Source organism: Sceloporus occidentalis, unplaced genomic scaffold, assembly GCF_023333645.1.
Source record: "Sceloporus occidentalis isolate IW3139 unplaced genomic scaffold, rSceOcc1.0.p SCAF_47, whole genome shotgun sequence".
NCBI classification, from domain to species: domain Eukaryota; kingdom Metazoa; phylum Chordata; class Lepidosauria; order Squamata; family Phrynosomatidae; genus Sceloporus; species Sceloporus occidentalis.
Window position 1 is genome coordinate 2,787,501 of NW_028317027.1, and position 129,597 is coordinate 2,917,097.

General features: G+C 39.0%; 2 protein-coding genes across 2 annotated transcripts in view; both read right to left on the reverse strand.

The window, feature by feature from the left end:
• The window catches only part of LOC149289209 (growth arrest-specific protein 6-like), a 34,712-nt gene extending 16,833 nt beyond the window's left edge, over positions 1-17,879 (reverse strand). The window contains exons 1-6 of the mRNA XM_089490940.1: positions 17,810-17,879; positions 15,570-15,736; positions 10,302-10,326; positions 7,395-7,457; positions 1,235-1,357; positions 751-873 (exon numbers count right to left, since the gene is read on the reverse strand). Coding sequence (XP_089347066.1) covers positions 751-873; positions 1,235-1,357; positions 7,395-7,457; positions 10,302-10,326; positions 15,570-15,736; positions 17,810-17,879 — 571 coding nt within the window. The remainder of the gene's footprint in view (positions 1-750; positions 874-1,234; positions 1,358-7,394; positions 7,458-10,301; positions 10,327-15,569; positions 15,737-17,809) is intronic.
• A 30,474-nt stretch (positions 17,880-48,353) lies between these two features.
• LOC149289210 (ras GTPase-activating protein 3-like) lies at positions 48,354-104,298 on the reverse strand. Its single transcript, XM_089490848.1, has 23 exons — positions 104,186-104,298; positions 94,548-94,651; positions 88,575-88,669; positions 80,480-80,556; positions 72,463-72,543; positions 71,906-71,978; positions 70,272-70,348; positions 69,642-69,746; positions 66,069-66,222; positions 63,638-63,786; positions 62,271-62,385; positions 59,199-59,273; positions 57,557-57,680; positions 55,737-55,843; positions 55,243-55,320; positions 55,056-55,133; positions 54,737-54,810; positions 52,496-52,602; positions 51,107-51,189; positions 50,624-50,832; positions 49,374-49,477; positions 48,940-49,123; positions 48,354-48,429 (listed from the first exon to the last, which is right to left on the reverse strand). Exons 1-23 carry the CDS (start codon positions 104,260-104,262, stop codon positions 48,354-48,356), a joined length of 2,406 nt encoding a protein of 801 aa, XP_089346974.1. The 5' UTR covers positions 104,263-104,298.
• Between the last annotated feature and the right edge of the window lie 25,299 nt (positions 104,299-129,597).

A 129,597-nucleotide genomic window follows, 5' to 3' on the forward strand; every position in this document is an offset into this window, starting at 1 on the left:
TCAGTTTGCCTCCTTTTTGTTTAATGCAAGAAGGAATATGTTGTGTAGACCAATTCTCTGCACCACACAGTATGTCAGAACGATAATATTGCTGGGGAAAATGTTTCTGATTAATATGCATTTGATGAGGTTAGACATTTGATTATTTCAGAACCAGGAAAGCCTGAAGAGATCAATGTAAGATAGGACAAAATGTCCGGTTTTAGAAATAACAATTTAGGGGGCACTGATAGCTTTCCCCTAGAGATAATACTGTCAATCAATGAAGACAATGTCAGTAGAGGCCAGCTCCACTGCCTCACATTGATGCTATTGCCCACAGAGGGCTCCCAACATGTTTAGGCTTGTTTTGTGTTCTTGCTAGTCTGAGCTGATATCGGTAGCAGACTCCATAAATTGTGAAAGTTGTTAATCTTTTCTCCACTGAGCGAGCCAGGCACATCACTAAAAAATCTACTTTAATGGTGAATACCACTTTAGGAAATTGAAGTAGACAATCTCTAAAATGATTGCAATACTAAGCTGGTTCCATCTTTTCTTTAGGGATTATATGCTATATTCCAATAGCCTCTACCTCTATTCTCTCACTTTTTCCTCTGCTGGTGGTTTCCCGCATACATCAAAACACTTCCTGGTATCATATGTATAGCTTGATGTTATTACTGATTTGTGGTAAATGTTTGTTTTTGCATTTCAACATGTAGATATAAAGATAATCGAGTTGATAATGTGTGCACAGTTCAAACATACCCTCACAGGTTTTGTTGTTTGCCTGTAGCCTGTAGCCGCTGGGACACAAGCAATGGTATGTTCCAGGAATGTTCACGCAGGAGTGACTGCAGCCTCCATTCATGATAGAACATTCATTGACATCTGCAGAAAAGATCACAGCAGAAGATTCACATGTCGCTAATCCAAATGTTCTTGATTTTACTTATACTGAAGTCAATAGAGTTAAGATCTCTCTACATAAGTATGTAAAGGAAAACTGTCACAGCTTCTAGCATAATTAAATTCATTTACGAGAACTAGCTACAGCTCGTACTTTCTTGTTTATCAACAAGTGAAAAGAGTTTGGAGTTTTTGATTAATAGTAGGGGCTACTTTATTACTGGGAAGCTAAAATCTGTAGCAATAGGATTTGGTAAACTGAAAGATCTGTTTTTTTAACTCTATTTAGGATCGAGTGTAATGTGAGGTTGGGATTTTCAAAGAGAAAGATCTGCTTCAGTACCAGTGTTACAGGTTTTGCCCTTCCATCCATTTTTGCAGTGGCAGTAAAAATCTCCCCGCAGGTCCGTACACAAGAGGGAGCCAACTTTATCGCATGGATTTGTAGAACACTGGTTCGGTAAATCTGAAAGAGAACAATAGAAAATCAGTTTCGCTAACACATTTTTGTGATCACTTGAAGTAAAATATAAGAGGAATCTATGCACACAGAAAACATACATTTTAATCCTGATATAGATTACATACTCCATTGGCTCTCTCTTTGATATGCATTTGTAGTTCATATATTGTATAAATATATCAAGAATGTTCTCCAATATTGGAAATAACATTACATCCAATCAATATTATGTTTTTGAGATTTGCAGATGATACTAGGACACAAGTCTTTTTTAGCATTGAAATAGCCTTTGCTATGCACTCAGGGAGGCTCTTCTTTCTGCTTTGGGTCACAATTCAACTGCATCAATGCCAGAACCAGTTGCACCACTACCTGACATTTTCCCACAAGATTTTATAAAAGTCATACATATCCTGTTATCACTATATGTCAGTTCTGTGTTAACAATTTTTTGTGAAAAAAATCTTTGTGTTAATGACGGGAATTTTGTTGCCATTTTCTTTGAAAGTTAGATTGTAGATTTCATAATTTCCTGTTCAACACGGTTCCTCTACAAAAGATTAGGACTGGAAATACAAGTTTTTTTGTGCTTCTGAAGACTGAAAAAATAAACATTTTATATTTCACAAACAAGGTCAACTTCAACATGTGAAGACAAGTCTAAAAGATGCAAGAGGATCTTATTACAGAACTATAGTCACTTAATGGAATCAAAAACACTGTCTCTGGATCATAAAGATAGTTTATAGGATATTTTTTAGCTATTATTAGCATTTTATTATTAAGGCCATGATTCATTTGAAAACAAAATCCATAAATCATACAAGATTTTATGGCAAAGATTCCAATTTTTTCCCCCAAATGTGCGCTTCTCTGCCAGTCGTATGATCCACAGCTCGCTAGCTGTTAGTATAACATATATAACTTCTATAAAGTTGCACCATGTTAGCCATAGATAGAGAGAAGGCAAATTTGGTAAAGATGATACCTTTATTGGCTGTTGCATGATGGATTGCAAGCTGTCGAGACTATCTAGGTCTCTTCTTCAGGCATATTATAAATACACCTATATATAATATACCTGAAGAACCTCTAGACTGGAAGCTCGTATGAGCAGGGCCCTCCTCCCCTGTTGTCTCTGTAAGTCAATTTGTTATATTAAATGCTACTTGTTATGTCCTGTCTACCCATTGTACAGCGCTATGAAATTTGATGGCACTATATAAAACAATTAATAATAATAAAGAAAACTAGCTGACAATCCATCATCCATCAGTTAGCCAATAAAGGTATCATCTTTACAAATTTGATTTCAGCTGAACACAACCCCTGCAAGCTAAGGATTTGGGGAACAACACAAAAGTATAGGGGATCATGGAAAATCCCTACATGCATTTGTAAGTGAGGGACTGATGACATATCACACACATTAAAGTGAATATGATGGCTTGAGTCTCCTTTTATTCAGGTGGGGAGTTTCTTACAACACATACAGTTTTATACAAACTCAAAACTGTATACATAACAAAAAATGGTAGAATTTGAAAAAACTTTGGTGGTTCAGACATGAACAACATTAGGCAATAAAGACAGACTGCCATGAAAAAAAAGTTACAAGAATGTGGAAAACACAACACTAGTGTGATCAGACTGGGTCCTAAACCAAATTTCTTGTAAACACAGTCATCAATTGGAATATGACAACATTTGAAAGTAGAACTTAAATGACCACCTAAGTATTTTTATTGTATTCCATGAACAATTGACTGGGCAGCAACCCAGAAATGCTCCAAGTGCTGGGAAATGATTAACTGCTTGCACGGCGGGATAGAAACACCATGAAGAATAACACCAATAATCAGCCACTTGTACTAATGCTAGATAAAAGTTCAGAAATACCATAATAAGAGCTATGTGCTATAAAAGTTAAAACCAAGGCACAGCACGATAGTCCTACATACAGTATAAAGAATATCCACAATGGTATCAAATTCTATTTCTAGAATACAGTCTAGAAATAAGTGTACCATCATAAACCCTATTTAAAAGGTGTCTATCAAATATTGGAATGGTTAAGTCAGCAGGGACAATCCAATGTTACAATTGGTGATTAGACAAATCTGCTGACATAGAGGGATTTATTCCATATATATTTGAGTCTGCTGGTAAAATTAGGACAAATCATTGTAGCCCAGTCTCTTCTAAAATGTCACAACCTGTCCCCTTGACCTGATTTTCTCACATCCCTTACCAATGTCTTCACAGATGCTCTGTAGCACTTCTAACCCTTTTCAGTCTGCTTTCCATCCTAAACACTCTACTGAGACAACTCAAAAAATTTCTGAGAAAACTGGGGACGAATTCTGAAAAGGTTAACAATAACACTGCACTACTGCCAAAAAATCATGGTCATCTAAACTGTCTGTTTATGAAAATAAATATGCTTTCTAACAAAGCATTAGACGTTCGTCCTAGGAAAAGAAAACAAGGATTCAACCATTTGGGGAGAGAAATTCTATTTAATTCTCTTTCGCTGCCTACTTACTGTAGGTAAGCAGGGCCGGCCTTAGGGGTGTGCGACCTGTGCGGCCGCACAGGGCGCCATGGCAACAGGGACGCCTGCCCAGGACTTAAATAAAACATCGGGGGGGTTTATGTGTTTTGTTTTTAACATCTTCCATGTTAAATAAAGTTTTTTTTAACTTTATTTAACACGGAGGATGTTAAATAAAGTTAAAACAAAAAAAACGGTGTTTTAATTTAAGTCCCGGGCAGGGGCGCCGAGCGGTCGCTTGTGAAGTTTTCAGCGACCGCTCGGCGCCCCTCACTCTCCGTGACTCCGTCGCAGTGCCAGCGTTTCATGCTGAGCGCCGTAATTATTGTGTCGCTCAGCTGTGAAGCGCGCACCGCGGCAGAGCGGGCAGACGGACGCCTCCCGCTCCCACCGCAGGACTCCGGCAACAAGGTAAGTAAGGATAGGGAGAGGGGGTAGATAATGAGAAGGAGCGGGGGGGGCAGGCAGTAAGAAGGGGCAGAGGGGGGGGGGGGGTTCCTCTCTTTTTTGGGGGATGGGGTGCCAGAGGAGTAGTCTGCACAGGGCGCCACAACACTTAAGGCCGGCTCTGTAGGTAAGCATGCAGTGTGGTAGGAGTGAGCACATTTTATAATGATACCTTTATTGGCTAATGTAATTTCATTAGATTGCAAGCTTTGGGACAACTTTTTCAGATCTTTTCAGGTATTTTGTGGAACTGCTCACACATCTATACAGTTAGATGCAAAGAGTCACAGCAAGGTACATAGATCGTAAACCCAAATAACATTAGCACAAAGATGTCAGAGTGAAATGCAGATTCACAATCACTTTTGAGCATGTGAGATGTAAGATGTGTAACAAACAGCTTCTCTTCGGGTTATAAACTTCTCCAAAGTCCGAGCCTGGTTACATTTACTTGGATTATTGTTACAAAATGTGTATGTGTGCATTAAGTTTTAAAAGAGGGGGTTCATCATTAAACAACTACATGGCAATAATGGTCAATTTATTTGAATGAAATGTGTCCGAAACTCTTGGATGATGAGATTAAATTCATACATTCAGAAGGCTGGTGAGCAGAAATCCGATTTATTTCTTAGTACGGTGGCTTCCGTTTCAGTGCAGAATGGTGAGAAATTGGCTACTTGTCAGGTGAATATGCCACACATCATCGGCAATCAACAAGTGCTGACTGGAAGAGCTTATCTTGCAGCTGTACAGCATGTTTTGGGAAAAGGAGGAAGGAACCTGTAAATCAGTTTGGAATTTAAAATATTCGCTGAATTAGCTTTCGCAGGCACAATATGTGCGCAGATTCCAATATCAACACTTATGTATGAGCTATTGAGCTTTATAAGTGATAAGACACCTCTAGCAGTACACACATGACAGACTGCTATAGATGTGCTCCCATGTCTGGGAGTATTTGGGCAGCTATGCACAATATATGGGGTGTAGAATACAGTGCACCCCTATATAAAGTGGACTGAGATGGACATTTGTTACTATGTAGCTGCAGTCAAAACTCTCCTGCTCTGCTTAGTAGGCATAATGATATGTAAAAATGCTTGCGTAGATCATCGGTGTATACTGCCTAATCAAAAGGGAAACTTTAGCTATCATATGAACTTCAAATTAACACTTTTTCACCTTTGCAAATGCATGGAGAGATTCAACAGAATCCCTTTTGCCCTCTTCATCCAGGGCAGTTTACAAAAGATTAGTGGTTAGACCTCAAATCAGAACCAGACTAGATTAGATTAGTTAAGGCTACCGGAGTAAGGGACCAGGTAGGTTACCGATTTGTCAATATCTACATACAGGTAACTTTTGGGAAAGCCTCCTCAGGCATGGTAAAATCCTTCTGATACATCTGTATTCCTAAAGGACATCAGGGAATTCCCCTTTTTTTAATTATTATTTTTTTTACACACAGGGGAGAAGGCCTGTAAAGTAAAGGGGCCACATGCACCCTGGCACACATATTTACACAAACCTGCACACTCACACATTCATACATACATACTCCCTTACCTCACCAGCAGATTTATGTCTAGCTGTTCACTTTTTACCACAGGATCATGCGACACTGTGTTACGTGACCCTGCTGTGTTCCTGCCACCCTGGGCCGGTACAAAATCGTTCTCAAAAGGCAGTTCCAACCTGGACTGGCCCTATCCATTTCGGACCGGGACATTCTGAAGACTTTTGGACCGGCCTGCCTGCCCCTGTCTATTCATTACACGGGCCGACTACATTTTAAATCAGAAAACGCAGGGGTTCATTTTTTAAAGGGGAATATCCCCAACCATCAACACCAGTAGTGAGGTGATGTTGGAGCACTGCTATTTTCCTTATTTTTCCCTCAAGGACTACAGTGGACTGGAGTTAATTGCATAAAGCTAATTAAGAAATATGACAATATTACAAAGGACATCATAACTTACAGAGACCTCACTTGGAACAGGCCCACCGGTTGCCCTCTTGGACCTGTAGGCCTTACCTAAAATACCGTATTTGTCGCATTTTAATCCAGTTCTATAAAAAGTTATTACATGTCAGATTGCTGAGACACTCAGATTTTTCTCAAGAGGCAAAGTAAAGCAGGACAAGACTGTATATCTTTAATACTTTCCTGGACTTGAAAATGAGTTTCGTTTTGTTTTACTCTAATTTTTCAATTGATATGCATTCTAAAATTGCAAACAGCTATATATATATATATATATATATATATATATATATTGTGACATTCATGTAGGATTGGTGGTGGAAGGGAGGTATGTTTCTCCTAGATTCCTTTCCTATGTGAAGTAACACCAGAGTCTTCCACCTGCTAGGTGATTAATTTAGGTGAATGAGAGGGCAGATATAAAAGGGAAGCCAGGAGGGCAGGTAGCTCGCTGGCTGTGGACACAGAAAGCCTGTCTGTGGGAGAGACGTGTGAGTAAAGGTTGCTGGACATATTATGTTAAGTTGGCAGAGAGAAGCTCTCCAGCTGGTAGTGAGGGACATCCCTTGTATAGTAAGTGCCGGACAGGCAAGGTATTTCTTTTGTTGCTGTGGTGTTATATTTCTTTTGTCTTTGCAACCTTTCCAATAAACCTGACCCTGTGTCAGATTGCACGAACTTACTGCTGTTTGCCTGGTTTGAATGAAGACAGGCACTTGTCCCTTGACCTCAGCGAGGAGCGATCCCAGACCTATCTCACAATATTTATATAGCAATACATCGATCAACAGCAATAATACATCTATTACACACACTCTCATATGAGCATTCATTCGAGGTCAAGGTCAAAAAAAGAATAACTTATTACATTAAAAAAAAACTACAGAGGAATGTGCAATCTAGTATGTTACCTCTATTCCTACAACTACAACAAAAATGGCAAATTAAGTATCCAAAAGTAAACAAAGTACAACGAAAGTTTGTTCATTCTTTTGAACTATTTAAAAGAAAAGAAAATGAAATATATTTTGTATATCCTTGGAATTACTTACTATGAACACATGTCGTGAGATCAGGATCTTTCCGGTTCGGGAACCAGTATCGACGAATACACTCTGCAGAAAGAAATGTTTTTGTAGTCCAAATTTGAAATTGGTATTACTGCTTAAATGACAAGTATATAACATTTATATATACATTTATATGACATATAGTTTCTCTATGTAAAAATTATACCTATTCACTTTTATTTCTGAAATAAAAACATTATCATAATGTGTGTCTTTTCAAATACACCCTATGTGATATGTCTTAACTTGTTTTTACCCACATGGGGGGGGGGTCTCTATTTCTCTGAAGGTTGACCGTTCCTTTAATATCAATCATGACTTTAACTATAAATCATCAGTCTTCAAGCTCTGTAGCCTCTGTAGTCACTATAAGCAGAGTGATTATGTGCATATGTAGAAACTTGTGGGCTCCAGCTACCTAGAGCCTACGACTGACGATGGTGGGCACTCCTTTTGACATCGCGGGAAACACCCTCATTTAAAGGGTAAATGAGCGAGGATTTGGGTGTTGACCCGGAGAGTTCCCAGATATGATTACATGTGAGGCATTCTGCAGTCTCTTAGCCTTACTACTTCTCTAGATGGCACATACTGTATAGTTGCTGTTAGGGTGTAATCCTAGACCTTGCCACCAGGGGTACAGTGTATTGTGATCAGACAAGTGCAGAAGACCTGCTTGTGCTATGTCCCATATGTTTAAAAAGTGCTGTCCCACATACACTGTTGATTTCAACCAACCACAGTATTGTTGAATGCCCACACCTTTACCAGAAATAAATGTTGCCTCGTTCATCATTTTTGCCAGGAATTCTTAATCATCATGCGATACAAAAGTAGACATTGATTGGCTATTGCAACTGAAATGGAACAAGGATTTTGAAATATTTCTGGGCTGTTATGGGCTTTTCATTCAGACAAATGAATAAAAAAGCAGATCTGCTAAGGTTCATTTGTTGACCATGCTACAGAGTGCAATTAATGTTTTCTCTAGGTGAGACTGCACTTTTAAACAGTTTGCTTGACTGATCCATGCAAAGAATTCGGGACATTTTTTCCTCCTTTAATAAATAGTCCTCAGGCAAGAACTTTTTCAAGGTTGCATAAATTAGATGGAAAACAGTGATAAGCCACATAGCACTGAAAAGATGTCAAAGGGGAAATACGGAGAGATCATGAGAATCCCCAGATGTGTACACAACGGTTAACAGTACGTTTTTTAAGTAAAGATTTTGCTGTTTGGAATTATATGAAAATATTTGTACGTTGCAAAACAGAACAATAAAGCAGACCACACACAAATATTCCGAGTGCGTGGTTTATTTAGACATCCTAATAAAAATAGAAAAGCTTAAAAGCTAAAAAATGTAGCTTGCCTTTTCCTATTAGCAATGGCCAAACACTGCTTGTCAGTGTCAACTTCTCATTTCTTGGTATATAAAAATAAAAGGAAGATTATTTATATAAACAGAAGATAACGGGATTACGTGAATAGGTTTAAATGTTGAAATGGTCTATTTATAATCAAATTAAATTTGATTTTTGTGTAAAAAGGGACTTATTATTACTGTTTTTTGTTTTTTTTTAAAGTTGTTTGCTTGATGCCCTTCTGTCCAACACATTTTTTAAAAGCGACGACTATACCATCAAGCTGAAAGAGAGCAAGCCATGTGGCTCAAACATAGCAGTGTGTAAACTGACCAGAATTGCTATTAAACATAAAAAAGGTGAGTATACTTTATTGCAATATAAAATATTTTCTATGAGCGACAGTTACAAGCAGAAACCTTCTGTGTTTTGTTCTTACTGCAAATGGTCCTCAAGAACCTGAGACCTAGAGGCCTTTGACAAGATGCTGAGATTCTACAGGTGAATGCCGATGCTATTTACACGCATGGTTGAAAGACCGGTCAGCCTTCACTGAAAGTTGTTCAGTTTTAAATGAAATTGGTTCTATCAAAGTCAGAATTAAGCATTGGTGAATGGCCATCGGCAACTGGATCAACTGTCTGCAAGCTGCCAATGCTAGTTTCTCAGAGAAAGTAGATTTTACATTTCTTGGCATCATAAAATGTTTTGCTCCTTTTAAATGTCAGTCATAGAAATTTATGGAAACATTTTTATTTTTAATGTATGTTGGAGTCTACTTAATAAACTGAAGCATGCATTCCTTAGTTATTAGACTTGAATAATTAGACTTAATTCTCAGTTAAGTCCTCCCCTGGCTGCCTAAATCAGGTCTTAAGAAGAGACCTCTGATGTCCTGAATGCATGTACCTCACATGTTTTTCAACTTTGACTAAAGACTCCATCTTCACTTGGTTTATATATATATTAATTCTTATTATTCTACAAAAACCTTTAGTATTTACACTTTTACCAAATGCTCAGTGGCACTTCCATTATAGCAGTAGCAGCCAATCACATGTATACAAGCAAAATCCATGTTCAGATAGCATAGATGTGATTAGTTGCAACTGCCCCATTAATTTCAATGAGAGCTCCCTTCCAGTTGACTAGAATGAGAGTTCTACTGAGCATGTGCCAGAAGTGTACAGACAACCAAGCGCTGCTTTCAGTAGAGACATCTGGGGGGGTAACTGAGTCTTATTTTCTAACTCCAATTTACACGCAGCAAAATGCACTGGACTCAATACCAAATGCACACCAATTCATATTTACTATGTAAATAGGCATCGGAACACTCATTTAACCGGAGTTCTGGATATGCCATGAATAATGAATTGCAGCCTCCATTAAAGCTACTATATTCACCCTTGGACATGCTGTTACTTTGGGACTGCAACCTTTATGAGATGTACAGGATTAGGGGTGCTGATCTGTCTTTTCCACTAGCAACTGTAAAAGTCAAATAAGAAATTAAAAACTTACCTAAATATTTTGGATAAAAATAGTCCTGGAAAGGTAGGAGAAAAAAAATGTAAATCAAAAGGATTCATCAAATACATGTAAACATGATTAAATTATTAAGAATATCAAAATATTAGCAACAGTAAATATGATCACCTTATTGTTTCTGTCTAACATTTTATCAATTGTGAAAAAAACTGTAATGGGTTTTAAAGTGTTAAACACAGACATATTTGTATCAAACAAATAACTTAAATTTCCCTTACTGGACTCCTTTTTTTAAGAAAGGCTATATTTCAATTAATCATTTTTTGGGAAAAAAAGAACTGAACAATGCATACTGTTTCCTATCAATCTAGTAGAAAAGGAGTTGAATTGGACAATTAACTAAAATGATAAATAAAATACTGATACATAGTCATGCTCTACTTGTACCATTATAATAACCAAGGCTTCATCTGAACTGCATCTAGGGGACTAGTTAAAAAATAAATATTACAACTAGACGGGGCTATTGTCTTTTTAAATTTCATGTTTAATGAAAAGACAGACCACAATACAATTGTCCCATACAAGAATTGTTGCAATATCTTTCTGTTCTCCCAATGTTCACATAATCTGCCCTTTGTCCAAGCTGTCACACAAAGGGTTCACGTGACTGTAAAAGTAGCATCTAACACAGGAGCTCACTGTGTTGACTGCAACAGATCCTTTTCTCAAATTCTTTTTTGATCATCTAGATTGTAAACTAATGTATAAAATGCATGTACTGAGACCCAATCAGTGCCCCTTTTAAGTTTAAACTAATAGTGGAGATACCTAAACCAGTGATGCCGAACTTATGGCACGTGTGTCAAAATGGGCATGTCAAGGGCTATTCATTTTTCTTTTTTAAATGTCATATCCCAGCACCCAGCACTGAAGCCGCAAGGACCGTAATGGAGAACTGGAACAGACCTTGTGCTCTCAGCATAGGAATTAAAGAAGGCAAGAGGTGGGGAGAGATAGATAGTGAGAAAGATAAGAGACAGTAAGAAAGAGAGGTAAAGAGAAAGATATAAGGGAGACATAATGAGGAGAGAAAGGGAGGGACAGAAAGAATGGGGAGATAATGAGAACGTGGAGAGATGGGAGAAAGGGGAGAGATACTGGCGGCAGCAACATGTGTATGCATGTATGTGTGTGTGTATGTATGTATGCTTGTGTGTGAGCATATGCTTGTGTGTGTTATGTTTTTTTCTGGAAGGTGAAAAAAATATTAGGGGTAGAGGTCTGGAACTTGGTTTCTTGCACAAAATTGGACACACACACAGTACACAGTATGTGTTACCACTGGTTTCAATGCAAGCTTCTTCCTGCCAGTGACTAGAATCCTGGTGCAAATTGTGGAGTGGACAGTATGCTGCAGAGTGCTTTAAAATGCATTCCGGTTTGGGGCAGTAAATTGTCTCTTTAAAAAGAGTTAGCATGCTGTTGCTTTGCGTGGGACAGTCCAGATTTTGCCACTCTATCCCATTGTCCCACCAAGCTCTATCGCTTTCAGAGACACTGGAGAATGTATACTGCGCACGCGCAGAAATATGCACATGCACGGTATGCTGCTAGTTTGAGTGACACTCTACCTCCCAACCTTTGCTAAGATACCGCGATTCACCGGGGGTACACGTTAGGAGGTGTGTATTTGGCTTTATCAGCCTTTCTTAGTAAAAGCTAGCAGGTTACAAGCCATTTTTTTTTAGACTGGTTTATGCAGAATGGTGGTTTGAATGCCGCACAGACACAATATGTAATTACACTCAAACTAGTGCGGCAAGTTTCAGATTGCTGACTAATTTACTTTTCCTGATAATATTCATCTCGGACAATGAACTTGCTCCCTCAAGTTAGGGTAATTGGAGTTTGGCTTTGTGGAAGATACCATACAAAGATGTGAGCTACGGAACAAAGTATTAAACCTGCAGAATGAAAAAAAAAACCTCTAGGAGAAGTTGCAGTCTGCACTTTTGCAGTCTAAGTTTTGTGTCAATCAGTGGCAGGCAAAGGTGGGCTGGCCTGGGGGGCCTGGGACCAATAGGTCCTACCTGGACTGGCCCGCTCACAGAGGCGGTAACCACCGGATGACATTGCTGTATTATCCCACAGTAACATCGCACCCGCCTGCAGCTCTAAGGAACAGATACAAGCAAGGCAAGGTAAGGGGGTTGTGTGCGAGTTGAGGTGTGGTATGGGGTATTTTGTTAGAGTGAGTCTGTTTGTGTCCTATGGTGAGTATGTGCGCTAGTGTGTATCTTACTTGGGGGGACAAGGGGCCGGGGGCCAGTCAGCTGTATTGACTAGCTTTCTGTGAATGCATGCAGGGGGTCTCATTACTCCTCCTTGAACTCTCGTGCGAGACAGCACCAGACTGCTCACCACTGTACACATGAGGCATGTTTGACCTAACACGTCTCCAGCAATTGAAGGAATTAGGGGTCAAGAAATACTGCACATGCATTGGGGGGGATTCTGCTGATCTTCAATACATTTGCAGGTCAAAATGTTTAACTTAAAACGGGACAGTCAGCTATCACATGGACTAAAGAGCTGGAGTGTCCCTTTCAGTAACTATATCTTTTTCCTAAATAGTTAATTTAGAGTAAATTAATTTGCAGTTTGCAGCTAGAGAGAGCTGGTGCTGCACAGCTCTGATTTACCACATCACAAGCTATGGAAATCAATAAAATGTTTAATTATATTGTGCTGACAGTTTCATTAGCACCATAGAAAAGATCAAACCCATTTTTTCCGCTTGCTTAAAAAAAATAATCAAAGGATGTGTATTTCACACATGGAAGATGCATCCATATTTTATAAGCTGGAACATAGACATATCCAAAGCATGTAACAGATTTAATCAAAAGGGTATAATGCTTACTGAGAATTCATTTTTTATTTAAGTTATTGTAGCCCATTGAATAATAATAATAATAATAGAGCTCAAGATTTAAGTTTTGTATAAAAACTGTAATTAAGTTGCCGTTGCTTGTACTGGAGAATTGTTTTAAGCAGACACTAGCATATTAAAAAGGAGATAATCACCTTAATGCAGGATTTGTAATATAGAGCACAATTAAAACATTTCCCCGTTAATAAATTGAGATTGATGTATTAGTAGATCACAACATTATTATAATATTTAGGCTTCCCCAACTAGGGTGGGTTTTCTAATGGAGCCCCTGAAGCTTGCACTACATTCCCCAATATATGGGGTTCCTTAGCAGTGTGCACCCCAATACACCTGCCCAAAGAAATGCTAAGCCCTAAACACTATATAATTTACTGTTGGGATTTTCCCCATGCTCCTACAAAACAACCATGAATATCATCTATGGTCTCTTCACACCGGACTAACCAATGTTGGCATTTACTCTGGTTGTATCATGAGTCTATTAAATCAGGCTCTATGATGACATCTGAGAGGGATAACCTCATAACCCCTCTATCTACAGAAAGCCATTACCTGCCAATGAATGAATGATTGCCAAATTCTGGAAAATAAAGCAATTACTCCAGGAAGAAGTAATAAACTGCTTTATGATCACCTACATAATAGATGAGCACAGTAATTATGTATAGCTTTCAGTGGATACTAAAAAAGAACAACACTGAACAGCCCGAACAGAAAAGAAAACTTGGCTGCATGATTATTTTTAAAAAAATGGGGGGGGGGCTGGTCTTTTCAGTCTAAGTGTGTGAATTTTAATGGGCCAGACAATCAGGATAAATGTAGTGAGTTATTGCCATCTTGATGCAGCCGTTGCAATATTAAACATCTTCCACTCCAGTGGACTACAGAGTCCAACCGTGCAATGAGTAAGATACAGGCAATGTAGAATGCTGTTGGTTGCTTACAGTATAGCTGGATCCCAAAATTTACGGGCAATGTTATATCATTTCTCCCTCCAGTCTCACCATTTAATTACGTTTGAATAAATGGGACAGAACAGCTGCAGCAACCCATACCAAAACAAAATGGCTACCATGACCCCATTAGCTATATTTACTCTTGGAAGAGGTCAGGATTTCTATTCATAAGGTCAAGAGGAACTCAACCAGTAGCAGTACAGTCGGCCTCTGGCTATATGTCCCATATGTTCCATCATTCTTTGTAAATTAGGAGAAAACAATAGAGCCCTTTAAACACAGGTCTACCCTCTGATATACTGCATGGAATTCAGTAGCAAGGCTACCACTACCATATGTTTTATGGGAAAATAAAGAAGAACTCACACGTAGTAGCTTTCAGATAAATGGTGAAAACAAACAAACAATTAAAGATACACTCCAGCCCTCATATGCATTTTAATGAATGGAACCTTATCAGTAAGGCCTTTTTGTCATTCAAGTGCATAGAGGGATCCATCAGAACCCCATGTGTGCATTTGCTTAGTTCCCCCCCCAAGCTTTACGCCTTCCAGGAGATGCATTTGGTCGATTGCATCTTGTGCTTAGCAATGGGCACGATACTCACCACCAACACCAGCTATGGTTTACATTAGCAGGGCACCTATTGATTTCAATTACTTTTTAAAAAAAACAAAGGCATAAATGCATATTAAGTTACACGCATTTGTATGATGAGGCCGACTGTGATAGTATACGGTCCATATACTGCGTGAAAAGCATTATTCATATCATGTGACACATAGCCAACTTTATCCATGAGTAAGCACTTGAACTTACAAGAACTCAAATAACTATCTAGCAGGCCTATAAAGAATTAATTATATGTGTGTAACTATAATATTACTAATATTGAAGCAGCTGAGTCAAAATAATTATGGGCTTTAATTTGTCTCTTGAAAGGCAACATTACACTATGTGTTGCTCATTTTTTTCAGGAATATTATTTGCTAATAAAGAATAAACACCACGACCACCGAGTATACATCAGTTCTTTGGGGTCTCAAAATGGGGTGTATCTAAACATGCTCACCGCTTTCTTAAAGGCTTCTGTAGGGTACCTACAGTCACCCAATACCCAGGAAGGACATTCAATAATTATGCACCCCTCACTTCCTCTGCTAATTTTAAACCTGCTTGCTTTCTAATCTAAAAAGGTGGACATTCCCCTCCTTGGGCAATGGGATGCTAGAAATGGTCAGTGTGCAATCAATACATAAGGAACATCAGAAATTGCCCCAACTGCAACATGTTTTACTGCGTCCTTGCATATTGCTCTACTTCCTCTAAAGAAGCACCCACGAGACCAACTCATAGCATGCTTAGAATGCCAAAAAGGCTACTTACTGTTTCCAAATCATTCTCAAAGACTTCTCTGGCCTCCTCTCTGCTGCACTGCTCCTCCACACACTCCCGCTCTAGGTGGCCCTGCTTGGTTTCCTCAAATATAGAGTTGGCTCTCTTCTGCCTGTGGCGTAGGAACTGTGCAGCCTCCTGGGCAGGGAGCAAGACTTCTGAGTCCCACAGAAAAAACAGACACAGGACCCTATTAGTTACATATACATATATATATATATATATATACACACATATACACCACGTCAATAATATTGTACAAAGCATTCATTAAAAAATAAATTTTTTAAAGACTGTGTCAATACATTGAAGGTAAAACCTCGAGGGTAAACTGTCAGGATTAATGTGGCTTCAACAGGAATAATAAAAGCCAGGGGCTCTCAAACTACAGAACACAGACCAGCAAGAATTCCCCCGACATTCAATGCGCTTCTAAAGGTGATCAAATAAAAATATTAGTATGTTGTTGTATGCGTGCATAATTCAGCAAAGGTGCTTGTTTATGGGTTTTAAACCTTGCAGAGAATTTCAGCTATTTTATTCTGTTTACATTTTATTGAATTTACTTTTTGGCATAGAATATGCAGCCACCATTGTAAAAGAGATAGTCGTCAAAATGACTGACAGCTTTTTACAGCAGTCAAACGTAAAAAAAAAGGAGAATAGACTTCAACATACAACAAGAACGAGACAAACTTGGCATTTAAATGTTGAGAAACACATTTTTTTTCCCCAAAAAATATTTTACAAATTCTAGAATATTAGTATGTGAAGACTCATTCCTGAATGTGGTTGTAACATAATACAGTTTAATCATATGCACTTTAATGTGTATGATAGCTGAGTGTTCCCTTTAAATTTTGATGTGGTCCTCCTTGCAAATAATTCTGCAGAGTCCCATGCGTAAAAAGTATTTTAACATGCATTCTTCCTTGGTGAGGCTGCATGTACATGTCTATATAAGTAAAGTAAACAAAAGTCCCACAGGACTTAAGTATTCCCTTAGAAGAAAATACAACAATGGTAGAAGAAATATAGCAAGGACAAAATATAAACACACACATATATATGCGTAGGTTGTATACAATTCCGGTGGTTTGTGTAAGAGATATATATATATATATATATATATATATATATATATATATATATATATATATATACACACACACACACACACACACATTTTATTATTATTACTTATTTATTTATTGTAATGCAGTTACGAAATGATTGTTTAGAATATGCAGGTCAAAAATTCATTTAGTAGAACATATATATATATATATATATATATATATATATATATATATATATATATATATATATATATGATGTGCTCCATCTTCCCCGCTCACATTCACCTAAATGGACTGCACAGAAAAAAAACAAATAAAACAAATAATTTTTTTTTTTTTTAAAGAATCACATAAAGGATTCAATTGCGGTGAAATGCTGCCTACAGTCTTAGTTATTCTAGACATCCTGGTGGGTATTTATAATTGAAAGCATCTTGCAAGAAAAAAAACAGAGACAAAGCTCAGGGTAGCTCCACAAACTCTTGTATTCAGATCTGCACAGGCTACAACTTCCATCCCATGGATGCAAATGCAAGAAATATGCCGCTAGCCGCATCTAACTCATTGCTGCCCTCCAGGTGCATCTTTCAGGTTATTTTATTTGGTATGGGTCAAAATTTGCGACAGATATTCAGCAAGTTGGAAACTTCATTCACTAAGAAGATGCAGAGCAAATCAAGCAAAGCTAAACACTTTTCCATGACACATGCAAAAAAGAAAATGTAACAAGAAAAATTACTAATTTATTTTAATGATGTTTCCCATTGAAACCAAAAGAAATGTGAATATTTACATTGTTTCACTATATAAAATAAAAAATAATATTTGTATTATTATTTCCCAACCAAAGGCATAATAGGTGAAGCAATTATGGAGGCTGCTGACAATGCAAATCTTACCTTCCCAAACATTTGCATGACAACACATTGGATAAGGGCACCTCCCTGGTGTCAAGATTAACCCTTTAGGCAAACTGCATCTTGAACAGCAGATGTACGGTACTACCCCCAGTGGAGGGGGCAAACATCACACAACCAAGCAACCAGTGATCATGCAAAATTACCCATCCACACTTTTAATGAGATGGGGTGCCTTCCACCCCACTTAACGACCCCTAGCATGCAACATAGAGAGAGCAGCTCCTGTACTCACTGCTATGCAGGGGTTCTGCTGCCAGCAGGATGAGGAGCAGGGCGGCTGTCAGGGAGGAGATGGTCGGCATGTTGTGTGCAGGAGACCGGCAAAAGAGAGCTCTGTCCTTCCTCCTGTTGGAGATCGAGATGCTTCCTGAGCCAAAAATCCCCCTCCAGCAGCTCTTTAGAAAGAGAGAGAAGCATTCACAGCCAGCAGTCAGCAGCAGCAATCAGCAGCGGCCAGCGGGGGAGTCAGTGGCTGAGCCGCCTTCCCTCCCCAATCTTTTGATAAAAGTTTGCTTGCATACAAAGACACACCTTTATGTGCACAGGCTGCTTGCACGTTTTCCCAGGAGTACAAATGGAGCAGCCTGGCATCTCACTGACATGATGCCAGCACTAAAAATACCAGTCACTTTATTTTAACTTGTCTGTATACTCTGGTCCCTTCTGCCATATAGCAACAGCTCTTAATATTAGATCCTTGATTACGCTTACTAGTAAATTTGACAGCTGTTACTGTTTTATTTTAAGTCAGGGTGGCAAAAGTAATATTTAGAACGATTAAAATATTTAAATCGTATAAATCAAGCTTGCGAGCAGTCTTCTCTTTACCTAATGTATCAGTTTCTCAGTCTGCCAATTCTAGTTTTGTCGTACCCTTTAAATATATGTATTGTAAAAAAATGTAAATTGTTGGCGCTATATAAATAAAAGATAAAAATAATAAGACGTCATGGAGTATTCCTAAGCCCTAATTTGGTTTTCAGAGAATCAATGGAATCGGAATAATGAGAACAAACCCTTGGATTCTACAGTACGGCAGGCAGCATGATCCAGATGCTCTAAGCGCAGGCAGGATTTCTGCTTGTATGCTCTGTGTAAACCTCAAAGTCACTTTGGGTATTGGATAAAGTGCGGTCAACCGGACACAAAGCAGTGAGCACAGTGATCTGTGACTGTGACTCCTCCTATGCGTGTGCCTGTTTGTTTACAACAATACACAGAAAGAAAAGGGTGCATACAAATGCTCTATTATATGGCACCACCTGCTGACTACATGCAAACAGCACGGACTGATCGCACGCTAAGTGAGCCAGACAGCTGCTGTACCACCAGCCAATAAAACCGTGGACCACAAAGTACGGTCAATTGTCATGCATGACCTGATTTATTTCACATGAGAGAATAAAAAAAAAGAATTGGTTGATTTCCATATAACTTATGAGCGAGTTCCAATACTGTAAAGTAGAAATATAAAAGGACTCCAGATTATGTGTTGCTGGTGATGAGTTGCCATATATACACATTTTACACTTCATTTCACAAAGTGTTTTACAATTTACAATCAGAAATGGGCACTGAAATTAAATTGTCAGATAAAAAGGAATACGTATTCCAAACAATACAGATATTTCTTTAAAAAGTATTCATGTACTCGTATTATGCCACAATTCTTTTCTAAATGTAGAATGTGGCCTTCTCCATTGTATATAATTAGAGCAACTGCAAATATAAAGATTAAAGTGACCAATCATCTTTCTGCTTTCCTTTTTTTTGTAATTCCCAGGCTTATCAATAAGGAGGTAATTACGAAGCACTTTCACCTGCCTTTTGACAGATCTTTTTAATGACGAGGCGGATGCACGGGGTGCACAGCACCCAGGTGGCAGGGAGAGGAGAGACAGGGGCGCCGAGTGGTCTCACATGAAAACATTTTCAGCAACCGCTCAGCCCCCCTTATCTCCTCTGCTCCCTACCGCTGCCCTGACTGCGGTGGTGGGAATGCGAGGCCTTGGTCGCGGTGTGGTGCTTCATGATGAGCGCCGGAATATGACATCATTTCCCGACGCTCAGCAGTGAAGCTGATGTATAAGTGATTTTGGAAAAGGCAAAGATCGCATAAGCAGGGTGTTTGAGCTTCGGGGACCAAGATGGTGCAGGCAGGGTGTTTATGAGACAAAGATGGCACAAGGCGGGCTGTTTGGGGACAAAGATGTTTTACACTGGGCTGTTTGGGGACAAAAATGGCTCAAGCTGGGCTGTTTGGGGACAAAGATGACTCAGGCTGGGCTGTAACGACCAATAAAGTCGCTTGTACGGACATTTAACTGATAGAACAGGGAGACCAGTGGGATCTGCAGGGTAAGTTGCAGCATTGGGGTTTTAAAAGTCTGTACGAGCGACTCTGTTGGTCGCTCGTACAGACTTTTAGGCTCCTGGTGCACTTGTTGCACCTTAAGGGGTTAAGGGGCTGTGCGAGTGAGCCTATTGGTCACCTGCAGGGTCTTCCTCTGGCATCAACCAATTGGTTGATGCCAGAGGAGGTCCCTGTAGGCGACCAATAGGCTCATTCGCACTGCCCTGTAACCTGTGACGGCGAACCTGCGGATTTCCACTTCCGTGAACTGCCGCGATGCCGCGAAGACAAGGTAAGTTAGAAGGGGGGAGACTGGTAGACGAAGGCGAAGGTGTGTGTCTTCGTCTTCGCCTACGTTTTACCGCCGCTGTCTTCTCTTTTCGACGTGTCTTCGGAACGAACACGAAAACGCACTCTTTGTGTTCGTTTTCATGTTCGCCCGAAGACAAATGCACAAGTCTAGTATACAATACTGCAAGTTAAGTAATAGTTTATTTTGGTGCAGAAAATGTACTGTTGTGGGTTGGATTGGAGAAAGTGTAGTGGCTACTTTAGTGTATTACTGGGACTGTAGCAGACATTTTTAGTTGATTAAGACAGTTGCCCATTTCTGCTACCAGACAAACCTGTAATTTGTGGACAAGTTCATTTTTTTTATAACCTATCATATCAGCTATTATTCTTCATTCATAAATAAATATTGGTGAAAAAACCAAGCATTATAATATATATATAATACTCGGGGAAATTCAGTTCTGCTCCACGGGGATGCACGTGCCTATGATCTGCATTCCTTATTGAAAGATATAACCAGTTTGATAAAAACCAAGGACAAGTTGGCTAAAACCAGGTTGGGTAATTTAAAAAAAGTTCCAGTGTGAATAGGAGGCGATTTATGTTAATATTGGCCAATGTATTTTTTCTGATTGCACGTGTTGCTGTAACACAGGGACTAGTTTGACTTTTGAGCAATTCTTGTAGTAGAACCTGTATGAACCTGTGTTTATGCACTGAAGGGGTTTGCGATACAATATAACCAATTTAATACCCAACATTGGGAGTGATTTATGAAGGTGGGAAACAGGGACAAAACAAATAAAACAGCAGTTATTACAACATACAAAAAGGTTTTGCAGCATTCGTGTATAAATGTGTATGTCTTACATGCACAATGTAATTGTGCATTTGGATTTCCTTCTGACATCACTGTGCTAACGTAATCTCAATCAACAATTCCTGTACCTTGCTGTGGCTGCATATTTGCAGTGGCGTATCCACTGGTCCACTGGCCCAGGCTGACTTGGCCTAGGATGGCATGTCCAGGGAGCAGCAGCTGCCATTAAAAGGCGATGTGAACCTTTAAGACACAGCTTGCCAGGCTATGACATCATACCCTGGCGCTGCGTTTCTTAAATGTGTGCAGCACATGTTTTTTCTACTTGGGACACCGACCACGGAAGGGGAAAAAGCTAGGGGCCCTGATCTAAGTCAGGCCAAGGGGGGCCCTAAACGTAGTTATATCTCTATATATATGCGAGCACTTCCCGTATATTATACAGTGGAAATCGGAAGAGAAGACCTACAGTACGGGGTCTCAAAAGATGGAGATCAACTGCCATTTAGTCAGTAAATAAATGTATCATCTTCACCAAATGTGCTCATGTGTAAATCCAGACATTTACTCTTGACGTATCATGGTCGACTGTCTGCTCCATGTTTATTTTTTTAAATGTATCGCTGGCGTTATATACAGGCTCAGCTCAGTCTTTTCACTTGGAATTCTTTAACAAGGGCTTTCCCTTACTGTAGTAAATTCAAAATCCTGAAAAGTTCCTGGAAGATTTTATTAATCACATTAAGGTTTATGATATTATTTGCTAAATAAAGCGTTGTGCAGAGTCAATAGTAGCAGACTGTAAATGAAAGGTTAGCCAGGGTAAGTAGGTCCTGGTAGAGGCATTAAGGCTCCTGTCATGCCTCCCAGAACAATATTTTTATATACTCCACATTAGCTGGTCTGTGTCACTTTAATATTTCATCTAAATCCAGAATGTGAAGAAACAAGGCTGGTAATCCAGTAGAAATTCAATAAACTGGAGAAAACTAAAATGTAATATATTTAATCTCTAAAGCATAGTATATATACTATATAAAGTAAATAAAAGCAAATGATCAATTTAAGAGAGATGCTAGTAGCCCTCCATCTGGAAATGATTAATACAAAAATCCCACAACATATATTTAATAAAAAAAATGTATTAACCCAACTGAGGTCTAGAGGAAGATAAGAGAACGGTAATAGAGTGTTCTGTTCCAGTCCTGTCGTATCTGCATTTTATAATCAGTGTGTGTTCCTATTCCTTAATAATTACTGCACGTGAAAAAAAGCTTGCCAAGTGGTAAAAGACTTTGGAAACATTTGATCCTTAGTTGTTTGTTTGTTCCAACAATAAATCGGAAAGAACTGGCAGTATCTAGAATATATATATATATATATATATATATATACATAGATGGAGCTTATTTTTACTTAAAAAATCACGTCAACCTAATCGCCAACTAAATCAATCAACAGTGCACTTATTGTATAGCAGTGCTGTCATCTAGTCAACATCACTTTTACTTTCAACTTTTTTTTTTTTGAACAAATATATATTTTAATTAAAAAAATGTAGTAAAAGTAATGTAGCATTTAAATGATATTCTGATTCATGGCAGAGCTAGGATGAATATTTGGAATGAAAGCTAAATGGCTGATGGCTGATGAAGGGAGCGTTATAGAACAAACTATATAACCCCTTTTTATCAAGCAGATACATTGGACAACTATTTGTTCTTACAAACCTTATGAGCTACTTATCTAATTTTGTTGTTGTAGTCTAATCCCTATCTTAAATCAGACTTCGCTAGCTACAAGTGGAAACAATTTTTTGTGGTTCCATTAGTGCCGAGTGCTAAAGCCATTCCAAAGAATTTCAGCACCAAAATAGTTTTGTTGTTATTTGAGCATCAATACGAGATAAATATATAATAGCGCCCATGATAATTATACAACCTCTGTTGCCATTACAGTGGCCCATTCTATATGTAGTAACCGACATAGAACTGAATTACAACCACAAATATGGAGAATGAGTTAGTTCCAACTCTGACTTCACAGAAGGTGGGAAGTTCACACATCTCCTAGGAATACAAAACAGTAACGTTTTTGCACAAAATCTGTTTTATTTGTCCCTCTTGCCCTCCCTTCCAACATACAACATATGTAAACACACTTACACAGTAACTAAGACACACTCCATCTCACCCCACATGCATGCTCACACACACAAGTACACATTCATGCTCACATACACAAGTACACATTCATGCTCACATACACACATACATATATCCCTCTCACCAGGCCCGGACTGGGACAAAAAATAGGCCCCGGCATTTAAGCCTGAGCAGCCCATATTTATTTATTTATTTATTGTTAAAGCCCACCCTTATTTTGTTGTTGTAGTCTAATCCCTATCTTAAATCAGACTTCGCTAGCTACAAGTGGAAACAATTTTTTGTGGTTCCATTAGTGCCGAGTGCTAAAGCCATTCCAAAGAATTTCAGCACCAAAATAGTTTTGTTGTTATTTGAGCATCAATACGAGATAAATATATAATAGCGCCCATGATAATTATACAACCTCTGTTGCCATTACAGTGGCCCATTCTATATGTAGTAACCGACATAGAACTGAATTACAACCACAAATATGGAGAATGAGTTAGTTCCAACTCTGACTTCACAGAAGGTGGGAAGTTCACACATCTCCTAGGAATACAAAACAGTAACGTTTTTGCACAAAATCTGTTTTATTTGTGAAGACTTTGGGAAATACTTGGAATGTTCGCTTTGAAATAATTGATACTATTATTTTTGAAGAATATAAACATGCCCTGTTACTGGCAGTTTTACAAACTGCATTTTAGTCTTAAGAAGTACAGCTGGTGGTTACAGGAATGCATATGTTTCTTCAGAAATGAGATAATTTTCATTTTCTCCTGCGTTTACGAGAAACATTTTAAACTCTTGGGAATTGAGGTTAAATAGAAAAATGTGAAATGTTTACTTACAGCTGTAATCCTAAAGTCAAACTTAACTATGCGATATAGAGAATATCTGTAAATATTTTTTGTCATAGCTTTTATTATTTTGGTATTTTTCTATTTAACCTCACTTAATAATTCCATGCTTGGATGCATTGTCATGTGACGACCAGCAATTTGGATTCCTTCTTTTTGCGGTGAACAACAATGTCAAGTTAGACTTTTTTTAATTCTCCAGAAAACAAGTTTACAGTATATTGCCAACATTTTCTCAGAGAAAAAATGTCACTCTCACCCATAAGATCATTGAAAACAATGCAGTAATTAGTTACTGTGTTTCATGCAATCACAAATTCAAAGGGATGTCACTTTATATGCATTTCCATTATGCATCTTTTTATAGTCATCTCGATGGCCTGGTGTATAGTTTTAGGGGATCAATGGCATGGCAGAATGACTAAAATATTTGTTTGTTATTCAGTAACTAGAAACCACAGGGCCCTGGTGCAAAAATTGCTCCCGAACCTCAACAACTTGTCGTTGCCTTCTTTGCCTCTTGCCCTCCCTTCCAACATACAACATATGTAAACACACTTACACAGTAACTAAGACACACTCCATCTCACCCCACATGCATGCTCACACACACAAGTACACATTCATGCTCACATACACAAGTACACATTCATGCTCACATACACACATACATATATCCCTCTCACCAGGCCCGGACTGGGACAAAAAATAGGCCCCGGCATTTAAGCCTGAGCAGCCCATATTTATTTATTTATTTATTGTTAAAGCCCACCCTTCATGTACCATCTTTGCATTTAATCATTCACACAAATCATTAACACATTCATTAATGCAGTCTCACAAATCATTCAAGCAATTCATCCACACATGAATTCATTAATTGTCATACGCATTCACACAATTCATCCACACATTTATTCATTCATTCTCATACGCATTCACACTACCCCCTCTCATCATCTTATCTGCCCCTTCTCACTATGTTCCCCCTTTTCACTATGTAACCCCCTTCCCCACTTCTCAATATGTACCGCCTCTATCTATCCCCTCTCCCCCTTTCTCACTACCTAACCCCCCTCTGCCCCTTCTCACTGCAGCCCTTTCCCTCACCCTATTTACCTTGTTGCCAGAGCAAGCAGCAACTGCGACCGCGCCTGTGGCAGGGCAGGATTGACTTAGGGGCTGATGGAGCTGCAGCTCCAGGCTCCTACCTTAAAATAGGCCCAGTCAGGACCGGACTGACTGGGCCTATATGGCCGCATTAAGGCAGAGCCCCTTAAGCCCGCCGCAACTGCAACCGGGTCCGCCACTCTAAGGCAGAGCCGGCCTTAGGTGTTCTGGCGCCCTGTGCGGACTACTCCTCTGGTGCCCCCCCATCCCAAAAAAAGAAAGGAATAAAAACTTGTAACAAAACTCCCCTTTCTCACTATCTATCCCCCTGTATCACTATCCACCACCTCTGCCTCTTCTCACTGTTATCATTATATACTGAGGCAGACATTGACGGTGGTACAGCATAATACTTATCACTATATACTGAGGTAAGTAAGTAACACACCAAAATAGGACAAAACAATTAAAAAACAATATTATATGTATATATATATGATTGTTAACAGCAATCACATTCCTATCATGCCCAGGCATACCCAGATTCCAGGATGTACTCGCAGACTTGGCATGATAGGAGTATGATTGCCCTATCTACCCCTTCTCACTCCCTTCTGCCCCATCTACCCCTTCTCACTCCCTTCTCCCCTATCTACCCCCTTTCCCCCTATCTACCCCCTTTCCCCCTATCTACCCCCTTTCCCCCGTCTCACGCCCTTCTCCCTATCTACCCTCTCCCTCTTTGAAGTTCACTTACCTTTCAGGAGTCCTGCGGTGAGGGTGCAAGGCCTCTGCCTCCCAGCTCTGCCACTGTATGGAACAGTATAGAGTGATGGGAGTTATGATGTACTTTTAGAGCATAATTAGATCATGAAAAAGACATTGGAAATGGTACAGCATAACACCCATCACTCTCACACACTTACCAATCCACACATCTATACCAATCCACACATCTATACCAATCCACACGTATATACCAATCCACACGTATATACCAATCCACACGTATATACCAATCCACACGTATATACCAATCCACACGTATACCAATCCACACGTATATACCAATCCACACGTATATACCAATCCACACGTATATACCAATCCACACGTATATACCAATCCACACATACACCAATCCACACATATATACCAATCCACACGTATATACCAATCCACACGTATATACCAATCCACACGTATATACCAATCCACACGTATATACCAATCCACACATATATACTAATCCACTCTCACTGAATATTTTCCTACCTTTCCTCTTTTCTCCTTACAGCTCCTTTTCCTCCTCTTCGCTCCTCTTCTTCAGTTCTTCTGTCTTCTCTGTCTTCTTCCGGTTCAGAGGGCACGGACAGCGGTGGGCGCGGCTTCAGTGTTGTGCGCCGGGATCTAACAACAAACCCCGGCGCACAGCAGCTGTTGCCGCGCGGATCACAAGGGAGCGGTATCGGAGGTCTTTAGCAGACCTCCGGCTCCCTTGAGTGATTTTAAGCCGGGTTGAACCCGGCTTAAAATCACTCAAGGGAACCGGAGGTCTGTTAAAGACCTCCGATACCGCTCCCTTGCGAGCCTGCTCCTCCAGCGGCGGAAAAGTAAAGGTTTTGTGTCATTTACTTTATTTTAATCTGTATATTTTATTAAAGGCCATATTTTCTCACAGTGAAAAATGAGTGCGGCCCGCGCACGTATACAATTCTGATGAAGTGGCCCACTGCAGAAAAAACTTGGACGCCCCTGGCCTAGACGTTTGTATGACCCCGCCGCCTTTGTCACAGGATTCAAGAAGGAACACCCCCATTTAAAGAAAAAATGGGGGGGGGGGCGGGACATGTCAAGACCCTGCTCCTGCGACCCAGAGGATTCGGGTCTTGACCTGGAGGAGCAGCGCGAGAGTTCCTAGGTATGGCCATAGGAGGTTGGCAAACAGGGAGTAATCTGCTCTAATATAACTTTTTCTGAAGCCTGCTCCCAGGCCTATTTCTACACTGATACAGTTGCCTTGTGATTAGTCCCAGGGGGATATCTCACTACCTGCTTTAATCTATGGCTAACAAAGTAGGAATTAACCATTTTTCCTCTGCATTTTTTTTTTACTATTTGTGTCCCTGTCTGTAGGTCAGAATTAGTTGGTCTGTTGACAGATTGATACATTTCCCAGACTAAAGCTTGAATGCTGATAATGAAAATATTGATGAATGCCTTCTAGACGGATATACAATGAGATGAATAAAGTCCTTTACTGAGCACGTCAACTAAATAACTGCCAATAAAGACCTGGGCAGACATGAAGTTTACTATAAGGTTACTACCCTAACATTAGGCCTGCCATCTTTATATCGGCCTTTCTATGAATGATGGTATTCATCTTGATGGGAGAATGATTTTAGCTTTTTATCTTTTAAATCTTTCTGTAATCCTCATCACCTCTCACAGATGTACAAGCTTACAATTCTTGTTTCATTAACTCATTCACAAAATTATAAGATATTTTCTCATAAACAGTAGGTAAAATGTATGTTAATTTTGAATAACAAAACTAAAGACTGAAATACTCTAGGAGCTAATCTAGGAAAATGAATAGATGCCTGTGCTTTCAGGATGGGGTCACTGCTTGGGGGGAAGTTTAAGCAATGATTTTTTTATTGCCACCTGCTAAGCATGGATTATATTCAAGCGTACATTTTTAATTGCCCTTCCCTGTAGTGAACACCCAGATTAGGATAAAATCAGCTTTAAAATATTATTTCTGTCCAACGGTGATATTCCGCAGTAATGTGTATTTCATTATAAAAGCTGTAATTAACAAAAAAAAGATGGTGCACAAAAAAGAGTATTAACAGTGGATTTGGAAAAAGTAATTGACATTAGGCATATTTAACATCAGATCACAGTCTGACAGCTCAGGATACATCTGTTGCATAGATTCAGCAGTTTGTCTTCAGTTTTTCTGTTTTTATTCTATTTCCTCTTATTCCCTATCTATGATATGGTGGTGGAGAAATGTATTGTATTTAAGCCCGTGAAAATGTCTAATTTCAGAGCGATTTACAGAAACAGTTAATTTATTTCCATATGCCATTGGATTTACTTTAATTTGGATTTATTGCTGTTATTTCTGTTTTTTAGATATTTAAATAAGACATAGGCCAGAAACTGTTTTTTGGTCTAATCATTTCTAACCAGTAGACTATCTAGGCCATGGTGAGATGCATAGTAGACAGTTTGCACAGCGCCTCAGTCGAGGAGTTGGAGATCTCTGTTATTTTCTTCTTTTTCTCTTTATTTCACATTTATATACATTATATATGTATTCAGGATGCATGACATCATCTGATTTGTTGTTGTTGTATACTGTTTCCCATGCATTATTGCCTTTATGTTATTAGCCATTTAAATGATGATTGGGAACACATTGTTTATCTCTTGTGAACACTGCTCTGTAGATTTAACCAAAGCAACATCAGACCAAAGAACTGGACAAAATGTGAAACTTTTTAATAGAAATTCAAAGTTGTTCAGTATAGGGGGTGAGTGATTTCTATGACACTTTGCAAGCACAGGCAAGCTGGACGCCTACAACAAATACCTTGGTGCTTTCATTGAAGAGGTAATATTAGTTTGTCTTAGGCTAGGTTTCCACTTGGGTTTTTGGCCTGCGTTTTTTTTCTTGATGAAAAACGCCAAGAAAACTGCCACTGCATTTGCCTGCGTTTTGGCGTTTTTTTCTGGAGTTTTTTCTGGCGTTTTAGCCTTTCTGTGGAAATTGCTTTTTTTGACCTTAGGCAGTTTTTCCAGCCTTTACAAGTTAGAAGTTTCACCCAGCTAAAAAGGGATTAGGATAAATGGCAAGTATCAAGTATCTGCCCCCTCCTGATGTCATTTACTTGGTAGAGTTCAACTTAAACGCCCCGGCGGACCCTTTTGTCACTTTTCTGTGGTTTGTAAGGCCTGCTTTATTCCGAATGTCTGCTCCTCTAGGAAGATTGGCCCCAAATGATGGTGCAAATTGTTTGCTGTTGCTTTTGGCACGCAGGATCCAGTTGATGCGTCGCGTTTGTTTGTTTGTAATGGCATGTTTGTTCCAAATGGTGTAGAATTCAATATGAACTTTGTTTTGTGTGAAACTGTTTGTTTCCAGCCTATTTCTCGTAGGACACACAGATACTGGGTCCATCCTCTGCATTGTAACTGTGGAGAAAATGCCATAAAAAACGCCAAGGCAAAAAACCCACATGGCTTTTTCATGGCGTTTTTTCTCTCCCATAGACTTCTATTGGAGAAAAACGCCAAGATTTCCTTGCAAAAAACGCCAGAGTGTCAACATGCTGCGATTTTGAAAAACTGCCACAGAGCCCAAAAAAGCAGAAAAACGCCAAAGAGGACTGAAAAAACGGCAAACAAAAAAACGCCAAGTGGATATGGCATTCTGCGATTTCCTATTGAAGAACAGCTAACATCTGGCTGCTGCGTTTTTTCACAAAAAAAACGCCAGGTGGCGCTATTGGCGTTTTTATGGGCGTTTTTAGCTAAAAAAAACCAAGTGGAAACCTAGCCTAATAGGTACATACTGTGGAGATATACTCTCATGATTATACGCCACACCTCCTTAAATTTAACTCCTTTAAAGATCAGCGTGGCATATGACAAAGCTTTAAAGGTTTCAGGATGGTAAGTAGATGAGTAGGGTAGTAGAGGTCCACCACCCCCTTCCTGAAATAAGCAGTACATGGAACACTTCTTCTTTACAGCATTGGGACTCTCCAGCTAGTTGTTCCTCATTGGGGCGTACTTACTAAAGGGTCTGCAGGAGAGTTGACACTGTGTATTATGAAGGACAAACCCTAGTAAGATTCTCCTGGATGGAGGACTGAGCTGGTGCATCTGTTCTTCATTGTAACTAGACATGCATAGGCAGTTTTATACTGCCACCTCCTGATCATAGTTGGTACCTTGATTTGCAAAGTTTTTGAGCAGCTTTATGTTTTGAAGAATGCTTTTTCTCCTTAAAATCATGCATACCCTGCCGAAAACAGCAATAACAGTATGTAGGATCATTTACACATGTAGCATATATAGGTTTGAGGAGCTACCTATGCCTGCCTACAAAGCCTTTGCTTCAGCCTCTGAACACTCAATAAAGGCGAAGGACGTATTTTTTCTGGCAGGCCGTCTTAGCTCACATCCACAGCATATAGCTGGACAGTTGTCAGAAGAGGAACACCAGCTAAATTTTTAGGTCTAAAAATTTCTGACCGTCAACATATCTAGGCCGAGGGGTCAACGTGAAAAGAGTGGTAGGCAGTTTGCACAGTCTCAATCTAGGGTTCTCTGCTGATATGGCTCAGATCACTAGGGGTCTTTCAGGATTAAGCAGGTGCCCTGCATTGAGCATGATCAAACCATTAAGATCTGTGCTGTAGTAACACTGATTGTTCTCTCCGCTAATCCACCAGGGAGGGCCCTGCTTATGCAATTTAAAGGCTCATGGTAGATTATAGGGTATAATCACTCTCGGTTTACTGCAGTTTGTGATGCCTTTCAACACATTTCTAAAACCAAATGCAAACTCAGGGAATTCATCATGACTTAACCTTCTCCGAAGGCAATATGCCACTATCCTATTTCCTTAACCGAGTAACATTCTGATTATTTGGGCATAGTGAGATGTAGTAACACCATCATATGATGTAAATATTTGCAAGAAACGTTTCTGCAGAAAGCATTATTTGTATTGAAACCTTATTTATCAAGGTGTTTATGCAATGCCAGATGACAGTTTTTTTGATACATCACATAAAACACAAAACATCTCAAAACAAGTAATATAAGGATATATATTTACTCAAGTAACATACTTTTAATAATTCTGAGAGGAACATATCAGGGGAAGGAATGTTGGTCTATATTCATTATATTACTGGATGGCTTGATCATGCATGCACGCAGCACAGGCATACGCCACTTCTCTGGGTCTCCGGGCCACCACGGGGACATTCTGGGTCACGGGAGCGGACTTACGAGACATCCCACTTCCTTCCCACTTCCCAATCATCAATCGCATGTCTCCCATGATATCAGCAGGACGCCTGCAATGTCAGTGGGATGTCCTGCCAGCATTCTGCAAGGGGTGCTCCGGGCAGCCCAGGTATGAGCACAGAGCACCAGAATATGATACGATGATACGTGTTTTCTCCAAGGACATATTGCTTGGGTACAAGTTCATAATAGGTAGCATTTCTGGCTATTGGTCTATACTAAAATCCGGTTGGTTAAATATAGAGGAGATTAGTGTGTTCATTCAGGAAACGTTGATCTTGCTCTACCTTTCATCATGTTGGCCTACAAAGATCAGTTCATCAGCTTAATCATTTCCAGCTTAGGAGCAATACTAAAGACATTGTTATGACCAAAAGCAATAATTAACATCTAGTACTATAGGGCATTATTGTCCTTAATGCAACATATGTTAAATGAAGCAGTACGGGCTAGAACACATTATTAATAGAATTATTTTGAATTATGATTGTTTAGAGGCTGGCTTTAGCCTATGTTTAAAGGTACTTTTTTCCCAACTCTGCTGCATTTAAATAAATGCAGCATCATCATCATCCCCGCTACTATCAAATACACAAACCCTTGCTAGAAATATTATTATTATTATTATTATTATTAAATATTATTATTATATATTATTATGTAAAAATTATCCCAGTGATATTTTTCCAGCAACACTTAATTGCCACGTGAACCAAAAGCAGACGCTGATAGATTGTTGCCATACTAACTGAACATATGACATGTTTCTGTATTGTTTTTATCTGACGAAACCTCAGAGCAAGCGATAAAGTGGCAGATCTGCTAAGATGTATTTGCTTAAAATACTACAGAGTTCTATTCATGGTTTACCTACTCATCAGCAACAACAGAAGAGAGAGATTCGGGAGTAATTATTTCCCATCGTGCCTAGGTTCCAGCACTTACATATCCAACTAGTAAATGCTGGAACCTAGGCATGATGGGACTGTGATTGCTATTAGCAATCACACTCCTATCATGCCAAGTCAGCCAGTACATGCTGGTACAGGGTGGCTGTAAGTGATGTGCAGACCCCATACTGCTGGCAGCATCAATACACAAGGGGGGCAGCTAGCTAGGTTTCAGCATGTACTGGCTGACTTGGCATGATAGGAGTGTGATTGCTAACAGCAATCACAGTCCCATCATGCCTAGGTTCCAGCACTTACACATCCATGCTATCACACACACACACACACATTCATTCATATACTCATTCATTCACAGATTAATTCCCTCAATCACGCATACTGATTCAAACACCCTCCCCACCCCCTTACCTGCACTGCAGCTCCCTCGATGCCGCTCACAGACTTCAGCAGGTGCGGCCTCCCTCTGCGTTCTCTGGTACTGCACAGAGGAAGCAGGATGTGATGTCACGTGAACTCTGCTGGGTTCCGCTTCCTCTGTGCAGTACAGCAGACCCTCCCACAGGTAAGTAGCAGGTCTCGAGGTGTGGACCGCGTAAGATCAGTTGCCCTGGCTGCCGATCTTATGCGGGCCGCACCTCGAGGTCTCGCGGGCCGCATTTGCGGCGTTTCTATTGGGGGGCCCTGGGGGGGGATTTCTTCTTTATCGGTCCCCCCCGCATGAGTTACTGGGGGGGATCTGCCCCCCCGTCCCCTACGCCCATGTTAGCAGGCAATGTGATAAAATGTTTGAAAAAGCAAGCAGGGTGCTGGGTTGTATATCTAGAGGCATTAGTGGCAGAAAGAGGGAGGAGGTTCTGCCACTTTACAGTGCACTCTGTGTACAGTTCTGGAGACCCCATATCTAGGATTATATTGACATTCTAGAGAAAGTTCAGAGGGGGGCTGCTTAAATCAGGAAAGACTAAGGCAGCAAAATATGTATAGCTTGGAGGAAAGAAGAGAGAGGGGAGATGTAATAGAAACATTTAAATACATAAAGTGACTTACAAGATAAAGGAGTATATTTCAAATGTTAGAATAAGACATAAAAATCTAAAACTAGAGGGTCAGAGACATAGAAGTAATGGTAAGAATGTTTTACTTTCCTGAGAGGGTAGTAGATTAGCGGAACAGCTTCCCAGCACATGAGTTAGAGGCCAAAATAGTTAGGGAATTTAAACACGAATGGGATAGGCATAAAGCTATCCAGCATCCAAGAAGTGTAATAATATACATGTGTTGAGGATAGCAAACAGGCACTAGTCTTAAGTCCAAAAGTGAAGTGTATACATATAAGTGTATACTAATAACATTCACCAGTCTTCAAGTGTCCCTAGACAGAAGAAATATAAGTAATTTAGAGTGTATATAATAAGAACCCAATAATATGGCTTTTATTTTTCAACGACAGGTATGGGAGTTAAGAACGTGTCCTAAATTAACCCAGAGATATCTGGCTCAATGCCCAGACGGCAGAAAAGTTTGTATAAATATATCCTTCATTAATAGACATGTGCAAGAACGTAAATTACTTAATTAATAGTGCATACCAATTAATTAAAGGGGCAGCTTGTGGCGCAGGCATATCATTTCTAAACAAATCCATATGGGATTATGTTCCTACAACAACAAATTGTTCAGTTTAATTAGGTGTTATCATTACCAGATCAAGCACAGCAATGTAAATAAAGCATTATCTTGTTATCTCAGCAAGTTCACCCCATCCATATTTATTATAAGATATGCAAAGACAGCAATTGAAGGGACACATCATTAAAAAGTGTTATCGTTATCTTTAACCACAAGATTGCTTGGAGTGGGATAATTTTAGACTCTGTATTACTCCTGTTGAGATTGCAAGAGTAGCAAGAACCAGTTGCATGTATGCTAGCAAAACATCAGTGTTCAGATATATCGCATATATCTATACCTGGGGATTTGTGGGCTACCCGGAGCCTACCCTTGCGGGATGCGGCCAGGATAACTGACGTCAGTGGGCAGTCTTGCTGACATCGCAGTTCCCGTTGACATTGCGGGAAACACCCCCCATTTAAAGGGGAATAGGCAGGGATCGGGGAGTGTCAGGACCCCACGACCCGGCGTTTTCTGGGCAAATACCCGGAGAGTTCAGATCTATGCATAAATCCAATTGCCTGCTGCTACTCCCATTGGTTCCAATGTCAATTGGAATGGAAATGCTACTGGGCATGTGCAAGAAATGTACGTCCGAAAACGTCATGCTTTCAGTAGAGGCAATTGAGGGAGGAATTCATTGAGACAGAAGTATCATTTTCCAATGGGTAAAATGTTTTTGATTCTATTCAAAATGAACTCAAATATACACTTAACAAGAAAACAGGGCTGGGACCTGTCTACTATAAACTTTATTCTGAAGGGATTGATGTACCAGGCACTTTACATTACTGTAACATTTATTTACTGATTATAAATTATCCTGGCTCTTCGGTTTTTGTGTGTTTAATCTAAATAGATAAGGATTACATACAATTTTTTTTTGCTTAGTGTTTTTATAACATCAGTGCCATGCATTTGTTTAACCATCTGTCAGCGCATGCATGGATTTATTTATCAGCCTGCCAAAAAAAGCAGGTGAGATTTGCTAGCAAAATAAACATCAAATACATGGTGATCTAAGGTTATGCAACCATTCAGCCTATTTATACCTATTTACCGAGTAAAACCTTTAGAAGAAGCAAAAAGTATGTTATTTTTATTGTTTTACATAGTGCCATCATATTCCATAACGCTGGGTAGACAGCATATAACAAGTAATATATCACATAACAACTGGACTTACAGAAATAACCAGTGAGGAGCTGGTCCTGCTCAAACGAACTTACAATCTAGGGGATAATTAATTTTTTTCTCCTGCTTGCCAATGACCTGAGGGTAGGGGAAGCAGTGCTAATGTATAGGGTAGATTCTGATTTAAAAAAAAAGTAGGTTATAGGGTAACACTCAGCTATCATATGGATTAAACGGACAGTTTAATGTCCCATACAGACCCAGCAACGAAGAGTGCATATTTATGTATTAGGGTGTGGGAGGAACAAGTTCAGAACTGCAGCACACCACCTCCTCTGTGATCCCATGTTCACGTGACTTCTACCAATTAGCGGCAGGAAAGAGCTCACTCTAAAATCGCAAGGGGTCTCTCTCACACAAACGAGTGCTAGAGCTGGCTGTCGGTGAACTCTGGAAAGGAGGAGATCTGTCTGGGGGAGCTAAAACACACACAAATTGCTAATATGCAGCTGCCATAAAAAATGGTTTTAAAAAGAAAACATCTCTATTTTTTTTAATAATTTACTTTTAAACCAATACAAACAATGGCGAGAGTTCCCATTTAAGGTTTACTGGTCATTTTAAAGATGTTTGCACCTATGGCCTTGTGTATATACAATTTGCCGAATAGATTTCTTTTAAAAAGTCTAGTTACAGAACAAGTATTTATACAAGATGACTTTCCCAGAAATTTGTTATTAAAGAAAAAAAACTGGCTGTACTGTAGATCACGATATTCAGAAAGCATACAAACAATCATGGCAAATGTTAAATCCTTTTACTGGAAAGGGGAGCAAGAGAACACAGTGTCAGCTTAACATTCCCGGGCCAAGTGTTTCAAAACTAGATCCTTCGTAGAGCTCTACCATACAGCTCTGGAATCCAAGGGGGAACATCTGTTTGCACTTACATTACACCATTTGAATCAGCAAACACCATGCTTTGTTTTCCGCCAGTATATTCATGCGCCAACAATAAATATCCTCAGTAAGGTTTCCAGTTTTTAAGTTACAGCTAGCTTCCTCCTTGCAACTTAGAGGAGAGACTGGTGCACAGAGGTCCATCTTTTTCAGAGGAAGAGGCCCTACACCATATAGTTTATCAGCAGCCCATCATTAACACTAGTAATACAAAAATTCTACATAAAGTAAGGAACTCAATGCTTATTTTAATAAGAATACAGAAGAATTAAGAATTAATAAGAATGCATTTCTATATGATATAATGAAATGAGCACAATCAAGGCTATGTATGAAAAGAGACCACTTGAATAGTGGTCTTCTCACCATATTAACCAACCTTTCTGCTAATTAGTCCCTATTCTTACTTTGAGTCACTTTTTATACCTAACCTCCAATTTTTGGCATAAAGTAGAAAGCTTGTTGAAAATTAAATCATTGCTAATGGCTGGTGAGTAATAGTGGACTATATATGACAGGTAACAGCAGGTCTGAGGAGAAGGTACCTTATGAGAAACTAGATGTTGATAAGAGGGGATATATGAAGCCATGTTATAGCTTAAATGTTGTGGCCAGATCTGGCCAAAGGCATTAATGATTAGGTTGATTGTCAATCCTAGTTAGGGTTATTAAATCTATGAAGGAAAAAAAATGGCCTCAACACAGTATTTTAGTAACAGCTCCCAAGATCCATGCAAAGTTAGCCCATATAGAGCTCCTATTGAGCACCAGCATTGAAAGAGAAAAAAGAAATATATATATATATATATATATATATATATATATATATATATTTAATGACCTGGAAAGGTGCTTTCAGGTCAATTGCTGTCATAGCCAGTTAGTGGTGAGCTGATCATTATGACAGCCACCTGATGTCCCCCTCCCGTAAGTGACAGCTGTCACAGAGAGAGAGGTTATTAAGATGAAGAAGAAAAAAAACCCCACGCAAATTATGAATAAAAAAAAACCAAATATTTTTTTTAAGACATAGTTATTGCAACCTGATAAATTATTAGTGACACTTTAGGTCACTGATTATTGATCAGTCACGCCAATCAATGTCAGTTGCCTAAACCTACAAGTGATTGCATTTAAGAACAAGAAAAAAATATTTCGCAATTTTATTCTACACGTTGCATATTAATAATACTGCATATTGTGAATTTTGGGCAGGTTGGGCCATATTTTCTCTCGATGAAAAATGAATGTGGCTCACGCGCACAAATATTACTCATGCAATGGCCCACTGCAGAGAAAACTCGGACCCCTTAGGGAAAAATAGAGAAAAATACCCATAGGGAATTGACCTCCACGTCTCCCACTTTTCACTCCTGCAGCTTTCATAGCCTCCTTCCTGCTGTTGGACATCTACCCACCAGACCCTCTTATGTCTAACAATTTGTCTAGTAATATAATTTATTTTCAAATTGTTATGTGATGTACTTCTGGTTAAGTCCTCTTTACCCATTATACTGCCTTGAGGGATATGATGGTGCTATATAATAATGCATTAAAAGTGCCTGACAAAAGACAGCAAATGAAATAGGCATGTCATAGACACAATGATGCATAGATGTATTGATGTAGTAGCAAAAAAAATGGTTCATCTCAGCACTTGGATGAACGAATCTGCCCATCAAAGCTCGGATCGGTTATCAGTAATGTGGGAACAGAATGCCACAACCTTTTAAAGAAAAGCAAATAGAGATTATTAAAATGCTTTGAGGCTGTCTTTTGTAACCGATGGCAACAGAATGGATGAACTAATAGTGAATGACCCAATGACAAGGGCAAATTAACACAGCTATGTTCAAGTACCTTTCAAGAATACAACTTTGGAATAACCGTGAACTACTTACACACCAGATGCTCAGTCCATTACTACTTTCTATGAACAAACATTCCCAGAGCGAAAGGTTTCCCTCCAAACACAACGCAGAAATGAAAGCACAATGAAAATACTTTCTGCTGTTGAGGCAAGATGAGACACGATGCCCCTTTAGGACATACCTGTACATCCTCACTTTAATGTAGCAGTGGGGACATCTCCCTAATTGTGTGTAACAGCGCTCAGTTTGGACACAGCTACACTGTTATAATAGGAATGCCCGATCGTGTGTTTGTGCATTCCCTTCTAGCAGACAACTATCTGAAGGTCGTTTGAGGAAAATAGTGAGTATTTTTCAATGAAATATAAACAAAAAATAAATATCGTTAATAATAATGTGTGTTTCTATGGTTTCAAAGATAGAGTCTTACTTGTCCTGAAAAAAGGATATATAATTTGTGCGGGTACATATAACACAGAAAAGAGGAATCTTGCGTAAGCCAACATATGGTAAAAAGCACTGGCCATTAAGGTATCAAACCACCAATACCGCCTTAGTATATCCCTCATTCCTCCAGTGTTCCTTTCCTCGTCTGTTTCTTGCATAGAATTCTCTGTGCCCTCCTGAAGAAAGACAAAATAAACAATTCTCAGGTAAACTGACTACACAATTAAGGTAACGTGGGGTTATCATGCTGCAAAGAAGAGGACTCCATTGCAGTCAAAGGGCATTGAGATGTAATATTAGAAATGGCTAAAAAGTTATACTTTGGTTTAGGTTGTAAATGTGGCTAGGGAGCAGAGCTTTGACCCCTTAAGAACTGGGTATATTTACACTATAGGACCAGATTTATGTTTTTTGTATGTTTATGTGTAAATTGTTGGCGCTATATAACTAAAAGATAATATTATTGTCTTGCTTCAACGTTATTTCCCTCTTTCCCTTTTTACCGTACCGCACAAAAATTATATTTCTTTTTTTTCCCAGAACAATTGGGGATTTTTTTTAAATAAAAATATTCGTATATATGTAAGACATGACTTTTTTATGAAACAAAATTGAAAAAAAAAAGTTTTCCTGGTATATAAATTATCCATAGTTAGTATAAATGTTAAACAACTAAAAAGATATTCGTTCATAAGTTAAAAAAAAGGAATATATATTATCTTGTTAACCCCTGCCTAACCCTACTTACAAGATGTCAGTCAAAGGGATGAATAAATACAATGATTTTATTCTGGCATACAAATCATCTATAACATGGTTGCTCAATTCTCACCAAGCATATTCCTAACAGCACCCCCTCCTGTATTTTAATGTTTATTGACGCATTAAATCGGCAAACCATTGTCACGTACAAGTAGTTAGGAGACACCGTGGTCAGGTAGGACTCCAGGACAGAACAGGTCAAACAAGCCGAGGTCAGGTTTCCGGAGAGCAGGATGGTCATATAACGGAGCCGAGGTCAGGATTCAGGAAAACAGGATAAACGTAAACGTAGCCGAGGTCAGGAATCAGGAAATCAATGAAGTCAGACAAGCCGGGATCATACACAGGAATACGGAATCAGAAACCGCTATCTGGGTACTAGCACAAGGCATAGACAACCAACAGAAGGCAAAGTCGGACAGAACTGAGGAGGTTTAAATAGGAAGCGCAGAGGAAGTTCAAATCTCCCGCCAAACCTCATGACGTCACCTCCAATGTCCGGGAATCGCCACCATGATGAGTGTGGCGCAATCTCCCCTCATAAATGCCTGCAGTTTGGGAGTTCACCACTAGAGGGCGCGAGTACCGAAACCGGACGCCGTGTTCCAGGAGGTCTGCCTCTCCTGCGCAGCAATCCTGCAGATGACGGCGGAAGTGGCACCGCGTTGGAGGGCGGCCTCCCTCTCCTGCGAGGAGGCTGCAGCGGTGGTAGCCATGCGTTGGAGGGGGGTCTCCCTCTCCTCCGTGGCGGCTCCGGTGTCCGTGCGTTGGAGGGGGGTCACCCTCTCCTCCGTGGCGGCTCCGGTGTCCGTGCATTGGAGGGGGGTCTCCCTCTCCTGCGTGGCGGCTCCGGGGGTTGTGCGTTGGAGGGGGGTCTCCCTCTCCTCCGTGGCGGCAACGTGGGAGCCAGGGGCAGATAAGTAACAACCATATAATATTCCTGTGAGCACGGCCTACGCTGGGACTTCCAGCAAGCAGAGGTGGTCATGAGTAGGGGTTCTTTAATCCAAGTAAAAAGTAAAATGTGTGTGTACATTTTGTGCCACTAGATGACAGCATAAACCTATGGATCTCTGTATAATGTAGTGCTCAAAAAATAGAACAGGTCATATGCATTAAAATTGAAGAGATTCCTCTGTAGCATGAATGAGCGTGCAAACCATAAGCATTCAATGTTATTTTTTTTTTATAACCAGGATGTCACATCTGAAAATATCTAACACATTCCAGGCATGCTTAGTTGATTATCCCAGAAGTTGCCATTGGGTTGCATGTCAGTTCACTTAATTAAAAGCTCTGGTGGTTTTATGCTGTTTTGCATATTTGCTTTTCTTAGTATCATAGAAGATGTTCTTCACACTGTTTTATTTTAAACTTCATTAAGTTGGTGCCACTGTAGAGTGTTATCACTGTGAATTCTCTCCAGGACATAATTGAAAACTACGTCAGAGTATTCTTCCCCGTAAAAAAAAAAAAATGAAACACATATAGGGAGTCCAAGAGGCCAACCAAATGGTGCACTGTGGTCAAATTGACTATAAGACTTTTGGTGAAACAGAAGTAGATGAGCAAACAAAAATAGTTGAAAAAAAAAAATAAAAAAATGGGGGTTTGGTTTTTAGGTCCTTTCTAGATTTCAACCTGGTGACTCAAAAGCATTTGAGCCCAGGAAATTTTCACATTGGCATATACACAAACCATGCCCTACTGGCAGATGGTAACCTTTTATTCTATCAGGGGCATCTGGTCACCCAATGTGCAGTCTGTCATCATACCTGGGAACTCTCTGGTTCCAGCTACCCAGACATCTCCCCTTGCGTGATGCCAGTAAGCAGTCCGGCTGTGGTAGAAGAAGCCATTGTTGTAGGGAAAGTGGACGGGGAATGGGGCAAAACCCAGAGAGTTTCCAGGCATGCCCATCATGATTGACACATGCAAAGGCATAGTTACCTTAGGTGGTGCCTTAGGCCTGATCGAGGGGCCGCCCCTTCACGGCCACTGTGCTCACTGCAGAGTGCCGGAATAAGATATCATATTCTGGGGTTCTATGACTTTAATGTGTGCTTCACCTTTTGAGCATTTTATGGAGGTTGTACTGGCTTGACACCAACACCATTTTGTAACTGGACTGGTTGGGAAGCTCATAGATCTCCCTTGTAACTGGTTTATTGATCAAAGGCTCTAAGTTTTTCAGGCTTGCCATATTTAGGGTGACAAATTTAGTTACAAAAAGTAGGAAATCGTGATATAACCTTATCAGGAATTAATGTAGGGTTACAAATGCGTGAGAGTGAAAGAGAGTGTATGAGAACGTGAATGAGATTGAGTGGTTGAGAACGTGGTCAAGTACGTGAGCCAGAGTGACAGAGAGAAAGAACCAACAATATTTTAACAACATTTCTGAACTCTTTGGTTTATTTTCATTTGTTGTGTTGGAGGACCCCACATTCACAGGCTTTGACTATCCATCTGGTACACCGGGCAAATGCTGCCCATGCAACAGTGTGCAGCCATCAGCTAGATATGGCTGGTCACCTGGTGGCACGCTGGTCACCTGGTGGCACGCTGCGCAAGCATAAAAACGTAACGTGCGTCCTCTCATATCAATCCACTGACCTTAAAGTGTCAGGTCCGCCTTGTCATCCCCAATCTGGTTCTGCCAGTTTTACTGGAACATATAAAGCACATCATAGAGGGAAAAAAGTGAATAGAAATAAACAAGTGGCCTTAAACTAGAAGATATGATAAATGATATGCCTTGGAGCAGCCAGTTATCAGGCATTGTGTATGTGTGGCCAGAAAGGATAATTCATTGGGAACAACAGTAAAAGTTAAAGATTAACTGAGCAACATTTTAAAAACTAATGCAGAGGCTAATCTTATATCATTGTTTCGGCATTCCGAACATATTGTTATAGAATTTACACCAATTCTATCTATGCAAAACAGCAGAACCTGTTCTAAAAAAATAAATAAAAATATTTGTTCAACTGAGAAATAATGCACCTTCGTGTTTTGGAAGTCTATACTCACACAGAGCGTGCAGATTTCAACATTTTTGGAGTACCGTTATTTGTACAAAATGAGAACTATACTAGGGCTGAAACAACTAATCGATAAAATCGATAATGAAAATCGTCAACAATTTTCATTATCGATTAATCGAATCAATTATCGATAATAAAAAGAGTTTTTTTTCCAGAGCAAATGCTCTGAAAAACTCCTCTCCTTATATAATCCGACCTCAGAGATCGGATTATAACACTAGAATCCAGATCCCCTGCAACGCTGCAGGGGACCTGGATTCCCCTCACTGTCGGCCGGTCTCTCACTTCCGTCTCTCTCCCCCCTCCCATACATCACTCTGCCTCTCTCCCGACTCCGTTACTGACAGGCACTTTCACTGCAGCCTCAGCGTAAGTGAAGGGCAGTAACGGAGGCTGGCTGTGCGCATTGCGCAGACCCCCACCGGCTGGCTGACAGAGAATCATCTGCATCGCACAGACAGCCTCCGTTACTCACCTTCACTTACGCTGAGGCTTCTATGAAGCTGCAGTGAAAGTGCCTGTTAGTAACGGAGCAGGGTAGAGAGGCAAAGCGGTGTATGGGAGGGGGGCGGAGTCAGAAGGGTGTATGGGAGCCACCCTCCCACACACCACTCTGCCTCTCTACCCGGCTCCCTGGTGTCTTGTGAACCTCCGTTGCTGACAGGAGGCAGAGTGGAGTATGGGAGGGGGGAGGAGGCAGAGTGGAGTATGGGAGGGGGGAGGAGGCAGAGTGGAGTATGGGAGGGGGAGGAGCCAGAGTGGAGTATGGGAGGGGCCAGAGTGGTGTATGGGAGGGGGGAGGAGCCAGAGTGTTGTATGGGAGGGGAGGAGCCAGAGTGTTGTATGGGAGGGGGGAGGAGGCAGAGTGGAGTATGGGAGGGGGAGGCAAAGTGGTGTATGGAAGGGGGGAGGAGCCAGAGTGGTGTATGGATGAGTTATAGTGGTGTATGGGGGGTATTATGAATTTCAGGGGATATAGGGGGTATAAGGCATATCGATATTAGGCATATCTGGGGGTAAAAGGTATATCAGGGGGCTCAGTTGCATATCACTGGCATATAAGGAGTATAAGGCATATCAGGGGCACAGTGGAATCTGGCATATAAGAGGTATAAGGCATATATGGGGCAGAGTGGCAAGCTGGGGGTCAGATGTGCATAACTGGGGGCAGTTTGGTAAATAAAAAAAAAAATTAAACAATGCTTTCTTCTCATAGTTTTTATTAAATATGAAAAATAGTTAACATATGAATATTTACTAATAACTTTGCATTAAAACCTAGTTTGAGAAACAGTGTTTGGGTTCTTGTAGCTTTTATTATGTCAGTAAAATAAGAAGGTGAATAGCGAGAGAGAGAGGCCATTGCAATAATAAGGAGATGAAAGTGTAAATTGTACGTTTTTTATTACATTATTTTAAATTGAAAAAAAATTGCATTTTTTTATCCGATTAATCGAAAAAATAATTGGCCAACTAATCGATTATTAAAATAATCGTTAGTTGCAGCCCTAAACTATACAGTGCCTTCAAATAAATACAATGGTATTCAACTGAGACCTCCAAAATAAAAACACCGATTGGACATAACTGTAACTGCTGCTGCAGGTGGATTAAAGGAGACCCATTCACTTGTGAAATATGATGCACAGCCTTCATGTCTATGGTAAGGTGTTTTTGACCTTTACATAAATATTAGCAAAGCACAACTTTGTATGCAATGTAATAACCTGTGTTATGAAAGGGGAGTAAAAGAAAATGTAACAATGAAGACTACTAGGGGAAAAAAATTACCCTTGGCCAAGTATTTCTGCCTCCATGGCTACCGGCCCACATGTAATATTATATCGAGACCCATTGAGAATTGGCATTGGGATGCCCCAATTGTCAGAGTAGGGTTATTTGAGAAAACATTTCAAGATTTATCACGTGAAGGGTAGAAATCTATTTACTGGTAGAATTGCAAAAGAATCTGCTATCCATGTAATGCAATGAAGGACTATCTAGATCAAAGTGCCTAGTCATTCAGGGTGCCCAAGGCACCGTGATCTAGAGAGTCCCGGGTTAGCTGATGGTTTAAAGAGGTTTATGGTATTTTGTTGTACAGGTTTTACTACTCTACAAAATAGTTTTCTGTAAAATGTACATTCCAATATTATAAAACAGAAACAGTGAAGCCAGTTGTTCATCATTAATAAAACAATTGTTTTAATAACCAGGTAAAAACACAAAGGATATTGTAACAGTATCTACAACATGGGCGGTATATTACAGGTACATATTTTGCTGATTTTTCTGGATCCACGTCCATACATACATATCTCTTTCTTGATCCATTGGCCTATTACAAATAATGGAGTTAATGAAAGGTCAACACAAAGAATTGACTTAACGTTACAAAGTTACTACTAAATTTACCGAGTTTCACAAGCAGACTAGTCAATATGCTCCAGTATGAGCCCTGCAAGATTTGTTTTAGCCAAAATGTAAAAACAAGCATATACACTATATAAAGACATGGTTCAATGAGCTTGGTGTGGAAAAACATGACTGGCCAGGCCTTCTCGTCCAACATCAGTCAGTACCTGACCTCACAAATGCTCTACTGGATGAATGGGCAAAAATTGCCACCAAAACTCTCCAAAATCTTGTGGAAAACCTTCCCAGAAGAGTGGAAGCTGTTATAGCTGCACAGTGGGGACCATCTACATATGAATGGCTATGTATTTAGAATGCAATGTCAAAAAACTACCTGTTGGTGTAATGGTCAGGTGTCCCAATACTTTTGTCTGTGTAGTCTATCTTAATACTAGTTCTCTATGGTGCAAGATCCTACAGATTTTTGCTGTTCCTGTGACTTCTTCAGTTGGAGGAAGTTATCTCATTATGGTATTAACGTCAGAATTTGCCATACATTTTCTGTTTTTTAAGGTAGTAGGGATATAAAATCTAGCACTCGCTTTTGGTTTATTCACGAAAAAGGGAGTTGCAGTTTTATCTCAGACTTGACTATACATTATAAAGGGTCAATCCCAGTGAGCTTCTGCTTCAAGAATAGTTGGGATGGTCCTTTATAAAGCTTATTGAAATCAGTGAGATTTCTTGAATCACCTGACTGATTTAAGTATGCATTATGTAGGACCGGCTCGGCCATAATCCAAAGTGAATTCAGTTGAAACTCCTGCTTTAGCGAGTAAAGCCCCTTGTGTATAGAACACAAACCGTGTGTGGTTGTAACAGAGGTAAAGCCTCAACTCTTAATCACATATGGAGGTAGTGAGTCTACAATACTTAAGTTAGAGCAAAAACTGAACTGAAAGGAACTTAATTAATTCACAAAATGAGGAAAACACTCAATGTGATGCCATCTAACTACAACAAGGAAGTAAGTGGTAAAAATGCTCCAGATTCTTACTGATTTGCATGACACTATATATATATATATAAAGGTCTCATGTGGTTAATCTTTAGGAGCCGTCTTTGGCTAGTTGACCTTGTTGGATGAGTCAGCACCTGTAATCCAACAAAAGATGGAGGGAGATATTGCCCAGCTATGTTAATCCCTTTTCTACATTATAGTCTGGTAGGCCCAAAACAGGAAGTCTCATAAGGTAAGTATAAAACAGGGCAAAATGGTAGTCCCTTTAACGGCATAGCCAAAGTGATCAATTTACAAGCCATATTTATAGACTAAAATAATCAGACTATTAATTAGAATCTTTCACAAGCCTATGTTTTATACAACAGGTAGACTGAATGATACTACTTCAACCACTTTGACTGAATTATATGCAACCAAGTACTTATAACACAAAACACAGTCAACAGAAGTACACAATGGACCAGAAAGTCAAGTACAAGAGAAGACAAATTAATTAAGTGACCATTCTGCCAATTTCCTTTTTTGCCTGATATAACAGATTTTTGTGAAAATTTCTGGATATCCCATTTGACTGTTGTTCTTGATCGGCTATATCTGTAATGCATGACTATACTACTTTAACTACACTCATTCAATAAGAAACTGTACAAGCTATGTATGCAGTCTATATACTCTTAGCAGTTAAACCGCATAGATCCTCTAGTAAATACACAGGTAATATATTTTACATCCAGCTCAATATCAATATCACAAAAGAATCTTAACATTTTTAGGTAAAACCATCAAAAAAAATGAAAAATCACTGTAGAATAAAATGGATAGTAACAATACAAAATGTTCTAGGCTAAAACTACAAGTAACCTTGCTTTATTCTTAATATTTCTAAAGATTTAGAGGTTTCTGTAGGGCAGTGCAAATACTGTTTAGGGTTATTAAATAGTCTATGGTTTCTCTGTTTAATACTAAGTAAGTCCTTCTCCAAACTGCTAGAGATATTACTTAACTGAAAAAAAAACACTCATTTTTTTATGGAATTTAGTTGTTTCTCAAAAGTACCCCATTAATACAGAATGTTGGTCCAATACAAGCTCTTGAGAAGTACTTGAGAATACACTGCACTGAGCCCATAAGGAATAAGGAATCTACTCCCAAGGAACCTTCAGCATTCACCCTCCCTCCTGACATTCAAGAAACATCTAAAAACCCACTTCTTCAGAGAAGCACACCATCTTAGCTGCTAGAACTTCCTTGTCATCGATACAACCACCACACTACCTCTCACCCTTTCTCTATGCCTTAAGTTTGTCACCCCATTTCCCTCTAGATTGTAAGCTTGCGAGCAGGGATCTCTCCACCAAATGTATCGGTTTGTCTCAGTCTGTCAATTCTTGTCTTGTCATATCCCTTGAATTTATGTATTGTATTAAGCGCTGCGTAAACTGTTGGCGCTATATCAATAAAGGATAATAATAATAATAAGCCATAAAGATGTTCCAGTGCTGAAACGTTTTGAAGTCTGCTGATCAGGTCATGTAATGGAAAGCCAACAGTTCTGCTTCTTGTACATAGAACCCTAGTTCTGCTCAAAGCCATCTGGGGACAAGGTTAGTTGTTTGAAGAATTATAACCCACCACTCTGCATGTGAATTAGTACGGACTCAAGAGGTAATGATTCACAAGTCACTTTGTTACTGAAGTTAAGCTTTAAGACTTTGTCATGGCATAAGAGCAACCAGCTGAACAGTTATCAACGCCTATCGCTACTTACTTATGTTTTATACACAGGTTTCACTTTAAATGCACCTTTTAGAAGTAACTTGTATACTGGGTTTTGCAGTCCTTTGGATATATGTGCAGCACACATTTGTCTTACTTGCTTAAAACAGGCAAAGCGCAATTGCCAAAATATAACAATAGGCACACATACACACTTTGGCACAGAGGATGGCACTGAAATCTGAGTGTTGGCTTTCCTATTTGTACCATTATCCGGTGGCTAAATGCGCCTCTACTTTTAGCATGGCAGTTATCACCAATATGGAAGTGGCTTATATCCAAAGATATATAATGGCAGGATATATATATTAAAAAAAAAAAAAAAGGCAAAACAAAGATGTATGTGTGATAGTTACATTAGTTCTTCATTCTTTCTTCTCACTGCTTGTTTGTCAAATTAAGAAGAAGAGGGTTCAGTCAGTATCTTTTCACAGACTTATATGATCCATTTTTTCAAAGTTTATTTTGGCAAAGATGGGATGGAGTCTGATGGTTTTAAGCAGTAGTTGCATCAAAAATTAATTCATTTATATGGAGTTATTAACATCTCTGAAAATGACCCAATATGGCACTTTTTGTAAGAAAAGAAAAAGGGGGTATCTGAAAAGTAACCATCTCTGCACTCCAAATCAGGATCTGATATTGCTAGATCTTCTGTCCTGCTTTCCATAACTGAAAGGATTTGAGTGGGTATGATCAGTCTCAAACTAAGAATCCAACAGTGGGCATAACCTTATACTCAAAAGTGCATGATAAGCCAGATCAAAGATATGTGAGAAACACTATCTTCTGTGTGACAAAGAAAATAAGAACAAAAAGAGCTTTAATGTATCTTCAGAGAGGAGGCTCATGACCGGATGTGTTATGCTTCATTTTGGATGGATCCTAGGAATGCATGACAAAATAAAGAGCGAAGCAAGAGATCCATGAGAAGTGCATTCTCAAGACGTAAAAACAGGAGAAGGCCAGAGACAAACCTAAGACATTCTGTCATCTGCTATCAGATGAATAAAGTGCGTAGAAAATACTGTAACAGTCCTAAAATACACAAATATAGGAAATGCAGCAAGTCTCGGTTGGGGTGAAAAATGCTGAACGTCACTGGAACAGCACTCTCTCCTCATATGTACACGTTCAGGAACAGCTACTTTCTTTTAAGTGAGTCCTATGGAAAATTAAATGGAGTGTGCAGACACCTCCGACTGCTGCCTGATGTAAGTCTGGAAACTCTTGTCACCTATAGGATGTTGTCTGTAGAAGAGAAAAAAGCTGCGCTGAGAATCACAGAAACAAATAATAATAGCGATACAGAGGTGCAATTTTAAAGTTACAGTTAATCCAACATTTTTATCTATTAAATATATAACTATATAAGTATAGATCTATATCCTACAATCAAAAAAGTTGTTTAGTTGGCTGTCTTCATATAGTAAGATGTAGTGACCAGATAACATCTCCAAGGATTATAAATTTCAGCACATTGTTATACTAAATGTAGATGTTGGCTATGCCTTAACTACGCGTTACAACTTATGACTTTTTTCCCCAAACCACCCAGGTGAATGTTAGATTGTTGCTCACTGTAGGTCAGAAACAGGTAACCTGCCAAACAGGTAGCAGCCAATAGTAGGCTGCTTTGAGGCTGGTTTTAAAGTAAAATAATGGGAGCAATGATAAATATGGAGCACCATATGATTTACTTAAATTCTCTGCAGAATATGCTTGACAAGCAAATAGCATGATGTGATGGCTCTGACTTACTGGCTTCCATATTTAGTCTTCTCAAACTTATCCCTCTTGTACTGCGCATGCTCCTCCTGTAATCGTTTTACAGCTTCAATGATTTGACATAGTGTCTTATATGTTTCACGGGGGTCCTCGATCAGGAAGCAGCTGTACTCTTCCTGGTCAGATCCAACATACACAGACTTACTTCCACAGGCCTCTGGAAGGTTAAACAATACAAATAAACAGTGATTTGCAAAGGAAAAGATCCAGAAAAGATAATTTACAGTATAAATGATATCGTGCTCTGTGTAGAGCAATGGAAGTTTGAACATTTACTAAAAACTAAAATCAGACATACATATTTTTTCGGTTGTGAATAAAAAAAAAGATCTAAACGGCAACGTTTGTTTTCCCTTTACAAAAAACAAAGATCACATATATTGCTTTCAATAAAAGGTGGCCCTTACCTTGCATTTCCTCCATCTTAGACATATAGGTGTTAAACAGTGAGTAAATGCGTTCTGTTTCCCTGTCGCCATCAATGACAAGCTGTATGTTTGCTGGCAGACCCCTGCAGAAAACCAGCCAATAAAATATATTTTTTAAAAACACAATACATAACAAGCAATCCTGTTAGTCAAGTAACCGTGTAGAATTTCATGATACAGGTGATACACTGTTACTGTAACATCTCAACACTCAACTTAAGGCAAGCAAACAAGATCTATCTATATAATATTTCCACCTTCTGTTGCATCTTTGGTTTGTTTTTGGCATCCACTGCCCTTTCAAGTGAACGTACCATCTGACACAGGAGGACATTACAATTCTGTAATTATGAATTTATAGTCTGGCCTTTGGAAATCTGTGATAAAAAAAATAAAATAATCTGCAGGCACCGATGACCTTATTTTAGGGGCAAGCAAACAAGAAGTGCCTTTCCCGAAAATGGTTGCCATGAGCTTTACTTCCGTTGCTCAACGCTTACTGGTTGGGCATATAGATGCTTTCCCCGTTGCATCCAACAGGCTTCCTTAGGTGCTTCAGAGTTTGTGTTGTATCTTTTTTTTGTATGAGAAGGACAAAAGGAGTCAAGCATATACGGAATACAATTATATTTTTGTTTTCTTACACATTTTGTGTGCGCGGCACTCTATACTTTCCTTGTTTATTAAAAATAATAATCGGGTAAAAAGTAAGGGATGAATATGGCCCTTTAGAAGAAGATAAATTGGGTCCTTATTCAGCAGTGACACCTACTGTGTAGAAGAAATTCTAAGTGAAACTGCAAAACAAATGTGTTCTTTTTCCATTTTATTTTTTTTTTACATATTATAGCTCAATGACAATGATAATAGTATAAAATTATATATCATTTCTATAGTTTCAAAAGAAAGCCCTACCGGTTTTGAAAAAACAGGATGTCAAATTTTTGCGGGTGCATCAAACACGGGGAATCTTAACTAACCCAACATAAGGTACTAAAACGCCTCAGTACTGAAATGGTTTACCGCGATATTGTATTGCTCCAATTTAACCCTTAACCTTTCAAAGGAGAAACATAACCTTGTGTATAAAATGCTTCCTCAAGTTTTAGTGTATACAACTACTAGAAATAGAACTACAAATAGAAATGAAAACCATCACCCAATAGTTGAAGACATCTGATCCATGGCAGACTTGTTAGTTCTGAAATTCCTGGCCGTTAGTCACTTACCCTGTGCAAGGAGTGCATCCTGGTGCATTTTCTGAGGTAGCCTTGCAGCACAACCAGTGGCCATTAAGGAAGGCTGAGGGATGATAAACGGCAAGACGCTTCTTATTGCACTGGCTGACTTTGGTGAGGATGTCTATCCAGTCTTTGGCTTCCACGCAGTTATTTGCTTGGATGTACAGGGTGCGTACTGGCTGGATGACCTGGAACATCTAGTGTTACAAATGAAAAAAAGGAGGCTTTGGTGACCCAATTTTAGGGGCAAGCAAATGAGAAAAGAAGTGTCTAAAAGTGTTGCTCTGGATGTTTATTATTTAAGGAGGGTCTGATATATTGCATCAGCTATGGGTGGGAAATATGAAGAGCAGTGTCCACTTCCACTTGTACATTGTCAAACAGCAAACAAATGGCCTTCTGTATTAAAAATACTATAACCGCACCATCCTGCCATCCGTTTCCACTATAGTATCGAGTAAAAATACTCACGTTCTTCATCTTGAAAGATTCCTCCTCTAATTTTTCAACTGCTAAAATGTTTTCAATGGGAATACTGCAGAGAGGATGATCGCCTGCTGGAGATAAAGGAGTGGGGAGAATAATCATGGTCATTAGTGTTTTTTAAAAGGAAACTTGGGGCATTGCCTGGCCAAAGTCTGGCTTTCTAAGCAAATGATTCGGCTGGGGGAAGAGTAATCACCGATAGAATTTAACTCTATATGCTGCTCTGTAACCTATGCAGTCTCACATATAGGATCACTGGGGATACGGAATTCCTATCCCTCTAGTGAATTTTAGCATTCAGTGTTTTTTCTATGTATTTACAACATACATTCGCCTCATTTTGCTCACTTCTTCTAACTGGTACACATTTTGTTAATTTCTGCTTTAATAATCAGCCTTGTAATTGTATTACATAGTCTACTATTGCAAAACAGTATTGGTTATGAAATACAGTACCCATGTTTACTGCTTCCCATCTGTTAAATAATCCTTTACCAAAACTTTATCCGACAGCATTATTGTAAATGATAAAATGTTTGGGTATTTACCTACCAAAAAGTAATACAATAAGCTCTACCCTAAATAAAATCATCACCCAGATAAACTAGGCAGACTGTAGAAACGTTTCTGTATTGCATGACAAAGTTGTTTTCCTAGATACTGCTATATTCCCATTACATCAATCATTATAAGAGGACACTTTATTGTTCCTGAAATCTTAATAAATGCACTCTTTTCCAAGTGAATACATGCAGGCTGATAAATGTGACTGCACTGTATACAAAGGGATGCCAAATATGTTACTCATTAAAGTCAAGATCAAGGTCAAAACAAAAAGTATTGTGAAGAAGGACATGGTTCTGCCCCTTATGACAAGAAGTTGGCCTAGTTTTCATGAAAGTTAAATTGGGTTATTGTAACTTAAGAACAATCCTGACACTTTAACAAAGATCTCTGAATGCTTTCAGATGAGATCATATTTAATTGTAGACAAAGCGAGTATCAGAAGATGTCACATCGTCAGGGGATAATGCTGAAAAACCAAACGGGGAAGCGGTGGCCTGAAAACTGATACTTTGTGTATAGGGAACTGGAGAATCTGTTTGGAACTGTCTACCTGGTGTCCTCATGTGGGCCCCACAGACTTTGCTATGGCTCCAGCCTCCCTGGCACCTTTATTATATGAACCATAGCTTCATGTAACAGTCAGGGGCATCGGCACACCTGTGTTTTCATGGGTGGTCACCCTATCAAAATGTCGCTGGTCAGCCGTTTGGTGAGAAGTAGGTTGCCCAGTGGTGGTTCTTCAAAATATAATGTTACCAACTCTCAGATGAAACATGTTTCAGAGAGGACAGCATTTGATTGCTTTACCTTTACTTTTCTGATATGTAAACTCATGGTTCGTAAGGCGGAACCATCTCTTCTTGAAATTTTTCATTCCAAAGCGTTTCCTCCCCTGTGCTCTTTTTATCATGAACCTGTTGGAATTAGACAAATGCATTTACTCTGAGCATTTCAATAAAATAAGGCACACAATTAGCTCTACTTAGTAATTTCTGGAATAAATACATTCCTTTCTAGTGCCATGTCAGGGTCCTTTATTTTATTTCAATAGGGCTTTTAGTTTGACTATAGGTTTGCAGGAACATATGCAAGAGTTTTTTTTTTTTAAAACAATGTTTGCTTTACACTCTTCACCTAAAAGAGGTGACATTCTAATTAGCTACCCAACATACTGACGTCTGAAAAACTTCAAGATTCCTGCTGCAATCCATTCTTTCTTGAAAGGTTTTGTCAATATTACATCAGTGTCCCGACATACCCTATACTATTTGGTATTTTTCAAGTGTAGCACCACAACGCATACTTTTGAAGCATGTAGGAGGCAAATGTGGCCGAAGTGTCTACATCAGGAAAAACGGGCAGACTAGATGGTCTTATCTGCAGTCAAATTCTTTGCTTCCAAATATGGGGCAGAAACTGTGTGAAGGGCGCCATTAACATAATTGTCACAGAGGTGGGCATGATATTTTTCTATAAGCACCTTTAACATCCCCACTCCCTCTCAGATAAGATTTGGTTCCTTAAAATCACTATCATTTCTTTTTAAGAACTATTTTGGACCTCAAAATCTTGGAAAGAAAATCAAATCCTGTTCAGAGCAAATGCTCTGAAAAATCCCCCTCGTTTTATAATCCGTTTAAGTGTGACTCACACTTACCAGTTCCTCCCTGCAGTCACTGCCGATTGGCTGCAAGGAGGGACAGGGAGAAAGGGGCGGGGCCAATTGGCAGTGACTGCAGGGAGGGACAGGGAGAAAGAAAGGGGCAGGGCCAAATTGCTGACTGGCCCCACCCATTTCCTATAGCGTCCACATGGCTCAAGAACTCATCTAACTGTGAGTATAAAATTAATATTTGGGCTGCTGAAAGTTAGGGTCAGTTATAGTTAATAGGGTGTTTAGGGTTAATTAAGGGGTAGTTATAGTTAATGGGGTGTTTAGGGTTAATTTAGGGGCAGTTATAGTTAATGGGGTGTTTAGGGTTAATTGTGGTTGATGGGGTATTCAGGGTTAATTTAGGGGCAGTTTTGGTTGATGGGTTCTTCAGGGTTAATTTAGGGGAAGTTGTGGTTGATGGGGTGTTTAGGGTAAATTTAGGGGCAGTTATGGTTAATGGGGTCTTATTTTCAGGGTTAATTTAATGCTGAGGGTTAATTTAATTAATTAATAAGGTTAACTTAAGGTGCAGTTAGAGGTAATGGGGGGCAAACTGAGGCTAATCTAAATCCTGGGGGCAGTGAAGATTAACCCTCTATTTATGTATAAAAGTATTGTGTCTGTGAACGAGTCTGCAAATCTATGAGTGCACTATGGCATATCAGGGGGGTATATGGCATACCTTGGGAGGATGGAGTGACATATCTGGGGGTATAAGGCATATAGGGTATATATGGCATATGTGGGGAGGGCAGGGTGGCATGTCTGGGAGGCAGTGTGGCATGTCTGGGAGGCAGTGTGGCAGGCCTGGGATCAAATGTGCATAATGGGGGTGGGGGACAGGTTGGGAAATAAAAACAAGAAATGCATTTTTATCAAAGTTTTTTATTCTGTTTGTTTTTAACATCCTACGTTACTTTATTAAATTATTTTAAATAAATGAAAAATGTAAATTTTTTTATCCGATTCATCGAAAAAATAATCAGCCAACTAATCGATTATGAAAATAATCGTTAGTTGCAGCCCTACAAGTTTGCATAGGTTGCTTTGTTTTACGAGTTTTGCAATAGCATGTTAAGAATGCCATCTTCATTGGCTTGTTTAGTTCAATGTACAGAATTGGGAAGTCACACGATTACGGTTTTTGGGGGTCTTGAGATTTAAGAGCTGCCCTTTTCTTAGCAGGGTAACATACAACTACCGTGCTACGCTACTTGTACAAAGATTTGTAAAGAGAAGTCTTCAGTGAAGACTTTCAAACATGCAATCAGCATTTCCATGTAAACACAATATGAGCTGAAGGATAGAAATAACATTTTAAATATTGTATAAAAAAATTTGAACATGACAATAATTTGAAAAGTTTAAAAAGCTAAGATTTTGTTTTATCTTACCCTTCTTTAAGGAGAATGGGTTGCTCTATGCTTTTATGGTCCCTTCTTCCAGAGGATGAAATCAAATCCAGAAACTGCAAAAACAACCAGATATGCACATTAGGTACAAACACACAAGAGCTTAGTATAAATGGAGAGAAACTAATAAGCTTTCTCTATTGTGATCAGTCAAAGATCAACGAAAGAATTCATAACTACAATATTGCCTCTTTCCTAACTAGCTTATCAAGTCTTTGAGAACACTTTCACAATATTACCCAACAGAATTTATTGGTGATATATAAATACATGTAATGTAAGGGCAGAATAGATAACTTACATTTTTAACAGCATCTGCATATTTCTGTTCATTAAAGTAGTCATAAAAAGCAGCCATATAAGTCTCCTTGAAGCTAGCCTGCAACACGAACAGAGGGTTACTGTTAAAATTGCATTAAAACATCTTTAAAACATAGCCTTGTCTCAGGGAGAGAACAAAAAAAGAAATGAGCGCTAAAAACACTTACAGACTTGGATTTTGAGAGGCTACCCAAGGTCTGTATAGTTTTGGAGATGAGTGTCAACGTTCTTGATGTCTGAGGGTCCTACAGGGAAGAGTTAATACAATCATTAAATCGATGTAAGTATACTTCATAGCCATCTTAAAAACACATTTCTTTGCAGTATTAACTCAACAATAGCACTAAAGCTACTAGCAAAGCTACTGCTCCAAATTGAGCAAGTAACGGCACTGCTACAGTAACATTACAGAAAAGTGGTTTATTTCTGATGGAAAGGTAACTATGATACATAAAAAATAACCGGCTTCCACCAAGTAGGCTGCTGATAATAATGTACACAGAGATCAAAATATGTTCCCAACGCCTGCAGCTTGTAATGCATTCGGCACATTAATGTTCAGACTGGCACAGAGTGCGCTCTGCTCGCTACAGGAGATCCACCAAGTCAGCTGAGAGGTTATTGTTTCCAGTTCTGAGCAACGAGCCTTTCAAGCACTTACTGGGTGGTGAGGTCTGAGCTGGAAAAGGTTGGGGGACAGGATGGCAGGTGCAAAGAACCGCAGGAAAATGAAGCTGCTCACAGCGGTGTATCTTACATCAGGGTCATCTGAGGCCGACGGGGAAAAAAAAAGAAACAGAAACTCGTCACATGCTCAGTGTCTGTACAGATTAATGGCAAGAAGCATTAAATAACTGAAATCGTAAACACTGTTCTGAATGAAAATCGGGAGGCTACAAGTAACTGGCATGTCTTCACATTCATCCGGAGCATCTTTGATTCACAACATCAGATATCTCACGTTCCACATATCACTGCTGCCATACAGCTATGTGCATCGATCACGTATAGCTACGCTGGCTTTTGTCCAGGTTGTCTCAGGTTAAAGAAGACAGGGGTATTTGTTTACAATACAGCACATCCTATATTTACAGGAGGCATTGAAATGGGTAGATCTGATAACTGAAGTAATAACACTCATTGTACTGTATGTATCAAAGATTTAAAAAAAACAAAAAAAACCCATAACTATATATATATGTAACTATAAAGCTGCTTGTGTGCATGGTGATTGTTCCAAATTCATGACTTCCTAGCAAAATGACTGTAGGTATCCCTCAATATGGCTGGGACTTTGGGGGTTATGTATTAAAAGGAATGTAGTGATATATTCCTGCTGGTTGGACCTTTTTCACTGGTTGCTTCAGTTTTTCCCACAGGGCAAGTAGTTTAAGAGTGGGTTGCCAACTGACTGGTAATGGACTAGCTTCATCATTTTATTTAAAGGACACGCTGGTTCCCAGCTGGATATCCTTTTGCACAAAGAAGGCTGTGTTATGACAGCTTTGCCTTTCCTTTAACAACAGGCAATAGAATGTAACAGTGCTTCCACATGGCGCTGTTACATTTAAAGGGACACGCCAGCCATAAGCACTTTAATGCGTATGATAGCTACGGGGTCCCTTTAAGTTTCCGTTGTGTTCCATTTACAAATGCATTGGGGGATTCTACAGAATCCATCATACGTATTTGGCCCTTTGGCCACCCCCAGCTACTTTCCATGCTGGAGATATTTTTGCCCAAACAGATCTCCCTGCATGTGATATACTCCGCTCCAACTCATTGTGTATAGTTTTTCCAATGTAATTTGGCAAGCCTACTTCTGATACATGTGAGTGAAATATAATATCTAAGTGTTCTTATCATTTATTTGTAATATCTACACATTTCCGTGGAATGTTTAAAATGTGTAGCATATCACATGTCCTGTTTCATTAGTAAAAAAATATATATATTTCCCAGCCTGCACTTTGAAATTGGCTTTGAGTGATCATAAAGCCTTGCTTTCCATGACTGAAAGGAGTCTGGTCGGGCTTGGCAGAGAGGTGTTAAAAAAGCTATATGTGATAAAAAGCTATATTATTATTATTTTTTAAAAAGTGAATATTTGTAAGTTTCTTTTTTTCTTTATCGGTGTTGCGATCAAGTTACTTAAGAAACCTGTTTAAATAAAAGTGAACTGCAGAAGAGAAACCTAGGTGTGTGATTATTTTTCCTCCATAACACACAACCCCAATTTTTGGCAAACTTTCCAAACTTAGCAAGGGCGATAAACGATAGCAGGTATGTTAAGCAACCACAAATTCCTTTTCCCACTCATGTCTTGTGAAAATAATAAATGGAGCAAGTACAACACAAATCTCAGCAAAGCCCTTTGATACGATGACACTGTTTTTTTTTTAAAAATCACCCACATACCTTGTGTTTGTACAGTAAAGTATTTATTTTGTTTGAACGTGGGTATTTTATTTTTTTTCTTACCTTGGAAACGTTTGGCAGCTGATTCCCTCAGAGAGAAGAAAATATCACACATGACAGTGGGGCACCTCACTCCGGACTTGGTAATGACTTTAAATATCTGGTCAACATAACTCTTTAAGTTCTCCTACAAGAGGGTAGAAAATAATATATATATATTTTGAACAAGACAGGAATGTGCATGCAGAAAAAAAGGTTGAAAACACCAGTCTGGTTCCATTAAGTGCTAAATTAAAAATATGTGGGTGAAATTTTTTTGGAAAAAATGTATACAACATACATATTGTTGCGTTGCACTTTTAGTGACCCAACTTTAATTCCACAAGATGTAGAGTGTCTTCCTACGAAGAAGGGAACTTTGAGGAGTGATGGACATGGTTGTAACCTGTCTATTTAAAGTCATTAACAATAGTTTAATTTAGGGTCTAAGGAAGTGTTTACTGGCGGATAGAGAAATATTTTAGTGAACAGACTTAGATAAGGATTTTTATTTTACAAAAATGAGTAATGAGTTTTATGGGAATAGTATGCAGATGTAACACGATGCTAAATATTATTCGATGCACACGTGGTCTTGTGAGACAATCCTAAAAAACACACAATAAATGTGTAGTCATGTCCATTAGTTATTTTGGAGCGGGAAAACTTATTTTGCTCTGGTCAATCACCAACAGCCAGTGCATGTCCCTCTTGTTGCTGGATCCATGATTAAAACAAGTGGCATCCTAACTGGGCCACTGGCACATTAGCCAGCTAGACAGGAACAGGGCTTCCACCTTACTACACAGTTACATGTTCTAAATTGCTTTTCCGCCCCCAGTTGGTCATGTCACGAGAAGAAGTTTACAATACAACTATAAAGATATTAAAAAAACCACTAGGACGTTTATTACATCTTCTCCTTTGGTCTGGAATTTGGATACCAATGAAGAAAAAGGAAAATATGGATGAAATGCCCTGGCTAAACCTTTGGTGCACGCCTTAGAACAGGCAGATATACATCTCAATTGGTTTTATTTTATTTTAAAGGGAACATTTAATAAAGATTATTACACAACACATAGACAGGTTTTATCTCAGAACCACCAGTTTTGGTGAGGCTTGCTAATAATCTGAAAAACATCCGCATTCTTGCAGACTGGACCACGCCGACCTATGTTAACAATGCTGTAGCAACTAGTTTTTCTTGAATCCAAACTAGTGTGTGCACTTTCACCACAAAACAGTAACCAGTACATAACCTGATGCAAAGTCAATCGAAAATCAAAGGTAGATGACCAGCTCTAGATTGTTTCTTACTGAAACTATGAAATTAAAGCTGCACTCTAGCCCTAGGAAGCACACCACAAGAATACTCTCTGCACATGCTCAGTAGCCCACCCCTTAAAATCAAAAGGATTAGAAGGATCATGCGTATGCTTGCTGACCACGGAAACGTGAACTCGGACTCCTACAGAGCATTTGCAAGTATGCATCCCACTTACAGTTAATAAAATGAGACAAAAAATCTCATATTTGCCACCTTGGGCAACTGATCACAATTTAAATGATAGCTAAGAACTCGGCACTTAATGTAGCAAACGTAAACCTTTAAGGCTCCTACAGTAAGGAACTGCCTAAAGATTAAAAAAAACAAATGTCTTACCTTGTTGTTCTCCAAATTTTCTCCATCCTTCAACTTCACTGGATCTATCTCGCAAGGCTTATGGAACTCACAGATCTACATAAAGGTTAATAAATAAAAATTAGCTACAGAAAATAATACTTGAATTGGATAGAGTGTATCCTACTATAGTAAGATTAAAGAGCCAAACAAGAATAACAGATGCCTCTATAAGAGGTCTTAAAATAAAAATGTAAAAACCCTACAAACTCAGGGACACATCCTCTGGAGCATATTTAGGGTGTACATGGATAAGCCCGCCATGTTTATCCTACAACTTGGGATTCCAAAGGAGTGTAAAGACTGGTTATTTGCCACACTTTTGTAATTCATTTTATATATAACAATATGTAGAATCACATAAAGACGCAGAACATTCCATTTGTATCAACAAACTATGCATTCCAAAATAAAGCCGAGTCTCAAAAATGCAAAATTATATTATATATATAATTCTATTGTATGAAAAGAAACCTGGAATTCTTATTATTGCTGTGATTTTACTCAATCTAATCATACAGTGGCCATACGTGCTCCTGACACCTCCAGATGTCCAGACGCACAGTGCTTAGGGCACAAAGATAGAACTTAGCGTTTCAGTTTGTTTGATTAATGCCTTAGAATGATGGGTTTCAACTTTAACATTTAGCAAAATAGAAAAAAAACAGCTGTCCCTTTTTATTATTATTTTAAATGACTAATGGCACATTGCATAATCTTTGATTCTATTTTGCGCACTAAACAAGCAGAAGAGTTGAATTGCAAAATACAGCTTATTTATTTAAACTGTGTCATAAATTTAGGTAACATAAGTAGGTGGGATATGTCATCTGTTTATAAGTCAGTTTATTGATGACTGTTTAAAAAGGCGGTAGCTCTCCAGGGTATGATACTGTGCAAAAATTCCCACAAATCTGGAACCATTTCTACGTATAGCGGGTTACAGTGCCAGGGCAGGGTTATCACATCAGCCATTTCTTTAGGGGGGGGGGCAAAGATGATGGATTCATGCTAGTCATGTCCCCTTGACTCACCTTCATACAGTATGACATCACACCCCAACGCAAAATGACCAATATGGTAACCCTACGCAACGGGTGTGGCTGCCACTGAAAAGGGGTTAAATCCTCAGCCTCACAAATGATTTAGGTTCGACTGCATTAAATAACCAACTGCGAGCACTAGAGTGATAAACAGCTATAATTAGTTACATGCACAGTTGGCCAATTCAGCTTACAAACGCTTAAACAACTGCTTCAGGCTTCATAATAAATAATGAATGTTCGCATGACATTCTTCGTTTTCTGCACAGACCAGATGTAATGGGTTTGGCAAGGAACTTTTTAGATATTTTAATTTATACCCTATGGTTTTTTTCCTTCCCTAAGGACTGGTCACTTCAGCTCTTAGGAACACAGAATGAGCATGTGTTTTGACAAACAGGCTGCATGTAGGATCTTTTTACAATAATTATATATATATATATATATATATATATATATAATAATTTTTTTTAAATAAATACCCTTAGTCCTTTTTGCTAAAAAAGCTCCGCTGAAATCCATATGTGTTTTGATATATTTCCAGGGAATCACTAGGTTTGATCAAAATGTGTAAGGTACCAAAGGAAAAAAAAAAGCAAGGATCGCCTTTAGATTGACAACTTGGTATTTTGGTGAATAAAAGAAAACCTTGAGGGGATACGGAAAATAATCCTGTGAAAAAGTGATAAAGGCATAATTCCTCAAGATTGTAAGATTGTGAGCAGGGCTCTTTCCACCTAATGTATCGGTTTGTCTTCGATTCTCATCTTGTCACACCCCTTGAATATATGTATTGTATTAAGCGCCGCGTAAATTGTTGGCGCTATATAAATAAAAGATGGGCAAACATGAATTAATAATTGCTACGAGAAACTTGCCAGGGAGATTAGACGTTCCATTTTAGGCCAACTTTCTATTTAGTAAGTTTAGCGACAACCCACAGACCTGCTCAAATATATATACCACTGTCAAAGAAAAAAAATACAAAGAGCACCAAACCGCTGACATCCTTTATACCTCAGACTTTCACTACAGGTCCCACGTTAAATCCCACTATAAATGGAAGCAATAAGGCTTCTCTGGTTTCGTTTTAAGTGTTACGGTAGAGAAATGTGTATGAATACGGGGCAGGTCCTGTGAGAAAGTGTGTATTATATAAACGACAGGTAGTTGTGATTACAACCAATAGAAATAGTATCAACATACCCCGAGAGATTTCCCTTTAGAGTCATTCCACTCCACTTTAGCATATCATAGCAAAACCTAGTATCATGTGCCATGCTGAGAAAGGCAATATTATATTATATTTATATATAATATATATATATATATATATATATATATATATATATATATATATATATATATATATATAGACATGCAGATGCATGGGACACTATTAAAAACCACAGCTGTCTTGCCTACATCTGATTTAGGTATGCACTTTCTTCTGCTTAGCAGAATGCAGGCCCTTATTATATTTCATGTACGCCACACACTGATCTTCCCCAACTGGTGCTGGAATTTCTTTCATTAGGGTTTCAGTCTACAGCTAGAGTTATGGAAGGCTGGCGGTACAGCAACCATAGCAAAATGTCAGCTGTAATATCTTATGAAATATTACCAGAGATCAGAGGACAGGTGGTACGAAGGCTGCAAATTCCCCAATGGAGAGATTGTTGCACGTAACCCTTGAGACTTCAAAAGTGTCCTTAAAATGATGTTCTGATCACTAATGACTGATGTTATCACTTGTTAAATACAAACCCTTGCTACTTTCATCAAACTAGCTTTTAGAGCAAGCCAAACCCCATGCTATCTCAGGATGATCAGCTTCTACAGAATGAACGAGTTAACATAAAACCTAAGTAGTTTAGCATTCAAAGTCTCCGCAATTATGAGGAACGGATGAGTAACACCTCAGCTTGCTGCAAGCCCCTCTCTCACTCACGGGGAGAAAATGAACCTCAGACTGACTCACAGATGGCAGGCTACAGGGAGCTGTATTTACCTCATCTATAATTGGCTTTAGCGTAACCTGAAGATAATGCATCCCTGCCAGCTTCATCGTCTCATCGATGCACTTGGATGTTAACGAGTTTCCTCTAAATATGGTGTTTGGATCTCTGAGAAGAAGAAACAAGAGCTCTGTTTAAGTCAAAGTATTTTAACATCACAAAGTCATGTAAACTAGAGACGGCATATTATAAGAATGTTATTCATTCAGGCCGCATTACCGTAGCCACAAAAGTCCGTTCACCAGTAACGGATAAGAAGCTCTGGTAACCACTAGAATGTTGCAATTTCTCATGATTGTAGAACTGAACAGAGTCTTCCTTGCTGGCAGGCATTTGGTGCTAGGTGAATCGCCGTGCCAGGTTCCCTTTTTCCTCCCCTTTTTATACAGCATGAATTATCCAAGCTGCAGATGACAGGGCACGTATTTATATTGGCAGGGAAGAAGAAAACCACATAATAAAACGTAGGGTGAGGCTACAGCAAGGCAACTGATACATGGAAGTACAGTGAACAGACTAATAAGCGGCTGCGAATATTGCTATTCAGTCGCAGTGCCAAGATGATTTGGCTGCACAGGAGAGCTAAAAATAGTGTGTTGGGATCTTCGTGACCTTAGCTAGCTTTATACGCGCAGACAGCTGTACCTTGTAAAGGCCCACAACCACTGAGCAAGAAGGACAGCTTGCTGCCACATACACAGATGGACTGCATGGCTGTCCACACCACGGACTTGGTTAAGTAGCAATAATGTTCCAATCAAAGCCTCCTTTTAACCATGGGATTATAAAGAGGCCACGCCAACGGCATTCTCAAGTATTAATGTAAGCTTCAGCTCCCCGTCTATTTTTATTTACTAATGAAAGCTATAATAACCATGTCTCGGTGTCATGCCATATATTGTATATATTTCCACAGTTTACATAAAAAAGTCAGTGTCCTATGAAAATTAGGAAAAAACATATAAAACGCTGGATAGGACTGTGATATAAAAGTTGTTTCTGTAAGGTTTCACGTCATAGCATAAATAATATTAAATTCACATAGAAGAAGCCAGCCTTAGGGATTATGTTTTCAGGGTCCTGATATATCAGCAGAAGTAAAATTGAGATGGCTACAATACGAAAAAACGATATTAATCCGAAGTATAAGTGTGAGTTTAATGTACTTCTATAATTATAAATATCTTTATTTATTCTATTATATTGTAGTAAATAACTACCAAACATTCCATTTCTGTGACCATTTTGATTAGTTAGGGGCCTATGGGTGTTTCTTAGTAAAGGGATTGAAGAGATGGAATAATGTATTCAGGAGCTGGTATTTTTTTAAATATAAAATCCAAGGATTTCAGCTACTCACTGTGTTCTGTTCACTTCAGCATTTGCAATTGCGCTGATGAAAGGCACAATCTTGCCATAATGTAAAAAGAGCCGGACCAGAGGTATTGCCGCTTCCTGTTTTTCTCTGCAGATTTCACCCAACACATGTGCAGCAGATGCTGAGACAGGCTGGAGATAGGTGAGGGGAAAAGGCCCTTATTAGATTTTGCGCTGACAGAATAAAAGCACAAAGGGAGATAAAAGCAGATTGTTCTCTAACTTGCAACTTGTTGATCTGTATATGGGACATGGACAGGGGCCAAACAATGTGATCCTTTCAGATATAATGATAGGCTAAACTACGATAAGTATATCAAACTGGGTGCTTCTTGCTGTACGATAATGGGGCAAATATCTACGTACAAATGCATTACAAGAAAAACACACATCAGAGGAACACTACGTCCATGAGAAAGACATGCATGTTCTAGGAGCTTGTGATCTGATCCACAGTGAACTATCCTTTGTCCCATCTATGGGCATCATTATAAGTTTGAGATGCAAGTAAAGTCCTGGGCTATGTCATTCACAGACCAGTGTACTATCCTTGGAAAATACCATACCTCTGAGGAATCCTGTTGCAAAACCACGTTTGTCACAATTCAATAATTGACAGACCCATGTGTTTGAAACCACCATGTGCATTTGCATTGCCCAACAGTAGGTTGAGGGAAAGCTAATCTGCTAATTAGGGGTAAGGACCATCACTTGAAGGACTAAGGCAACAGGGGAAAGCTAGCTAGATGATTCATTTAACTTAGGATAGAAATTACGAATGAGCCTCAGCTTTCTTGCCATAATTCTGATATAAGGTCCGAAACTGGGATAGGTGCTTAGAGGGCACTAGCATACCTAAATTTTACAGTCAGGTAGCTGTATAGTGTATGGGGACAAAATGGCTCATAAGAATGCATTATATGCAAAATCATAAGCATTTTTGGGAACTTCCCAAAGCCGGCTAACATAGAGGTCTTATTCTCCTGCTCCTTTAAAGAAAGGGGTGTAGTTATGAAAATGGGGTGTTAAATATGGGACAGGGGTGGCCCCAGTTAGACCTTGAAAGGCTGGGGAGTGGGTGGAACCTAGACATGAAGTGGACGTGACCCCTAATGGAGATCGAGGACACTAGGTAGAGAGGCAGAGCAAAAACCCATGCAAGAGCTTCCAGCTTTTTTTACACAAATTGTACTTTGGGTATAAATTTATAGCTCCAGGTATACGTCACTATCAAACACCACCCTAATATGTGTTCAACAACATCTCTCGAGTACAGTGATACCACCCATGCATGGGTTTGACTGCTGTTTGGGGTTAAAAGGCCACATTTGGGAAGTGCGCTTTTTTCCCCCTATTTTGGTCAGTCTGTGCCTATGCCCTATCTTTGAGCCCGGCCACTACAATTTACCCCATCAAACCATATATTTTTGAAAACTAGACACCCCAAGGTACTTAAAATGGTAGTATTTAACCCTTTCCATGCATCAGATTCTACCACCAGCCTTTGCCACACTTTGTGGTAGTATTTTTTTTGGTATTTTTTTCACACAAATTGTACTTTGGGTATAAATTTATACTATCAAAAAACACCCCAATTCCTTTTTTTTATTTTATTTTTTTAATATTTTACTAATCACATAGTGATTAGAAAGCTGGGCTCCATTGACTTGTATGGTTGAATGCAGTATCTGTATTTAACCTGCAAGTGGAGCCAGAGTTCTCAAGAGGGTCTGGAGACCATCTAGCGAACTTTTTCAACTTTATTATTTTTTTTTACAGGGCGGCCGCCATCTTGCGGATGGTTAAGATCACCGGCAGCGGCGGCTGTGACCGTTCTCCGGAGCGGTCACAGCCCATCCTGGGGTAAGTGTTTGGTGTCACGGAATGCCTCCTGATCGAGGCATTCCAGCAACACCATTTAAGTTTAGGAGGTGATCGTTGATCGCCTCCTAAACATTTTTAAAACGGGCGTCTGCCGCCATACAATGTATGGCGGATGTTGACGCCCCGGGGAGGGGCCAGACATGGCCCATGATGCCGATCTCGGAGTTGCTGGATGCCTCGACATTGAGGCATTACAGCAACACCGTTTAAGCTAAGAAAGTGATCGTTGATCGTTTTCTAAGCTTGTTTAAGTCTCATGACGTGTCAGGCACGTCATAGGTCGTTAAGTGACCGTTTTGCATGACGCGCCTGACCCGGCAATAGACGTTAATGGGGTTAACCCAGCAATGTCTAACAAACAGGATACATGCCATCTGTTTCTGAGCTGGGTGTGTCTTTACATTATCACACAGAAATTAGTGATAATACGCTTTGTGGTAAGCAGGCAAGAAAACCACAAAGGTTCACACTTTACCAGGGTGAGGAAGTAGAAATCATCCCACCCACATTATGTACACCAAGTACTTTACCTCAACATCTCCAGAGTTTAACACAAGGTCTCTGAGAGGGCTGTAGTAGTCGCTGGAAAAAACATGATCCTCTGTGTAAACCACATTTAACCTCAGTGAGCCTAGGTCTTCTGGCTTCCCTGACTTGCCATTGTCTCTGGGCTGGAGTAAGTACCTAAAAAAGGAAATATAAACATTAAATTGCACTTTAACAACAGAACTATGGTTCCAACCAATTTGTGATCTCAGCATGTCATCAGTGGCGTATTTAGGTTGCGTGCTGCCCTAGGCCTGACCCAGGGCAGTGGCTATGCGGTCTACCTCTCCTACCTCTGTGGCATATTCCTCTTTATGATGTCTTATGTCAGGTACTTATGCCAGGTAGCACAGATCCTAATAATGTAATGAGCCTGTTACAGGGGAGATCTCTGGTGTTCTGAACGAGTTCATTTAGCACAGGCACACCGAGAGAGCTTGATCACCAAACTGGAGGATCTAGGTGCACGCTAAAGAAGTACACACGTTATGTGAACCTACAGTAGCAGGGCAAAAGCTAGCTGTAGTGAAGACAGAGCTCTGCGTGAGGTAACAGGGAAAGCGCGAGTGTATGGTGCTACTTTGTGTTAGTGTAAGGTGTTGGAGCGTGTGTGAGTGTATGACGTTAACATTTGTGTCAGCATTTGGTTAATGTGTGTGTTAGAATTTTGTGTTAGTATGTGTATGTGGGTACGTGTTAGCTTGAGTGTGTATGTATATTAGTGTATGGTGTTACCATGAGTGTGTCAGCGTATAGCTCTAGCGTGTCAGGAGTAAGCCTAGGGTTTGTGGCGCAAGGGACATAGTGTTGGAAAGTTTACGTGTTAGTTTGTGCATCTGTCTTAGTTATGGGGCAACAAAGAAATACTACATCCAGGAACCCCTAACTTAGGGCTCACTTCCTGGGAGTATATGTGCCTATTTTACTAGCTAGCCTAATGTATGCCACTGGGTGCCATAAGCAAAGAAACAGTCCAGTCAGGATTTAGAATTATTAAAGAGAACATTGAGGATCCACCAGCTAAAACCATTATTTAAACCCATACTAAAAACATGTGGCAGTTGAGAGGGTACGTGATGACTCACTCACAAATCCCGTGTGAATTGAACTGCAAACACTCACGTTAGTAAATAAACCACACTAGCTCTCATTATCAAAGCTGAATTTTCACACAATATGGGGTTTATATATAAAAGGCAATTCTGGTTGAACATGGTAGGAGCAGTACAGTCACCATAGCAAACAGCAGAATATTTATTGTTTTACATTTATCATTTCGCACCTGAAATGTTCTTCATAGAAAACCTGTATGTTTCATATTTTCTTATTCATCAGAGAATGGAAAAAAAATAATTAAAATAACACAAGTTGCACTAAATGACAAAAAAAATTTTCAAATGCCAGTACTGAAATAAACACTATTCCTGTTGAAAGCCAACAGTCGTCTAAGAACACTTTAGTGGTAAATCCCCAAATTACTTAAGCGTAGACTGCACTCAGCAACAAAACACATCACTAATGTGAAGGCCGTAGAAGTGCCCTACACAGACTGCCACCAACACCACCATACGTATTACATCCAACACCACCATATGTATTACATCCATCAGTGTGATGGTGCCTTGGTAAACCAGAATGTTAGTCTCAATGCAGCAATCCACCTTAGTCTAGGAATTCTGTTCTGCCACAGTGAGTAGACAAGCTAAGACAAGAGGGATGGCAGCTGGGTCGGTGCAGAACAGCCATGTATTATGTATAGTAAGCATTCCCAGAAGGCACTAAACCAACAAGTGTAGCATTCTATCAGAGATGATAAAGGGTGTACCTTTTGCTACTACCATCTCAACATATCCCAACATGACTACACATGTCATATGAATAGCACAAGCTATTCTCCTTAAATCCATTTTCTGTTTTATTGCGTTACATTGGGGTTTTATAGGCTTTAGGTACATGCTCAACAGTCACATTTTGTATTTTCTTCAGAGCAGATGATAATATAATGGGAGGGTTCTAAAATCCAGTCATGCGGTTCAGAAAGTTTAATGAAGCCTTATCATAAATATACCTTATATTGGCACTTTGAGTGAGAAAAGGTCCTCACATATTTTTGATAGGCTGCATATTGTGACATACTGTGATCCTGGGAAATCCTGTTGAACTGGACACATAGGGGTAATATTTACTAACCCCTAGAGGCTTGAAGGTTGGATAAAGTCCTACTTGAAAATTCACTAAAGCCAACTCACATTAGCATACACAAAATCACCCTCAATCCACATTTTCTCGCCTGCAGGACATTCAATTTGATTCAAGTAGAAAAAAAGCAACTTCCAGATTCCCCATTAACCTGTGAGTTGTTTGGCGACTTCTGCGTCAACCCCCCACTTTCCTGCCACAAACATACATTTATTTAATAAATATACACAAAAAACAGAATGGGGCAGGGGGCTAATTAATTCAACCAAGGAGGTATTATAGTCTCTTTGCGCAGGTGGGGGTTAAAAGAAAAAAAAATACAATTTGGGAGGCACAAACCCCGTGTATAACAGGTTGAACTAAATGCTCCATTTTATTATTTATTCACTCATTATTTAAATTTATTGAGTGATATTTTAGGGGGTTACTACATTTTCAGTAGTTTCGGTGACCACACAGGCAAAACTTACAAAATTTAAAGGAAGAGTTTAATATCCCTAACACCCCCATTAAAGAAGAATGCATTAAAGTACATATGATGACTGAAGTGCCCCTTTAAAGTCTCTCATTTTTGCTACATACACCTTTGTGCTTTTACACAGTTCAGATGATATATTACAAAATATTATATATATAATATCTCCTCCCTTTGTTAAATGCACTTAAAGCTGTGTACGTGCCGGTTGGAATTAATGGTTACACTGCATAAAAAAAGCACTTGAAAGTAATCAACTAAAGTATTTACTTTTCAGTCCATTGATTGTGGGAAAATACTTAATTTTAGGATGGGTCTAAAAGGATTAATGGAAAGGCGAGGAACAGAATATAACAAATAAACAGTCACAACCTATTTTAATCCATGACATGTACAGACTTTATTACATAATCTACGTGGTTCTTTCTTAACGCATGTTTTATCCCCTAAGTAATTAGCAATGTAAAAAGTGTACAAGTATTATTTCCAAAATAGCATTAACAGGTTCTTCTTAAGAAGTTTGTATATAAATATGTCCTAGAGGGGCTGGCAGAACGTCGAGAGGAGCGGTCACGAGTAGCTAGGAGTAAGGACATGTAAAGGTATTATGCAAGGTGAGGACATATTCTAGAAAGTAAGAGTTTTAGAAAGTAAGTCTCAGTACTTGAGGTCCAAAATGCTGGCAATTCTTTCATACAATTTAGTATTAACATCTGCACATCCAAGCAGTACAAATAACTAAATAGTTACAGTTAAAGGAGCGGTTAGTTTGCATCAAATGTTTTTTGACCACCAAGGCTATCGTCTATGTACTGGCTTGAGCTTGGTAATATAGACATGAATAACATCACAAATTTACCATAATACAATTACATTGACATACCAAGCATCATAGCAGTTGGACTGGCGTAGAACTTTCAGTGGAATCTTCAGTTCTCCAAGAAATTCGTCACCAAATTTGAGATTACTGGCATTCCACAGGTCAACTCTGAAAAAGAAGTGGTGGTTATCTGTTATTTTTTTATTTTTTTTATTTATTTAAGCATATTCAGTAGACAGACAACACATCTGTTTATGTACACCCGTTATAATAGTAAGGCTGTGGAAATTATGGGCATTAAATTATAGCATGATTTGTTATATTGACAAATAAGAGGATGGTGGCTGTTTTGTAGTATATGCGCAAATATCCACTCTCCATGCTGTGACTGGCAAGGATGACAACACTCAAGGTCAACAATAACCAATCACTAGTGACACATGTGCATGACTAAATGTGTGAGGAGAAGCTTATTGGGGTTAGCCCTTCCCTTTAGTGAATAACTATAGGATCTGTAGCAACATCACCCTCAATGAATTCATTTCAGTGAAAATTAAATTATAAATAGTTTTGGATGCTATTTACCCAATTCTAGACGGCAACATTAAAATTGGGGTGTCTGGATAAGATAATAGATCAGTTTGACATTCATATCAAGTATGGAGGAAAAAAAAAAAAATCACTTCTACCAACCTAATCTCCATCTTGTCCACATCATCTTCTTCAATTTCAAAATGGGACTTCTTGTTGTAACTACTTGGCTTGGTCACCTAAGAAGGAAAAAAGGTTCTAAGCAGCGAAAGCAGTATAAAATTATCAAGACTTCAACTAAAAAGAATTTTAATTTGTTTACGTAGATGTAATAACATATATGAAACAAAAAAAGCAGACATTCAGATCACGAAGTCTGTGGTTACCAAGCTTGTTTTATCATATGTATTATCTACATTCATTCACTCCTCCTCCTCATCACAGCTGGCCTTTTCACTAGCATAAGCACCCACAGCCTTCTAATAGGCCAAGGAGGATTTCATCTGCATGTTTGTACCAATATTTGTGATCACCCTGTATTCGGCAATGCCTGTCAAGACTGTACACTCTATGGGGCAGAGACAACCTTTCCAAATCCACTTGCACCTATTACACCCCCATCAAAATATATGAAGACTATTGTTACTATTGTTGCGTCTTACTAAAAATATCCATACTTATACACCATTTGCCATACCTTTCTTCTCTAATACAGTTAATGATTTGGAGAAAGCTGTCAACTGTAAACCAAGAAATTGAAAACAAGCTTTTTAGCTTGTTCTCCATAAGTTCAAAAATAGATTTACAGATACACAGCCTACAGAAAGTCCTAATAGAATTGAAATCTACAGACACATTCAGCTTGTGCCAACACACAGAGCACTTTAGTGTTTACTTACACACGTGCCAATAAACTGGTTGATAAGATATAGCACACATCTTGCAATTTATTATTATTTATTAGCACTAAAACTGCATTTGGCACATTAACTGAGCCGGAAAAAAAAATCTATTTTAAAAAGAGAACATAACAGGGGTGATGCAGATCTTTTCCCCAAAGACTAAAATAATGCTTTCAGGTTTGGGTTGTTTTTTTAAAATGAAACAGTAAAGAAGAGCTTAGTGTACCACACCCAAGACAGGACCCGCAAAAAAGGTGTTTCAGTGAAAACCGAAACTACAGAAAACCACTGGTCCTTTTGAACTATGGGAAACCATGGTCCTTAACTCGGGTGGAGCTGTGGTTGTTTTTCTCTTATTTGAGTTTAGGAGGGTTGTTGATGCAATGACATTTCAATTTTGTTAAAAGTCTCTTCATGCTTAGCCACGGAAGACATCAAAGAAAGCATATTTTGTTGAAACTGCATCTGGAACACTTTCCCCTGCAATATTCACTGAGCCAGCACAGGGCCCAGGCAGCAGATGCTTTTAGCCAAACACACCACGTGCAAGCGAAGTAGCTCGGCGGTGAGGAAAGGTGCAAATGAATATGGTGACCATTCAACTATAATTTGTGTACCTTTACATTTGCCTTGCAGACACTACTGTTCACTATATTTACCATAGTGAGTAAGTGACATGCACCCATACATTTTATACTATGTCATGTTCATATGGTGAGGGGAGTGGATGGCATACAACACTATGATGACACAGGGTAAAGTGCTGTCCCGTCAAAGGGCTCAGCTGAGGCTTACAGTTTGTTAAGAAGACATCTGGGAAATAAAGGTCCCGTGTAACCTGCCAAATATTCAATAATATTGTGTTTCATTCACCCGCCACACCCAGTGAAATACCTCAAAATAAAACACTTCATCAAACTGTGGGTTGTTGGTCTTCTTCCGGACTTTAGTCTTCTTAGCTTCAGATCTGTCAAAAGAACAGCGAAAAAAAATTAATCTAATGTAAAATGATGTCACAAAAAGTGGTTGGTTTTCACATGGTTACATGATTCTGCAATCAAAGCACCCTAACTGGAAATCTGGAAGAGATCAAGCAATGTACTTGAACAGGGAATGTTGACAACTTTTAAGGGATGCTTCAGCCAAAGAGACACAATTTAAATTATTGTTTTGTTCCCTTGCAAATGTTTCAGCAGAAACCCAACTATTTTTTGCCCTATCTCCTTTGTCCCCCAAGCTCCTTGGGCCAAACACATCTTACGCCTGGCTGTGCGCACATGTACATAACTCATTGCTCTTGGGGCTAGCCAGCTTGTAACAATACACCTCATATCTTTTATTGGTGAGGTTTCAAAGGTTATTAGACTGACATTTTAATGTTAAAAATTGCATTTTTAATTCATATACTCTCTAAACATTCATCTGAACAAATCAACATTCTGTGTACATACCGTGATGGCCCAATTAACGTGACAGTGGCATAAGGATCACATTGACCATTGACGATAGGCAGTCCCTGGCATTCTAACACTCTGTAACAAAACAAAAAAAACATTAGTACAAATGTAAATGTATAATAGAACACATTATAATTAGAAGTAACATTAACTATACTAGAAAGTAAATACAAACACAAGCAAGATGGTGCATACATTGTACATGAAAATGAATGAAAAACAAATAATTTGGGACAAGAGCCTAAACAGCTTACTATAAACTCAAAAATAAAGATGGCACAGAAAACATTTTAAATTGTCTGTGTGTCAAGAAACCACGTTTAGTTCATTGCATTCCCACCTACATCCTGTAAGCCTTCTATGCTGCTATTATCTTTTATTTACATATCACAGACAGGTTACACAGGGCTTTTCACAATATATATATATATATATTTAAGGGCAATGTCGAGACGGGAATGTCGCGACGAGAATTGACAGACAAACCAATACATTTGGTAGAGAGGGCCCCGCTCGCATGCTTGTAATTTGAGGGAATGAGGTGAGGAGAAACAAAACATAAGGAGAAAGATAAGTTCTAGCTTCCAAAGATTGTATGCTTCTCGGAAGAGGTGGGTTTTGAGATTGTTCTTGAATATTAAAAGCGAGGCTGTAAGCAGGTTCCAGGGGTATGGGGCAGCAAGAGTGAAGTCTTGTAAGCATGAAAAGGAAGAGGTGATACGTGAGAAGGAAAGCCTTAGCCTACGCGAAGAACATAAGGATCAGGGAGGGGAGTATTTTGTATACAGTATATGGAGGAACAGTGTTATGGAGAGCTTTATTTTTATAATGTAATCCTTGATGTCATAAGGAGCCAGTGAAGGGGCTTCAGAGAGTCGGGGAAGCAGAAGAAGATGTAGCAGTTTATTGTCTCCTACCATCCAACTAAAAGTAAAAAAATAAACAAATACAAAACCCACATATAATAAACACAACATCAAAGAGAAAGGAATATTCAAAATCTTCAAGATTAGAAAATACTAGAAGAAAGCTTATTCAAAGTTAATTTCCCTCATGGCACAACATGACTGTGTGAGGTCTGGGGGAAACGCAAGTGGTTGCTCGCCAGAGATTTATGTTATATTTTACTAATAGGAATCTGCTACATCTCTTTTAATGGCTGGTCGCATCCTTCACCAGTGCCTTTTTTCCCCTGTCCCTCGGGTGTATTGCTCACTGTGTGTGCCGGTTAAGTCCTTGTGGAAGCATTTTGACAAGTGGGGCCGGGAACTCTCCATTACAAATCGCTGCTATAAATAAAAGAAAAAGCAGCTTTTTTGTTTGATTAACATCTGGAGATACAGAAGAGAAAATCACATCAGAAGCCGCTGAGCAGCAAACCTTTAAAGGCAACATTTCTTAGAGGAAGAAAATAAGCTTTCCGTATATAAAGCTTATCTAATAACATTAACTCATACTAGTGAATGCTGTATTACACAGGACTTCACTTCTAAAAATGTCAACCTTTTCTGGAGACCAAAATACTATGCTGCATAACATAATATTTTATTATTTTCATACACTTTAGGGTACAGCGATACAGCCTACAGTAAGTAAATCATTTAACTTGATCATGGCTGTTACAGTTTATATGGTGCAATGTACAGGACATAAAACAGAACGCCTTGATCCAAACAATACAGTTAATGTATCACAAAGCATTCTTTGCTTTGTGAAAAGAGTACTAAGAGTACTTAACATGAGTTGCCCATGCATGCTAGCGGTCGTTGCCTATCACTGAAATCCATGACTGATAGGGACTCTGGAATACTTGAAGCCTCAAAGTCCTGCAGTGGTCCTGACTAGTCTTACAAAACACCCTTAGATCCTTGATTATTACCAGTCGATAATTATTGTGCTAACTCTGCTGGTATGAAGCTGACATGTCATCCTATGGACCAGACGTATCATTCAGTCTTATCAACTGTTGGGTGTAATTGCATAAAGAAAGAGAACAGAACACCGCACAACCAAATCACTCACAGACAAGGGTTGCCCTCTCTCTGTAAAGGCTCAGGAAATCAGTGCAGCATAATGTACCTATTCTGATGAAAGGAGTTAAAAGTGGTGCAAGCAATGGAATATCCATGCTGATAATGTATACTACTTGCCCTGCTCTGGGACAGGGAAACAGTGGAAATATGCTGCCTGTCAAGGTAAGATGTAAAGCATGATGGCAGTATAGTTTTATTTGATAGAGCTCAAACTGTGTGCATGTGTGTGAATTATGTATCTATTCACTTTTCATCTTCCAAACCAACATAAGCGATTAGAAAGGCCTGAGGTCCATGTGGTCAAACCATGCACATCCACCACTAAGCATGGTCAGCAATCGCCAAGTGACTTGCCAATCCATTATTTCTGTGCCCTGCTGAAGGCCCAGTTGTTGCCCAGGCCAAACACTAACAAGGCATCAATTTTACAGTTCCCTCTTTAATAATAGGGGTATTTTGGTGACATGAAATAAGATGAAAATTGAGAATCAGTAGATAAAGCAATAGATTTTATCTATATAATAAAATATACAGGGAATAATAAAACAATGCTATTTTTCTGCAAATATTCACCAAGGTATTTGCAATTTCCGAATCAGTAGAAACTGTCTCGACCTTGTGTGCTATTTCAGTATTACCTTCCAATATGGAAACATACTGTAGCCTGGTTTCATTGTCAGGAACCTGTCACCATCTAGGGTTTGAATAACTCTCAGTGAAATAATATATTTAATTTCTGTTTTAAATACACTTGCTCTGCCATGTATATTTTAGCGTACCAAGATGACAAATCAATGACAAATACTTGCTGGCTGATCGTTCTACGTCAGACCTCCTCCAGAAACATAGTGTATCATGGTGTGTCAACGCCGTATTGCTGGAGGAGGTAGTCAGCACAGACCCCGGGGAAATCAAACACATATAATGTACTGTGTAGGATTTGCAGGTTAAACCGATGGAAGACAAAAGGGCTTTGAGCAGGAAGCAGCAGGTACTTTAAATCAAGCTGGCAATCTGGGTATGACTCACCAGTCTACGCAAGAACTTACTCGAACATTCACGCATACTAAAAATAAATAAGAAGAAATGGAATAAAAGGTAAAGTGCCACAAAACCTGTATTAAAGAGAGCGATCGAGAGGGAGGATATTTAATTACATCCTTTGACGCTATACCACTTGCGTCAAACTGATGGTATCCTGGTCATATATTTTTGTGAAAACTTACAACAAACAAAAAAAACTTTTCTTCTAAATTGACATTAACACTTCTCACTTGGTGAGTCTTTGCCTTGTGCATAGGCCACACACAATAAATTATATTTAGGATGTAGTCCTTTTACTGCAATCATCCAACATCACCATACAGAGCATGAAAAAAGCAAGAATTTAAGCAGTGGAACAAAAGGTTGCCAATTTGAGTTAAATATACTGATTCTGACTTAGCATCTGGTACTCTTGTAGCTATATCACTACTAGGGACCTAAAGGTCACACTAAAGCCACAGCAGTAAAAACAGCACTGCATGTGCCGTGGGTCCAGCTGAAGGCCACACGCTTCTGCTTGGTTCATTCACTAGTTATTTTGTTCTTACTTTTTAATGAATCCAATACAGACTACGGCACCAGAACGGCATCGTACTGTTACATGGGCTTCCTGGACGGTTCTCCACCTAAAGATAGGGGCCCTATAGGATTCAATAGAATGTACGTCGATAAGACTCCAACACAAAAGGGTAACAGCACGTGACTTCAAAGTGTACCGTAATTGACAATTTGAAGCAATTCAACTCTTTGGCATATACTGCATCAACTAAAGTGCTAGCAATTGCATGGATCAAAATATATTTCATCTACATGCAGGTGCAATCAAGCACGATAACACGTTATTTTTTTCATAATATATTATAGCCAAATTCACATGCCAATGTGTGGCAAATGAGATGTTTGCAGGATACACTTTCTGATATATCATACATCATTATCCCACATGACCCATTTGTCTGATGCCATTTCCAGTCTACTAGATGTATGGATACAGTGCCATAAACCAGTTTACAGAGCAGAAGAGTGGGCAATCATCTGTCCAACCCATTATATACAAATGCAATTCTTTATGTAGCCTCAACGTATAATGATTAGTCACGGGCGAGTGGAAAATTTCAGGCTTGGTAATGCAATACTTTGTTTTTGTACTCAGTTTAATTTAGACCTCCTATATAAAATAGTTTGGGTGATTATGCGGAACGGGCTGTGGGCCATCAGCCAGTTTTTTTTTTTCTTCAGAAAAACAAACACATGCATTGTACCTGATCTACATATAAATAGGATTTTTATTAGGTTTAGCTGTATTTGGAAAAGTCAATTTCAAGGAGGCAAGTGCAGAAGGAACAAGTTCTTTGAATAAGAATTTTAACAATGTATCTTAAACTTGCAAAATATCTCTTCCCTTTCTATGCGTTACAAAGGCCAGTATGCATGAGCCAGTGTTTCCTATGATCCTCAGTCAGCAAGCAATAATCAGCTTACCCAGGTGATATCTTTTATTGAGCATCCAAAGATCATCTGAGATTTCATTTTTTACAAATCCGTGTCGGAGGCTACGCATTGTTATCATGAGCTACTACATATCACTCAATAATCTCAGAAGCATGTGAACTAGTAGCAGTAATAAACCAACTGGCATTTCTGCCTCAATGCTGCTACTGAGTAATATAACTAGTGTTTGCATCTATAAAACCTTTATCCTATTACCCCCATGCAGGAAGTAATGTTTCACTCCTATACTGCTTTACACAACTGGAAAGGCCAATAAAGATCGCATATGAGTGATTCCAAAACAAAAAGCCCATTAACATGTGGCCAACAAAAGTGAAGATCACGGGATATGTCGGCATTTGCCAGACATTACTCCCTGTAGCATCACTGCAAGTTTAGTGATGATGTGGTACTTTTGTATAAGTAATTGTAAGTTTCAGAGGTCTGTGATGCTGTACACATGATTGTAGTTCAGTGTGTCTATTAAATTCCCTTTATGTAAAACAAGACACCTTTTCCCGTCATTGTCAATTGAAATATAATAACAAAAATGCTGTGCAGACACTTTTAAATGCAGGTCACCAAGACTGCCACATAAGACGCAGAATAATAATAAAAAAGCTAATCACTATTCCCTTTAATATAGACAAGCCCAGCATTTTGCAGCTCTCTATACCAACCCAAAACTAACATTTCAACCCATTTCTTTCCATGTGACTTTCCCTTTAAGGTCTACAAAATCTCTCACTGGGAATTTCATGACGGTGTAGTTCACAGCAAAATGGGTCATCATTTTTTTGATGACAACGGTTATATTATGTTTGGCATACTGACTTGTTTATCATTGAAACATTTCCTCTACCATACAGCTCCTACTAAAACGTATTTCTTTTGTGATTTTACTAATAATCTGTCCCAGCACGCCAACAAAACTAATCACTTCATTTTACACAGCACACACTGCTGAACTTCCCAGCTTCCAGGTTATGTTAACCTCAGTAATAAAAGTCAGTCATCACGACAGTTCAGGTTGGGACCAGTCTGCACACAGTGTTATTGTCGAACATGCTCTCACCTATAAATACCCTTCAGCAGATGGGGCTGACACTTTGATACCGAGTATTTAGCAAACAAATGTAACACTCATTCACACACTCGTTCTTGCCAGGGAACAAAACACGTGATTTAAAGGGGCACTACAGATGTCATATGTACTTTAATGAATAATATAGCCGAGTGGTCCCTTTAAAATTTTCCCCCTTGCAAATGCACGTGGGGATTCTGCTTGGCTTACAGTAGATGTGATGGGCCAAAAACATCCTCTGTCACTTGTGCCGACGTATTGAATCCCCTGCCAGTTAGTGCCTGTGCTGGCACAGTTGGGGGGCCTTTCTTGCTACTCTGCAACCTTTTCTAAAGGTAAGTGGTTTTTAGCTTTTTTTAGATGGAAAACTACATGTTAAATGATGTATATCAATGTACTTTAACATGCATTATTTGGTATTGTTTGTAACAAAATGCCTTTTGATAAATGCTGCCTCTAAGTAGGAGGGCACCTTTAAGAAAGTACTGTTGGGACACGAACCACATTTTTATTTTTACAATGTGCGAACACATTCCTTTATGACCATCATGCAAGCTGGGTTTTCTAAGGTCAGGCGCATTTTATGACATATCAGGTAAAGTGCACCAGAGAACAGGGTAATTCTGGTAAAGGTTAGAACTGTTGCTTTACAAGCTTGAAACTGAAATTGTTAACTAGAAATTAAATTGAGGGTGACATAGACGCATCAGGTAAACAGCCAATGCTTCTTATTCACGACTGCAGAATCGGTTGACCTAAATTATACTACAATTAAGCTCTCACTAGCATGTGGTTTTCCCTAGAGGATTGATGACTTTTGGCACCACAACTGTACCTTGGAGACTGGCAGTGTTGGCATTTATTGGTCATTAGGCTATTAATTTATAAGTAGAAACTGTTCAGAAAGCTCTGAAAAGACCCCAGTTGAAGAATCCTTCATTGAACCATTCTGAAACTATCTAGTGTTGTGAGAGCAATTCTAGTTCCTGAAAGTCTGGTCATTAAGAGGAGAATCACTAGCTACCGGTGGATCGAAATAAACAAAGGTGGAATCTGGATGTTTTATTGAAATAAAATTTTACATTTTAATCGAGGATGGGACAGTGATAAGATTGCCTAAATAAATATATTCAAACCCCCCCCCCAAAGGACGTGAAAGGCTTTCAATCAACAAATACTTGGAACACACTTGGCCAGACAGAATAATCAGATGTCTAACAAGGACATGAAGTACAGCTGTCATAACACTCAACTAAAAAGATAATCTAAAGGACTACATTTTCAGATTTTCTGAAGATTATATCTAAAGTAGACAGGTGGATAATCATTACTGTATATAAGATGCTTTTGCTAATTTTGATTACGCATGAATGTAAATTTCACTTTTAAGTCAGAGGTCATATTGAGATGCGTGATTATGTGAAGTGATAATTGTCATCTGGCATGCTATGAAAGACTTTACGGGTTTAATATGTATGTGCAGATGATATGATCCATGGCCCCAGGCTCTGCCACTAACAAAGTTAACGGCGCACAGATCTGATTAATGCTCATTTATCACTTATTATGCAGGGATTAACCTTCCAGGAACGTTTGTCTCATTGAGCATTCATGATCACAAGAGAGGAGGGTGAGTTCTGCACTCTAGCACAAATAAGTGGATTAACCCTCAGAACGACACAAGAACCAAAAAACACTTTCTAAAATAAGCCTTCATAGGGCTCACCTTACAGGTTGAATAAGCTGCATTTCACGATAACCAGCAATCCAGCACATAAATCTATACATGGTAGTGCCGCAAAACAGGCTAAAGGATAGAAACGGTTTAAAAATCCTTAAAAGGGGAAAATCCATGGAAGATATATTCTTCCCTTTCAGTATAAATTACATCGCTGTATACAGTCAAGTAGGTTTTATTTAATTTTTTTGAATACACATTTGGCTGCCATTGTTGTCAGTCGCGATATTTTGGGTGACTTTCCCTGCTCAAACCCCACACTCATCTGATTATTTATGGAGAAGCTAACAAAGTCTATTAGTCCATAGACTTTCATTAGTGCGGGGGTCCGACTGGGTGATAACGTCTGAATCATTCTAATGTTTACACCAGGCAGTCAGGGTGTTTGTCTAGAACACATTTGGATGAGATTGCATAGACCAGCTTTAGTTAAGATGGTGCCTGATTGGAAACCAGACATTAAATATTTTATTGTTTTATTTATATTTCACGTGATTTGAGTATTTTAGTGATTTGAGTATTTAAAGAAATAACTACAAAAATTACTTTTAATAGTTTAAATTGTAATGTGTTTAATATTGGCTGATTATTTCCATAGACTAGAAAGAGAGCATGTCTTACCGTGCTGCAAGCTTGTGACAGATCACACCGGTGTCTGTTATCACTTCACTTAGCCTCAGCTCCAAATGCACTTTCCCCTAAAAGCACAGAGAAACAGTCAAAGCTACAAAACAATTCTGAAATAGTTTAAATCAACCCAGTGGCAACCATCAGCTTGAAAACTAGGCTCACATGGGAGTTTTTATTATCCAAGCTAATCTGTCAATACAAATCCCACCACCCCAAAAGAATGATGTAAAAAAAGGTTACAAAGTGTTTTTGTTTCATGCCATGCTGAAAAACATTACTTAAAATATGCATTCAATGCAGCTACTCGATGTTTGCAAAGATATTCAAAGGATTCTATTGTTTTCTTTCCGTCGAAATCCTCATACTGACTGGCACGCCGTACGAACACTAAACATATGATGCAGGCGTCATACTGTTCTCTTAACATATAATATTACAGAGCCAGCGTGAAGACATGGGGGTAGTTGAGCCTCTTTGCATTGCCACCTGAAACTGGTTACTGAATATCCACGTCCCCAAAAGATCAAAATATCTCTTTGCTGCCATTAGAGAGGGATCCGGGCTATACATGTATAAGTGTAGGCATCCATAAGGTATTTTGTTTTCTGTACCGATTTATGGGTAAAGAAAGCAGGAGTACAGGAAGAATTCAAGTGGAGCTCCTAATTTCTCTTCTTATATTTCATGCCTTCAGGCTGTAGAACAGTGATGGCTCTATGACAAATGAGTGCAAGCATGAATTCTAACATTTCAAGATGTATTGGACATGATACACCATATCTGTCTACCTTTCTTTTTATGCTGTCCTATCTCTGTGGCGTTATGCTATTTGGAGACAAAGAAATGACTCAAGATCGAGCTGACAATAACAGACACAAAGATTCTATCAAGCTTTATATTATGAAATTCTAATGGCTTAAGTCCAACATCTGCTTGGTGCATGAAATAGGTAGGTTGCCACATGACGATAACAAATCATGTGCATAACTGACAACGGTATTTTGCTCATGTTTGAAAAGCTTCCATTTGGAATTCTGACAGTGTTAGAAACACAATGAGCTCAATTGCACTAGATCACTACAGAGAAAGAGAGTCAGAAAGAAAAGAAGAAGAGTGAGATTAAAAAAGATAGATTCATTTTGTACACCACAAGTTGTATAAGATTTAAAAAGCACATAGAAAAAAAAATCCCCAAAATATCACAGATTTTGATGTCCTTTACAAAATATTAATTTCATGTGTTTGTGGATTCACTTCCCCTTTAAAAGAGCGTCAAATAAAGCATGAACTTCTGTCTGATTAGTATAGTCTCGGAAGATGGCCTCAGCATGCAGCCAGCATTCTAGATGTAATTGTGCTCTTTAAAGCTGAATTAGCTATGCAGTTACACACATCCAAAAGGCTGAAGGGATAATTAAAAGTGAGGTGCTTCGTGACAGAGCAATTTCAGTTTATACAAGTATGAAAACTCAGAAAGCTATGGGCTGCAAATCCCAGATCAGGTCAAGTAAAAAAATACATTCTAAAATTGTGAAATAGATTGAACATCATATATATATATCTTTTGGGGAGAGCACAATTACCCATAAAAAAAAACCAAAAAAAAACACATCTTTGGCAAGAAGGCAATCGAAATGCCCAATAAATATCCTGATTGTGATGTTTACCACACTGGTTTCAGCACAAAGAGGCCTCTCTAGGATAACAGGGATACTTGACAGGCAACAGATGCTGTAGAAAACCATTTCTCCTTACTCAGGAATCATGTGCATTGGTATTACTCATTTCCTGACACTCCAACATTAGAATTTAAGAATCAGAAAAAAAGCACAAAGTAAGAAAAACTGCATCTCTCTGGCTTGCGGTCGGTGAAGAACCATGGGAGCTCTACGTCAACAAAAAAATGGCAGGCAGCACGTTGGCCACTTCTACCAATGTTTGTGCCATGTAATGTAAGTAAAATGGAAAACCCTGCAACCAAATTGCATGTGGTTGTAGGGACAGGATAATGGGGTCAAGTAAAGGTTTCAATTAAACGTTCATAAGTTCAAAGGTAAAGCTAATAATTTTTTTTTTTTAAATGCTGGATTATGTAACAAGAACATTCTGGGTGTGTTCGCGCTAACACTTTGTTTCACACTGCGCAAAAGGCGGGAAAACGCTGTATAAAAATAGGGCTTAAATTTGGACAAAATTATACCTTTATTGGCTAACTGAAGTATACTGGACTGCAAGCTTTCAAGGCTATCTAGTTCTGTTATTCAGGTTCTCCCTTTGTACAGTTAACACTGTAAAATTCCATCAAAAAAGTTGAAGTTCTTCCTGCTGGTAATTTAAAGTTTTTGGAAGTAAAATCCTTTTTAGACATGCTCATATGGGATGATAAGGCCAAGCAACTCATCCTCTGACTAGAGCAAGGGGCCATAGAGGAACATGAATTTGTAACTAGTTTGTCTGACAAAGGAAACTGGAACAGGAATATACAATGTAGTTAGAACTCATTAACAATGCCCTACAATAATAGGAAAAGACAATGAAAGATTCTCATACAAACGAGAAGTGGCAGGAAATTATACAAGGGACGTTCAAAAGGTTTCCACACTTTAAAAAAAACCAACTATTTATTTCAAAACATTACATCACTTTTCTACATAGTCACCTTCCTTTGCGATGCAGTTTTCCCAGTCGTACTAACTTTTCCCCAGAAGACGGCCAACATCAAACTTCCTGCCGACGGTTCCATCTTCAATTTCTTTGCTACAGGAGATGATGGATGCTTCTACTGCATACTCTGCCACTTGCTTTGGCTCATAAAGGTGAACCCACATTTCATCACCAGTGACTTCTGCAGAAAATCATCACTTTCTGCACGATAACGACCCATACGTCGGGAACAAACGTCTAAGCGCTTGCACTTTTGCTCCTCTGTCAGCTGCTTAGGCACCCACTTTACTGAACTTAAGTCTGTAATGAATCAGGGCATAGGCAGATCCAACACTCACATTCAGCTTTCCTGCAAACTCTTCAACTGTTATTCTTCTGTTTTTGCGAATCAGTTCCAGGGTTCTTTCTTCATTCCCCGTGGTGGTTCCATTAGATGGACGTCCAGAGTGCTCTGCATCCGCCACACCAGTACGGCTATTTTCTAACTTTTAAATCCACTCATAGACGACTCTATGAGAGAGAACTTTATCCCCATACTGAGCACACACGCGAACATGGATTTGTGCTCCCGGCACTCCTTCTGCCCACAAAAAGCATATGACAGAATGCTGTTCCTCTTTGGTGCAATTTATACGTTTCGCAGCCATCTTCACCCCAGGGTGAAAGCTCTTATACTAAACTGCAAGGGCAGCCGGCTTGCCACACAGAACTAGTCACATGACATGCTAAGACACATACTACTCCCGCCACTTTTCGAACGTCCCTCATATATTATATTTATCTATATCTATCCATATATTGTAATGATACAGAATGGTAAAAGTTCACAAGCTTGGTATGTCTTGATCATGGGGGGCTGTGTTATATGTAACCTCAATGAAAATGTGTGGAAGATGCTGATCCAAATTTAAATAAAAACTCAATAACAAAACAAAACGTTTTGCACCTTTTAATGTATTGTATTCTATAGCATACATGCTATAGTGGTTCTATTCACATTCTCTGTCCATCTATAATAGTCTCCTGTACCTGTAGATAGGCTAACAGCTAATTAATCATCTGAATGCCACGAGAGAGCAACGTATTGCAAATGTTATCTGGCATCTCACGTCTAGTTTAAAAAAAATGTGATTTCAAATAGGAGAACTATACTTGGTAAAGCACAATTATTTGGGTGGTACCACATCTGCACAGCACTTAACATACCAAGAATGAACATAATGGAAGCTTTTAGGAAATGATGCCGTAACATGGAAAGAAACGGCAAATTAGCAGGAACAACTAAGGTGGTATCTGCAGTCATCGAATGCTATGGATCTGTAATGATACTTCTAACACGGGGGTCACAGCGGAGGCTGTGGGTAGGTCTAAGACAGGCTTCGAGGGACTATGGGCAGACAGACTCTTTCAGACTTCACCTATATAGGGAGTAGCCTAGTGGATTGCAAAGGAAGAAATTAAACCAAATTCACAAGTTTTCAACACTGATATAAACACATGAACTTAATTTCCCTCTACAAGCAGAATAAAATAAAGGGCATCCAAGTCAGAAATGAGGTTTCATATTCTTTAATGTCTACTGGCAAAAAATATAAATGAAGGCTCATATTGTTATTACTATGTCCTGTGGCCAATGCGAGGCAATGCAAATGCATCCTAAACAATGCATTACAGTAACTTATACGTGTTAGCTAAGCACGGTGCGGCGTTTGTGCTGTGCACATCCACTGCTTAGTATATAAATTAAAGAGATGCTTTAGTCTAGCAAGTGAGCTTGAGCTTTGATCTTATTTGCAACGATGAAAGGTAGAAAATGGGTTCCCTCGCAGAGCGCTAATTGGGTGAGGGAAGATTAATTGAAAGGAGTCCTGTTGTTAAGCTGCAGGCATTACTTGACACAGTCTGAAGAATGCTGTTTACACAGACTCTTAAGTGAATTAAACTCCAAGCGCAGTTTAAGCACATACAAGGTACACTCCAGCCATCAACTAAATGTAATCTGGGGCGCTGTGCCTCTAACTAGATTGTTTGTCTGATGAATGACAGTCAGCATGGGTGTTCTTTGCTTGACTGGGTTCAGAAGAATACTGTAAAAGCAAACATTAATTTTAAAGTGTTTACGTTCATTCATAGATCTAACATAAAATTGGAAAAACATTTAACCGTTATTAGTCCTTCTATTACAATATATAACGACATGTGTCACGGTTATCTATCGGATAACAGGTAACACAGGGTGTGGGTATGCAAGGGATAAGGATAACAGCTCTTTGGTCACTCACCTAACCCCAAACACTCCAGAAATATCACACCAGACTGCTAACACGCTGCCACCACCAAGTTATGTTTTAAACGGACTACAGTTTATGGACGCTAATTTAGTAACGTGGCTTATTCTGGCTTTTTCAGTAGAGTTTGGTTACTCTATTGGTTGGAACACTGGAGTTTATTCACTGAAGAGGGAGCTGGTAACTTTATGCTTTATGATGAGCCAACTTTTTGGGGCTTCTGCTCCATGCATACCATTGATAGATATGTATAACGCATAATTAAATAAGTGAGTCATCTCACTGATTTAACTAAGCATTAAGAAGATGAAACCACAACTCTCACAACACAGAAAGAGTGACTTTTAGGTGAATTGTTTAACTTGGTGTACGTAACATACGTAATTATTGTACACCAGCACTTCCTCAAACTCACAGGCAGATCAGTAGACATATAGAAAGTTTCTGTGATGAGCAGGACATCCAGGAAGAGATAAACAGCAGACACAGGTTGGCCTAAAAATATACGCAGAGAACCATATGGCCATAATACAATTGAGGATTCATTAATGTCTTAAAGGGGAACTGTCACAACTTTTAGCATAACTAAACTCCTTAAATAAAAAAAATATCTTGTGTGTTTGGTTCGGTAATAACTTTTAGAGCTATTTAGTGTAAGAGTTAACTGTAATTTCCTGTCTTCTTCCTTGATAACATAATGGAAAGGATTAATAATGCAAATTAAAAAAGGAATGCAGATGCATTTTCCTCTTGTATACATATGAGGCAGGTTTTACTTTAATCTGTATCAATAAAACACATAACCTGATTATTTTAATGTGCAGAACTGTAAAATGTAGGCCTTTTGAAATACGAATGGATTTGCTTTCATAAAGGGATGTGATAGAGAAAAGCCCTAGAAGAATTAGGTCTAAGTAGAAATAATACGACAGCATCCAACTTGCTTAGAACACACAAGACAAGGGGAAATCTCCAGATCATGTTATATATTGAAAGCAGGTTGAAGACGTGTTATTCTGGAAGCAGATGTGCAGGGAATAACTCAGCCACAAGTGCGTGGACTGGAAATTGGCAAATATTCACGAAATGATGGCCATGCTGATGAAAGGAGTGTAGACTTTGTTTTTCACTTGGTGCTTATGAGTATCATCTGCAAGCTGTATAGAATAAATTAGGTCTTCTTTTAAACATTGGTTTCCAAAAATGAAGGGCACAAGAACTTAAATGAAGATATGCAACGATTGTTTGTGATAAATGTCCATGCACTGGAGAGTATGTGAAGAGAGACATTTTCAGTAGTATTTAAGTGAAACAGCCTTATTAAAGAAAGTTCATTCTTTTGAGGGGTTTAACAATTCGTAAGACAAGACAAACGATACCCTGAACATAATCGAAGGCCAAAACTAAAGTTGAGTTTCATTTATTATTTATTCTGTATCACTATAGCAACAAGGAAACAATAAAACAATAGTATTAGAGTAAATACAAAATAGCAATAGCAAAATTTATGACATTTCTATTGTGTATCTAAATTCGAGAAAGAACTGGAAGCAAGGCAGAATGGGGCATCACTAAAATTAGCTGGATCCTGTTAAATATTACCTCTTACTGTAGAAAGACGTGACCATTTCAACCGTTGTCAGTTATGAAACGTAACTATTGGCATCCATACTCAACCACTATTTTTATCATTTTATCTGATCACACATCTCTAGAAGAGCCTATTTTTATTCATTTTTATAGCGCTATAAAAAGTATGTGTGGCAACAAACACATTGGGCGTTAAGGGTGATACCTACCATTGCAGGCTTTCAGTCATATTAACAGAAATGAAAAGGTAAAATCATCTAGGGCTGTCTATTTTTGTACCTTGGTATGTTAAAGAATGTGGTAAATTTAAAGCATTTCTTTTCACCTCAGGAGCAGGCAAAGTGACCGTACAGGCACACCAATGGCAAAATTTGTGAAGGTCCATAGATCATTAAATTGTCCATCACAGACCCCAGTAAATGTCCACCATGAGCAATGTTGGTGCCTACCTCTGTTTCACCTAAAATAGTTTTCTGTCATATTATGGGCCTAAGACTTTTTATAGCATAGAACATCAAGAGGTTTGGTGCAAAGATAGAGAAGACCGTTATTCTAATCTAAATGTTCTAATCCTGTAGAGTGGCAAGTCTTCATATGTTTTAGTTATAGTCACCACATAATATGGTCAAGACATCTGGATTAATCAAAGGTCTCTTCATACCTCACATGTACCCTAAGAGAATAGCTGTGCAATTACGGTCAAGCTTAATGTTTCTGTTTGGCTGTACTACTATTTATATACAAAGAAGATTACATAAAAGTATGTGGGTTGCTTGAAGTCTGTAATTACATTTTGGCCTAACACAATCTTGTAATTTCAGGAAACGCTGGACAATTTGTTCAGTGCTATCCAAAGTCACAAACGCCTGAGGGGTTTAGCGTAAAGAACACTATAAATTATTGCTACAGGTGGACAATTGTGTGCAGTGAACTTGGAGGTGCCATCCACACCAAACCCTGTCACCTTGTTTGTTAAGGAGCCAGCACAGATTATTCAGACAATAACATTTGGGATTATATTTTGCCAAGCAGAGGGTTATCGTTACATGTAAAATCAATTGATTTCAATGGGAGCACTTTCTAGCCACTGACTGACAGCTTCAAGCAGTCATTCAGTGGCAAGAAATGTTGAGATCATGGAGGAAGAATGACGATTTTTGAGAATGGCTGCAGATAAGTGGAAGAATGCATATTAAACAACCCACAGAATGGTTTAATATGCATTCCTCTGTAGTAGGCGTGTCAGGGACATGAGATTGTACCTTCAACTACTTGGCTTTTGTTAATTTTACATCCCATGTGTACATTCATGAGTGATCACTGCTCTGAAGGATGATTCGGAATACAAGTATTGCAGAAAAAAAATCTACACTTTTTTTCTAACAAAGGCAGGGCCAGTTAACGGCAAGAAATTTAAGGTAACCCTTGTAAACAGGTATATATTTTCCTTCCCAGGATTCACTGCCATAAGAACTTGGTCTGTCAACAAATGTAATGGATAGACTGTCCATGAGCATCATACATAGAAGATACATATAACTAACCTGCACTTCTGAGTCTGCATCCACGTGCTGCATTTGGAACCAGGTATCCCTGTTGTTATATTTAGGCAGGTCTTCCTTTAGTATAGCAACTTTCCCTAAAATTGTGAGAAACAGGCAATGATCACATCTATTTTAACACAGGTCCCAAAAACCCTCATGCATACACTTGTACTTTCGGACTCAACACTTATGTTCCCACTTATTACCAATTGCCTTAAGCAGAACATTATGAATGATGGTGAGAGTCATGGAAACTACTACATTCAAGAAATTAACAGAAGGTCTGCACATTTTAGTTGGGAAACTCTCCCCCTTTCCATTGTGCTGAAAAATACCAATTTTAAAGCCTCTTCATACATAGACATCCCGTCTAACCTGCCTGTAAAGACAACCCCATTATTAGGATCTCTCTTAAGGCTTTTTTACATTTCTTTCTAGGGGTCCAAGTATTCTATAGATTATTACTTTGTTTATCTACTTTAATCATCCTAATTACAAATAAGAACACAGATATAGATAAAAAATGAATGGTCTAAAATTCCCAAGAAACACTCCAAAATCTTGCAAAAAGCCGTTATAGCTGCAAAGGGGGGACCAACTACATATTAATGTCTATGTATTTAGAATGCAATGTTGTAAATGTCCCTGTTGGTGTGCTCCAATACTTTTGTGCATATAGTGTGTGTATATGTATATACACACACACACATATACATACAGTCCAACAGTAAGCCTCTATTTATTCACAAATTACATCAACGTTTCGGGCTGTAACAAAGAAAAAATATTCATCTTGATAAAGGGTCTCGGTAAGCGCCTGAAACACCATTGTAATTTGTGAATAAAGATTGGATTTTTTCCTAACTTGCCATGTCCCGTGAGTGTGCTTAATTTCTTGGACTTTATATATAGACACAGGCAATTTTAATATCAGCGCAGTGTTCTCAAGAAAAAACATCAGGTTGAATACTTTAAGGTAAAGCACGTAGGCAGAAGGGTCTTTGGTGCCACGTTGAAGCAGTCGTGGGGAAAATAATTGCATTTGAGATGCTTGAGTACTTGATTAATGCAAAGCCCATGAAAGGGAAACACCATACAAAAAAACTAGGTCAGTAGAATTGAAGCCCAATGGGACTGTTATAATCTGTTTCAGCACCAGCTGTGTTACATGTAAAGGAAGAGCGGTGAGCACATCTCAGAGAACAGACGATTCTTGCCCATTGTTTGGCACACGGCACATTTGAGATTAACACTGCGTTAATATTGTATCAGTCCAAACGTAATGCAGTAATTCTGTGATGCCAATGTGCACTCATGCCTAACAATACCAGGAAATTCTATTATTAGAGTCAATTATGTTGTTAAACATTTTTACCTTTCACAATTACATAGGGTTTATTTTTAGATCTCTCATTGAGATTTACATTAGTCGCATTACATTGTGTTTTTAGGCACAGTCTAACTAAACAATGTTTATTTATGAGCACAGTTAGTGATAAGACAAATATCCTTCCTTTTTAAAACATCTGGATTACACATAAGCAGACCTGTCGGGGTTTGTTCTCTAAGTCTTACCATTTTCCATTCCAAACTCAAAAAGAGAACCATATATTTTTTCATATTCAGCTCCACAAAACACTCCATCATCACCCTGCCCTCACCACCTTCTAGGTTTGCAACAGCAACACCCTTTATAGGACACATCTAATTGTCACAGACTGTTCTTGTACAGCTGTTCACCCAACACACCAGTTGTAAAGCAAGTACATTCACCATTGAACAAGACTTAAAGTGTTGTTACCAACAACAAAAATTAATGGAGAACAAAATGGAGTTTAAAGAAATGCAGCCCAGAAAACCAAGTAGGTTTTTCAAAAAGGGTACAAATTAGTGAGTTTCATCATACCAAACAAAGGACGAGAGAAGAAAGCAGGGAAACATTTGGCAAGCAAAGTCGTCTCCTACTCAAAAGAAAAAAAGGTGATAGCAACGCGCAAGAAGGGAAAGGGAGAAGACATGCTGCTTACGAGAGTGAGAGAACAGCTCATGTATGATGACAAAAAAAGAAGGCAAGAAAAGGTCTGAGAACCAGCACAGGCAGCTATGAAAGTTTCTCATCAAAAGATGCAGGAGCGAGGAGGAAAGCGGATTCACTGCCAAAAAAATTAGAAGCCATCTCCCATGTCAGTGTCCTGCTTTAGTTAATGTTATTCTGGGACAAGGGAGCTTTGGAAAGGTCATGTTGGCTTCTGTCACCGGCAAGGATTCTTTCATAACGGTTAAAATGATTTGCAAGAAAGCCAGGAAGGATCTGAGCATATTAAAAGAGAGAAGGATCCTGGAGGTGGCTAGAAATCTCTCTCTGCTACGTATATGCAACCTTCCAGAGGCCCGTGTGTTCCTTGTCTGGAGGAAGCATGGAGTCCTAAATGGACAGAGTGGGTTGCTTGGCGAAGACCACAGCTGCATTTTGTTCAGCATAAACAGTCAATGGCATCCAGTTTCTCCATTCACAGGGCATTATACATCGAGACCTGAAGCCAGAGAATAGTCTACCCAAAGGCGAGGGGCACATGCAGTTCTGTCATTTTGGTCTTGTTGCAGAAGGTGTTTTTGGAACCACACATCATCAAATCTCTGCCTGAGAAATCTCCAGCGGATACAATCAATTTTGGAGATCACAGAGGACATCCCCTTGTCATCTAGTAACCAGGATCTGTGTGGCTTGTCCTTTGTGACTCTAGACTTGACGGACCAAAAGGGTTCTCAGAGCAGTGGTCAAGTGTCTCCTGATTTGCTGGCTCCACAAAAATTAAGTAATTAAAAAAATATTTTTGGTTAATGTTTCCTTCAAGCTGTTGCGACATCATTTACTGCAACTTCGCACATTGAGATTTATTATGTAACGTGGAGACAGAAATGTATCAAAACATATACCACATGTAAGTAGAAAATCCACACAATTACTTTGATATTGTATACTATAAATGTACATTTTCAAAGGCTTCTTACACCACATTATTATATTGTTTAATTATTAGTAACCAGCTTATGAATTGAGTTTAGAAATGAAATAATATCCTCAGCATTTGTCACCATCACCAGCTTTATCTCTGCTCTTCACACTAGCCTGCACATGGCCTTTGGTAGCTACCTCAAGTATTAATCCATCACATTGCTCCTCAATGGTATTACCTATTTTTACAAATTATACTTGCATGCCCCTGCTATATCTCTTTACATATCAAATAAAAAACTGGTCACAGATGCAAAAAACGAACAAACAAATACACATTAATGTACAATAATGATAATAACAAAAAAAAGATGATGCCTTGATTTATACACTGTCCTTGAAATAAAGGAGCAGTGGATGATATTAAAAGCCAGACTAGTTATCGTTAACAATTCACCCTGGGGCAGAAACCAGCGATCAAATAGATAGATAGATAGATAACCTAGAAGTTTCTTTTCTCATAAAATATAAACCAGTTTTTGTTTGAATGTTCCTGCTTGCAGTTTCCAACATTTTACGTCAGTTTAGGTAGACAGAACAGAAATAACAAATTCCCTAAATGAACCCCATGCTTCCGGCAATAAGCATAGGTGTGTATAATAACTATTTTAACAAAAGTGCCATCAGCATAGGTAACATGCTATTTGATACTCTGACAGCAATATATGACACACAACACGTGTCAAACATTCCTTCTTGGCTTGAGTGCATGCAGAATAAAATACTGTTCTGGGTAATGCATAAAAGTCATATTGAATACATACACGATTATATATATATATATATATATATATATATATATATATATACATACATACACACACACACACACACACACTTCTTATGTCCTGATGAATTTAGGTTTTTATTCACATGTAAAGAAATGTGAAGCAGATGTCAAAAGTCTAAGAATAGGGTTACACAGCCTTAGCAATTGTGATGGTGTCAACAGCTGCTTGAAAGTGCATGAGAAACCCCAGAGAAAAAAAAATGGTGCAAATGACATCATCTTCCTGTTCATTATTATAGTGTCGGGAGATTTATTAACCATTAGTGTGCCAACTATGTATGTACACTATGAATGGTGGCATTTCACACACTGTATATAGCGACTGCTACAACTGATTTCTATAAAAAAAAAATTGTGTACTGGAATTGCCCATCTACTGATGGCCAGATTTCCCTAACTCTCTATGTGTGACTTCCCTTAAATAAGAAGCCTCTAGTTTACTCTTAAATTCACAATCTTCCTCTAATACTGAAGTAGCTAATGCCCCCCCATGTGTGCCCTCTCTAATATATACATATTTTTATGTATTTAAATGTAGAAAACAGCTGATGACACCATTTGATTAACACATTTGGGGATTCACTACATATAATGTAGTTCAATGGGCTATTAATGGGTTAATATTTCAAAAGTCTCAGGACCAGCTCATTTAGAAAGTCCCCAGGTATGTGTATTACAGGGTTCAAACATACTCTATGGATACTTTAGCTACTGCATTTTTCAAGGCAGATGATGGCGGCCAAGTAGGGAACTAGGTTTACATTTTTTTTTTTTTTTTTTTTTTTTTAAACACTCCTAAAAAGAGGGATGGTATCAACCGAATTCTATATGACTAACTATATAATCACTACTGTGTTGTAAAGTATTGTAATCAGCTTAAAATAGGCCACGTGTCCCTAGATTATGATACATCTCTTACAGATTTATAGTAGGTACAGAAGAATTCATGTACGTGCATCATTCTTGCGCTTCTGCTGCAAATATCTTTGATAATCAAGGGGTTAAATCAAAATGTATTTTCTAGTCTTGGATGAGTATGTTGAGCCTTCCAGGAAGTTTTTAAATGAGGAGCTATAATCCGATTTGTTCTGCCTTAAATAATGATTTTTTTTTATTTAAAACCTGTTTACAGAGGACATCAGCTAGGATTAAAAAGATTGCAATCCCTGAAGTAAATAGCATTATAAGCAGTGGAACTATCAGAATGAAATTTGTAAATCTGTAGTCTTCTAATCCACAAAGCAAGCATTAGACTAAGGGATAGGCAACTAAAAACATTCACGTTATTTCCCATATCAAATCAGAACACCATGTTATTTAAAGCCTCCAGAAAGGTAAGCAGTTGTGCTAGCAATTCTGTGATTAATCCTACAGAATGGGACCGCAGCTGTCAATGTAGCCAAGTCTGAAAGCGGAACGGATAAGTATAAGGATAAGTATTGGCAATACGCTTTCAAGAATATTGTGCCGTTTTTCTTTTGCATACTATGTTTGCAGGCAGTGCCATATTAGCAGTTTGTGTTCTAGCTGTAGTTATCTTGGGCCAGATAACTGACTAGACAAACACACTGCCTCCTTATCATACTGCATATAGTAAACAATAGAGTTGTTTGGTTTTAATTCCCCTTTATTCTGATATTAGTAAACCCACTTCTATTTTTGGTGCAGAGCAGGCTGTGTCAGTGATGCTACATCTCGTCATTTCTGCTTCCTTCTGGGCCACAGTAACTCAGGGCACTGGTGTGTCAACTTGTGTGCCTTCATTAGTAATATTGTGAAGACCATGAAAGGAACAACCTGCTCTGCTAGACGTCTAGGTACTTCAAACTCTAGTAGGGGAGAATGAGAGAAAACTAGTGGTGAGGCTTACAGAAAACGCTCAGTCACAGCGACAACTGCCGCCTGGTCCAACTAAATGGGGTTATCACGACGGCTACAAGTCTTCACGCTTCTCTTAGTTTTTTGGTAAGCAAATACTGTTCATGGTAGTTCCCCGTTCACGTCTACAAATGTTTGTGATCCAGAACAAAAAAGGTTTGCTTTTCCAAGAGTTACTGGGATATCTTTATACGTTCTTTCAGATCTACTTTGAGCGTAAAGCATTGTTTTGCTCACCTTATTATGAAAATAACTTTGACATGATTGTGGAGATGTTAATGATACTTACCCATAATGGAGTCCCTCCGAAAGACATCTCTGTCAAATATGTAAAAGGACAGGTGGCGAAAGTTCCGAGGGATCTCACAATAAAAATCTTCTCCATAAAATGGGCTGTTGGGATGGAGGTAGACAAAGACAGACATTAGTGCAAAGTAAATACAGCCCTGAGTAAAATATTACATTTTTGGTTTCTAAATGAAAACATTTACTGCCAACGTTATTGGAATGCTAAATTGTATAGGGGTATGTGAAACCTATCGTAAATTATATCCAACTAACTAAGTGAATACTTCCATTGACTTAGATACTGTTGGATATGGTAGCTATGTGAGACAACCTAGGGACATGAAGTACAGTAGTGCTGCTATTCACAACACAGCTTTTGGAAGGGATGTCACAGAAAACAGAAAAGAGCCTTAAGGTTGGCTCCCACTGATGTGCCCCCTGGGTCAACAACAAAAAACGTCATTATCGTGTTACAATGACTTAGCTCTGTTCTGTATTTAGCCAGCTGCACATGCTACTCCCTGAAAGTCCAGCAAAGTATCATAACATATAGAGATAGTCTTGTTTTTGTGTGCCATTATTATTTATTGATTTATATAGCCCCATCATATTCCGTAGCACTGTGCAATAGGGTAAACGGTCATAACATATCTGTTTTAATACCAACAACAGCAGACGTATATGTATAAGTATATGAATTCTGCTTGGTGCTTTAAACCATTATTGCCTATTAAGCGGTTGCTTGAGAACCTGTGTCCTCCAGGTGTATGACTTACACACACCAGTACCGCTCTCTCCATGTTTTAACGCGCTGCTTGTATTGTAAATACAAAAGGGCTCTAACTGAAAATAATCTGCTTTTAGCACAGAGAATACAAACAATAGGCAACATTTAAACATCTACACAGGGTAGCTTTTGACTGGCGTTATGCATGAAATTGTTAATTACAGGATCGGGGGGAAATTAAAAATGTAGGTAAAGTGGCAGATTCACTACTACAACAGTTTCCATGACAGTTTTCCATCAGTCTCTATAAGAAGACAACCCAACAGCATGTTTATAGCTAAGTATATATAAAAAAGCTCCAAGACATTCATGTAGTAGAATATACTAAAACAAACATGATCGTTTACTTTAGTGGGCAAAACACAGACTCCTAAAATAGAAACAACAACATTAAATAGCTGTCTTTATTTGAAGCTTGAAGGGCATCTAATAGAACACAGAGGTATTTTCCACCTCCGACCTGGTCAAACCTGTCAAACAGTAAAATAAATCTTAATAAAACCCACTCCTCGTCTGAATGCCAATGTTTCTCAGTCTTGGAACCATTTACCACCTCATGATCCAAGACAGGAATGTGCACCAGGGAAAAGTGCTGGCACAGAGTATACTGTAGGGGGAAACACCCCTGGCTGAAGAAACCCAAGTCTAATACAACAGTGAACTGCTGGTTCATCTTGGGACCTCCTGTTTGGCAGGGTTATGGATAAGTGAGAAATTTGGTCTTTAAAAAAAAATAAGCAATCCAACCAGAAAGTAAATAATGTCACAAACTTACAAAAAAAAACCATAGAAGTGATCCTTTGTGCAGATGTTTGCATTCTGTCTCATTTTTCTTCTTCTCTGACAGCCAGTGCCAAAAACAGGACGTGTATCTAAGTATGCTTCCTGCACATGCCCTCAAGCGCTCTCTTTGATATCCATGCAAGCCGAGCAGTGAGGGGGTCACTGCTAATTTTTGGATTGGTTTACCCTACTCAGGCACCAGGTTTTCGACATAGTGTACAACCTTATCTCTTGCATCAGGTAGCAATGATCTTAATTATTATTATTGGGAAACATTTCAGGTCTCTGACTGCTTGTTAAACCTTCTGCACAATATCGATTTATAATCCAGATAATTGACAGAAGCCAGCGAGTTATATGCATGTATCTCTTTCTGTCTACTAAAAATTCAGTTCAGTTGTGGAATAAGTAAAAAAAAAAAAATCAAACAGTTAGTAAGAGCATCTTGGGAGCAGTCATACGCATTATGTCTCTATGCATCAGCGACAGGCATCCAATTGTACCTTTAGGGCATCGCTTGTGAGCCTTTAATGTTCAAAGGGCTTTATATAACTAGACATGTTAGATACATCAGCTGAAGAGGAATTAAGAGGCAAGAGAATGTGTGTTAGTGCATTAATGTCTTAAACAAAAGATATGGAACCTTGAGTCTAGAAACGGAAGAAAATATGTAAAGCCTAAACTTTATTGACTGGCACTAATAATGAAAAAGGAATAGAAATGAAAAAGGGATGCAATACCACATTTATACCTCCAGGATTGATTAGACATATCAAAATAATCATATAATTGATTAAGTGTTGTATACGATAGTATGCAGAAGGTATAGACATGCCAGGAGAAAAATGTTAATTGCTTTATGTTATATCACTTGGAAAATCCCCAAACTCTTGTCAGAGGGCAGTCTAATACCCACATAACAAACCCTGCTATGTTATCCCACAGGAGTCAATAAAAAAGTGTATATAGCCGTATTGGTCCAGGAAAAGATGGAGTCTTCGGTCGAAGTTGGTATTTTTTATTGGGTCTGCACAGAAAAAGTTAAGGAGTCACTTATGTGTTACGTTTGCACAGGTGTGGAAACCAGGATGCAGGATACAATGGATCAGTCTCTTATCGGACCTAAGCTGGTATGAATGCCTCCTAGGCAGGAGCAGTGTTGCTAGCACAGGGCAACACTAGGGATAGTCCAGTACTCAGGCAGAGAATAAACAGGCAATCCGGGTCAGGAGCAGAGAGGTCAACGTGGTCAGTAAACAAGCCAAGGTCGGTACCGGGTATCAGGCAAAGAGGGGTCAGGCAATCCGGGTCAGGAGCAGAGAGGTCAACGTGGTCAGTAAACAAGCCAAGGTCGGTAACAGGAATCAACATAAATCATCAGATACCAGCACCAGGTAAGTATACAGCTTAGTTGTAAAAACAACTGAGCACTGAACAGGCATCAGTGCTCAGTTTTTAAACTAGCCGCCCTTCTAGATCCCGCCCCCAACCGTGACGACGTCCAATGGACGTTGCTTCTCCTCCACAGGGGTATGGGATCGGAAGGGGGGCGTGTCCGGTAATGCCGTGGGTGTCCATCACTGTGCGGCGGTTCGTTCTTGTGAACCGCCGCGTATGAGGACACAGTGTTACCGGATCGTCCCGGGAGGGGTAAGTATCGAGTACCCGCCACTCGGGGGTACTCGGGAGATGCACTCCGCACCGGAGCGCGACGCCACGAGCACCCGGGCGACGCGTCCCGGATGGGACCGGGACGCAACGGGTACTCGGGCGACGCGCTCTGTACGGGAGCGCGCCGCTGTGAGTCCCCCCCGCAACGTACTCCGGCCGGGATCGTGACATTATGTCTACCAACCTACGTATTACTACATGTTTAATACTATTCCAGTTTTACCTTCATAAATACAACCAAACATGGAAGACTGCAGGCATTAATTATTGTTTTCTTGTTCTCTCTATGTTCACAGATATTTAATTTAAAATATTTACACATTTTAATAAAAAAAAAAAATCTTTTAGTGTGATTCAAAAGTTCCTTTTTTTGGTTTATGTTTCCTATGCAGTGGCCGCAGAACTTTTTCTGTGTTTCTGGTATATAAGATAAGTGAAAGACATATCATGTGCAACTCATTGTGGTCAAGATCCTCCTTTGAGGGCGCTAATCAAATATTATTATGAACAAGCCATGTTCTAGTAGGAAGTCTACAACATCCAGCCAGGTGCTGGTTAAAACACACTCAAGTAACATGCAAATCCTTATTGTATCACCATTGCAATACATCATACCTCAAAGAAAATGTAAGTAGACAAGGTTGACTAAAGCAAAATCCTGGCATAATAACTGTGTATGTGTAAGAGTGCCACATACACGCAATGGCTCTTCCATGTCACACACAAGCTGGAGGTATAGAGTGGACGTAAATTTCCAGTGCTCTAGGGCTAGTAAGTAATACTGTATAGTCCAATACTCTCCTATTCTTACTACTCCTAAGTAAGTGTTAAACTACCCGTTTTCATTTTATGCCCGTGCTTTATAATGTGCAGAAAAAATAATGATAAAGCAAACAACTAATGACAATAATTAAAGACCTTCAGTGTAACTGAAGTCAATATGGCATCCCATAATAGAATTCATACATGGTAAATACATATGTACTTGCTTTGAACATGATCATTAATTCCATAAATTTTGTTAAAACAAAACAAACAAAAAAAACCCACAACCCTTTAACCCCTTAAGGACCGGGCTCATTTTTCGTTTTGTACCCTGTGGGACCGAGGCTGTTTTGACACTTTTGTGGTGCTTGTGTTCAGCTGTAATTTTCTCCTCACCCATTTAGTGTACCCACATAAGTTATATATTGTTTTTTTCAGGACAAGATGGGCTTTCTTCAGATACCATTATTTTGATCGTATCATCTTATTTACTATAAAAAAAATTAAAAAAACATGGTGAAAAATTGAAAAAAAACCACATTTTATGACTTTTATTTGAAAAATCTTTTACTCACCTAAAAAAGCAAGTAAAAAAACTAGCTAAATAGATTCTACTACTTGTCCTGAGTTTAGAAATACCCAATGTTTTTATATTTTTTTGCTGTTTTTTGTAAGTTATAGGGCAATAAGTACAAGCAGCGTTTTATGATTTCCAAATCTTTTTTAACAAATCTGGTCAGTCTGCCTCCATCTCCTCTTTGGAACATCTTTGAAGCCGGTTAACTCAATTTAACCCATTCAAACCATATATTTTTGAAAACTAGACACCCCAGGGTATTCCAAATGCTGTTATTTTAACCCTTTCCATGCACCAATTATACAACTACACTTTGTCAAACTTTGTAATGGTAATTTTTTTTATTTTTTTTTCCACACAAATTGTACTTTAGTTATAGATATACAGGTGCTGGTATATGTCACTGTCAAACAACACCCCAATATGTGTTCAGCAACATCTCCTGAGTACAGCGATACCCCACATGCATGGGTTTGTCAGATTGTTTGGCTGGTAAAAGGCTACTTTTGGGGCATGCGTAATTCAGGTGGTCATTTGGTCATTGTGCCTCCCTCTCCTCTTTGGAATATCTTTGAAGCCGGTTAACTCAATTTAACCCATTCAAACCATATATTTTTGAAAACTAGACACCCCAGGGTATTCCAAATGCTGTTATTTTAACCCTTTCCATGCACCAATTATAGAACTACACTTTGTCAAACTTTGTAATAGTAATTTTTTTTATTTTTTTTTCACACAAATTGTACTTTAGTTATAGATATACAGGTCCTGGTATATGCCACTGTCAAACAACACGCTAATGTGTGTTCAGGAACATCTCCTGAGTGCAGTGATACCCGACATGCATGGGTTTGTCGGGTTGTTTCAGATTTAAAATGCCACATTTGGGAAGTGCGCTTTTTTTCTCCATTTTGGTCAGTCTGTACCTATGCCCTATCTTTGAGCTAGGCCACTCCAATTTACCCCATCAGCCATTTTTTTTATATATTAGACACCCCTTGGGTATTTGAAGTGCTTTTATTTTAACTCTTTGTTGAGATTTTTGAGAAATTTTAGCACTTGCTCAAAATAATAAACTTTATTTTTTAATTTTATTTTATTTTTTTAATACTTTTTTTATATTTTTTTTTTACACATTTTGCTGGTACTGGATGGTTCATCTAGTGACATCACTGCATAATTATTTTTTCCATTTTTTATTTATTTTTATTTTTTTTGAATATTTTACTAATCACATAGTGATTAGAAAGCTGGGCTCCATTGACTTGCATGGTTGAATGCAGTACCTGTATTCAACCAGCAAGTGGAGCCAGTTCTCTAGAGGGTCTGGAGACCCTCTAGCGAACTTTTTCGTCTTTATTGTTTTATTTCCCGGGCCGCCGCCATCTTGCTTGATGGCGAAGATCACCGGCAGCGGCGGCTGTGACCGCTCTCCGGAGCGGTCACAGCCCACCCAGAGGTAAGTGTTTGGTGTCGCTGGATGCCTCCTGATCGAGGCATTCCAGCGACACCATTTAAGTTTAGGAGGCGATCGTTGATCGCCTCCTAACCGCTTTTAAAACGGGCGTCCGCCGCCATACAATGTATGGCGGCTGTTGACGCCCCGGGGAGGGGCCAGACATGGCCCCCGATGCCGATCTCGGCCTTGCTGAATGCCTCGACATCGAGGCATTGCAGCAAGGCCGTTTAAGCGAAGAAAGTGATCCTTGCTAAGCTTATTTAATTTTTTGACGGTTCAGGACCGTCAAAGGTTATTTAGTGACCTTCTTGTTATGACGGTCCTGAACCGGCAAAGGTCGCGAAGGGGTTAAAATAATCCAGCTATGGGTCAGAGGGCAACTTGAAGTAACAGGCTTAGCACTTGTGGTCTAGTTGTGCTATTCTGTGAGCTACAGTGTAGCAGATATCCACTGTAAAAATCCACTGGATATCTGCAAGTTCATGTTCAATGGGCAGGGGAGAGTCACTGACACTGGTGACCTGTCAAATTATTTTTGGCCATTATTTGTCCAATGAATGGATCAGGGAATACTCACAAAATGTTTTCTTATCTATTGTCTCAATTTAGCCCAATAAACCCCTAACAGCAATATACATATCAGCTTACGGCAATTTTACAGAAAATAATCAAGTGTTTAGGGCATACGGACGCGGTGCCTATTGGCTACTGACCATTTGTCCCACTTATCAGTTGCAAAAATCTTGGGATCATGTAACTGTGGACTAATGCCCTTAAAACGCATGGACCATTTTGTATATGCATATCTTATCACACAACACTGATAAAAAAGATATTGGTATCAAATTCAAGTAATGGCAAGCAGCTCTCAATGAGTGATCTGTGTATTTAACCCTTTGAGAGCAAGCAGCTTGAACATATTTTTATTCTGTCGGAGGTTGGGGTGCTTTTCATATTTTTGCTATAGTTCTATTTAGGCTAAAATGTATTCTTAAAAGCTTGGTAACAGACTGATCAGCAGGAGTCTCTTCTCCCCAGACAAGAGTCATGCTTTTTAGAGCACACGTGAGGCATCAGTCTCCACGTAAGTTTTATGTGCACTCTAAAACACAGGAGCGTTCCGCCAGGGGAAGTTAACCTGTCAGACTACGTGGCTCTCCGCGTGGACAAGTAGTTAAGAAACAGCCACCAAGTGATCAAACACTGCTGCAACTGCAGACCTCACCACTGCAACAACCTCAGCCAGTCTCTCCACCCACACTGCTTCGCTAGTTTGCTCCCACTCACAATAACCTTTCCCCTTCTTAAAAATCTCTTATCAGATCCACACTGAATAAAATGAACATCATACAGTTGGCCTTTGCTAAAAATACATGACAAAAATAGCATCCAGAGTCTGGGAAAAAAAGCATCTTTCTTCCAAATGTTAAACGCATATGCATATGGCTTCCCAACAGGAAATCCGATAATACGGCTGCTATATTAAGGGACACTTTCATATATGAGCGCATACAAATGCAAATAAACTCTCGTTTTATTATTACAGCTAATTCATATACACATTCATCTAGCAGAAATAAGGATCTGTACAATAAAACATTGAGTTGCGTGGCAAACCATTAAAGCTACCATATTGTTTTATGAAAGGCCGAGAAAAGACATGGGACAGGAGTAAAGCTATCCTGAATCTAAGACAGGGTCAGGGACTGATTGATCATATATTCCCTCACTGAATTAGCCTCCACCACTTCTGCTGGGAGACAGCTCAACTTATTTACCTCTATCTCAGTTGAGTAAAACATCCCCGCCACTTTGCCAGGCACACCATCTGGTAGGTTTGTCAACAGGCACTTGTTATCCTGTAAAAACTAACTAAAAAGTATTCCTATCACACTCCTACTACCAATACAAACAGACCATAATTTGTGTCTGGCATAAAGCAGCAAGTTTATATTTTTGTGGGAAAGAAGAAAATATTGGATTTTGGAAATGACCTTAAGAAAATAGACCTCGCTAGAGAAACCAGCCTTCAGTTTCACTTACACATGTATGTAATTGCTCAAAAATGTAGGAAATACCCTTCATAACTATATGTGATATCCATAATCCGATCTTGAATGTGACTCAGGCCCATTTATTTCAGAGTCTGGAGGTGACTTTATACATGTAAATATAGAAGGCCAACGAGCTAAACTACATGGCACTGAGAAGGTCCATGAGCTGAGCGTATTGAAAAACAAAAAAAATAACACTTGCTGCCCTCCATGCATTCGTAAGGCGGGCACCATGAACACTTAAAGGTGCCTTCAGCTATCATACGCGTTAAAATGTATAAAAAGGCAGGAGTGTCCCCTTAATAAAACCTTGAGGGCTCCAATCATGTGTCTCATTGTGGATACTTATATTCGATCTTTACTACAAACCTATTAAAGCACATTTGCTTTAATCCTGATCTCTACCATCTGCAAATATTAAGCACCCTGTGCAGACAGTTCCTGGACTTTGCAATCCATTACATGCTTGTCCAGCACACAAGACCAGTGCATGCATTCAAGCGCCTATTTGGGACACAACACTGTCTGTAAAAGGAATCGCATGAGGAATAATAATGAGACGCCCGAGAAAAAAAAGCAATGGAAAAAAACCCCCACTTTGTTAATAGAGTTTATTTTAAGCTGCGGTTTCACAGCATAGTTTAGAATATCTATTTAGTATAACTTCATATCCGCTTACTGGGCTAAAACAGTGGACTGCCCTTGAAGAACTGGAAGCCAAACTGTATACCCCATGGATATAAAAACGCACTACCTGCCAAATATTTACAAAGGATGAATTTACGATCCTTGCCAATTGTATCCCTTAAAAGTGACGGTTTATATCCGAGTGTACATTGTTTTATTTTTGGGCCTACTTCCTTAAGAAAAATCTCTTAGTAAAGATATTAGCAGAGCCGTCCCTAACCACAAGTCTGGTTCACAGAAATCCGCACAGACATTCCAGACCGAGAGCAGCTGCTGTGTGCAAATCAGAAGTGCAGGATAGGGTGTTCATCACTGAACCTCACATGAACCTCTGATTGTGCTCTTTTCACTAACGCATAAACACCACTGGAAAATCTCTCACTGAAATATTGTTCTAAAAAAAGGTAAGCGCTCCCACCAAAGTCAAAGCACTTCTTGACTGGAGGGGCTGCGTTCTCTCATCCGCGAAAGAATTTGCTGTTCTGCAGTACCAGTTACAGCAAAATCTGTAAACTGTATGTACAGAAGCAAATGTGTTAAAGTCATCTTGTGGAATATAAAAGTCTGATTTGGGATTTAATAATGGGATAGATCAAGACACCTTGTTGATGTTGAGTGGGGTGTTGCCTGAAAAATGTATTGATTAACAAGGTCCAAGAATGAAGCGTACAATACTTCTCACATTCCCTTCCATCAGAGCTGAAACTGCGCCAGACTCGCCAACGCGTCGCACACGTATTCTAATTGCAGATGGCTAAACAAGACAAACCGTTTTTAACTCTTTAAATGTGAGGATGGTGCACTGAACTGCACTCACCTCTGGCTTATAACATGATCATTAAAGAGATAACATTACCAGAGTGACTTCTCCACTATCTTGGTTCTAAACACCTCCTCTTGGTCCAGGTTCACGGTGCAGTAGCAGTCCCGCATCTTGTTCGGCCCGGGATAGGAAGGCAGATTTTTTGCTTCACCTGAAGCAAAGAATACATGATATTAAGTGATTGCATTTTGATCAAACCTAAGTAAAATTCTAAAATGAAATATTGTTAAAATATTGCATGGTGAGGACATATCATGCCAGATTTCTATGGTGCCGATATCTTCGAGGTCTACTTGGCAAAAGATGAGAGGATGAGATAGAGAGATAGAGAGAGATAGAGAGATTCTTTACAAGCTTTGTGTACATACAGAAAATAAGAAGAACACTGTGGCTATTATAAGATCATAATAAGTATAATTAAATTGAACCCAATTGCTATCAGCTAGAAATATATTACTGTCAACGGTCGCATACGCACAATATGACATAGCTTATATAAGGGAAGGTTGTGCAATAGCATAGACTAGCTCCTATCATAAGTCTGACATGAATAGCAAGTGTCATGGCAACAACTAATTAATTTAATCTACCTATTCTATATCTCCATAGATACAAAGCATCTCACTCTGATTTTTAAACGCCTACTTTTGCTTAAACACCCCCCCCCCCTTACCTTATTCTGAATTCTGGCACATGCCAACATATTTTGGAACACGATTGAGTCAGAAAGACTCACAAATCCCATGATTTGTAAAGAAATCAGACTAAACAAAGGCAGGTAGATTTGTGTCAGCTACAGGACAGAAGCTGAGTCAATTTACAGCCAACCTCAAAGAAGGATGTAGATCAACAGGGATTTTGCGAACAATGGAACAGAGCTGTCCGAAGTAAGCAGGGAAAGGATTCAGTAGGATCAGTGTGCCAAGTGTCTTCTGGTGCCAAACAGATCCTGATCAGTCCACTGCACTAGCTGAAATACTGCACACATTCATGCACCCTTGGCAGATCTGTAATGATACATTGTGCATGCACAGTGGCAAGAAAAACTGAACGCTTCGGAGATATCTGGGGTTTTTTTTGCATTAATTGCTCGTAAAATCTGATCTACATCTAAGTCAAAAGTGTAGAATAGCACCGTGTACTTAAGCTAATGACACCGAAACAATGATAATCTTTCATGCCTTTATTGAACACTCCCAGCAAACATTCACAGCACTGGTGGAAAAAGTAAGTGAATCCTTGGATTTAGTAACTGGTCAAACCTAGTTTAGCAGCAATAACAAGCTCTTCTGGTAGCCGCGTATAAGACCTGCACAACGTTCATCATGTGGAATTTAGAACTGCTTAAGCCATATTCCTAGGATGTCTGGTGTGAATTACTCTCGAGGTCAGTCCACTGCATCTGTAATGGGTTCAGGTCTGCTCTCTGACTGGGCCACTCCAAAAGGCGGATTTTCTTTTTAAAAAAACATTCTGTAGTAGATTTACTTTGATGTTTAGGGTACTGCAGCATCACCCAGTTACTAATGAGCTTCAGTTGGAGGACAGCCACCCTGACACTAACCTTTATGATACCTTGATAAACTTGGGAAATCATCGTCCCCGTGATGGGGGCAAACTGTCCAGGCAGCAAAGCAGCCCAAAATCATGGTGCTCCCTTCAGCACCGGGATGTTGTTTTTATGTGGGCATGTGGTGCCCTGTTGGTGTTGCGTGTTCTTCCTTAACAATTTAGCCTTAGTTTCATGAGTCCACAAAAGTAGCGTTATGGAGTGTCAAGGTGCCTTTTTGCAAATTTCAGGCAAACAGTGATGTTAAATTGGAGAGCAATCGACTCCACGCCTGTTCAATGTTTTGCAGATGGTAGACTCACAAACAGAGATGTTAACAAGTTCCAATGATTCCTTCAAGCTTTTACTCTAGGGTTCTTCTCTACCTCATTGAGCATTCTGCGTTGTGCCCTTGGGGTCATCTTATCTGGGCGTCCACTACTAGGGAGAGTAGCCACAGTACTAAATCATCTCCATTTATAAATAATTTGTCTGAATATGTAAACTCTTTGAGATTACTTTGTAACCCTTTCCAGCTTTATGTAAATCAACAATTCTTGATTGTTGGCCTTCTGAGATTTCTTTTGTGTCAGGTATGGCTCACATCAGCAGATGCTGCTTGACAATGTTTTAGTGTCTTTTTATATCAAAAGTAGATGTAAACACAAAGCCAATCCTGTTTCATTAGTTGGACTGAATTGATTAGCCTAGGGATTCACATACGTTTTCTAACCCACACTGCGAATGTTTGAATGATGGATTCAATATGGACAATACAATCATTTGTTTTATTTAAACAGATTGTGTTGGTTAATTATTGAAACTTAGATAAAGATCATATCATTTGTTAAGACAAATTTATACATAAATGCTGGTAATTTCACTTACTTAATAATATTAACAGTAGCAAAAAAAAAAGTATAAGAGAACGGTAACATTTGGCCAACTCTCAAAGGAACATTATGCAAGGCATGGAAAGCAGGGCTGATGGAACTACAATGCTTTTAATCAAATGCACTAGAGGTCTTATTGTTATTATAATGATTATAGGTGTCTATTTAAAATTAACATACGAGATTCAGGAAAAGCACTCTAGTTCAACACATATAATACATGGTTGTGCTTGACTGTGTTACACTTTGCCCCATTTACTTTAAGGATGGTTCATATCATAGACCAGAATTACAATATAATCAATCAAAGCTTGTCTACTAAATGCAGACGCCCTTGAAACAAACTGTATGGTCAGAGCACTATTTCCCTGTGTATATGTACTATGCGGACAAACTATACCGGAAAACAATTTTACGAACACATAATCATCCTTCAAAAAATCCAAAACAGCAAAGCAAAAATACAAATCACTAGAAATATTACATTCCAAAACGGAATGCATCTGCTGACTTTCTGTGCTTGTATTTAAACCTACTCATTGTGTAAGTGATGGAAGCATTCCAGATCACATTTGTGTGGCTGTACATAGATTATATCATTTCTTTTAAGGTGGAAGGGCTCAGGAAAGAGGCTTTATCTGAAAGCTAACCTTGCACATAATTTCACTTTTCGGCTCAAATCCTGAACCAGGCTACACAGATCATTTGGGAATTAAATTGAGAATAAGGTTCAAGCAGAAGGAGTTTAACATCAATTATTTCTGCTCCTTTATGACATGATCATGCAGTATAATATGCATATTAACTCATTCAATAAATATATTCATATCATAACAAAAATACCATATGTTACATTTCAAATTCAAATAAAATCATCTATTTTACAATCCCTTTAAATATTATCAACCATGAAATGTACGCGATACAGATTTTAACAATGTGTGCAATACTACACTAGCAATCACACAAACTCAGTAACTTCAGATTAGTGGTAACCCCATTAGACAATAACTCCGTGGATGACAGCCTGATTCTTGCTCATGAAACATGGACATTTTCGTGACTGGTGACGTGCCAACATAACAGTTCTTAGCACGAAAAACACGGTCATACATCAGCTTATGATGTTTTCCTAAAGACAGAAGGATAAAGCAAAACAACATTACACATCAAATAATCTTACGGCTTCCCTGAGGTGTGGATATAGGAGAAAACATGCAGCTCAAATGGCGTGTTTTGCAGAATGCACAGTTTAAAAGAAACCAACAATCATCTTCTTAGCCTATAGTACGTCTCAGTAATTAGTACAGTATATACATTAATTAACCAGATCTCATCTAAACTGACCTAAGCCTAGTGTCACTGATAATTTGGATGCTAACAATCCATAGATCTCGCACTCAAAACACTACGCATTTACTCCGCATATAGGGTTATCGCTACACAGTGGAAAAGGCTAACCCATTCAGGTACTTAGGTCTAGCATAGGTAACATTGATGCTCGTAATAAACAAATGATAACCTGGTTTGACTGACTGGATTCCATTACCCAGTTACTGAAGATATACACAAAGTTTAAACCAGATCTCTAGAAGTACTTAGAAACTCACATGAGAATAACTGCTTCAATGTATACAGATGGATCTCGTGTCATTCTCCATGATGAGGTATGCCAAGACCTCCACTGAGTATAAATAGCCTAAAGAACCCACTCAATCCCTTCCACAGTCATCTGCCTTGCCTATAAGAGACATGGGGAATGTGGCAGGGTGGTTGCCATCAACAACTATTTCTTAGTTGTTCAATACTTAGCATTGATTTCTCCATTCATCTTAACAGACTAAAGGGTCACAATATATAGTGTCTAAGCTGATTTGATAAATTGCTGCACTGATGGAGAATTATGATAATCAGACATCCCCGCAGAAAAACTTCTCAATATCTCCTAACACACTGTAATATAATGCACAATAATATGCAACATAGTGCTTGGATAACAAGTGCTTGAAGGAGATTGAAATATGTATGTAGCCATTACCTACCATTAGTGTGGACTAATAAAAACACACAGAGCCTAAAATCACAGGAGACTTAAAAGAAACTCTTCACACCATGTGAGGCAGGAAAAAAGCTCTTCAATTTTCACTTTATTTATAAACCTATTTCTGCATGCATTCTCAAAGAGGTTATTGAACACTTTCCAAGAAAGTTACACAGGCCAGCGGTCACTTCCACTTATCCTATATCCTCTGTTGCCGTATTAATAGAATACGCAACAAAACACTCACGCAAGTCATCTCACGTGGTTTCTATATAAAGCATGAACCCGTCGAGTATTCTATTTTCATGTATAAAAGCATGCAGGTAGCAAGCATTTTCAAGGGCAAAAACACAATAATTTCAAAAGGGACTTTGAAAGTGCATATGATGGCTGAAGTATACCTTTAACTATCAAGCTACAGTGCTATGTTACTAAAGTCATCATAAGGCACTAAAAGACATAAAGATCAGAAAAAGTTAAAGTTGTCCAACTATTAAAAAGCACGAAGCCTGCTGCTTGTGAGTTTACAATCTAGTCTGTGGTTGAGGGGAGGTGAAACAGTAGGAGAGGACTGCTTGGATGGGGATGAGTTGGTCAAGTCAGGATGATCTGTCGAGGTTGTTGGTCATTCAGATGGCTTGAATTGGATGCTGGCTGAGAGTATTAGAAGGAAAGGTTCTACGCTTGTTGCAAATGGTGGGTTTTCAGAGAGCTTTTGAAAGCCCCGTGCGAGATGGAACGGGGAAGAGGATTTCAGAGAAGGGGTGCAGCATGGGTGAAATCCTGAATATGTGAGTGGGAAGAAGTACTGCTGGTAGAAGGGAGGCAAAAGTAATGAAAGCAACCAAGAGGGCGGTTAGTATATAAGAGAGTAGAGCTATAGGGGGTGCAGAGTTTTTAGGGGCTCTGTAGGTCAGAAGTTTGAATTTGATTCTGTATGGGTAGCCAGCGGAGTGATTAGCATAGTGGAGCAGCAGATAAGGGAATGGTGACAGAGGAAGGTTGGGAGAAGGGTAGACCAGTTAGAAGCCATTAAACGAGTAGTTTTCAGACTGCAGTCTGAGGACTCCTATTGATACAGGCAGGATGGTACAAGTAGGGGGTAGCTGTACCAGGATAGTACATATCAGGTAGCAGAACTTGAGCATGTGGTGTTAAATTTAACCTATCATTTATTATATGCCTGGTGCCTGGAGCAAGTGATCCTTGAGGTCAAATACGGCATTTCCCCATGTATAAGACGCACCTTTTTCAGAAAAATTTGGGGTCTAAAAATTGGGTGCGTCTTATACAGTGGTGGTAGATATTTTTATTTTTTTACTTAAACGGGAACCGGAAAGGGAATCTGCTTACCTGTTTTGCTCAGCAGCGTCTCTTGATCCGCCGCGGCGACACAGGAACCCAGTGGAGTCACGTGAATGCACATCGCATCAGATGACTCGGCTTCCTGTTCCTGCTCGAGCAAGGCAGAGAGGGGACAGCGGTCCCCACGGAAGTCTGCGAGCGGCAGCAGAAGATCTGCAGTTCAGGTAAGGTGTGGGGAGTAAATTAATGTGTGTGTGAGTGTGTGTGTTAGCATGGATCCGTGTAGGGGGCACAGGGAGGCTGAAAGTGATGTGCATGTACTGGCTGCCTGAGCATGATAGGCAGCCAGTACAATAACTTTATGTATTTATTTTTTTTAATTTCGGCCCCCAAAATTAAGGTGCGTCTTATACAAGGGAGTGTCTTATACTTGGGGAAATACGGTACATTTATAAAGTTGTCACAAAACGGTTTAATGTTTATGGTCTGGCTGATAATACTCTAGGCACAACTGAATACAGATTTTTTGACATTAACTTGATATAATAATTTTTAATATAGTAAGAAGACTTAATCATATATATCACATTAGAGATTTCCAATGATCGATTTTAAATTTTAAGTCCCTTGGTGACATTTCTCTACACAAGAGAACTGTCCAGCAATAGATCAATCTCAGTTACTTCACCGGTGTATTCAACAGACAAGGAATACTTTGCGAGTTGCAATAATCAGCCTGTGGCTCACTTATAAATCTTTCTGAAACGCACCACTGCCAATGGGACCTTGAGGACAAACTTTGAAAGACTATACCTTACATTTACATAATACCTAAGATTAATAGAATTCTGGAGAAGCTCCAACTGAAGCTGGAATAGATTCTGTCATTTCCCCTCTGGCAACGGCTCTAGATAAGGCACTGAGGGATTGGGTTACTGTCATCTATTCTCAATATCTCAGATTTCATTAACACATTGCAAGATAGTTAGAAGCACTGAATTTTTAAACTCCGCTCAGTATATAGGAAGATGGACTTGGGTGGACCTGGGTTGAGTACTATAGATGAACATGAGCTCTGGATATGACATCACATGGTGTTGCTCTGACTTGTGATACAGGGTACGCCATGCTCTGGATACTCATAACCTAAATGGGCCAGTTGGGTTGATGAAAGATCTCCCTTGTAAATGAAGCTCACTGGGCACCCTGATCACCTAATGGGGTCTTCTGCCCCCAGGTTTGCAGTATGGTGGCTCCCACCCTCAGACATAGAATACCAACACATTGACTCTCACCAGATAGGGGCAAGAGAGATCATTTTACTGGGTTTACTATAATTTGCATAACCTGGATGATTTGCATCATAACGTCTCAGCAACATGTTTCCCAAAAAGGACAAACTTCAAGACAAGTTGAATAGCTTCAGTAAAGAAGATAAAAGTTTGCTGCGCTAATTAAGGGAGAATTCTTGCGGGGTTCCACGTGATAAATTTTATAAACACAGAAATAAGAAAGCAAAATCGAAGTGACGGCAAACAATTCAAACATATTCTTGAAATGTAAGAAAGTCGTTCAAGCAAAAAAGGATTATTATAGACTGTGGGAAATGAGCTGAAACGTGTGTATAATTATCTCCTCTACTTGAGAAAACAAACTGCTATAAGAATTAAGGTATAAAAGGTTTAACCTTTTGTGTGCTGCACCAGATTGCTAAGCACTGAAAAGTGCAAATTCTCTTTGTGTGACGTACCACAAAGAAATCTAGTGTTTTGCGCATTTTCCTAAAATGCATCCCAAAAAAGCTTTGCAAACTTCACGTTATCGCTATAGTTTGTAATATAAAGATATATTTAAAGTCACATGATTGCTCCTTCACATCTTATGTAGAATAAAATGATATTTTTGGATAGAAATCACACTATGCTCTATAAAACTGTGGGAATTTTTGAAGAGGAGAACTATTCATAATCTTGATAGTGCTCCTTTCTGATTACATGCAGGGGGTGGTAGATAAGTGGAACAGCCTTCGACTTGAACTGAATGTCAGGGCAATAGCAATAAATCACAAAAACTATCACAGAACTATCTTGTCATGTGTATGCATACACTGTAGCCGCCCTTAACCATCAGATCCTGACCAGACAAACAATGCCTACACACACCAAAGCACCAACTCAGACAGCAATGGTGATTGTGATTCTATAATATAATTACGAGTTGTAATACCATGTAATAAAATAAAGGGATTTCAGTCTAGTCAAACACAGCTCCCTCTTACTAAAGGTCTGTGCCCAAGTGATTAATACAGACATTCTAAACCAAACAGCTCTCCACTACAAACTTGATAAGGCCCAGCCAGCCTACAGTATCATCTGATGTTCTATGTAAGCCAGTGTGTGTGTGCTACTCTGGGGACTCCAGTCGTATCATGAAGGAAACCTCAATGGCAACATCTGCATAACCCATAGACATAAATACGGATATGTTGATGGCCAGTCAGATTGTAGTTCCTGCCAGACTACCACTCTCAGACTTGGGCATCTTGGCTTTGAACGGTCAGAGTTGTAGCTCAACAGCAGCTTTTACGGAAGGAAGCCTATTTCTTCATATTCAAGAGGCAGTAAAAGTCTTGCCTGAATTTCCTTTATAAAACAGCTGGAAACTTGAGAAAGGGAAGAGTAACAGGAAGATTGTAAACAATGGGGCTCTTGTACAAGCTGGGAAGATGAAGCCCGTTCTGCTTTTCAAGCCCCTGCCTCTGGCATTTCTAATCAGCCACTTGGGTTTTTCCGGCAAGAGAGCCAGTATAGTCCCTTTTTTTACCACATGCTGGGGGGTCAGTGGAAAGAGACATGCTTGTTAAAAAATACACAAGTGTATTGTGGAACACTTTAAAAGCGAAAAACTCGGGGCAGTTACTTTCGGAATATAATAACTCTACATTTTTTTAAAAAAATGTAAAAAAGCCACTAGAATTCTGATCGTAGATGAGGAGAACATACAATCTTCAGATTTTCAAAAGTATTTTATAATCTGGATTATTCCAAATGCAACAAATTCTACATCCAAAAGCAGAGATGCCAAAACTTCTTACAGTTCTATACACAAAATAAACCCATGTAACTATATATATATATATATATATATATATATTTATATATATTATATCTGAAATAAGCTATACATATTTGTATTAAAAAACAGTTTTATCAGTATACGATTTAATTTCATTGATAATTTGTATTTGTTATGTTATATCTGCCCTGATGTTAAGTTGTTAAATAATGCATTAAGCCTTTGTAAGGGTTGGTTGAAAAGAAGTGAAAGAAACTTCAGAATAGGAAAAACTGTTTCATGGCTTTACATTAAACAAAATATATCAAAACAATTAAATTAATTTGCAAACAAAATGCAAAGGCTATACATATAAACATTATAATTATGAGTGAGCAACTTTCTTTGAGTGTCTAGGAGAAGCAGTGCGCTTAGTGGCTGAACCTCCTCCTCTGTTGTTATCAATCCTTCTTCCAATGGAACACGCAATCATGGGAAGAAACCCCACCGCTCTACACTGAACAGGTTCATCCACTAAACCCGAATCATTAGAAGGCAGCAGAAAGAAGGCTGATGCAAACAGTTTGTTTGGGTGCTGCCAGAAAAGAAACAAACTGTCTTTGTTTAATACATCACCTGAATGTCTGGGTTATAAAGGTGTATTGCATCCAACTAGGTCCCTGACACCCCTACTATAGAACAATGGTGCACTTTAAATATGAATTCTCACAAAACCCAATAATAATAATAAAAAAAAACAAAAACAAAAAAAAAACAACTTACGAGACACAGAGTTCGCAGCCGTGTTGCAAAATCTGCATTCTTCCTATATTGATTGACATGTCTTCAATGGCAGGAAAGTGCTCCCATTTAAATCAGTGGGAAGGCACATGAACATTTAATGAGACCACACGCCTATCATATGAAGTGTACTTTTAAATGTACTTTAAAATAATTATTTAATTTAGAACCTAAAGTGACTAAAAGTACTTATTTGTACTGTTTTGAATCATTGAGATTAAAACATAAGTAAAGCCAACCATTTTCAGTTCTGTTTTTAGAGATACTTGTAGTTTCATTATTTACTTCCCTAACACATTCATTTAATCTGAAGAGTACCAAAGCTGAATGGCAATTAATTATATATTATATATATATATATATATATATATGTCACTGGTATATTTCACGTGCTGTGAAAACACAAAAGGTGACAAAAACACCTTTAAATGTCTTACATCTAGTGGGTGTTATCTTATGACAACCCCCCAAACAGGCCCAATTTAGCGTGTGCCAATCTGCTTTACGTACGTACATACATACATACATGCAAAAGGCCATAGTGTGTGGCTGTCCCTGTCCCCAAATATGCTAAAAATCATACATTTGGTCTTATAACCAAATACTTATTGGATATAACATTAATGTATTTGCATAAGCTGTTGGTTGTTTTACTTTCCAGACAATTCTAAAGAAGCCGCCTTTTTAGCTCTTCATTTTCAGTGAAATTTGTCGTCCTCGTTGTCTCTGTGTACATTCGTGAAAACTTTTCTGATGAAGCCCGCAAACCAGCCAGCTAACCCACTTCTAAAAGCAAGTGGGCCCTTGAAGCGAGAGAAAACATAACACCAATAAATTTTAAGAATCTTCCCTCAGTTTTTGTGGCAACAAAATATTAGTGATTTTGGGTTGTATGTCATGACGCACACACGGACCAGTAAGTGGTTTCTTGCACGTGCTCCGTGGCACTCCCACCATGGAGTTGCATGGCGTGTTACTGATCATGTGCACCAAGTGTACATGTGAATGCTCACGGGTGCCACTAGAAGACACTGGGGGTGGAGTTAAGTGAGACAGAAGTCTTATTTGCTAACACTAAAAGCTATAGAATCCATGCACCAATTTGCACACAGAACTCCAGTCTATGCAAAATGGAAAAAGGTCTGGGGTCTTGCCTCAAATTAAAAAAAAATTAAAAAAAAAAGACTCCACATCTGTTTCAGAGCATGTTTAAAGTGTTAAGATTTGCCCTTTACAAAATATGCTCCTTAGCGTTTCCTTCCCACAACAGATTCTTCCAAATTCAAACAAGCAATAAACTAAATGTGTTTTTACAACGTTTCTAAATATTTTGAATGCACAATCTTTAACCCCTTCGTGACAAAGGCTGATTTTACTTTTTGTACCCTTCGTGACAATGGCCGTTAAAACATTTCTGCGCTGCTCGTGTTTAGTTGTAATTTTCTTCTTTCCCGTTTACTGAGCCCACACACATTAGATATTGTTTTTTTCAGGACAAGAAGGGCTTTCTTTAGATGACATTGTTTTGATTGTATCATATTATTTACTATTAAAAAAAGTATAAAATATGGTGAAAAATTTAGAAAAAAATTACTGTTTCTAACTTTTAGTTGAAAAATCTTTTACTCATCTATAAAAGGTAATGAAAAAACCTGCTAAATAGATTCTACTATTTGTCCTGAGTTTAGAAATACCCAATGTTTTTATGTTTTTTTGCTTTTTTCTACACATTATGGGGCAAAAAGTACAGGTAGCGTTTTGCTATTTCAAAGCCTTTTTTTCCAAATCTGGTAATTCTTCCCCCCATGTGCCATTTCTGGTATCTTTGAAGCCGGCCAATGCAATTTACCCCATCAAGTCATATATTTTTGAAAACTAGACAGCCCAGGGTATTCCAAGTGCTAGTATTTTAACCCTTTCCAAGCACTAATTCTACCACCAGCCTTTGTCAAACTTTATGGTAGTCATTTTTTTTTGCATTTGTTTTTTCACACACATTTTACTTTAGGTATGAACAGGTTCTGGTATATGTCACTATCATAAAACACCCCAATATGTGTTTAGCAACATCTCCTGAGTACAGCGATACCTCACATGAATGATTTTGCCTGGCTGTTTGGGGGCAAAAGGGCCACATTTGGGGCATGCGCATTTTCAATGTTGAACTTTGGCATTTGGGGATCCACTGCCCATGCCCTATTTGGTACATCTTTGAGCCGGGCCATTTCAGTATGCCCAATAAAGCCATATATTTTTGAAAACTAGACACCCCAGGGTATTTCAAATGCTAGTATTTTAACTCTTTCCATGCACCATATCTACCACCAGTCTTTGTCAAACTTTGTGGTAGTCATTTTTTTGCATTTGTTTTGTCACACACATTTTACTTCAGGTATGAATTAAAAAGTTCTCGTATATGTCACTATCACAAAACACCCCAATATGTGTTCAGCAACATCTCATAAGCGCAGTGATACCCCACATGAATGATTTTGCCTGGCTGTTTGGAGGCAAAAGGGCCACATTTGTGGCATGCACATTTTACAATGTTGAACTTTGGCATTTGGGGATCCACTGCCCATGCCCTATTTGGTACATCTTTGAGCCGGGCCATTTCAGTGTGCCCAACAAAACCATATATTTTTGAAAACTAGACACCATAGGGTATTTTAAATGCTGGTATTTTAACTCTTTGCATGCACACATTTTACCACCAGCATTTTTTCAAAGTTTGCAGTAGTATTTTTGTGTGTGTATTTTTCCCACACACACCTACTTTATGTATGAATTTACAGCTCCTGGTATATGCCGCTGTCACACGACACCCCAATATGTGTTCAGCAACATCTCCTGAGTACAGTGATACCCCACATGCATGGGTTTGTCATTTTTGGGGGGAACTAAAAGGCCACATTTGGTACGTGTGCATTTTTCTAATTGGAAATTAGATGTGTGGCCATCCTTCCCCCCCGTGTTAATTGGGACATTGCTGAATCCGGCCAATTCAATTTACCCCATCAAATCATACATTTTTTAAAAGTAGACACCCCATGGGCATTTAATATGCCAGTATTTTAACTCTTTCCATGCGAGAATTGTTTTAAGCTAATGTGCTAATTTTAGGACTTGCTCACAAAAATATATTTTTTATATATATATTTTCTTTTTTTTTTGCCTTTTTTAAAACATTTTTTAAAAAATTTTTTTAACTTGAAGGTTCCCCTGATAGTGACATCAGAGGGAAATTATTTTTACATTTTACTGGTTTTTTACTATTTTTTTTCTAATGATTATTAATTTTATTTTATTTTTAATTTATTTTTTTCTAATCACACTGTGATTAGAAAGCTGGGCTCCATTGACTTGCATGGTTGAATGCAGTACCTGTATTCAACCTGCAAGTGGAGCCAGAGTTCTCTAGAGGGTCAGGAGACCGTCTAGCGAACTCTTTCGTCTTTATTATTTTTTTTTCCCGGGCCGCCGCCATCTCCGGAGCGGTCACAGTCCATCAAGAGGTAAGTGTTTGGTGTCGCTGGATGCCTCCTGATCGAGGCATTCCAGCGACACCATTTAAGTTTAGGAGGTGATCGTTGATCGCCTCCTAAACGCTTTTAAAACGGGCGTCCGCCGCCATACATTGTATGGCGGATGTTGAAGCCCCGGGGAGGGGCCAGACATGGCCCCTGATTCCGATCATGGCGTTGCTGAATGCCTCGAGGTCGAGGCATTACAGCAACGCCGTTTGGGTAAACCCGTTTTAACAAATGACGGTCCTGGCACGTCATTTGTCGTTAACGACATGTTTTTCCGTGACGTGCCCGGACCGGCAATTGTCATCAAGGGGTAAAAGCATTACACATTGTAAACACTTTCCTCTGCAGCTCTACTACGACTGCCCTTGATCATTTTGGTATTATGAACTGCAATGGAATGCATTTAAAGGGTTAAGAAAATGTCGCACTCCTCACTGGATGTGGGGTCAGGCTTGGGAGCTCAAGCAGATCTGCGCAGGAGGCCAAAGGGGCTCTCTGTGGGTAGGCAGGAGTTGATTAAAAGTCCATCCAAATTTCAAACAAAGCTGCTGCCTTTTCCCACGTTGCTGGTTCTGCTTACATTATGTAATCCTAAATACCGCACTAGTGACTATAGAGTCTTCCTGTCAAGAGTTTGCCTTGCTCAAGACGGAATTCAGCACGCGAAGATTAATTGTAGAAATACAATCGATTGCCAAGTTCTAGTTAGCAGCTTATTTAAGTCGGTGACGTTCAACTACTTTTGATAAAATAAGCATATCATTGGCAATCACGGCTGTGAGAGGGGCTCTATTAAAGATGGAACGTAGCAGAACCCATCAGTGTCCAAAAAACAATGCATAAGGAAGTACTTTGTAAGCACTTTGTGTGCATTTCTCAAATGTAAATGCAGCTGCCCTCTTGTTCCTTGGTCCGAAGCCGACAATCAGTGGCAGGAAAACGCTCCCATTGAAATGAATGGAAGCGCTTCCCACGCATGGGCACAGCAGGCTCAACAGACGGCTAAGTCAGTGGTGGAGGTTACTGATGGTAGGTATTTCATATGCATGGCAAATAGCCTGGGAAGCGGAGAAAGGGGCAGATACGTGCATTTGCAATATATACAAAAAGTGAGCTCTCAGCTATTATATGCATTAAAGTACATATGAAAACGTCTCCATTCAAACGGGCATTAAATGGGCATTTATTTTCTAATAGCTCTATGCGGCATCAAAATGGAGGTACTGTCATAATATAAAAAATCACCAATGATAAATGCAATCTAGCAGCATACATGTAAATATATTACACACATACGTACACACGCAGTATAAGAGGTTAGGGCAACGTTACATCACACATATCCTATGTTCTAAACTTCATGAATTCAGTACCATCTGTCCACAACTTTTCTTTTGCCCCCAAACAGTTTTCTGCAGCACTAAATGGAACCAGTTTTTGTTCCTGTTTAAAAACACATTGAGTTACTACATAAATAATGTAAAGCACACAGGAAGTACTGAAAATATTACATTTCCCATAGACGCACGGTGACCCATGGGCTTACACTGACGGCTATATCTTATGCTGTAGCCCTACAGATTACACACAGAGATTTTAAATCAATACCAGATTTCAGCAGTTAGCCCGAAAATGTGATATTAGTGCTTTGTGGCTCAAAGCCCAGATGCAAAGTAATGTTTTCTATAATAAAAATACAAAAGTCGTGTTCATTATCTCACGTGTTTTTCCCAGAACTATAAGACTGTTACAGTTTACAGATGGCACTTTTAATGTCCGTGGTATAAAGTATCACTAAGGAGGTCGGTGAGTCACTCAGTTTAAATGGGTGAACAGGATCGATTCGTACCGTTACACTAACAGCCCCTCACCTGCTAGCGGAGCTAAAGATGCAGCTTAATGGAAGTAGTGTGACTGTCCCCAGTCTGCATATGGGATTGACGTACAAAGGGTTAATTTTCTCCCAAACTCAAATGAGCCACAGATTAGGCAACAAATGCTAACAGATAGGGAACATAAAGTGAGGAACTATATCAGTTCACAGACATCCGGATACATAGTATGCATGTCAATTTAGGGGCTTCACATTTAGTTCAGTGAACACACAATAAAAGGGTAATTGCATAGCATATCTTCCCATAACACAAGGCTTCCTTAGTGCTAAAATATATAGGTAACCCCTGCTGCTCTGCAAATACTGAGGAACGACATCTTCTGGAGTCATGGGGACTGCAATTAACAGCCTCAAGTCGCAGCATGTGTGCATTATAATAATTAGGGCTACAGAGAATGTGTAATAATTTTAATGTGTAAGCTACGTAGCTTATGCTTTCTAGTGTGATAATGAATGTTCTTTTTTATATTACTTCATTGTATGCATCCAAGAACACCTCTGCTTACGCCGACTTCTATACCGTATGCTGTAGCGCCACAGATCGCACGTAAAATAAGAAAAAGCTAGAGTGGAATAGATGGTGGCCTTGTAAGCCTCATGATCATGGCATAGGAAAGCCAGAATGCCACAGTTACAATAAAATAGGACATGCTACATTGAATGGATGCTTAAGGGTAAAGTAAGACTTCTTGATTTAATAACCAAAGCAGACTTGCTTGTTCCGTTTTCCCTTTTCACAATTATTATCAGATAGCAGAGAATTGACAAGAGCCCTGCAAAGAAGTTGATCCAGATCACTCAGGCGGTGGAGCACATGAAGACATAGAAGAGCAATCAGAGGTCCTGTGTGTTAACAGGGCTGGGTGGGCAATGCCGAATAAAAGGTGCATTAAACTATCAGTATACTTGACTTCATACGTTCAATGTTGCTAAGATATCAAAGATATGATTGTATAAACACAACATTATATACATACACCTACATTTAAGATCCTGCAAATATAACCTTATTCTTGCCTGTTTACCAGAGGCTTTACAATAGTATGTTTGCACAAAGCAAACTGACACACTAGCAAGGAATGATCACAATAAGAACAACATCAGTGCCATGTTTTACGGTGACAGACGGCTTCAGAAGGGATTAAGAGCGCAGGTTCAGCTAGTTATCCAGCAGCCATCTGAAAGAAGAAGTCGGATCTTTGTTGAAACCGAATCCCCAGAGTGAAGCACTGCATCTGTAAATGTATGTGGCATTTCAGTTCAACCGCTGATTTATGCAAGAAAAAGTCGGATCAGTGCCAACACTCTATGGGCAAATGTATTTGTCACTCTCGAGATCAACTGAGGATACAGCTGGCCGAAGCAAGTGTGCATTAAAAAACTCATAAGGTAAAAGTGGGACCAGGACCCGTGTGGCAGTGAACAAAACCGGGCCTGGCGCTTTAAGGCCAGCAGCCAATAAATCACAGGCATGTGGCCAACTGTCATATACACGCAACCCACAAAGTGCAGCCGCAAGAATACAGCACGCAGCCCCATGCTAAAGGATTGGATCGGCCGCCTCAAGCCAATCTGTGGAGGTGCTGTTGGGTACCATCAGTGTGCCCATTAGTCATTCCTAGCCTGACCAGGACTAAGTACAGCAATGCGCTTATGGTTGTGAGCCACGACCAGACAACATTGGGTTAAGGAATACTTAATTGAAATAAGAGCTGCAACAAAGGTTAACCTGTGAGGTGTCACAGAGGGCCAATAACGTATGCAAAAGGGGACAAAATTAAATGAGGAGGAATAATAATTCAAATCCTACAAATAAGATGGCAGCTCCCAGTGTTATATACAGAACAAAACATGCCTGTAATAAAAAAAAAAAAAGCAACTAAAACATCCAATCCAAATACATTTGTAGAACCCTTTGTAAAAGTTTAAAAAAAAAAAACATCTTTGTTGGTAAAACCTGTACAGGTTACTACTCAGAGTAAGATGTATTATTCTTAAGGAGGCATCAGAAAAAAACATTTCTTAATGCAGAGAAAGGAAACAGATGGTAAGATGTAATCGTATCATGGGAATGAAAACCCTCCCAGCAGAGCCTTAGTCACGGGTCAGTGTTTATGTGGAGGATACGAAATCGCACTATGTCATGGGGAGTTTTGACCAGGTTACTGTCTGAGGTCCGGACCAACTTTCCATTTCAGCTTATTAGGTATATCATGTCACACACGGCGAGACCATCATGTTTCTCACTTAATTGGAAAAATTTGCTTCCCTTCTTGCACTCTGATTTTGTAAAGACCTGTGTGATGAAAGCGTGAATTAGCCACTAAATGGTATCAAGTAACAAGTCCCAAAAGTGGTGTAAAAATAAGTACTTTGACTCCTATGAATACATTCTAGCAACAGAAGAGGTTGTAAATTACATCTTGCTTCATAATGTTTACAAAATATGTAAAAGCAGATGGAGGTGCTTCCAAAGTAGCAGATTAAGGGCCCCTACTGGTCTAAGGGCCCCTTAAATGTTGCTTGGAAGACACTTACAGAAAAGTGACACCATTTTCCTAAAAATACCTCCGTAATGTATTTTTTCAACAAATACATTAATGGCAATAGGTGTAAAATTCAAGGGCTGTGAATATGCGAATAAATAAAAAGAAAATACACGTCAACTATCCATCTACTCTAAGCTGGGAATTAAAATCATTGAGAGGTCCGATTTTTACCAGCAGTTGTGCCACATTCTATTTCACTGCAAGATGCTCAGAAATCCTGGACCTGAACAGAATGTTGGGTTTGTTCCATGTACAAGGAATACATGCGGGGTCTGGTTTACACGTATCATGCAGAAATGACAAGGATGCACTTTAAAAACCAAAGCATTTTAAGAATACGTTCTTAAGCTACATAACTAGCCGATGCACAGATCAAAACCTCACTTAAGTGACAGCTTTCTGTTTAGGTTGCAAACATATAGACAAACTGTACAACAGGAAACAAAACAAAATTGCAATTTAACAATTTAATGAATTGATTTGCATTTTATTGTGTAACGTAAACCCCAGAGCTTGGGCAGCGTCGTTTCCTCTCGTCTTATGGCTGATGTTTTATCTTTAAAAGAAAACATTTTCTCACACTGTTTTATTACTAAAAACGTGTTTAACTGGCATTTTACTTATCGTTTTGGGCTGCCATGTTTACATGACCTCATCTTCCTGGCTGTCCATTATCTTTAGATCGGTCATACGAGCAGATGGTTAAATGCATGTCCTAAATAAATTCACTAACTTTAACTTTGATCCCAAATTCCTTTTAGTCTATTAAAAAAAACAACAAAAACAAAGTTCCTTTTAAAACTTAAACGGCAGATTCATACACAATCGGATTTACATATTAACATGTAAAGACACTATGCATCCATACGCTGCCTCATGTGGGCCAGCCAAGTTTTTCATTGTGAAAAGAGAACGCGGCACTAAGGGTGACATTGTAGCCCTCAGTATAACAAGAGCATATACACGGAACAAAGTGCATATTCATGAGATGATGGTATCAAGGTCAGATCCTTCATGCCGATTTCCAAAAAGGACATTTTTAACATGTCACCCAATTCCTTCCACGGATTCATCTATGGAATACGTTGGATGTAGCGCGCGGCTGGGTATATTCAGATGGTGCCCGCACTACTCAGCACTGTGCAGGCAAGTATGTAGGCTTCCCAATGCATACATACATACATAATGTAACTTGAAACTTTCCCTATGAAAATACCATGTTGTTGAATACATTTAGAACTGTAATGAAAATATGAAAGCAAGGGCCACGTGGATACTCGGCAAGAATGGGGGGGGGGGGGGGGGATCTGATAATTTTGGAACCAGAATACTAATTATAGCAAAAAAGGTCAACACAATAAATGCAGGCATTGCAAAAAGGACTGTGAAAAGAAGATATTTTGAAAATGGAGGCTGAATTATTTAGCAACAGAGATTTTCTCAGAAAGTATTTATGATTGATGTTGGCTCCGCTAGACACAGCTGTATTACTCAAAGCAATATGAAACCGTTGCCACTTTTCGGGAAAGACTCGCATGTAAGTGACCAGCGTCCAGCCTATGTTAATCCTGCCTGTGTCACAACATTGTGCAACTAGGCCTAAAGTTCTGTTTTTTGCTTCCAGTAAACCAAAACAAAAAAAACTGGAAATGTGCATAAATCACAAATGTATAACCTGGGCACAGGCCCAGGAGCCAAAGCTATACCATCGCTCTTATTCACATGTCCTTTTCATCTCTGAAGCTCCAGGCTGTTGAGGCAGCGGTTACATTACATACCCAGTGCCTTCAAGTTGGGTCAGGCAGCAATATATCTTTAAGACCCACATACTTGTTGACCACAGACTGTTTAAAAGATGTAATAAAACCAAATGTGTGGGTATGAGGGCTACAGTAAAGCACTAGGGGAAGACATCTGGTTCATATGACTTTGTCTGGACAAACTGTTCCTAATCGCAGAACCCGATTCCAGAAAAGCTGTGCTCCCATAATCAGAAAGTTACTAAAAAAACTGCATTGTCCCCGAAAATACAGCTTCGAGGAAAAAGCTAATAAAATGTTGGGTTTGTGTGATGGGAGTTGGTTTATTTTCTATGGCTTTTTGGTGCTCATGCAAGCTGTTCATTCTCTTTGGTGTTCTTTATCATCTTTTTTTTTTTGACACACAGCCATAATGTTTGCGTATTGTGCTTGCGGGATCTTGGACCACTGTCCCCTCAGAGAAGACTGCTCTGCTATCTAGAGAGTATAAAAAGATCTGTTGCCCATTTATTTAAGCAAAGCTCTCCTAGAACTTCCGACTGTGTATCCGCGTCCAGCCTTTTTGTACTCAATCGTGGGTGTTGGCTGATGCTGAAAATGGGCTTCCCCCACATTTGTTGCCCTAAAATCTAAGTAAATTATTCTGGCATCTTTTGACATAATAAATGACATTTAATTGCATGAAGATATGTGCGGTGTTTTGCCATTTCGGGATCTGATTTGGTTTGCTGATGTAAGGTATTTTCCGTTGGCTTACATGTTGTTACCCCTATGGGATCCAGATGACTGCACCACCTTCTTGTATTGCTTATTTGCCTAATTTTCCAATGGTTAACCTTAAAAGTAGTGTGAATTCATACTACTTTCTAAATGTAGGTAATCTACTGCTTCCATCGCTTTCCTGCAAGCGGGATACAGACCACAGTGGTCTAAAACAGGAAGCAGGAAAGACATTTTCGACTACCCCACTGGCTAAAGGAAACATGGGGAACATAATGCATCTTGCAGATAACACAGGACATAGTTAAATGGAACCTATCAAAATGTAGGCATGCAAACATTAAAATATGTCTCCATTTTCTTTATGTTTTTGTAAATGAAACTGAATAACTATTAAACCATTTCAACATGGTTGTGCAGCCATCTAAATGTGTTGTGTGCATTATAGATTGCCATGATTCCACCTGGAACCTGCAGGTCATTCTTATTTCTTTGGAAACCAGGAGGCTTTGTACAATTTTGTTACACGGTTCCTACATTATCCTGTATATTAACAGCTTACTTGCTTATAATCACACCTGACCCCATTCTGTAATTTGGAACCCCTTTTATAAATATGCCCCTTCCTTCAGTTTAAAAAACATGAGAGAGAGGAGAAAGATAAATGGTAGAAAGAGAGAAGGGAAGAGGAGACAGAGAAGAGAAGAGGAGAGAGGGAGAGAGAATATGACATTTATATTGCTAAATACATCTGTTTGTTGTTGTTTAAACATTGGCAACCTGGTGAACTATTTGGTATATTAGAAATGTGTGGCTGAAGAAGAGGAAGGTCGGCAGGTATTGTCCATGCCTTGTAAGGTCTGTCAGACATTGCTGTGATATTTTGGTGAAGGTTGCTTTCACAAGGTTATGGGAAATGGGATGTTGGAGGGACAGGAAAGTCACATAATTTGGCTATCACCCTTTTTGTCTTTGAGTCGGTAGCTTTTCTGTCCTTGACTGTACAGAACAACAAAGCTATCGAGCATTTGCTGTTTATCCATAGACAGAGGACGCAGGGAGTGAAGTTCCACTCATTGACTAATAACAAGCCCTGACTAACTGGTTACAGCTCACACACCTCAATAAAATCCATTATTTCGGCAGCGATGAATAAAGGTGATGTTTATTGCAGTAGAAGTCTGCCTGTTAACCTGTTAATCTCCAGTTCCCAAAAACTGACACGTGGAGGGGTTTATTCACTAAAGGGAGACTTGGCAGGAGAGCTGTGCTTATAACTCCCCTACTTCACCATTCATTACGAAGGGTCAACATTACCAAGTTTCTCCAACATTAAGGGCTGAGCTTGAAGGAATATCGTTGATTTAACCATGCATCCTACAGGGCCAGCCGAGCTCACTCGGTTTAGAGCTCCATAATACATAGAGAAGTCCCTGACTCGAAACAACAAATCTCCTTTTAGTAAATAGACCTCCCTGATTATTATATGATATGTATAGTAATAGCTTTACAGGGTCGTTCACATGCACTCTTTTTACTTGGGTTGACAATAAAATTCCGGTGTCATTTTCACTGAGGAATCATGGGAAATAAATATGTTATATATATATGACTATATATAGTCTGACTGTGAAGTAGAAATCCAGACTACTTAATAATGGAAAATCCAAATAAAAATAATAATGGTAGTTTTCAACGTTGGAATTATTTATGGTTTACCTAAAATGCTTAACATTTTTTAAGTAAACGCTGATTTAGCCATCTGTTTTTAAGAAGGGATTTCATCTACGAACAAAGCTTAACGCGTACACAAAATAATGAGAAACGCAATTCTGGGTCAATTAATATATCAGATTTTTAAAACTTCCATCATTATTCAACATCTGTTATTGTTTTAGTATGTTCAATGTTTGCAAACTCTACAATTTTGGGTATTATATGTAGAAATTGCCTACCCGAGTATATATTTGATGAAATACACGATCACAGCTTGTGCAGTGTTAACCCCGTGATAACCAGTTTAACACGCACAAACATTAATAAGAATAAACATTTTATTATAGTGAAATTTTTATGACATAGCTGATTACTATCTGATCGTTTAGTGATAAGTGACATTTTAGGTCACCGATTGATTGTTTCACAGGTCAACTTCAGTGGCCTAAAGGTGTCACTCAGAAGGGATCCGACACTGGTTACAGATTTTTTTTCCTACAATTTTTTTATTTTCAACCTAATAAATTGCTATCTGATCGATGATTAATGACTTTTTAGGTCATTGATTGATCAGTCTCACCGTTCGTCAACAAGACACCTAATCTGGTGGGTGCGTATCATACACAGCTACTTGATTTTTACAAAACAAACAAAACAGACAACCCTACAAAACTGAGTGCAAAATGATACCTGATATTTTACAGTATTATTTGAAACCACTCAAACATCACTGACAAACACAAAAATGTTGTTATGTAAATGTATCACAAATTCACTTTGAAACAAAAAGTAAATTCAATAATTTGTATTATTATGAATAGTGAAACAAATAAAGTAAATAGTGATGCAAGTTTTCAACCACGTTTTTTCTTTATGACCGCAAGATTCAGACATTTTTGGAGTTATATTAATTGTAACAGATGATCTACGAGACTGAAGTGCCATTAGGCATAATAGTGTATCGAGAATGCAGAGCTGTAGCGAAATGTAAGCCCCACAACGCAGCTATGCTCTGCTTCCAAACCCAAAGACCACTAAAAAGAGAAGGTAAAATGTTTTAGCAGTTAAATTATATTCCGTCATCACTTCTGGAAACACATTTATATCCAATTACAGCATTTAGGGACAGGGCTGTCCTTTGTATAAGGCAAACTGGAACATTAGCGTAGGACTACAAGCATTTTCTCTTGATGGGTTTGCAGCAAGGATGAGTACATACTAGGAACAACTAGTCCAATTAGGTAAATCGGCTCTAGAGCTGGGCACGTCTGTATATGTATGTGTGTGTGTATATATATATATATATATATATATATTATATATACACACACACTTTCTGGGATCACAGGACTAAGTGAGCCAAAACACGTGAAACTTATAATTGAGGCTTTAACCCCTTAATGACAAAGCCCGTACATGAACTGGCTCAAAATGCATTGTTTTCAATGGGTTTAGGGCCCGCCCATTGTCCTTAAGGGGTTAAACAGGACTCTTACTTTTACAATTAAGATAGCAAATATCAACATGTTTGGACCTCACTGGCACCCTCAAAAATGAGTGACCTGTTTAAGTACAGCTTGAAGATGGATACCCAAGAGGGGGGTTACTTAACGATCCCTTTAGAAGAAGAGAAATAATAGAAAAGACAGATCGGCTTTTGTTTCTTCACATGCTGGAGTACATAATTAATATTTTGTCTATATGAAATAGCATTTTTAATACGTTGAGACACAAAGCAAGCACATCAATAATGATCGAGGAAGACTTTCTATTGTTTTACTCCTTTTATGCATTATTATTATCAAACAGATTGGACTATAGCTTCTGGCAAAAACAACCAAGTTGCACATGATAGTGCCTCTATTGTTTATACGGCACTGCCAGACACACATGATTCAATATACACTGCAGGAATGGCCTCCAGGAGCATCCTAAAGAGGGACACAATGGAGGGGTGCTTCGTGACTACTATTGGTGGTTAAATAAAACCACACAGGAGTATCCTGGACTCGAGCAAGCGGCACTTTTTTCCCACGCTGTCTAAAAGGACTGACAGAACTGCCAGTGTCTTCAGTATCAACACAAACAAGACCACCACTTATTAAGGCCGACAAGTGTACGGAAAGCCAAAGACTGCAATTCTAGCAGGGAAAAGGTCAGTGTGTACTAATAAAGATGTTTTACAAGAGAGAACGGTTTCAAGGATAGGGGTTCTAGCACTGAGTCGTACAGGAAATGATAAATACGGAAAGGAATTTCATAGAATCCAGATGTACTGATGCAAAAAGGAAGCACGGGAGGGAATACCAAAAACTGTTTTGAAAGACAGAGACCTGAAAAAATATATAGATCGATATATACAAACACACGGTAGTGAACCCTTTGGAATTACCAGCATTTATGTATACATTTGTCTTAAAATATATGATCTTCATCTAAGTTGCCATAATTGCACACAAGAGATTGTATTGTTCTGTAATAGAATGTGTTTCCTGTTTATAAGGATAACAACCAAATAGATTTTAATACCTAGTGATTAACTCCAGCTCTAGACAGAATTATGACTTTCAAGAACAGAGACCCAGAGTAAACCCCTTTTGAGCACTGAATAGAAGAGCAAAGCTTTCCAACATAATGGTTTATTCACTCTTGCACATACTATATGATCGTAAACAATCGCCACTGTATACTTTTGGGTCACTGGAAAAGAAGAGACATGGAATGGATGAAAGCCGGCACTCCATTCTGGGAGACAGTACGAATATATTTATATTGTGTTTGTTTGGAGGGTGTTGACGATTCGTGGTTTGTACTTAGCCAGTATTCTGATAAATTCATGCATCATTGTGCACCAGTTTTTATAACATAGCTTGTATAATTTATAGAGCTTTGAGGTTTCATGCCAATGACATTTAGGTACTTGCTGGTGAATGCATAGAAAAGGGAGGGGGGGGGGGGCACAAAAAGACAGGGAAAGTTCAATATTAAACTTGTCGGGGTCCAAGTGGTTTGCTTGCAAGTTCACTTTAGTGATAAGTCAGGTGTGAACCTTTAAAAGTAATTAAACAAGGTGTAAATGCTAGTGAAACTCAGCAAAGATTTTACAGAACAGGCTCCAAGGCAGACAATTCAAATCGTATCCACTGTTGCTTGTTGTTAAAATTATCAGTCAAGACAGAGATATTATAGAGTTAAAATGTAATTATTGTGATTTATCAATATCTATGAGAAAAAAAAAGTATCTCTGTGTGTGTCTGTATATCTTTTGCATCTATAACAGCCTCCAGTCTTCTGGGATGTCACTAGAGTTTTGAGTGTTCCTATGGAAATCTTTGCCCATTTATCCAGTAGAGCGTTTGTGAGGTCAGGCACTGATGTTGGAGGAGAAGTCCTGGCTCGCAATCGGCGTTCCAATTGATCATCAAAGCTTTCAATGGGGTTGAGGTCAGGGCTCTGTGTGGGCCAGTCAAGTTATTCCACACCAACCTCACCCAACCATGTCTTTAGGGACTTTGCTTTGTGCACAGGGGGACAATCATGCTGGTACAGGAAAGGGCCTTCCCCAAACTCGCAACATAAAGTTTTACAATTGAGTAAAAAGTCCTTGTATGCAAGAATATCACCCGTACC

Excerpts from the sequence above, each read along its gene's own strand:
- LOC149289210 (XM_089490848.1), bottom strand. The coding sequence starts at position 104,262 with ATGCGGGACTGCTACTGCACCGTGAACCTGGACCAAGAGGAGGTGTTT. Across the intron at positions 63,787-66,068 it reads TAAACTCTGGAGATGTTGAG|CCTGTCTCAGCATCTGCTGC; the intron begins GTAAAGTACTTG and ends ACCTATCTCCAG. Across the intron at positions 59,274-62,270 it reads TAAAGCCAATTATAGATGAG|ATCTGTGAGTTCCATAAGCC; the intron begins GTAAATACAGCT and ends ACCTTTATGTAG.